Source organism: Ranitomeya variabilis, chromosome 4 (assembly GCF_051348905.1).
Source record: "Ranitomeya variabilis isolate aRanVar5 chromosome 4, aRanVar5.hap1, whole genome shotgun sequence".
NCBI classification, from domain to species: domain Eukaryota; kingdom Metazoa; phylum Chordata; class Amphibia; order Anura; family Dendrobatidae; genus Ranitomeya; species Ranitomeya variabilis.
The window spans coordinates 703544396-703688574 of record NC_135235.1 but is presented as its reverse complement, the minus strand read 5'-3'; the positions used below and the strand labels follow the sequence as shown (position 1 = coordinate 703688574).

The window sequence follows — 144179 nt, the reverse complement described above, 5'->3', positions numbered from 1 at the left end:
ACTCAGGGCAGCACCTGAATCCACAAACGCCATAACAGGGTAGGAAGACAATGAACAAATTAAAGTCACAGACAAAATAAATTTAGGCTGCAAATTACCAATGGTGACAGGACTGACAACCTTGGTTAGGCGTTTAGAGCATGCTGATATAACATGTGTAGAATCACCACAGTAAAAACACAGCCCATTCTGACGTCTATGATTTTGTCGTTCAGTTCTAGTCAGGATTCTATCACATTGCATTGAGACAGGTGTCTGTTCAGACAACACCGCCAGAGGGTTAGCGGATTTGCGCTCCCGCAAACGCCGATCAATCTGAATAGCCAGCACCATAGAATCATTCAGACTTGTAGGAATTGTAAAACCCACCATCACATTCTTAATGGCTTCAGAAAGGCCATTTCTGAAATTTGCGGCCAGAGCACATTCATTCCATTGAGTAAGCACGGACCATTTCCGAAATTTTTGGCAATACACTTCAGCTTCATCCTGGCCCTGAGAGATAGCCAGTATAGCTTTTTCTGCCTGAATTTCAAGATTAGGCTCCTCATAAAGCAATCCGAGCACCAGAAAAACCGCATCAACATTCGCCAATGCCGGATCTCCTGGCGCCAACGAGAAAGCCCAATCCTGAGGGTCGCCACGCAAAAAGGAGATCACAATTTTAACTTGCTGAGCTGAATCTCCAGACGAACGAGGTTTCAAAGATAGAAACAATTTACAATTATTCCTAAAATTCCTAAATTTAAATCGATCCCCAGAGAACAGCTCAGGAATAGGTATCTTAGGCTCTGACATAGGACTGCTAACAACAAAATCCTGAATGCCCTGCACTCGTGCAGCAAGCTGATCCACACTAGTAATCAAGGTCTGAACATTCATGTCTGCAGCAAAGCTTTAAGCCACTCAGAGATAAAGGGGAGGAAGAAAGGAAAAAAAAAAAAAAACTCAGAACTACTTTTCTTTTAATCCCACTTCTGCAATGCATTAACTATTCATTGGCCTGGCATACTGTTATGATTCCAATGGCAGAGAATCTCAGAGATTACAGCAAAGTCTGCAAACATAAATACCAGCTCATAGGGAAGTGGTAACTAGGCTGACCATATACCTGATCCTAGCACAAACAACTAACAGTAGCCGGGGAACGTGCCTACGTTGATCCTAGACGTCTCGCGCCAGCCGGAGAACTAACTAACCCTGTCAGGGAAAATAAGACCTCTCTTGCCTCCAGAGAAAAGACCCCAAAGTTATAGAACAAGCCCCCAACAAATAATAACGGTGAGGTAAGAAGAAAAGACAAACGTAAGAATGAACTAGTTTTTAGCAAAGAGAGGCCCACTGACTAATAGCAGAAGATAGTAAGATGACTTATATGGTCAGCAAAAAAACCCTGCAAAATATCCATGCTGAATATCCAAGAACCCCCAAACCGACTAACGGTGAGGGGGGAGAATATCAGCCCCCTAGAGCTTCCAGCGATATCAGGAATCACATATTGTACAAGCTGGACAAAAATATGAACAATGCAAATAAACAAAAATAAGAAAGCAAGACTTAGCTTATCTTGAAAGAACCAGGACCTGAAGACAGGAGCAAACAGAAATGAACTGATTACAACGATGCCAGACACTGGACTGAGAATCCAGGGAGTTTAAATAGCAACACCCCAGGCCTAACAAAGCAGGTGAGTACCAACCTGGGAAAAGACAATCCAAGTGCCAAACCACTAGTGACCACAAGAGGGAGCCAAGAAGTATAGTTCACAACAGCTGTGGCCGATATTATTCCAAAGAATATGTAGTCACAGTCTTTATTTGGAGTCAAGGGCTTGGGGTGGGCATCGACGAGTGAGAGTTGGTTATGTTACCTTACCCCAACTGCTCGACATTACCAGGGTCAAGAAAAAAAGGTCCAGGGATATTGAAAGTAGAGATAAATCCATTACCTGGGGCTGCAGTGCTCTCCGACACGGCATCCACCGCTTGACTGGCCATATAGTGTCAGCGTGCCCATATAAGAAGGGAAGGGGCAGGACTATAAAGAGATGTGGCCAATAAGATAGCTAGGCTGGTGGCCGGAAGTGGAAAAAAAACAAAAACTATACTATACTATGTACTAAACTGAACTGCATTATGGAGGTGCAGCGGGGATATGTGCGATACGATACCGCGTTCCTAATCCGAGTGGAAGTGGAAATCCGGAGTGGTGATGTAGGAAGCTGACTGTGGGTGTGTCCATGGAGTCACATGACGATTGTGGGCGGGGCCGAGAATTGTATGGAAACGCTACATTGATGATGTCTTTTGTATTTGGGGGGCTCTTCTGAGACACTCACAATGTTCTTTAATCTCCTGAATACCTCTTGGCCTGGGATACAATTCACAATGAGCCATGATCCCTATCGTATCAACTATTTGGACACAATGGTGATCAAAGATCCTAGAGGAATCCTCTCTACCGATCTATATGTTAAGGAGACAGATCGGAACAGTATACTGCATTTCCATAGTCTCCACCCCCCAGCCACAAAACCAGCAATACCGAAATCTCAGTACCAGAGAGTAAGACGTATTGTCTCGGATACAGATACACGACATCACAGGCTTAATGAGATGACTACAAAATTTAAAGAAAGGGGTTACCCCTCACAGGTGCTAACCGAATCTTATAATGCCCCTACACGATCAGCCAAACAATCCTTGAATCGGATTCCCTTTGTGCACAGCTTTCACCCTCTTGCCTTTATTTTACATAAGTCTATTCGGAAGAACTGGCACTTGTTATCAACCGCCTACCCAGATGTCTAGGAATTTCAAAATCCGTTCCTTCCATGTTTCAAAAGGGCACCTAACCTAAAGGACTCTTTAGTGAAAGTAGATATGGGCACGAAATCTAGTATACCGAAACAACGGTTCCTACAGAACCCAAGGAAAGGCACCTTTCCATGTTTGCATTGTATACAGTGCAACAATGTGCTCAAAGGTGATACATTTACACACCCCTTTTCTGGGAAGCCATTCAATATTCGTGAGTATTTTACCTGCGAATCATCATACGTAGTGTACCTAATCAAATGCCCTTGCGGCCTTCTCTATATAGGCGAAACATCGCAACCTATTCGTGACAGGATTTCTAAGCATAAATCCACTATAAGGTGCAAAAATCTTCTCCTTCCCATCCCTCACCAATTCATTTCGGTGGGCCACAACATAGCCCAACTAAGATTCCAGATCATAGAACATGTCCCACCCCCATGGCGAGGGGGCAACAGGGTCCTCCTCCTAAAAAAAGTGAGGCCTACTGGATTCATACCCTAGACACGATGAGCCCCAAGGGTCTGAATAGGGAATATGAATTGACGTCATTCTTGTAACACACAGACAGTAGGGTTCTTCATATAGGGAACGGTCATATGGGACTTTTACTAACATTGTATGTTTTGTGCCCACACAAGGCGTCCATGTTACTATATGTATAACTTCCTTCTATCATAGGTTAGGTCCTCCGATGTGGGTATACTTCTGTGGTTTATGACATCTTATATGTGATGCTTCCACATACATTATATGATGATGTAAGCCCTAAGTACATGTGATATACTAATATATCATAGCTCCCAACTGTCCCTCATTGTGCGGGACTGTCCTGGTTTTGATGCTTTGCCCCGCTGTCCAGCACGAGACGCTCTGATCCCGCAGACAGCAGGAGAAGCAACCGACATGCCCCCTTGTGTTAAACCACGCCCCCTGCAGTCTGTTTATCTTCCAGTGTGCATGGTACAGCTCAGAGGGAGAGAGAGGAGACATGTTTGAGGTACGTGTCACACCCCCTTGTGTTAGGCCACGCCCCTTCCCCTTTGGGTATGTTCCTGAGTGAGTCTCCAGTGTGTGTTTGAGGTGTATGGAGCGGAGCCATGTGTGTACAAGGTGTATGGAGCCGAGCCGTGTGTGTATGAGGTGTATGGAGCAGAGCTGAATGTGTACGAGGTGTACGGAGCGGAGCTGTGTGTGTGTACAAGGTGTATGGAGTGGAGCCGTGTGTGTACGAGGTGTATGGAGCGGAGCCATGTGTGTACGAGGTGTATGGAGCGGAGCCGTGTGTGTATGAGGTGTATGCAGCGGAGCTGAATGTGTACGAGGTGTACGGAGCGGAGCCGTGTGTGTACGAGGTGTATGGAGCGGAGCCGTGTGTGTACGAGGTGTATGGAGCAGAGCCGTGTGTGTATGAGGTGTACGGAGTGGAGCCGTGTGTGTATGAGGTATATGGAGCGGAGCCTTGTGTGTATGAGGTGTACGGAGCAGAGCTAAATGTGTACGAGGTGTACGGAGCGGAGCCGCGTGTGTATGAGGTGTATGGAGCGGATCGCGTGTGTACGGAGTGGAGCCGTGTGTGCAAAGTGTACGGAGCGCAGCCGCGTGTGTAGGAGTAGCTATGTGTGGCCATTATATGGCACAAAGTATCATGTGTGGCCAATATACAGTATGGAGCATCATGTGCAGTCATTATACAGTATGGAGCATCATGTGGGGTCATTATACAGTATGGAGCATCATGTGCGGTCATTATACTGTATGGAGCATCATGTGCGGTCATTATATAGTATGGAGCATCATTTACGGACATTATACAGTATGGAGCATCATGTGCAGTCATTATACAGTATGGAGAATCATGTGTGGTCATTATACAGTATGGAGCATCATGTGCGGTCATTATACAGTATGGAGCATCATGTGTGGCCATTATACAGTATGGAGCATCATGTGCGGTCATTATACAGTATGGAGCATCATGTGTGGTCATTATATAGTATGGAGCATCATGTGCTGTCATTATACAGTATGGAGCATCATGTGTGGTCATTATACAGTATGGAGCACTGTGTGACCATTATACAGTATGGAACATCATGTGGGGTCATTATACAGTATGGAGCATCATGTGTGGACATTATGCAGTATGGAGCATCATGTGCGGTCATTATACAATATGGAGCATCATGTGCAGTCATTATACAGTATGGAGCATCATGTGCGGTCATTATACAGTATGGAGCATCATGTGCGGTCATTATACTGTATGGAGCATCATGTGCGGTCATTATACAATATGAAGCATCATGTGCAGTCATTATGACGACATCGGGTTACCATGGTAGCGATCGAGGCCCCACGTCATGCCACAGGGGCTCCGATGCACAGGCAGACGGGCTGTCAGCATGTGCAGAAACAAAGGAATTTTCCGGCACAGGATTCCTTTTCTTAAAAAATAATTTTCTTTATTCAGACATCTTCATCAATTAAAACAGTACAAAAGGGGAGACCCCCAATGCCTGACGCGTTTCAGCCCCATAATAGAAGGTCCTTTCTCAAAGGCAGGCTGTGAGCCCTTGCGTCGGCTTCCGAAATGCTGCAATCGTGTTTGATTGCAGTATTTCAGGGGTTAAAGTGCCGGACTGCTCCTGGCACCTAGTGCTGGGTGCCAGCTGTCTGAATCAGCTGACACCCGGCGGCGGTCAGCCATGATCCCCCCCGTGATCATGGTCGATTGTTGAGACGTACACTCCCTGACAGAAGTTATGTCATGTTATGTAAATAAAAGCTTATAACCTGATGTTAAATTCATCCATTGGTTGTATGTATTATTCTTTTGAAAGCTGAAACCCTCCGAAATGTGGTTTAGGTTAAGAAAATAAATTGGCATCCATGCAGAAATATTGATCAGTTAATGGGCACAGAATTGTCAAATTGGCCAGGATCGTCTGATGTTAGAAAGGGGTTAATCTTTATTTGTAGTTTTCAGTTAATGAGATTCTCTTGCTCTGGGCAGGGCTGCAGGTGGAGCTGTGGGTGGGGTTTTATGTGGTGCACTGATTACATATTCATTCGTATAGGCTTATGACAGGTCACTGATCCTTCACTGACATGCCACCTATTTTACGCAATGCATATAATAGTGTTGATATTATTGTTGATAATGCCTATAATATTGTGAGGCTTAGAAAAAAAATACATCCAGCAGCGCCTGTCCAGTAGCATCTATCTCTTACTTATTGATGCTACTGTGCAGGTGCCGCCATCGCCGGTGACATGCATCAGCGACCTGTCATAAGCCAATACAGATGAATATGTAATCAGAGCACCACATAAAGCCCCGCCCATAGCACCATCTGCAGCCCCACTCAAAACCTCGCCTCGCAGCACAAGAATCTCATTAACTGAAAACTGCAAATAAAGACTAAACAACAACCACAAGATGGATTTCATCAACCAAGGTATCATTGTAATCTGTATAACTGCGCCGACCTGACAGTAATCTTGTTTTACATCTAAGAACTCACACAGGGGAGAAGCCTTTTTCATGTTCAGAATGTGAGAAATGTTTTAAACAGAAATCAGAGCTTGTTACTCACCAGAGAACCCACACAGGGGAGAATTTTTTTTTTCCTGTTTAGAATGTCGGAAATGTTTTAACAGGAAATCCGTTCTTGATAGCCACCAGAGGACTCACACGGGGGAGAAAGTTTATTCCTGTTCAGAATGTGGGAAATGTTTTAACCAGAAATCGGTTCTTGATAGCAACCAGAGAACTCACACAGGGGAGAAGCCTTTTTCCTGTTCAGAATGTGGGAAATGATTTAGGCTATGTGCACACATTGCAGATTTGACTGTGGAGTTTTCTGTGCAGATTCTGCATTTCTTGGCAGAAAACGCAGGTCAGAATCTGCACCTTTTTTGGTATGTGCACACGTTGCAGATTTTTGTGCGGATTTCTTCCTTTTTTTTACCCCTGCAGATTTCTATTATGGAATGGGTGCAGAAATGCAGCAGATCTGCACAAACAATTGACATGGTCCTTTTTTGAATCCTCTGCGTTTTCTGTGCAGATTTTTCTGCACCATTAGCACAGCATTTTTTATGCCATTGATTCACGTTGTACTGTAAATCACTTGCAGATCTGCAGACTTTCTGCGTGAAAAGAAAAGCTGCAGATCTGCAGGAAATCTGCAACGTGTGCACATACCCTTAATCGGAAATCGGTTCTTTATAGACACCAGAGAGCTCACACAGGGGAAAAGCCTTTTTCCTGTTTAGAATGTGGGAAATGTTTTATCAGAAATCTGTTCTTTATAGATACCAGAGAGCTCATACAGGGAAGAAACCTTTTTCATGTTCAGAATGTGGGAAATGTTTTAGTGATAAATCATATTTTTTTAAGCACCAGAGAATTCACACAGGGGAGAAGCCTTTTTCCTGTTCAGAATGTGGGAAATGTTTTAACTGGAAAGCACTTCTTGTTAGGCCGGTTTCACACGTCAGTGGCTCCGGTACGTATAGTGACAGCTTTCTCACGTACCGGAGACACTGACACACGTAGACCCATTCAAATGAATGGGTCTACGCACATGCCTGCGTGTTTTCACGGACCGTGTGTCCGTGTGCAAAACCCGGAGACATGTCTGCTTTTCTCTGGCAGCACGGTCCGCAAAGCGTCCCGCACACGTGCACACGGAGAACAGTGTGCACTCTACTCCTTGTGCACGTACCGCTGCTAGAGAAACAGCGCTACAGTTAAGCGCCTTTCTCTACGTGTGGTGCTGAAGCTGGCATTCATCCCTTCTGTCCTGCTCGGCTGAAAGCAGCGCTTGCAGGACAAAAGGGATGAAAGATCAAGGTTTTTTTTTCTTAAAAAAATAAAGTTTGGGGTCACCTCCCGTGTCCCACCCCTCCCCACCCCCTGCGCACCAGCCCGCTTGCAGAGAAATACTCACCCATAGGGGTGGAGCCGCATATTCATCACCATAATGAGCAGTACCGCGTGAGAGGAGGCATCACGGGAGCTGGGTGAGTATTTCTCTGCAAGCGGGTGGGGGGTGGGGAGGGGTGGGACGCGGGAGGTGACCCCAAACTTTACAAACTTTATTTTTAACAAAAAAAATAGATTTTTCATCTCTTCTCTCCTGCGAGCGCTGCAGGGGACAAGAGATGAATGCCGCCTTCAGCACCACACGCTGGGGACAGAGCTTACTGTAGCGCTGTCTCTCCTGCACGGTCCGTGTGGTCTTCAGGCGGCACACGGCTGCGTCACACGGCTGCCGCACGTGTGCCACACTGATGTGCCACGTGAGCACACGGACACGGATAACTCCGGTACCGGAATTATCTGGACGTGTGAGACTGGCCTTAGACATCAGAGCAGTCACACAGAGGAGAAGCCTTTTTCATTTTCTCAATGTGATATTTTAATTGGAAATCAACTGTTAACCCCTTCCCGACATTTGACGTACTATCCCGTCGAGGTGGGGTGGGCCCCCATGACCGCCGACGGGATAGTACGTCATACGCGATCGGCCGCACTCACGGGGGGAGCGCGGCCGATCGCGGCCGGGTGTCGGCTGCATATCGCAGCTGACATCCGGCACTATGTGCCAGGAGCGGTCACAGACCGCCCCCGGCACATTAACCCCCGGCACACCGCGATCAAACATGATCGCGGTGTACCGGCGGTACAGGGAAGCATCGCGCAGGGAGGGGGCTCCCTGCGGGCTTCCCTGAGACGATCGGTACAAGGTGATGTACTCACCTCGTACCGAACGTCTTCTCCCTGCAGGCCCCGGATCCAAAATGGCCGAGGGGCTGTATCCGGGTCCTGCAGGGAGCACTTCCGGGTCGGAGCAGGCTGCAGATGAAAGCTGCAGCCTGCTCCGATGAAAGGATGATCGCGGATCTCATAGAGTGCTGTGCACACTATCAGATCTGCGATCTGTGATGTCCCCCCCTGGGACAAAGTAAAAAAGTAAAAAAAAAATTTTCCACATGTGTAAAAAAAAAAAAAAAAAAATCCTAAATAAATAATAATAAAAAAAAAAATATTATTCCCATAAATACATTTCTTTATCTAAAAAAAACAAACAAAAACAATAAAAGTACACATATTTAGTATCGCCGCGTCCGTAACGACCCAACCTATAAAACTGGCCCACTAGTTAACCCCTTCAGTAAACACCGTAAGAAAAAAAAAAAAAAACGAGGCAAAAAACAACGCTTTATTACCATACCGCCGAACAAAAAGTGGAATAACACGCGATCAAAAAGACGGATATAAATAACCATGTTACCGCTGAAAACGTCATCTTGTCCCGCAAAAAACGAGCCGCCATACAGCATCATCAGCAAAAAAATAAAAAAGTTATAGTCCTCAGAATAAAGCGATGCCAAAATAATTATTTTTTCTACAAAATAGTTTTTATCGTATAAAAGCGTCAAAACATAAAAAAATGATATAAATGAGGTATCGCTGTAATCGTACTGACCCGAAGAATAAAACTGCTTTATCAATTTTACCAAGCGCAGAACGGTATAAACGCCTCTCCCAAAAGAAATTCATGAATAGCTGGTTTTTGGTTATTCTGCCTCACAAAAATCGGAATAAAAAGTGATAAAAAATGGTCACGTGTCCGAAAATGTTACCAATAAAAACGTCAACTCGTCCCGCAAAAAAAAAAAAACCTCACATGACTCTGTGGACCAAAATGTGGAAAAATTATAGGTCTCAAAATGTGGAGACGCAAAAACTTTTTTGCTATAAAAAGCGTCTTTTAGTCTGGTTTCACACTTGCGTTTTTATCTGCATGCGTTTTTTAAAAAAACCACATGTGTGAAAAAATGCATGTAAACGCGGTAAAACGCATGCGTTTTTATAGAAAAACACAAGAAAACAAGAAAAAAACAAAAAACCCTAACCCTACCCCTACCCTGAAATACGTGGCACTGAAATACGTGGCACTGAAATATACGTTTATATACGTATATACGTATATAAGTGCCACGATATTTCAGTGGCCACGTATTTCAGTGGCCACGTATTTAAGTGCCACGTATTTACGTGCCACGTATTTACGTGCCACGTATTTACGTGCCACGTATTTTTCAGTGCCTGAAATACGTGGCACTGAAATACGTGGCACTGAAATATCGTGGCACTGAAATATCGTGGCACTGAAATACGTGGCACTGAAATACGTGGCACTTAAATACGTGGCTCTTAAATACGTGGCTCTTAAATACGTGGCACTTATATACGTGGCACTTATATACGTGGCACTTATGACTGTCAGAAAATGTTCAGTAAACGGTTAGGGGTGAGGTTAGGGGTAGGGTTTCAGGTAGAATTGGGGAGATTCCACTGTTCAGGCACATCAGGGGCTCTCCAAACGCGACATGGCGTCCAATCTCAATTCCAGCCAATTCTGCGTTGAAAAAGTAAAACAGTGCTCCTTCCCTTCCGAGCTCTCCCGTGCGTCCAAAAAGGGGTTTACCCCAACATATGGGGTATCAGCGTACTAGGGACAAATTGAACAACAACTTCTGGGGTCCAAGTTCTCTTGTTATCCTTGGGAAAATAAAAATTTGGGGGGCTAAAAATCATTTTTGTGGGAAAAAAAATATGTTTTATTTTCACGGCTCTGCGTTGTAAACTGTAGTGAAACACTTGGGGGTTCAAAGTTCTCACAACACATCTAGATAAGTTCCTTGGGGGGTCTAGTTTCCAATATGGGGTCACTTGTGGGGGGTTTGTACTGTTTGGGTACATCAGGGGCTCTGCAAATGCAACGTGACGCCTGCAGATCAATCCATTTAAGTCTGCATTCCAAATGGCGCTCCTTCCCTTCCGAGCTCTGTCATGCGCCCAAACAGTGGTTCCCCCCCACATAGGGGGTATCAGCGTACTCAGGACAAATTGGACAACAACATTTAGGGTCCAATTTATCCTGATACCCTTGTGAAAATACAAAACTGGGGGCTAAATTTCATTTTTGTGAAAAAAAAAAAAATATTATTTTCACGGCTCTGCGTTATAAACTGTAGTGAAACACTTGGTGGTTCAAAGTTCTCACAACACATCTAGATAAGTTCCTTGGGGGGTCTAGTTTCCAATATGGGGTCACTTGTGGGGGGTTTGTACTGTTTGGGTACATCAGGGGCTCTGCAAATGCAACGTGACGCCTGCAGACCAATCCATTTAAGTCTGCATTCCAAATGGCGCTCCTTCCCTTCCGAGCTCTGTCATGCGCCCAAACAGTGGTCCCCCCCCACAAATGGGGTATCAGCGTACTCCAGACAAATTGGACAACAACTTTTGAGGTCCAATTTATCCTGATACCCTTGTAAAAATACAAAACTGGGGGCTAAAAAATCATTTTTGTGAAAAAAAAAAAATAATTTTTATTTTCACGGCTCTGCGTTATAAACTGTAGTGAAACACTTGGGGGTTCAAAGCTCTCAAAACACATCTAGATAAGTTCCTTAGGGGGTCTACTTTCCAAAATGGTGTCACTTGTGGGGGGGTTTAATGTTTAGGCACATCAGGGGCTCTCCAAACGCAACATGGCATCCCATCTTAATTCCAGTCAATTTTGCATTGAAAAGTAAAATAGCGCTTCTTCCCTTCTGAGCTCTGCTATGCGCCCAAACAATGGTTTACACCCACATATGGGGTATCGTCGTACTCAGGACAAATTGCACAACAACTTTTGTGGTCTAATTTCTTCTCTTACCCTTGGGGAAATAAAAAAATGGGGGTTAAAAGATCATTTTTGTGAAAAAATATGATTTTTTATTTTTACGGCTCTGCATTATAAACTTCTGTGAAGCACTTGTTGGGTCAAAGTGCTCAACACACATCTAGATAAGTTCCTTAAGGGGTCTACTTTCCAAAATGGTGTCACTCGTGGGGGGTTTCAATGTTTAGGCACATTAGGGGCTCTCCAAACGCAACATGGCGTCCCATCTCAATTCCAGTCAATTTTGCATTGAAAAGTCAAATGGCGCTCCTTCCCTTCTGAGCTCTGCCCTGCGCCCAAACAATGGTTTACACCCACATATGGGGTATCAGTGTACTCAGGACAAATTGCACAACAATTTTTGGGGTCCAATTTCTTCTCTTACCCTTGGGAAAATAAAAAATTGGGGGTGAAAAGATCATTTTTGTGAAAAAATATGATTTTTTATTTTTACGGCTCTGCATTATAAACTTCTGTGAAGCACTTGGTGGGTCAAAGTGCTCACCACACATCTAGATAAGTTCCTTAGGGGGTCTACTTTCCAAAATGGTGTCACTTGTTAGGGGTTTCAATGTTTAGGCACATCAAGGGCTCTCTAAATGCAACATGGCGTCCCATCTCAATTCCAGTCAATTTTGCATTGAAAAGTCAAATGGCGCTCCTTCCCTTCCGAGCTCTGCCCTGCGCCCAAACAATGGTTTACACCCACATATGGGGTATCAGCGTACTCAGGACAAATTGCACAACAATTTTTGGGGTCCAATTTCTTCTCTCACCCTTGGGAAAATTAAAAAATTGGGGGTGAAAAGATCATTTTTGTGAAAAAATATGATTTTTTATTTTTACGGCTCTGCATTATAAACTTCTGTAAAGCACTTGTTGGGTCAAAGTGCTCACCACACATCTAGATAAGTTCCTTAGGGGGTCTACTTTCCAAAATGGTGTCACTTGTTAGGGGTTTCAATGTTTAGGCACATCAGGGGCTCTCCAAATGCAACATGGCGTCCCATCTCAATTCCAGTCAATTTTGCATTGAAAAGTCAAATGGCGCTCCCTTGCTTCCAAGCTCTGCCATGCGCCCAAACTGTGGTTTACCCCCACATATGGGGTATCAGCGTACTCAGGACAAATTGTACAACAACTTTTGGGGTCTATTTTCTCCTGTTACCCTTGGTAAAATAAAACAAATTGGAGCTGAAATAAATTTTGTGTGAAAAAAAGTTAAATGTTCATTTTTATTTAAACATTCCAAAAATTCCTGTGAAACACCTGAAGGGTTAATAAACTTCTTGAAAGTGGTTTTGAGTACCTTGAGGGGTGCAGTTTTTAGAATGGTGTCACACTTGGGTATTTTCTATCATATAGACCCGTCAAAATGACTTCAAATGAGATGTGGTCCCTAAAAAAAAATGGTGTTGTAACAATGAGAAATTGCTGGTCAACTTTTAACCCTTATAACTCCGTCACAAAAAAAAATTTTGGTTCCAAAATTGTGCTGATGTAAAGTAGACATGTGGGAAATGTTATTTATTAAGTATTTTGTGTGACATATGTCTGTGATTTAAGGGCATAAAAATTCAAAGTTGGAAAATTGCGAAATTTTCAAAATTTTCGCCAAATATTCGTTTTTTTCACAAATAAACGCAAGTTATATCGAAGAAATTTTACCACTAACATGAAGTACAATATGTCACGAGAAAACAATGTCAGAATCGCCAAGATCCGTTGAAGCGTTCCAGAGTTATAACCTCATAAAGGGACAGTGGTCAGAATTGTAAAAATTTGCCCGGTCATTAATGTGCAAACCACCCTTGGGGGTGAAGGGGTTAATAAACATCAGAGGCCTTAGACATCAGAGCAGTCACATAGGGGAGAAGCCTTTTTATTTTCATAATGTTGGAATAGTTTTAACCTTAATTGGATCTTCTTAAAGGGGTTGTCTCTTGTCATTCCTAATGTTTGCTGACAAAAGGATAAATCGAAACTTTCTTAATTCCAAATGTAAAACTATACACATAATTCACCCCCTGAAGGTTAGTCAGAAGGTGACTAATAGAAAAAACATTTACTCCACATTTCAGTATATAGGGTGAGGTGACGTATACACACTCACTCTCCAAGCCTCTCATTTCTACTGGTTTCATCGTCCTCAACAAAGGCAACTCATCAGGAGACTTTATTTAATATTGACCTATATTCAAGAGAGATTATACAAAAAAAATAAAATCATGTATCATGTTATCCGAAACAGTTAGAAAACTAGTCATTTATAGGCAGATCCCAATCTTCAAACTATATACCTCGGAAGTTTAGAATCCACTCCAGACTGTGTATGTGAAAATACAGTATAATTTTTGTGTTTTTTCTATTACAGGGACTGCCCTAGTTTGGTATTGTAACAGTTGTCAATTAGTAGTGCAGACAAATTGTCCTAGACTAAACTCCGTTTTCAGACAGCCCAATATATACCACTCAGGGAAAACTTACCTGCTACAGAGATCATTAGCAGCTTGTAACTAATGGCCATGCTGCAGTCTGTCAAGGAATGAGTACAATATCATTATAAAGACTAGGGATAGTGCAACCATAATGTCTGGGAGATCTGTGCAATTATTTAGTATGAATATGGAAATTTTCTCTGGAAGTTAAAGGGAACCTGTCACCAGTTTTTTTGCCTATCAACTAAAAATATCATTTAATAGCGCTGGAGCAATATAAAAGGTTCTTATGGGGGATCCATGGGGAGTCGGGGGTTTCACAAGTAGTTGGGGAATATAATAAATTAGAACAGAGCCACATATATGTCCAATTCTGGACAGAAAAAACTCCCGTACAATATATCAACATATGGAAAAAGGAGTCCAACTACTGCCACTTATAGTTTTGATAAAAGGTAAATATTTATTTAGATAACAACAATTTTTTTAGGCTATCAAACCTAATATAACACAACCTAAAATCACATTATAACAAAGGTACGGGTAGTTAAATGATAACACTCTCAACTAGGGTTGAGCGAAACGGGTCGATCATTTTCAAAAGTCGCCGACTTTTGGCTAAGTCGGCGTCTCATGAAACCCGATCCGACCCCTGTGCTTGTCGGCCATGCGGTACGCGACTTTCGCGCCAAAGTCGCGTTTCAATGACGCGAAAAGCGCCATTTCTCAGCCAATGAAGGTGAACGCAGAGTGTGGGCAGCGTGATGACATAGATCCTGGTCCCCACCATCTTAGAGAAGGGCATTGCAGTGATTGGCTTGCTGTCTGCGGCGTCACAGGGGCTATAAAGGGGCGTTCCCGCCGACCGCCATCTTACTGCTGCTGATCTGAGCTTAGGGAGAGGTTGCTGCCGCTTCGTCAGAAGCAGGGAGAGCGTTAGGCAGGGTCCACTAACCACCAAACCGCTTGTGCTGCAGCGATTTCCACTGTCCAACACCACCTTCGGTGTGCAGGGACTGTGGAAGCTATTTTTTTTTTTTTTTCCCCTCAGCGCTGTAGCTCATTGGGCTGCCCTAGAAGGCTCCGTGATAGCTGTATTGCTGTGTGTACGCCACTGTGGAAACCAACTGCTTTTTTCAAAGCACATATCCTCTTGTTCCTTCCTTTCTGCACAGCTATCTTTTTTGTTTGTCCACACTTTTTATTTAATTTGTGCATCAGTCCACTCCTATTGCTGCCTGCCATACCTGGCTTACATTACTGCAGGGAGATAGTAATTGTAGGACAGTTTTTTTTTTTTTTTTTTTTTTTTTTTGTGGGAGATTAAGATTGGCATTTCTGCTACAGTGCCATCCCTGTGTGTGCCATCTCTCACTGAGTGGGCCATAGAAAGCCTATTTATTTTTTCCGTGATTTGTGTTCTAAAATCTACCTCAACACAAAAACACTACATCAATCAGTGGGAGAAAAATATTGGCCTCAGTCAGGGCTTGTGTGCCACTGCTGTGTGTGCTATCTCTCATTCAGTGGGCTATAGCAAGCCTATTTTTTTTTTTTTTTTTTAATATTATTTGGTTTCTAAAGTCTCCCTGAAAAAAAAAAAAAACCTAAAAAAACAGTGGGAGAGTAATATTGCCCTTTCAGCTTGTGTGCCAGTCTTGACTCCTGGGTGTGCCACCTCTCTCCCTCTCATTCAGTGGGCCATAGAAAGCCTATTTATTTTTTTTAAAAAATATTATTGGGTTTCTAAAGTCTCCCTGAAAAAACAAAAAATACATAAAAAAACAGTGGGAGAGTAATATTGCCCTTTCAGCTTGTGTGCCAGTCTTGACTCCTGGGTGTGCCACCTCTCTCCCTTTCATTCAGTGGGCCATAGAAAGCCTATTTATTTTTTCCGTGATTTGTGTTCTAAATTCTACCTCAACACAAAAACACTACATCAATCAGTGGGAGAAAAATATTGGCCTCAGTCAGGGCTTGTGTGCCACTGCTGTGTGTGCTATCTCTCATTCAGTGGGCTATAGCAAGCCTATTTTTTTTTTTTTTTTTTTTTTTTTTAATATTATTTGGTTTCTAAAGTCTCCCTGAAAAAAAAAAAAAAACCTAAAAAAACAGTGGGAGAGTAATATTGCCCTTTCAGCTTGTGTGCCAGTCTTGACTCCTGGGTGTGCCACCTCTCTCCCTCTCATTCAGTGGGCCATAGAAAGCCTATTTATTTTTTTTTTTTAATATTATTTGGTTTCTAATTCTCCCTGAAAAAAAAAAAAAAACCTAAAAAAACAGTGGGAGAATAATATTGCCCTTTCAGCTTGTGTGCCAGTCTTGACTCCTGGGTGTGCCACCTCTCTCCCTCTCATTCAGCGGGCCATAGAAAGCCTATTTATTTTTTTTTAAAAATATTATTGGGTTTCTAAAGTCTCCCTGAAAAAACAAAAAATACATAAAAAAACAGTGGGAGAGTAATATTGCCCTTTCAGCTTGTGTGCCAGTCTTGACTCCTGGGTGTGCCACCTCTCTCCCTTTCATTCAGTGGGCCATAGAAAGCCTATTTATTTTTTTTTTTAAATATTATTGGGTTTCTAAAGTCTCCCTGAAAAAAAAAAAAAAACCTAAAAAAACAGTGGGAGAGTAATATTGCCCTTTCAGCTTGTGTGCCAGTCTTGACTCCTGGGTGTGCCACCTCTCTCCCTCTCATTCAGTGGGCCATAGAAAGCCTATTTATTTTTTTTTTTAAATATTATTGGGTTTCTAAAGTCTCCCTGAAAAAAAAAAAAAAAACCTAAAAAAACAGTGGGAGAGTAATATTGCCCTTTCAGCTTGTGTGCCAGTCTTGACTCCTGGGTGTGCCACCTCTCTCCCTCTCATTCAGTGGGCCATAGAAAGCCTATTTATTTTTTTTTTTAAATATTATTGGGTTTCTAAAGTCTCCCTGAAAAAACAAAAAATACATAAAAAAACAGTGGGAGAGTAATATTGCCCTTTCAGCTTGTGTGCCAGTCTTGACTCCTGGGTGTGCCACCTCTCTCCCTTTCATTCAGTGGGCCATAGAAAGCCTATTTATTTTTTCCGTGATTTGTGTTCTAAATTCTACCTCAACACAAAAACACTACATCAATCAGTGGGAGAAAAATATTGGCCTCAGTCAGGGCTTGTGTGCCACTGCTGTGTGTGCTATCTCTCATTCAGTGGGCTATAGCAAGCCTATTTTTTTTTTTTTTTTTTATATTATTTGGTTTCTAAAGTCTCCCTGAAAAAAAAAAAAAAACCTAAAAAAACAGTGGGAGAGTAATATTGCCCTTTCAGCTTGTGTGCCAGTCTTGACTCCTGGGTGTGCCACCTCTCTCCCTCTCATTCAGTGGGCCATAGAAAGCCTATTTATTTTTTTTTTTAAATATTATTGGGTTTCTAAAGTCTCCCTGAAAAAACAAAAAATACATAAAAAAACAGTGGGAGAGTAATATTGCCCTTTCAGCTTGTGTGCCAGTCTTGACTCCTGGGTGTGCCACCTCTCTCCCTTTCATTCAGTGGGCCATAGAAAGCCTATTTATTTTTTTTTTAAAATATTATTGGGTTTCTAAAGTCTCCCTGAAAAAAAAAAAAAAACCTAAAAAAACAGTGGGAGAGTAATATTGCCCTTTCAGCTTGTGTGCCAGTCTTGACTCCTGGGTGTGCCACCTCTCTCCCTCTCATTCAGTGGGCCATAGAAAGCCTATTTATTTTTTTTTTAAAATATTATTGGGTTTCTAAAGTCTCCCTGAAAAAACAAAAAATACATAAAAAAACAGTGGGAGAGTAATATTGCCCTCTCAGCTTGTGTGCCAGTCTTGACTCCTGGGTGTGCCACCTCTCTCTCTCTAATTGTGGGCCATAGAAAGCCTTTTTTTTTTTTTTTTTTAATATTATTTGGTTTCTAAAGTCTCCCTGAGAAAAAAATAAAAATAAATTAGGTGGGAGATTAATATTGACATTAGTGCTTGAGTGACAGTCCTGCGTGTGTGTCATCTCTGTGATTTTGTGCCACAGAAAACAGAGTGTGTAACATTGTGCCTGATTTTCCTTGTGGTCTCACCAACCTGTTAAGGGATATTGAAATCATACTGAAGTTATAGCTCACCGTGTAAGTTGTTTGACAGCAACAAATAAAGTTACTTTGGTTAAGATTTTAAAACAATGAGGAAGTCTGGTGCAAGAGGTCGTCGTGGGCGTTCATTGTCAGCTGGTAATGATGGTAGTGGTAGAGGAGCATCAGGTGGTCGTGGGGATAAAAATATTCCACCTAAGTCTGGAGCTGTGGAGCCAGTTTCGTCGTCAGGCTACACAAGGCCTCGAACGCTCTCTTTTCTGGGAGTAGGAAAACCGCTTTTAAAGGCGGAGCAGCAACAGCAAGTTTTGGCTTACATTGCAGACTCAGCCTCTAGCTCTTTTGCCTCCTCTTCCGAAACTGGTAAATGTAAAAGCAGCGCGTCGCTTGTGGATGTTCACGGTCAGGGACAAGTCGCTTCCTTGTCCTCCTCAGCAAAAACTACAACAAGAGAGAAGGATGCAGCAGGCGACACAACGGGTCACTCCATGGAGCTCTTTACACATACCGTCCCTGGCTTAGAAAGTGAAACATTTAACAGGCCATGCCCATTACAAGTATATTCTGACATGGAGTGCACTGATGCACAGCCACAGCCAGAGTACTATGCTGCTCCTTTGACTCAGACCACCACATTGCCCTCTCAGGGTACAGATCCACAATCAGACCCTGATGAGACTATGTTGCCCCGCCACGAACGCTATACCACCGACCGACACAGTGACACAGACGAAGTTGCACACGAGCTCGAAGAGGAGGTAATAGATGACCCAGTTATTGACCCCGATTGGCAGCCATTGGGGGAACAGGGTGCAGGCGGCAGTAGTTCAGAAGCGGAGGTGGAGGAGGGGCCGCAGCAGGCATCAACATCGCAACAGGTTACATCTGCCGGGCCCGTATCTGGCCCAAAACGCGTGTCAAAGCCAAAACCTGTTGGAGCACAGCGTTGCCATCCGGTTAAAGCTCAGTCTGCAATCCCTGAAAAGGGATCCGAGTCTAGGAAGAGTGCAGTCTGGCATTTTTTTAAACAACATCCAACTGATCAGCGCAAAGTCATCTGTCAAAAATGTTCAACTAGCTTAAGCAGAGGTCAGAATCTGAAAAGTCTAAATACTAGTTGCATGCATAGACACTTAACCACCATGCATTTTCAAGCCTGGACTAACTACCAAACGTCCCTCAAGGTTGTAGCACCCTCGGCCAATGAAGCTAGTCAGCAACGCAACATCCCTTCCGTCACTGTAAGGCCACCATTTTCCGCACCACAGGCAGTATCTGTGCAGGTTTCTTTGCCAGCCAAAAGCAGTCAGGGTCAGGGAATCACCAGTTTTGTAGGAGGAAATATTGCATCTAGGGCACCGGCGGAAACAATACCGTCTCCAACCGTCTCTCAGTCTGCCATGTACACCGGCACACCCGAAAGTTCCACGATCTCCAGCTCTCCAGTCCAGCTCACCCTACATGAGACTCTGGTTAGAAAAAGGAAGTACTTATCCTCGCATCCGCGTACACAGGGTTTTAACGCCCACATAGCTAGACTAATCTCGTTAGAGATGATGCCCTACCGGTTAGTTGAAAGCGAAGCTTTCAAAGCCCTGATGGAGTACGCTGAACCACGATACGAGCTACCCAGTCGACACTTTTTTTCCAGAAAAGCCATCCCAGCCCTGCACCAGCATGTTAAACAGCGCATCGTCCATGCACTCAGGCAATCTGTGAGTACAAAGGTGCACCTGACTACAGATGCATGGACCAGTAGGCATGGCCAGGGACGTTATGTGTCCATCACGGCACACTGGGTGAATGTGGTGGATGCAGGGTCCACAGGCGACATCAATTTAGGGACAGTTGTGCCTAGCCCACGGTCTAGGAAACAGTTGGCTGTAGGCGTTCGCACCCCCTCCTCCTCCTCCTCCTCCTCGTCCTCCTGCAGAAGCTACAGCTCTTCCACAGAACGCAGTCTGCCAACCACTCCATCGGCAGATGACACTGTTGCACACCAGTTGTCCCATTATGGGCCAGCTACTGCCAAGCGTCAGCAGGCTGTATTGGCTATGAAGTGCTTGGGCGACAATAGACACACCGCGGAAGTTCTGTCCGAGTTCTTGCAACAAGAAACGCAGTCGTGGCTGGGCACAGTAGATCTTGAGGCAGGCAAGGTAGTGAGTGATAACGGAAGGAATTTCATGGCTGCCATCTCCCTTTCCCAACTGAAACACATTCCTTGCCTGGCTCACACCTTAAACCTGGTGGTGCAGTGCTTATTGAAAACTTATCCTGGGTTCTCCGACCTGCTCCTCAAAGTGCGTGCACTTTGCTCACATATCCGACGTTCGCCTGTACACGCCAGCCGTATGCAGACCTATCAGCGGTCTTTGAACCTTCCCCAGCATCGCCTAATCATAGACGTTGCAACAAGGTGGAACTCAACACTGCACATGCTTCAGAGACTGTGCGAACAGAGGCGTGCTGTTATTTATTTGTGGGAGGATACACGGGCAGGCAGTAGGATGGCAGACATGGAGTTGTCAGGTGTGCAGTGGTCTAAGATACAAGACATGTGTCAAGTCCTTCAGTGCTTTGAGGAATGCACACGGCTGGTTAGTGCAGACAACGCCGTAATAAGCATGAGCATCCCCCTAATGCGTCTGCTGATGCAAAGTTTGACGCACATAAAGGAGCAGGCGTCTGCACCAGAGGAAGAGGAAAGCCTTGATGACAGTCAGCCATTGTCTGGTCAGGGCAGTGTACAGGACGAGGTAGCGGGCGAAGAGGAGGTGGAGGACGAGGAGGATGATGGGGATGAGTATATTTTTAATGCCGAACCTTTCCCGGGGGCACAGGAATTTGGTTGCGTGTCACGGCCGGGTTCTGGTTTTTTGAGGGACACAAGTGACGTAGATTTGCCTGCAACTGCCCCTCAACCAATCACAACCGGAGATTTGACAACTGGAACTTTGGCCCACATGGCGGATTATGCCTTACGTATCCTAAAAAGGGACACACGCATTACGAAAATGATGAACGATGACGATTACTGGTTGGCCTGCCTCCTTGATCCACGCTATAAAGGCAAATTGCAAAATATTATGCCACATGAGAACTTGGAACTAATATTAGCAACCAAACAATCAACTCTTGTTGACCGTTTGCTTCAGGCATTCCCAGCACACAGCGCACGTGATCGTTCTCACACGAGCTCCAGGGGGCAGCAGACTAGGAGTGTTAGGGGTGCACACATCAGAAGTGGCATTGGACAGAGGGGTTTTCTGACCAGGTTGTGGAGTGATTTTGCTATGACCGCAGACAGGACAGGTACTGCTGCATCAATTGAAAGTGACAGGAGACAACATTTGTCCAGTATGGTTACTAACTATTTTTCATCCCTTATCGATGTTCTCCCTCAACCGTCATTCCCATTTGATTACTGGGCCTCCAAATTAGACACCTGGCCAGAATTGGCAGAATATGCATTGCAGGAGCTTGCTTGCCCGGCAGCAAGTGTCCTATCAGAAAGAGTATTCAGTGCTGCAGGTTCAATATTAACCGAAAAAAGGACTCGTCTGGCTACCCAAAATGTTGACGATCTAACATTCATTAAAATGAACCACAACTGGATTTCGAAATCTTTTGCCCCACCTTGCCCGGCCGACACCTAGCTTTCCTATGAAAAGCTCTTGCCTGTGAATTACTTTTCTAATGTCTAATTTGCTGCAGCTGATTGTACAGCATACGACATGTTTACACCTCCCTAAATGGCAAAACTCCCCACACGGGGCCGTGGTATCGCGACTTGGCGCAAGCACCCGTGAGACTGCTGTTTGTCTGAAGAGGTGGGTGTGCTCGCTTTTGGTTGACGGCATTGCTACTGGGTCCCTCATAGTACAATGTAGTGTCTCTGGCGGTGGTGGTGCGCACCCAACGTCAGACACACCGTTGTAACATGAGGGGCCCTGGGGCGGTCCCGCCGGCCTCAAGAGAGTTCCCCCCTACCCCAGCTCAAAATGTGCTCTACCACGTGCAAAATTATGTCGCACAGCTCCACCAATCTTTAGTCTATTCGCTGACATCATTCAATGTCTGGCACTGACAATACAAATTTGTAGACATCTATGATGCAACTTAAAGTAGTCTGTGTCTGTGTCCTATATTGGCACCATTAAATAGTTACTGCCAAATTACTATGTCAGAAACTCAGTAGATGAGCCCACCCCTGTACCTAAGTATGCCACCTTTTTTTTTTGTTTTGGTTGTTTTGCGAGACATTAACATCTATTTATATTTTGGGAGTACTGGGACAGACACTCCTTGCACTACTCCTCCACTCACCACCAAGCTGCCTGTGTATCCATGTAACCGCTGTAAAACTGCCATGAGCCTATTGTTTGTTATTTTAGGCCTTTGATAGCCTGTCTGCGGCCCCTACTTGCAATACTCCTCCACTGACCACCAAGCTGCCTGCCCGTGTATCCATGTAACCGCTGTGAAACTGCCATGAGCCTATTGTTTGTTATTTTAGGCCTTTGATAGCCTGTCTGCGGTCCCTACTTTAAATACTCCTCCACTGACCAGACCACTGCTGCCCGTGTACCCCTGGAACCAATTATAAAGTGCCTACAGCCAGCCCATTTTCTTATGTTAGGCCTTTGAAGCCTGTCTGCGGTCCCTACTTTAAATACTCCTCCACTGACCACCAAGCTGCCTGCCCGTGTATCCATGTAACCGCTGTAAAACTGCCATGAGCCTATTGTTTGTTATTTTAGGCCTTTGATAGCCTGTCTGCGGCCCCTACTTGCAATACTCCTCCACTGACCACAATGCTGCCTGGAGTGCCTGCCTGTGTATCCATGTAACCGATGTAAAACTGCCATGACTGCCTACTGTTTGTTATTTTAGGCCTTTGATAGCCTGTCTGCAGCCCCTACTTGCAATACTCCTCCACTGACCACCAAGCTGCCTGCCCGTGTATCCATGTAACCGCTGTGAAACTGCCATGAGCCTATTGTTTGTTATGTTAGGCCTTTGATAGCCTGTCTGCGGTCCCTACTTTAAATACTCCTCCACTGACCAGACCACTGCTGCCCGTGTACCCCTGGAACCAATTATAAAGTGCCTACAGCCAGCCCATTTTCTTATGTTAGGCCTTTGAAGCCTGTCTGCGGTCCCTACTTTAAATACTCCTCCACTGACCACCAAGCTGCCTGCCCGTGTATCCATGTAACCGCTGTAAAACTGCCATGAGCCTATTGTTTGTTATTTTAGGCCTTTGATAGCCTGTCTGCGGCCCCTACTTGCAATACTCCTCCACTGACCACAATGCTGCCTGGAGTGCCTGCCTGTGTATCCATGTAACCGATGTAAAACTGCCATGACTGCCTACTGTTTGTTATTTTAGGCCTTTGATAGCCTGTCTGCAGCCCCTACTTGCAATACTCCTCCACTGACCACCAAGCTGCCTGCCCGTGTATCCATGTAACCGCTGTGAAACTGCCATGAGCCTATTGTTTGTTATGTTAGGCCTTTGATAGCCTGTCTGCGGTCCCTACTTTAAATACTCCTCCACTGACCAGACCACTGCTGCCCGTGTACCCCTGGAACCAATTATAAAGTGCCTACAGCCAGCCCATTTTCTTATGTTAGGCCTTTGAAGCCTGTCTGCGGTCCCTACTTTAAATACTCCTCCACTGACCACCAAGCTGCCTGCCCGTGTATCCATGTAACCGCTGTAAAACTGCCATGAGCCTATTGTTTGTTATTTTAGGCCTTTGATAGCCTGTCTGCGGCCCCTACTTGCAATACTCCTCCACTGACCACAATGCTGCCTGGAGTGCCTGCCTGTGTATCCATGTAACCGATGTAAAACTGCCATGACTGCCTACTGTTTGTTATTTTAGGCCTTTGATAGCCTGTCTGCAGCCCCTACTTGCAATACTCCTCCACTGACCACCAAGCTGCCTGCCCGTGTATCCATGTAACCGCTGTGAAACTGCCATGAGCCTATTGTTTGTTATGTTAGGCCTTTGATAGCCTGTCTGCGGTCCCTACTTTAAATACTCCTCCACTGACCAGACCACTGCTGCCCGTGTACCCCTGGAACCAATTATAAAGTGCCTACAGCCAGCCCATTTTCTTATGTTAGGCCTTTGAAGCCTGTCTGCGGTCCCTACTTTAAATACTCCTCCACTGACCACCAAGCTGCCTGCCCGTGTATCCATGTAACCGCTGTAAAACTGCCATGAGCCTATTGTTTGTTATTTTAGGCCTTTGATAGCCTGTCTGCGGCCCCTACTTGCAATACTCCTCCACTGACCACAATGCTGCCTGGAGTGCCTGCCTGTGTATCCATGTAACCGATGTAAAACTGCCATGACTGCCTACTGTTTGTTATTTTAGGCCTTTGATAGCCTGTCTGCAGCCCCTACTTGCAATACTCCTCCACTGACCACACCAATGCTGCCCGTGTACCCCTGGAACCTATTTAAAAGTTCATAGAGCCTAGTTATATATTTTATTTACTATTAATAAGGCCATGATGGACTACGCTGTACCACGCTACAAGCTAACCAGTCGACACTTCTTTTGCGAGAAAAGCCATCCCAACCCTCCACCAGCATGTAGAAGACCGCATTGTCCATGCACTCTGGCAATCTGTGAGTACAAAGGTGCACCTGACAACAGACGCATGGACCTGTAGGCATGGCCACGGAAGATTACGTGTCCATTACGGCGCAATGGGTTAATGTGGTGGATGCATGGTCCACAGGGGACAGCCTACTAAGTCTGTCTGCAGTCCCTAATTCAAATTGTCCTCCACTGTCTAAATCGGAACTTCCACCTTCTGGCTTTCGGCCTATAGTATCAGAAATTAAACTGCATTTGGCCTTCAACTTTGGTTAGGGCCTACTAACGGCTTCTGCCCCTCCCTGGTGTTGCCCTCAACTAAATAAAGCTGAGCTTCAACCTTCCGGCTCTCATTATGTGGTTTAAAAAAAAAAAATGGTGGTTAGGGCCTACTAACGGCTTCTGCCCCTCCCTGGTGTTGTCCTCAACTAAATAAAGCTGAGCTTCAACCTTCCGGCTCTCATTATGTGGTTTTAAAAAAAAAATGGTGGTTAGGGCCTACTAACGGCTTCTGCCCCTCCCTGGTGTTGCCCTCAACTAAATAAAGCTGAGCTTCAACCTTCTGCTCCAAATTACCATTTTGAAAAATGCAATAGGCTTTTCAGGCCTACAAAAGGTGTCTGTCTGTGTGCCCCTCCCTGGTGTTGTCCTCAACTAAATAAAGCTGAGCTTCAACCTTCCGGCTCTCATTATGTGGTTTTAAAAAAAAAAATGGTGGTTAGGGCCTACTAACGGCTTCTGCCCCTCCCTGGTGTTGTCCTCAACTAAATAAAGCTGAGCTTCAACCTTCCGGCTCTCATTATGTGGTTTTAAAAAAAAAATGGTGGTTAGGGCCTACTAACGGCTTCTGCCCCTCCCTGGTGTTGTCCTCAACTAAATAAAGCTGAGCTTCAACCTTCCGGCTCTCATTATGTGGTTTTAAAAAAAAAATGGTGGTTAGGGCCTACTAACGGCTTCTGCCCCTCCCTGGTGTTGTCCTCAACTAAATAAAGCTGAGCTTCAACCTTCCGGCTCTCATTATGTGGTTTTAAAAAAAAAATGGTGGTTAGGGCCTACTAACGGCTTCTGCCCCTCCCTGGTGTTGCCCTCAACTAAATAAAGCTGAGCTTCAACCTTCTGCTCCAAATTACCATTTTGAAAAATGCAATAGGCTTTTCAGGCCTACTAAAGGTGTCTGTCTGTGTGCCCCTCCCTGGTGTTGTCCTCAACTAAATAAAGCTGAGCTTCAACCTTCCGGCTCTCATTATGTGGTTTAAAAAAAAAAAATGGTGGTTAGGGCCTACTAACGGCTTCTGCCCCTCCCTGGTGTTGTCCTCAACTAAATAAAGCTGAGCTTCAACCTTCCGGCTCTCATTATGTGGTTTTAAAAAAAAAATGGTGGTTAGGGCCTACTAACGGCTTCTGCCCCTCCCTGGTGTTGCCCTCAACTAAATAAAGCTGAGCTTCAACCTTCTGCTCCAAATTACCATTTTGAAAAATGCAATAGGCTTTTCAGGCCTACTAAAGGTGTCTGTCTGTGTGCCCCTCCCTGGTGTTGTCCTCAACTAAATAAAGCTGAGCTTCAACCTTCCGGCTCTCATTATGTGGTTTAAAAAAAAAAAATGGTGGTTAGGGCCTACTAACGGCTTCTGCCCCTCCCTGGTGTTGCCCTCAAGTAAATAAAGCTGAGCTTCAACCTTCTGCTCCAAATTACCATTTTAAAAAATGCAATAGGCTTTTCAGGCCTACAAAAGGTGTCTGTCTGTGTGCCCCTCCCTGGTGTTGTCCTCAACTAAATAAAGCTGAGCTTCAACCTTCCGGCTCTCATTATGTGGTTTTAAAAAAAAAATGGTGGTTAGGGCCTACTAACGGCTTCTGCCCCTCCCTGGTGTTGTCCTCAACTAAATAAAGCTGAGCTTCAACCTTCCGGCTCTCATTATGTGGTTTTAAAAAAAAAATGGTGGTTAGGGCCTACTAACGGCTTCTGCCCCTCCCTGGTGTTGCCCTCAACTAAATAAAGCTGAGCTTCAACCTTCTGCTCCAAATTACCATTTTGAAAAATGCAATAGGCTTTTCAGGCCTACTAAAGGTGTCTGTCTGTGTGCCCCTCCCTGGTGTTGTCCTCAACTAAATAAAGCTGAGCTTCAACCTTCCGGCTCTCATTATGTGGTTTAAAAAAAAAAAATGGTGGTTAGGGCCTACTAACGGCTTCTGCCCCTCCCTGGTGTTGTCCTCAACTAAATAAAGCTGAGCTTCAACCTTCCGGCTCTCATTATGTGGTTTTAAAAAAAAAATGGTGGTTAGGGCCTACTAACGGCTTCTGCCCCTCCCTGGTGTTGCCCTCAACTAAATAAAGCTGAGCTTCAACCTTCTGCTCCAAATTACCATTTTGAAAAATGCAATAGGCTTTTCAGGCCTACTAAAGGTGTCTGTCTGTGTGCCCCTCCCTGGTGTTGTCCTCAACTAAATAAAGCTGAGCTTCAACCTTCCGGCTCTCATTATGTGGTTTTAAAAAAAAAAATGGTGGTTAGGGCCTACTAACGGCTTCTGCCCCTCCCTGGTGTTGCCCTCAAGTAAATAAAGCTGAGCTTCAACCTTCTGCTCCAAATTACCATTTTAAAAAATGCAATAGGCTTTTCAGGCCTACAAAAGGTGTCTGTCTGTGTGCCCCTCCCTGGTGTTGTCCTCAACTAAATAAAGCTGAGCTTCAACCTTCCGGCTCTCATTATGTGGTTTTAAAAAAAAAAATGGTGGTTAGGGCCTACTAACGGCTTCTGCCCCTCCCTGGTGTTGTCCTCAACTAAATAAAGCTGAGCTTCAACCTTCCGGCTCTCATTATGTGGTTTAAAAAAAAAAATGGTGGTTAGGGCCTACTAACGGCTTCTGCCCCTCCCTGGTGTTGTCCTCAACTAAATAAAGCTGAGCTTCAACCTTCCGGCTCTCATTATGTGGTTTTAAAAAAAAAATGGTGGTTAGGGCCTACTAACGGCTTCTGCCCCTCCCTGGTGTTGCCCTCAACTAAATAAAGCTGAGCTTCAACCTTCTGCTCCAAATTACCATTTTGAAAAATGCAATAGGCTTTTCAGGCCTACTAAAGGTGTCTGTCTGTGTGCCCCTCCCTGGTGTTGTCCTCAACTAAATAAAGCTGAGCTTCAACCTTCCGGCTCTCATTATGTGGTTTAAAAAAAAAAAATGGTGGTTAGGGCCTACTAACGGCTTCTGCCCCTCCCTGGTGTTGTCCTCAACTAAATAAAGCTGAGCTTCAACCTTCCGGCTCTCATTATGTGGTTTTAAAAAAAAAATGGTGGTTAGGGCCTACTAACGGCTTCTGCCCCTCCCTGGTGTTGCCCTCAAGTAAATAAAGCTGAGCTTCAACCTTCTGCTCCAAATTACCATTTTAAAAAATGCAATAGGCTTTTCAGGCCTACAAAAGGTGTCTGTCTGTGTGCCCCTCCCTGGTGTTGTCCTCAACTAAATAAAGCTGAGCTTCAACCTTCCGGCTCTCATTATGTGGTTTTAAAAAAAAAATGGTGGTTAGGGCCTACTAACGGCTTCTGCCCCTCCCTGGTGTTGCCCTCAACTAAATAAAGCTGAGCTTCAACCTTCTGCTCCAAATTACCATTTTGAAAAATGCAATAGGCTTTTCAGGCCTACAAAAGGTGTCTGTCTGTGTGCCCCTCCCTGGTGTTGTCCTCAACTAAATAAAGCTGAGCTTCAACCTTCCGGCTCTCATTATGTGGTTTTAAAAAAAAAAATGGTGGTTAGGGCCTACTAACGGCTTCTGCCCCTCCCTGGTGTTGTCCTCAACTAAATAAAGCTGAGCTTCAACCTTCCGGCTCTCATTATGTGGTTTTAAAAAAAAAATGGTGGTTAGGGCCTACTAACGGCTTCTGCCCCTCCCTGGTGTTGTCCTCAACTAAATAAAGCTGAGCTTCAACCTTCCGGCTCTCATTATGTGGTTTTAAAAAAAAAATGGTGGTTAGGGCCTACTAACGGCTTCTGCCCCTCCCTGGTGTTGCCCTCAACTAAATAAAGCTGAGCTTCAACCTTCTGCTCCAAATTACCATTTTGAAAAATGCAATAGGCTTTTCAGGCCTACTAAAGGTGTCTGTCTGTGTGCCCCTCCCTGGTGTTGTCCTCAACTAAATAAAGCTGAGCTTCAACCTTCCGGCTCTCATTATGTGGTTTAAAAAAAAAAAATGGTGGTTAGGGCCTACTAACGGCTTCTGCCCCTCCCTGGTGTTGTCCTCAACTAAATAAAGCTGAGCTTCAACCTTCCGGCTCTCATTATGTGGTTTTAAAAAAAAAATGGTGGTTAGGGCCTACTAACGGCTTCTGCCCCTCCCTGGTGTTGCCCTCAACTAAATAAAGCTGAGCTTCAACCTTCTGCTCCAAATTACCATTTTGAAAAATGCAATAGGCTTTTCAGGCCTACTAAAGGTGTCTGTCTGTGTGCCCCTCCCTGGTGTTGTCCTCAACTAAATAAAGCTGAGCTTCAACCTTCCGGCTCTCATTATGTGGTTTTAAAAAAAAAAATGGTGGTTAGGGCCTACTAACGGCTTCTGCCCCTCCCTGGTGTTGCCCTCAAGTAAATAAAGCTGAGCTTCAACCTTCTGCTCCAAATTACCATTTTAAAAAATGCAATAGGCTTTTCCGGCCTACTAAAGGTGTCTGCCCCTCCCTGGTGTTGTCCTCAACTGAACAAAGCTGAGCTTCCACATTCTGGCTTTCGCCCTATACTATCAGATATTAAACTGCATTTGGCCTACTAGTGTGGTTAGGCCCTTGAAACAGTGTCTGCTGCTCTTGGGTTTGCTACTCCACTGAACAAAGCAATGCCGCCTGTTTAGTCCTGTTACCAATTTTGAACTGCATGTAGCCTACTTTATTCTTTGGCCCTATATCTGTTTCCTCCTCATCCTGCCCATTGCCCAGCCACTGCTAAATGAGTCTGCTGGTACATTGACCTAGACCACTACATTCCCCTTGTACTCTACACAGCCAGAATCTGTCCCTGCTGAAAGTAAGGTTCCCCTTCCCGCATGTTATACCACCTTACACAGGGACAAAGAGGAAGGTGCAGATGAAAGTGCAGGTTCCTTCATCAGGTGGGGGGGCATACTCGTTGGCGACGTCACTGGCACAGGGCCCCTCAGAGTACGCAAAAGTGTCGCTGCTGGTGGGAGGCGCCCCCGCCATGCAAACACACCGCCGTACTTTGAGGGGCCCTGTGCCAGTGGCAATGCGAACGAGTGGGCCCCCCCCCTGCTTGCTCAGGATCACAGCACTTGCAACTTTTAAATACTTACCTTTCCCTGCAACACCGCCGTGACGTAGTCCGCATTTCCTGGGCCCACGAAAAACTTGAGCCAGCCCTACTCCCCCCACAACTTTCACCCAATTCCCTATGCCCAACTATTATTATACAGTTAATTAAGATTGGCAAGCTTCAGAAACAAGAATGGATGTTTTTGGCATTAAAATGGGCACTGTAGGTGTTTTCCTGGCCTCCACTCACTGCCGACTATGCTTCCCCATTGACTTGCATTGGGTTTCGTGTTTCGGTCGATCCCCGACTTTTAGCGATAATCGGCCGACTGCACTCGACTCGACTCTGGACAAAATCGGGTTTCCCAAAACCCTACTCGATCTTAAAAAAATGAAAGTCGCTCAACCCTACTCTCAACCATATAAAGGACTCGTACGGAGTGACAATAAACAAACAATCAATGACTACACCTTACCCATGTGAGCCGTGGTGTATGTGTGGAGTATGGCAGCCCCTACACGTGTTTCGCGTAGGCTTATTCCGGGGCTGCCATACTCCACACATACACCACGGCTCACATGGGTAAGGTGTAGTCATTGATTGTTTGTTTATGGTCACTCCGTACGAGTCCTTTATATGGTTGAGAGTGTTATCATTTAACTATACCACTACTAATGCTCCTACTAAAATAGTGAACCTGCACCCTGCAGCTGTACATTTCTGGTGATGTGTGGGGTAGCTTGTTACCCGTACCTTTGTTATAATGTGATTTTAGGTTGTGTTATATTAGGTTTGATAGCCTAAAAAAATTGTTGTTATCTAAATAAATATTTACCTTTTATCAAAACTATAAGTGGCAGTAGTTGGACTCCTTTTTCCATATGTTGATATAAGTAGTTGGGGAATGTATAGTTCACACTCTATTAATGATATTTTTAGCTGATAGTCAAAAAAACTGGTGACAGGTTCCCTTTAAGTGTCCCCTGAGTGGTATATGGTGTATTTTCACATACTATCTATTGCTGACACTGGAGTGGCTTATAAACTTACAAAGTATATAGTTTGAAGTCTGGGATCTGCCTATATATGGCTAGTTTTCTAACTGTTTCGGATAACATTATACATGATTTTAGGTTTTTTTATGCGGTCTCCCATGACAGCACCACGAGAGAGGGGTGTCACGATCCATTTTTGGATTTGTGGCAGTTCTGGTTCCACACCTTAAAACTTTTTTGCTTTCAGGCCATTGGGTGATAAATGCAGTTTTTCCCCCACTGGCAACCTGGTGTTACTGCAGTGTTGCTGGGTCAGCTTATGTTGCTGGTGACCACTCTCACATCCTTTAAAAGGTCACCTGGTGCATCAGCTGACTGTTGGTGATACAGGTCCTTCCTGGAGACCAACCCAGCAGGAGCAGCTCCCTGGTGTCAGACAAGTCTGGAGTTTGGAGTCCTGTTGCTGTGCTATCTGTGGTGTGGAGTTTAGCAACGGTGTGCACAAGCTAAGTTTGAGTTTTTGTTACCTTGTCCCTTTCTTGTTTGTGCATTCCCCTTTTGGTATTGTGTTCCCCTCACTCTCATATTGTGTCATCCTGTTTATTTGATTTGTGGTGCTGTTTACATTGTTCACCTCCTGGGGTGGGGGTTGGTGGTTTAGCTCAGGGTTTAACAGGAGATAGGGACAGGTCGGTGACTTGGACCTCCCTACCTTCAAGATTACCCCCAAGTTAAGGAAAGACAGGGCTCCTCCTAGCCTGAGGGGCAGTTCAGGGGCCCAGATTCCTCATCTCTTGTTTTCCCATTACTGCCCTGTGACAAGGGGATCCACCTTTCAGGGACAGAAAACCTACAGACATAAAAGGGCAGCACCTCTCACCCCCCATGTGCTCACCCACCTATGCACTCTCTTTCCCCATGTCCTGACTTCTCCCGTCTGTGCTCTCTTCTTTGACCGGTCTACACCATGTGCTTGACGCCTACGCTTATATGCATTGTTTTTGTCCCAGCAATGCTGTTGCTCTTCAAGAGTCTCATTTGCACGTTGTTGTCTTCGACACGCCCAGGCTACTCTGGAAGGGGCGTAACTAAGTAGCTTCCTTGATGTTCACTGGAGCCTCTCCTCTAATGGTGAGGTCAGGCTTGTGCGGCAGGAAGCTACCAGGTACCATTCCAGGGTGGTGTCTGGCTGTGGCTGCTGATCACACTGGGAGAATGGAACATAGGCAGGTGGGCACGGCTGGAAGACAGGCGGGCACGGCTGAGACACAGGCAGGCAGACGGGTACAACAGACACTGGCAGGTAGGTGGACACGGCTGGCTCTCTGGCAGGCAGGTACGGGTGGCACTCTGGCAGGACAGGCGGACAAGGCTGGTACACTGAAAGAACTGGTAGGGACTGGTCTTCAGGCAGGTATGTAAAACAGGTAAGAAGCTGTTCAGACAGGAGGACTTATGAATAGGTAGAGAAAGACCACAAGAGCGTATGCAAAGCGGGAGCACAGGAGCTAGAGCCAAGCACAGAAATGCAGGAGGCGGAGCCAAGAGCAGGAGGCGCAGCCAAGTGCAGAAATGCAGGAGGCGGAGCCGCAGAGCAACGTCACAGAGTGCAGAGCTGAGAGCAGAGCAAAGTCAGAGTGCAGAACTGGGAGCAGAGCAAAGCTGCAGAGAGAAAAGCCACAAAGGGCAGAGCTGAGAGCAGAGCAAAGTCAGAGTGAAGAGCAAGACACGGAGTGCAGAGCTGACAGCAAAACCATAGAGTGCAGAGCAAGGAGCAAAGCAAGGTCACAGAGAGCAGAACCGAAAGCAGACCAAAGCAAGACACAGAGTGCAGAGCTGAGAAAGCGAACCAAGACAGGGATATAAACGGACACAGGAACAGGACTAGACTGAGACAGATTCAGGAACGGGACAAAGCACAGAGACACGGACACAAGCCAGGGTACAACGCCCCACTGGGTGGCAGACACAGGCCAGGGTACGAAGCCCCACTGGGTGGCTACACAAGGACACAAGCCAGGGTACTAAGCCCCCCTGGGTGGCAAACACAGCACAGAGACCAGGGTACAACGCCCCCCTGGGTGGCGAACACAAGAGTCACAGAGACAGTGCCTGGCACCTCAGCAGCTAAGAACTGACAGAGGGAGTAAGTTGCACAGGCCCCCACCAATTGGTGGGGATGTCTTGAATACAGGAAGCCTCATGGCAATTGGCCGGGTACACCTTAGCAAGGTGCACACAGTCTAAATAAGACACTGGAGTTGCCGGCGCCGCCCCCCTATGCACATAGACAGAGCATAGACAGAGCATGCACAGAGCAAGCAGCAGACATGAGGCACATAGCATGGAGCTGGCAGCAGAGAGAAGTCACAACATGCCCCAGAGAAGTGAGTTTAAGTGTAATGTAGATGGGAGATGGGAGGCCATGCAGTGATGCCAGCAGGGTTGTTACAGCTGCTTTCCTTTCATTGTCATTGGCGTACTCAGAGGTGTATCTAGCCTTTCCTGCACCCAGGGCAAAGGATCAGTTTGGCGCCCCCCCCTAAATCTCCACCCCCAAACCTCCCCCATTTGAATCTTAACTCTATTGAAACTGTATGACCAAGCCAAGGTACATTCCTGAATCCCCATAATGTTAAAATAGATACCAATAAAAGTAAAATTAATTGAGACACCAGTAGGTTAAGTGTTTTTGAATATCCATATTGAATCAGAAGCCCCATATAAACCTGCATAAAGGTTAATAATGGCCCCATAAGATGATCCATAGACACATTTGCCCAATATAGTGCTGCAGAAACATTGATTATGGCCCTATAAGATGCTCCATAAAGATATTTGCCCCGTATAGTGCTGCACAAATGTTAATTATGGCCCCATAAGATGCTCCATACAGACACTTGCCCCATATAGTGCTGCACAAACGTTGATTATGGCCCCATACAGACACTTGCCCCATATAGTGCTGCACAAATGTTATGGCCTCATAAGATACTCCATACAGACACTTGCCCCATATAGTGCTGCACGAATGTTGATTATGGCCCCACACAGACACTTGCCCCATATAGTGTTGCACAAACGTTATGGCCCCATAAGATGCTCCATACAGACACTTGCGCCATATAGTGCTGCGCAAATGTTATGGCCCCATACAGACACTTGTCCCATATAGTGCTGCACAAACATTGATTATGGCCCCATACAGACACTTACCCCATATAGTGCTGCACAAACATTATGGCCCCACAAGATGCTCCATACAGACACTTGCCCCAGTTGCTGTGATAAAAAAACAAAACACATACATACCGGTACTTTCAATATTTACCTGCTCCTCGTTCCAGCCACCGCTCCATCTTCAGCATCTTCTGCACTGACTTTCAGGCAGAGGGCGCGCACTAATCACATCACCGTGTCCTCTGACCTCAGCGTCACTGCAGAAGACGCTGGAGACGGAGCGGCGCCCGAACGAGGAGCAGGTGAATATCGCGCAGCGCTGCGCTCCCCTCCCCGTTATACTCACCTGTTCTGGAGCGGTGCAGTCCCTGCTTTGCCAGAGCCGCAACTTCTTCCTGTACTGAGCAGTCACCGTTACCGCTCATTACAGTAATAAATATGCGGCTCCACCCCTATGGGAGGTGGAGCCGCATATTCATTACTGTAATGAGCGGTACCATGTGACTGCTCCGTACAGGAAGAAGCTGCCGGGGAGCAGGCAGGGACCGGCAGGGACCGCACCAGGAGCAGGTGAGTATAATTAGACAGCCCCCACTCCCCCTCCCCTGCTGACCCCTGGGTATGACTCAATGAGGAGCCTCCTTGGACCGCTGCATCATCAGGCGGCCTGCTGGCGCCCCCCTGTCGGCTGCGCCCGGGCATATGCCCCGGCTGCCCCCCTGGATACGCCACTGGGCGTACTTTTTAGGAAGAGCCATGATAGCGTTGATATTTGCTTTTTAAAGGGGTTTTCTCGTGAACAAAAGTTAATTTAAAAAATTGTCTGTGTCTTACCGTGTACAGAACATACCACAGCTCCTGGGCAGGGGAGGAAGTCCTGAATAAATATACGAAATAAGTATTTTTAACATTTTGGCGAGTCACCAAAATCTGATTTTTGTGCTATTTTGTGTGGATTCCTTTCCCTTGCACACAGGGGAGGAGAGTTCTGCTAAACACCTGTTGTTCAAGATGCAGAAATTCCACTATTTCACGTCACAAGGATCAGACAGAATCTACAGATCTGTGAGGATTTGTGTCTCCAACCATAAATTTCAGTAAAGACACAGGGGACCATCCATTGACGGTTGGATCAATCCAGGAGAGGAAAAGATATTCCATAGGTGAGAAAATGGATTTTATTCATAATTATTCTAAGAAAAGTAATATAGAGTTTAAGTTTGTTCATAGCCATACAGATTCACAATTATGGTCTAGTTCAGGGGTGGGCAATTAATTTTGCCATGGGGCCGCATGAGAAATTGGGATGGTTTTAGAGGGCCGGACTAATATAATTAACTCATTTTTACCCAATACTGTAGTATACATATGCTTTCTTTTCATAAACAAACAGTATGTTAAACAATGCAAAGATTTACAATACAAACAAAATATGGAAGACATACTTACATAATTATTTATCAACTAGATGGTGGCCCGATTCTAACGCATCGGGTATTCTAGAATATGTATGTCCAAGTAGTATATTGCGCAGCCACATAGTATATTGCCCAGCCACGTAGTATATTGCCCAGCCACGCAGTATGCTGCCCAGCCGCATAGTATATTGCCCAGCCACGTAGTATATTGCCCAGCCACGTAGTATATTGCCCAGTGACGCAGTATACAGAACAGAGCCACGTAGTATATTGCCCAGTTACGTAGTCTATTGCCCAGTTACATTGAATATTGCCCAGTGACATAGTATACAGCACAGAGCCACGTAGTATATTGCCCAGTGAAGTAGTATACAGCACAGAGCCATGTAGTATACAGCACAGAGCCACGTAGTATATTGCCCAGTGACGTAGTATTCAGCACAGAGCCACATAGTATATTGCCCAGTGACGTAGTATACAGCACAGAGCCACGTAGTATATTGCACAGCCCATGTAGTATATTGCCCAGCCATGTATGACACAGGTTAAAAAAATAAAAAATAAACATATACTCACCTTCCACAGGCGCGTTGTAGCTCTGTCGCCTGTGTGGGGTGCAGGCGGCAGCTTCCGGTCCCAGGGTGTGATGACGTCGCAGTCACGTGACCGTTTCGCGGTCATATGACCGTGATGTCACGGCAGGTCCTTGTCGCGCAGGACCTGTGTTCACGTCGCGGTCACATGACCGTGTAGCAGTCACATGACCGTGACGTCACAGCAGGTCCTTTCCGCGCAGGCGCGCAGGACTTGTGATGACGTCGCGGTCACATGACCGTGACGTCATGGCAGGTCCTTATGCTAGACCATCCTTGCCACCAGAACGTGGCGGTTGCATCGCGAGGAGCGGGAAAGGCAGCGTGGGTGAGTATATAATCATTTTTTTTTTTTATTATTATTTTTAACATTAGATGTTTTTACTATTGACGCTGCATAGGCTGCGTCAATAGTAAAAAACTTGGTCACACAGGGTTAATAGCAGCGGTAACGGAGTGCGTTACCCGTGGCATAACGCGGTCCCTTACCGCCGGCATTAACCCTGTGTGAGCGGTGACCGGAGGGGTGTATGCGGGCGCCGGGCAGGAGCGGCCATTTTCTTCCGGACTGTGCGCGTCGCTGATTGGTCGTGGCAATGGTCGTGGGCATTTTGCCACGACCAATCAGCGACTTGGATTCCATGACAGACAGAGGCCGCAACCAATGAATATCCGTGACAGACAGACAGAAAGACAGAAGTGACCCTTAGACAATTATATAATAGATGGTACCACACATTATCAGCCACAAAAATAAAAAAATGTAGCAAAGGTGTGGTTTTATGCATAGGGTTTGATTTTTACGCAATGATTAGAGATGAGTGAACTTACAGAAAGTACGGGTTCTTGCAAATGCAAATTTTCCACTGGATTCCACTGCCTGGAGAAAATGGATGCAGCCCTAGAGCCAGGAAAACAAGGATACAGCCATGTATAGCTATGGAAAAAAATAAACATATCTGGTATTGCTGTATATGAAATTGTCAACTATGGGCCAGGTGGGGGTGTGGATGGAGGAAAAAATAGTATTTAGGACCCCTCTATCACATAGTAAAAGTGCCCCATCTGTGCCCTCATACCCCACTGTGCCTCCATATAGAAAATAGAACCTTTATGTCCCTGCATATAGGGATCAGACCCCTCTGTGCCTCTAGCAATCCCACCCGTCCCCCTCCCCAGTATGTGATATCACCATTTTAGGTACTATTCCCCATGTAGCACCCAATATGTAATATCCCTTAATGTAGCCATCCCTTGTAAGTAATCCCCATTGGTAGCAATCCCCCTGCCCTGCCCCCCAGTATGTGATAGCCACGGCAGCCCCATGTAGTAGCCCCCCTCCCTCACACTCCCCAGCAACACTTGGACCCCCTCTCCCCCCAACCACGCGGATACTCACCCTCACCCGAAGGAGCCCGCCAGCCAGCAACTTGCTTCACGGCAGCACATCCCGCGCGGCGCTGGAGTGACGTACAGGGCTGATGCAGAGTTCAGCCTCTTGTGACTGGTGGCATAATGCTGCCTCCGGTCACAAGAATGACAATGGCTCCTGATGCTGTGTCAATCACATCCTGACCCTGGAGGAACTGTATGCGCTGCATTCCGACAGTGTGTGGATAAGCTCAGGGGGATTACTTTGATTGTCCAAATTGTTTGATGTTGTCAGAACATATTGAACAATTGGAAGATCAAATTGATACTCGAACGGAATTATTGTCCAAATTGCACCAAGATATAAAAAAAGCTTCTGTTCTTACACGATCAAATCAAAATGAAGACAATGCCGCCACATCATTTGTACCAGACACACAAGATCCAGATGTTTCAGTAGAAGATTTACAGGAAGATGAACTACAATGGAAAAAATTACATGATAGAGCAGCAGGAATTAATCTGAAACTACACGATCAGTTAATGAAAATTGTAAAAGACATTCCAAATTACAATAAGATGGATGCCTTTCATAATGCGGACATTATTGAATCGAACACAGATAACTTCAATCTTAATGATGAACAAAAAAACAAGTCAGACTATGGTTACCCTCACATATGGGAAAACGATTACAAACCACATCCAGATTAAATGAGGATCATGAATAGACACATAGTACAAAAGAAGACAGACTTAGACAATTAATATTGTTATAACCGGCGAAACCACTCCTACAATTGATATTCTGGAAAATGTACAAACTAATATTAATGATGACCCATTTGCATTTTTGGTAAAATTTTAACAGGCCTATAGGATGGTGATGGATCTTAGGCCTCACCAGGAGCCAACATCCATGAAAAAAAAAAGTTCAAATATTTAGATCCTGCCTCAGAGCAATTGGCTAGTGCTCAGCCATCATTGCAAGAAGCAACAGTTTTTATTGACAAAGTAAGGAGATCCATGAAACAAAATCAGGTCAAGGCTAAAATAGCTGTAGTTCATGAGAAAGAAGACTGAAACCTAGACCCACAGTAACATCCAAAAAAAGAGATTACATTGATCATAGAGGTAATATTACTACACAAAGGAACAATATCCAGTGTTATTTTTGTGGTATACCTGGACACTTAATGTGGCAGTGGAGAAAATTCTTGAGAGCAGAATCAGAGACAGGTACACAAGGAACAGGTAAGCTTGGAAGGGAAAACAGACTCATGCCAAAATCATCCACCAAACCTTCCGCACCTTCATTACATTCTTCTGCACCCACTCACACTGACAACAGACAAACGCAGTCACTGTATGCACCAGACAGATCAGAGAGATGACCGTGAAGGAGACTGAGTCCAGGAACAGAATTCCAAGTGCTTTTAAAAAGGACATTGGTCTTCTCCCATCTCCTCCATCTTTCTGACAATCACAGACTACTCCTACACCCCATCCATTGGAATTTGTGACTCGAGTTACATTGGGTGACTGTGAAAGACCATTTATCAAAGGAAATTAAGCAGGACAGAAATGCCTGGGTGAAACTAAAGCAACCTTAGTTACCAATGTGACGTTGGAAATACCTAATTCTTTCAAAACAGAAATTGACATTTGGTATTGTAGTGATTCGGAAAATAAACTTGGCACAGATTTTATGCAGAAATTTGGATGGGTAGTCGATCTAGGAAATCAAGTGATCTGGAAAGATTCTAATGGTTGGAAACCTGTAGTCATTGACCCTAGTGATTATAGCCATGTATTCCTTCTCTTTGGGCTCAGTTCAGGAATGAGGTTGGTACAACGAAGGATGTTGTTGTAAATGTGGAAGGCCGAGATCCTCAACCACAGCGTCAGTATACATTGTCTCCAGAATCAATTGAGTCTGTCAAAGATCATACAGGAATTGCTAGGTCAAAGTGTTATCAAGGCTAATTCTGTATGTAACAATCCCTTGAGGTGTCTTGAAATCTGATGGTTCTTATCGAATGATATTGCGTTTGCGGATGTTTAACCCCTTCATGACCGGAGCTTTTTCGGTTTTGCATTGTTTTTTTTTTTCACACCCCTTCTTTCCAGAGCCATAACTTTTTGATTTTTCTGTCAATATGGACATGTGAGGGCTTATTTTTTGCAGGATGAGTTGTACTTTTGAAAGACACCATTGGTTTTAGCATGTTGTGTATTAGAAAACTGGCAAAATATCCTAGTGTGGTGAAATTGCAAAAAAATGTGCAATCCCATTCTTGTTTTTTGTTTGGCTTTTTTGCAAAGTTCACTCAATGCTAAAACTGACCTACCATTATGATTCTCCAGGTAATTACGAGTTCATAGATGCTAAACATGTCTAGGCTCTTTTTTTTATCTAAGTGGTGAAAAATAATTCCAAAAGTTGCTTAAAAAAACAACAAAAAACTCAATTTTCCCAGACCCGTAGCTTCTCCATTATTTGATCTCGGGTTGGGTGAAGGCTTTTTTTTTGTGCGCCGAGCTGACGTTTTTTAATGATACCACTCTTGTTCAGATACGTTTTTTTGATCGCCTGTTATTGCATTTTAATGCAATGACGCGGCGACCAAAAACATGTAATTCTGGTATGTTTACTTTTTTTTCTCATTACGCCGTTTAGCGATCAGGTTAATCCTTTTTTCATATTGATCGGGCGAATCTGAATGCGGAGATACCAAATATGAGTAGGTTTGATTTTTTTTTTCTTATTGTTTTATTTTGAATGGGGCAAAATGGGGGTGATTTGAACTTTTATGTTTTTTTTATATTTTTAAAAACATTTTTATTTAACTTTTCACATGCTTCAATAGCCTTCATGAGAGGCTAGAAGCTGCCATAGCTCTGCTACATAGAGGTGATGCTCAGATCGCCTCTATGTAGCAGAATTTCTGCCAACCACAGGGTGCGCTCATAGCAATCCGGCATCAACAACCATAGAGGTCACAAGGAGACATCTGGTTGTTATGAACCGATGACCCCTTATCCTGTGACAGGGGTCAGCGGTGCACGTTTTTCCAGCCCAATGGCAGAAGCGCACGTTAAATACCACTGTCCGAGTTTGACAGTGGCATTTATCTAGTTAAAAGGTGCGGGTGAATCGCAATTTCACCCTCGCCTATTGCGGACACATGTCAGTTGTTCAAAACAGCTGACATGTCCAGGTTTTGATGCAGGCTCACCACCGGAGCCCGCATCAAAACGGGGGTGCTGACATTGGATGTACTATTCCGTCCGATGTCAGTAAGGAGTTAACAAACATACTCCCAATGTAGCACCCATTGTTGCAGATACTCATGACATGATGGCAAGGTTGACTGCAAAGTCAAAATAGTTCTCTGTACTGGACATTAGTAATTTTTTTTCAGTATACTTATTGAAAAGATTTGCCAGTACAAGTTTGCATTTACTTTCTTGGATGAGCAATATCTGTTTTGCAGGTTACCTCAAGGAGCACAATTGTCACCTAGTGTTTTCCATCAGGCGTTGGCAAAGGTATTATCCAGATTCTTAGGTCTGATTGTTTTTTGCAATATGTGGATGATATTCTGTTGTCTACTGAGGATAAAGAGTCACATGTGTCTCTTCTGACAAAATTGTTTGAGCTGTTGCATGATGCAGGGTTAAAACTGAACGCCAAAAAGGTCAAATTGATTCAGACTGAGGTCAGGTTTTTAGGAGTGTTGTTGAGTCCAGGACAAAGACAGCCACTGCAGGAAAGAATAGAGTCAATTGCTTCTCTACCAATTCCAACATCGAACAAGGCATTGCGACATTTATTGGGTCTTATGAACTATTCAAGGGACTTCATTGGGAATTTTGTAGACAAGGCCAGGCCTTTGTACAGTCATGGCCAAAAGTATTCACACCCCTGCAATTCTGTCAGATAATACTCAGTTTCTTCCTGAAAATGATTGCAAACACAAATTCTTTGGTATTATTATCTTCATTTAATTTGTCTTAAATGAAAAAACACAAAAGAGAATGAAGCAAAAAGCAAAACATTGATCATTTCAGACAGTCACTCCAAAAATGGGCCAGACAAAAGTATTGGCACCCTCAGCCTAATACTTGGTTGCACAACCTTTAGCCAAAATAACTGCGACCAACCGCTTCCGGTAACCATCAATGAGTTTCTTACAATGCTCTGCTGGAATTTTAGACCATTCTTCTTTGGCAAACTGCTCCTGGTCCCTGATATTTGAAGGGTGCCTTCTCCAAACTGCCATTTTTAGATCTCTCCACAGGTGTTCTATGGGATTCAGGTCTGGATTCATTGCTGGCCACCTTCGAAGTCTCCAGTGCTTTCTCTCAAACCATTTTCTAGTGCTTTTTGAAGTGTGTTTTGGGTCATTGTCCTGCTGGAAGACCCATGACCTCTGAGGGAGACCCAGCTTTCTCACACTGGGCCCTACATTATGCTGCAAAATTTGTTGGTAGTCTTCAGCAGACTTCATAATGCCATGCACACGGTCAAGCAGTCCAGTGCCAGAGGCAGCAAAGCAACCCCAAAACATCAGGGAACCTCCGCCATGTTTGACTGTAGGGACCGTGTTCTTTTCTTTGAATGCCTCTTTTTTTTCTCCTGTAAACTCTATGTTGATGCCTTTGCCCAAAAAGATCTACTTTTGTCTCATCTGACCAGAGAACATTCTTCCAAAACGTTTTAGGCTTTTTCAGGTAAGTTTTGGCAAACTCCAGCCTGGCTTTTTTTATGTCTCGGGGTAAGAAGTGGGGTCTTCCTGGGTCTCCTACCATACAGTCCCTTTTCATTCAGACACTGACGGATAGTACGGGTTGACACTGTTGTACCCTCGGACTGCAGGGCAGCTTGAACTTGTTTGGATGTTAGTCGAGGTTCTTTATCCAACATCCGCACAATCTTGCGTTGAAATCTCTTGTCAATTTTTCTTTTCCGTCCACATCTAGGGAGGTTAGCCACAGTGCCATGGGCTTTAAACTTCTTGATGACACTGCGCACGGTAGACACAGGAACATTCAGGTCTTTGGAGATGGACTTGTAGCCTTGAGATTGCTCATGCTTCCTCACAATTTGGTTTCTCAAGTCCTCAGACAGTTCTTTGGTCTTCTTTCTTTTCTCCATGCTCAATGTGGTACACACAAGGACACAGGACAGAGGTTGATTCAACTTTAATCCATGTCAACTGGCTGCAAGTGTGATTTAGTTATTGCCAACACCTGTTTGGTGCCACAGGTAAGTTACAGGGGCTGTTATTTACACAAATTAGAGAAGCATCACATGATTTTTCGAACAGTGCCAATACTTTTGTCCACCCCCTTTTTTATGTTTGGTGTGGAATTATATCCAATTTTGCTTTAGGACAATTCTTTTTGTGTTTTTTTTTTTTCATTTAAGACAATTTAAATGAAGATAATAATACCCAAAAATTTGTGTTTGCAATCATTTTCAGGAAGAAACTGAGTATTATCTGACAGAATTGCAGGGGTGTGAATACTTTTGGCCATGACTGTATGATCTTTTAAAAGGTGAAAATAGTGAATACTTTGGTCCTCGGGGTGATGAACAACAAACCTCATTTTTACAATTGAAAATGAATTTACAAAATGCACCTGCTTTGTCCACAGTAGATCCTTTGGCTCCATTTGCTTTGCAAGTACGCACATCAGGGACATCTGTGTCTGCTATGCTATTATAGTTGCAGGGAGAAGAGTGAAGAATTGTGGGCTGCTTTTTCTAAGCTTCGCTCACCCATTGAAAGAGATTTTAAGACCTGTACAAGACGCCTCGTAGGTGTGTGCTTTGCAGTCAAAGCAACTGATCACATTGTTGGGTTCAACAAAATGACTTTACAAACACCTCATTCTACACTAAAACTTCTGTTTGAGAACCACACAGTGGAAACGATTCACACCTTCTGGCTCTTTTGAAGAGCGATGACAATTACAGCCTAACTCTATCTATGAGAAAGGTTACACAAAATGTATTCATTGGTGGAGTGACCATGGTCCAGTCACAAACCAGCAATTGGTGTGTTAACATGAGAGGCTGGTCTATCAATGTGATCTCCAGAGTAAGTCTATAAATTAGGACTACACACAAAGAAAGATGTTCACATGTGGGGGCATCCTGGAAAGCTGATGTGCCATTCCATATTTCTCCCTCCTCCAGGGACAGAGTACCAGACTGCAAAGTTCGATATTTCTGTAAGTTTTCTCCCTTTATTTTATCACTGTTTTTGCATATTTGTATGTCACTATTTATTTACATATTTTTATACCCTTTTTTATTGTAAGCACTGTACCTTTTCGCCCATGTATTCGGTGAGTGATGGCAGTGTGTATGAGCGGGGTGTGTGGCCTGTGTCGGTGTGTGATTTATGCTTCCATTACAGCATAGGACAGAGGTTGAATACTGGACTGAGTGAGAGGAGATAGATTAACCCTTGCAGGCGCAACCCCAAGTCACGTGCTGAGAAGCGGGTACATGACAAATTGGTAGCAGAGTGGTGGGATAGAAGTTATTTCTATTAGAGCATTAGTGCATGGTGTAAGCAATTATTCCCTGTACTAAAGAATTGGTATCCTTGCGGTGAGTGCACCAGTTCTACAAGGTTCAACTCAGTGCTTATTTGAACATACTTGCAAACAGTTTCCCTTCCCCATTTTTCTATTCTATCTTTTATTTGGCAAAGGCTGTTCATTGATATGGCAGCCCAGTACAAGAAGCAGAGCAAAGAGACGCTGACCGACCTCTGTGAGCAGAGAGTAATAGAGACAGCCCACAAATCCAAGGAACTGCTGATATGCGCCTTGGTCGAGCAGGACATAGAGCAAAGCTCTGAAGCATCTGGCCAAGGACAGAGTCCACCTAAGAGAGACCTATCAATGCCAGCTCTTGCACCGGAAATACCTTCTGGAGGTGCCAGTAATGCCAGTGCTGAGGAGCCTACGGACTTTACTTTACAAATGGCCTTACAACAGCTGGGAACAAGTGATCCCAATCTGCGCATGCAGCTTATTCTAGCTAGGAACTTGCTCTCCACCGTACGGATAAGTACTAGCATGGGGTTCCCGGGCTGGTACTGCCTCAGCCTCGCTGATTGGTCATAGACCCCTGCCTGTGCCTCCTGTGCCTGGAGAAGATTCTCCTTCATGATAGTCATTACTTTCCCATACTCTCCTGCAGCTGCGGAACACGGAATAATATTAGGAAAGAGGAAAAAGACGCAAGACGATAATACACAGATAGGAATAATAGAGAGGAAATATTGGAGAACAATACATGTAATATTCAGATGGATCCAATCATTGTTTTATAAAAAAAAATTCACTTATTAAGTGAGCTCCGCTCCGTACACACACAGCTCTGCTCCGTACATGTCATAGACACATGGCTCCGCTCTGCACACAAACAACTCTGCTCCGTACATATTATAAGCACGGCTCAGCACCGTACAACCTGTACACGCAGCTCCACTCCATACACCCTGCACAGGCGGCTTCTCTCCATATATCCCATACACACACGGCTCTGCTACATCCACACTGTAAACCCCTCCTGACCCCACACATAAACTTCAGCTGAACCAGCAAAATTATAACCAGCACAGCAGAGTCCTGCATACACTGAGCCTCTGATCATGTGACCCCTGACTCCTCCCCTCCTGTGACCTCATCACAGGTCCTGTGCGCACAGAACAGCCATATATGTGGTGTGCGGCTCTGCAAGTGAAGGTATGTGGTGGAGATTCCCCGTTACTGACGCATTAATATTAGAAATATATTGCTTGGTCTTCCAGACCTTATCTAGACCTCCACTGTTCCTGGTAACTGCTATTTCTTAATTACATTTAGGACTGAGGAAAGGGCAACTTGAGAACACTTTGTTATCTTCTTATATCCTTCTCCTGCTTTGTGGCCTCCACCATTTTCAGAGAGCTCGGCAGCTGCTTAGATCCCATGGCTGCTGTTTTTTGGCACAAGGTTAGAGGACGCCGGGTTTTTACAAAGCTCTTGTATACTGTCCTTTAGCATAGTAAAAAGGACCAGTTCAGAAGAGGGTAAGTTGTATTTAGATTTTTTCTCTCTGAATGTGAGGAATTTAATCCCATTGTGAATATTCCCAATTCTCCTAATGCCAGATTTGTTCCATGATTCGGTCAGAGGGAGGTTAATTATTAAAGCTAATAAGTGTAGAGGAAATTTCATAACTTGTTCAATTTTATTAAAGTTTTTGTTAGGTGAGTAATCGTCTGAGAGGCTATCTGACTCATCTGTAGACAGGTTAGCTTTATTCTCTTGGTCACTAAGACCCTTTCATTTATACGATTTAGAGGTGTCCATTTCCTCTGTAGGTATCACAGATGGCGTCAGTGGTTTGGTGTCTCCTTTAGTGTCACTTTTGGTAGAAAGTGAGCTGGGATTTGTTTTAGTTGTTGTTTTTATTTGGGCCAACCCCTCCTTTTATTGTCTTATTATATGTCGGGATATATGATTGTTTTGGATAGGAAGGTTTTGATTCATCTCCTTTTAGTGGAGACCTAGATTTAATAAGACTTAATAGGGTGGAGGTCGGTGCCGGAGGCTCCATTATTCTCTATGTGGCGTGCAGCTCTGCGGGTGGAGGTCGGTGCTGGAGGCTCCATTATTCTCTATGTGGAGTGCGGCTCTGCGGGTGGAGGTAGGTGCTGGAGGCTCCATTATTCTCTATGTGGAGTGCGGCTCTGCGGGTGGAGGTCGGTGCTGGAGGCCCCATTATTCTCTATGTGGAGTGCGGCTCTGCGGGTGGAGGTCGGTGCTGGAGGCTCCATTATTCTCTATGTGGAGTGCGGCTCTGCGGGTGGAGGTCGGTGCTGGAGGCCCCATTATTCTCTATGTGGAGTGCGGCTCTGCGGGTGGAGGTCGGTGCTGGAGGCCCCATTATTCTCTATGTGGAGTGCGGCTCTGCGGGTGGAGGTCGGTGCTGGAGGCCCCATTATTCTCTATGTGGAGTGCGGCTCTGCGGGTGGAGGTCGGTGCTGGAGGCCCCATTATTCTCTATGTGGCGTGCGGCTCTGCGGGTGGAGGTCGGTGCTGGAGGCTCCATTATTCTCTATGTGGAGTGAGGCTCTGCGGGTGGAGGTAGGTGCTGGAGGCTCCATTATTCTCTATGTGGAGTGCGGCTCTGCGGGTGGAGGTAGGTGCTGGAGGCTCCATTATTCTCTATGTGGAGTGCGGCTCTGCGGGTGGAGGTCGGTGCTGGAGGCTCCATTATTCTCTATGTGGAGTACGGCTCTGCGGGTGGAGGTCGGTGCTGGAGGCCCCATTATTCTCTATGTGGAGTACGGCTCTGCGGGTGGAGGTCGGTGCTGGAGGCCCCATTATTCTCTATGTGGAGTACGGCTCTGCGGGTGGAGGTCGGTGCTGGAGGCCCCATTATTCTCTATGTGGAGTGCGGCTCTGCGGGTGGAGGTCGGTGCTGGAGGCTCCATTATTCTCTATGTGGAGTGCGGCTCTGCGGGTGGAGGTCGGTGCTGGAGGCTCCATTATTCTCTATATGGAGTGTGGCTCTGCGGGTGGAGGTCGGTGCAGCGCCCCAGAGTCCTGGTCGTTGCAGTACTGTGGCTCTGCCACTAAGGGGAGCCATGGTACGTTCGATGGCACTGAAGGAGTTCCTCCAATCAGGTATCACAGACACCAATATGTTTCACAGCTGGGCCTCCGGGGGGAGCTAAGGGTGCTATTCATTAGGCCACTCCCCACCATAGTGGGTAAACTGGGGGTCAGGCAGGAAGTTAGAGAGAGAACGCTGACGGGATTGAACAGAGCAACACCCTGTGGCAGAGGGTGTTGTGAAGGGAGAGACTGTAGGGTCTCTGCCAGGGGTGGGATCCTGGCAGAGGCTTGGCATTGAAAGAACGTAACGGGACCGTGCCTGCTCAGCTTAGCGGCGGTGCCCAAGAAAGGACTAGAAGCGAGGCAGATTGTGCTGAGTGAGAAACGAGATCAAGCAGAAGGAGAATACCAGCAGGGGTTTTGTTGAAAGAGGCAGCACCCTGCTGAGGCGCAATACCGGTGGCCGGAACGCCGAGGGAGTGGATTAGAATACAGCTTCAAGCCATACTCCAAACAGCGGCAGGACAGTCGGTCTCAGGCGGGCTGTCTACCACATATCACCTATGAAGTCTTGGGGGGCAATTGCGGGAGAGGGGCGACTCTAGGGTCCCGGAAGAACTCCAGGCCTACCTGACAAACGGGTGCCATTCCAACCTGAATACAGGGAGGGGTGGATTACAGAGGAACATCAAATCGAGTTGTGAGGGAACTTAAGAAACAGACACAACCGTTGTGGGGTCACTTTCCGTGAGCACAGCAGGGAAGGACTACAACACATAGCGCTAGAAGGAAGGCACAGATTTCCACCTGAGAGGAGGACTCTGGAGGTGCCATTGGACCGGCTGGACTTGCGTAGCCTGGTGAACCGTGTTCTGGACTGAGGACTCAGAGATCTCCAGTAAAGAGGTAAAGAGACTGCAACCTGGTGTCCTTGTTATTTACCGCGACCTGCACCCCACAACTGCACCGCTACATCGCTATCATTACTACTAACACCCACATCTTGCATTCTACTGTGCGCCCCACGGCAGGGTCACGGACCGGGGCCTAGCCGCCGTGACAACCCCAGAAGCAGAGACTCAGAGGCCCGGTACCGGGTACCCCTCGGCCCTGCGGCAGTGGGGGGGCGCTACAGAAACTTGGCGTCACGAACAGGATCTACTTAAGCCTGAAGAATCAGGTCATGTGTGCCTAGAGACTGTGATTTACTGTGCTTGAACTGTACTTTATTGTACAGTTGTGCCATTTGCCGCCAAAATCCGCCGCCATTGTAGCGCTGAGGAGAGCGCAGGAAGAGAAGAGGGGCGTGAAGGGGGCGTAGGCAAGCTGGAGAGCGCGAACAGCAATGGCCGCCCAGTCTAAGTATTTCTGTGTCCTGAGGACGTGCCCGTCAACAGCCGAGGTACGCCTCCTGATCTTGGTCGGAGGGTGGAGACCATGGGGACGGGGCCGCCCACGGAAGAGACCGCGGGAGGAAGACGCGGGAAAAGAACGAGAAATGGCGACACCCGGAGCACCACGCGGCGCCGACCCGGTTCGGCCTGAGCCTGCACAGCCTGAAATAACCCCGGGGACGCCAACACTGCGGGGTCTGACCCCCACAGAGCCACCGATGGGTCGACCCCCTTTGCCGCTGTCCGAGGAATGTGTGGCTGCAGCCGAGGCCAGACAGCTAAGCCGCCGGCTGAAGGCCGCTGCCCGAGTGCTCACCCGGTTAGGTGAGCCCACGGAGATCCGTCTGACCCCAGCGTCTCCTGTCCCCTCCCAACTGACCGCGGCTGGAAGTACGCTATCAACACCGGATTTAAAGATCATGCCGGACGCCGAGCATCTACGGCGTCTGATGGCAGCATGGCGGAGCCGGCCCCAACCTGCAGAGCAAATTGATCTGGTCAGTGTTCCAGAGATTCCGTCCTCACACTGGGGTGTAGTGGTGGCCTTCAACCCCCGGTATGGAAGAGGGGTGATTCAGGAAATTGGAGAGCCGCTGCAGGTCCGCGTGGATCGGGAGGAGGTGGAGCCTTGCAGCGGGAGGCTCGATCGTGACCTGGAGCCAGGAGATGCCGTCACCTACACGAGGTGGAGGAAGGACACTGGCGAGACGGGCTGGTTCGCCCGAGGTGTTCAGCGATGCGTTGCCCTCCAGGCTGCTGGAACACAAGAAGGGGATGATCCCGTAGAAAAGGCAGCGGGACCCGGCCCCGCGGAATCACGAGAAGCACAGCCTCGCCGCGCCCCAGAAGGACGGGTGCACCTGCCGACAAGGAGGACCTCCCGGCGAGGGATTTTATCATTACTGGGACCGGAACGGCGTCCTGGCTCACCGGTGCGATCTGTTGGCCTGGTGAGGCCGGATAAGAGGTCGCCTTCCGCAGAACCCCAGTAAGATTTTATTGCTTTATAAAAATGTAAATAGTTTTCCTTTAACTGTTCCTGATTGTTTGTTGCTAAACCCGTCCAGGGTAAACTTTAAAAGGTGACCCCTTTGTTGACCCGGGGTCACTATTGTTGTTTCCCAGAAGTTTTACACAAACTGCAGTAATCATGGACTGTGCATGATTCGAACTGCCTTGTAAATAGGTGCACCTTCTTAAGGGTGCCTCCTACTGGTTTTAGTTAAAAGACACTTTGCGAAGATACCTTTCCTACTGGTTTTAGTTAAAAGACACTTTGCGAAGATGCCATTCCGGAGCCTTTGCGTGGACTGGTAGGCTGAGAAGACGAGCTACCTCAGAAAGGCTTGGTCCCCTCTTAAAGGGGATGCGTGGAATTGAACTTGAAAGCGATACTGTTTTAGAACGGTAATATGATGATGCTTTGAGAAAGAATGTAACTGTTTTACATGAAAAGTTATATGTGTTTAAATTGTTTGAATTGTGAAATCTGAAAATAATGTTTTGTGAAAGGAAAAGATGCAGAGAGCCCGCAGGGGTAGAAGTAGAGATCTGCATAGTTGAAAGTAAAGAAGTAATGATGAAGGTGAGGATAGAAGGTAAACCCTGCGTCCCCATAGAAAGTTACTTTGTTACTAAGGACAGAAAGCGAACCCGTAGGGGTTAGAGAGTGAGTCCTTAAAGGAGCCGAGTAGAGCTGGCTCAGAGTTCTTTAAACGAAAGGAATGTTATGTCTATACTATGTATAGTAGCGAAAGGCAGTAGGCCCTGGCTGAACGGGGCGGTCCTGTAAAAGAAAGGAGAGGCAGTAGGTCTGGTGCCATAGGGACAGGCGGTCCTGCAGGTTCAAAGTAGGAGAATGTGAAGTTACCCTACCCTGTAATGTGATTATAGGAAGGCCTTTGGTAAACTAAGAGTGTATGTTTCTTAAAGGCAATGTTAATTTATTGTTCCAGAATTTGCACTAAGTAGAATACCCGGTTGGGTAACAGGAGTTATGTATAGCCTGTAATTTATAATGTTGACTATGTTTGTAACGTTAAAAGTGTCCTCACCTCCCATAAAGGGAAGCCTGTTCAAGTATACTTATTGTTTTGCACTCAACAAAATTGTATGTCTGTTTACTAATCTGTATTGTTGTTTTTCTTCCCAGTCCCGGAGTACTGTGTTTAACCAGGGGGGAGTGCAGCGCCCCAGAGTCCTGGTCGTTGCAGTACTGTGGCTCTGCCACTAAGGGGAGCCATGGTACGTTCGATGGCACTGAAGGAGTTCCTCCAATCAGGTATCACAGACACCAATATGTTTCACAGCAGGGCCTCCGGGGGGAGCTAAGGGTGCTATTCATTAGGCCACTCCCCACCATAGTGGGTAAACTGGGGGTCAGGCAGGAAGTTAGAGAGAGAACGCTGACGGGATTGAACAGAGCAACACCCTGTGGCAGAGGGTGTTGTGAAGGGAGAGACTGTAGGGTCTCTGCCAGGGGTGGGATCCTGGCAGAGGCTTGGCATTGAAAGAACGTAACGGGACCGTGCCTGCTCAGCATAGCGGCGGTGCCCAAGAAAGGACTAGAAGCGAGGCAGATTGTGCTGAGTGAGAAACGAGATCAAGCAGAAGGAGAATACCAGCAGGGGTTTTGTTGAAAGAGGCAGCACCCTGCTGAGGCGCAATACCGGTGGCCGGAACGCCGAGGGAGTGGATTAGAATACAGCTTCAAGCCATACTCCAAACAGCGGCAGGACAGTCGGTCTCAGGCGGGCTGTCTACCACATATCACCTATGAAGTCTTGGGGGGCAATTGCGGGAGAGGGGCGACTCTAGGGTCCCGGAAGAACTCCAGGCCTACCTGACAAACGGGTGCCATTCCAACCTGAATACAGGGAGGGGTGGATTACAGAGGAACATCAAATCGAGTTGTGAGGGAACTTAAGAAACAGACACAACCGTTGTGGGGTCACTTTCCGTGAGCACAGCAGGGAAGGACTACAACACATAGCGCTAGAAGGAAGGCACAGATTTCCACCTGAGAGGAGGACTCTGGAGGTGCCATTGGACCGGCTGGACTTGCGTAGCCTGGTGAACCGTGTTCTGGACTGAGGACTCAGAGATCTCCAGTAAAGAGGTAAAGAGACTGCAACCTGGTGTCCTTGTTATTTACCGCGACCTGCACCCCACAACTGCACCACTACATCGCTATCATTACTACTAACACCCACATCTTGCATTCTACTGTGCGCCCCACGGCAGGGTCACGGACCGGGGCCTAGCCGCCGTGACAACCCCAGAAGCAGAGACTCAGAGGCCCGGTACCGGGTACCCCTCGGCCCTGCGGCGGTGGGGGGGCGCTACATCGGTGCTGGAGGCCCCATTATTCTCTATGTGGAGTGCGGCTCTGCGGGTGGAGGTCGGTGCTGGAGGCGCCATTATTCTCTATGTGGAGTGCGGCTCTGCGGGTGGAGGTCGGTGCTGGAGGCCCCATTATTCTCTATGTGGAGTGCGGCTCTGCGGGTGGAGGTCGGTGCTGGAGGCCCCATTATTCTCTATGTGGCGTGCGGCTCTGCGGGTGGAGGTCGGTGCTGGAGGCTCCATTATTCTCTATGTGGAGTGCGGCTCTGCGGGTGGAGGTCGGTGCTGGAGGCCCCATTATTCTCTATGTGGAGTGCGGCTCTGCGGGTGGAGGTCGGTGCTGGAGGCCCCATTATTCTCTATGTGGAGTGCGGCTCTGCGGGTGGAGGTCGATGCTGGAGGCGCCATTATTCTCTATGTGGAGTGCGGCTCTGCGGGTGGAGGTCGGTGCTGGAGGCCCCATTATTCTCTATGTGGCGTGCGGCTCTGCGGGTGGAGGTCGGTGCTGGAGGCTCCATTATTCTCTATGTGGAGTGAGGCTCTGCGGGTGGAGGTAGGTGCTGGAGGCTCCATTATTCTCTATGTGGAGTGCGGCTCTGCGGGTGGAGGTCGGTGCTGGAGGCTCCATTATTCTCTATGTGGAGTGCGGCTCTGCGGGTGGAGGTCGGTGCTGGAGGCCCCATTATTCTCTATGTGGAGTGCGGCTCTGCGGGTGGAGGTCGGTGCTGGAGGCCCCATTATTCTCTATGTGGAGTGCGGCTCTGTGGTGGAGGTCGGTGCTGGAGGCCCCATTATTCTCTATGTGGAGTGCGGCTCTGTGGTGGAGGTCGGTGCTGGAGGCCCCATTATTCTCTATGTGGAGTGCGGCTCTGCGGGTGGAGGTCGGTGCTGGAGGCTCCATTATTCTCTATATGGAGTGCGGCTCTGCAGGTGGAGGTCGGTGCTGGAGGCTCCATTATTCTCTATGTGGAGTGCGGCTCTGTGGGTGGAGGTCGGTGCTGGAGGCTCCATTATTCTCTATGTGGAGTGCGGCTCTGCGGGTGGAGGTCGGTGCTGGAGGCTCCATTATTCTCTATGTGGAGTGCGGCTCTGCGGGTGGAGGTCGGTGCTGGAGGCTCCATTATTCTCTATGTGGAGTGCGGCTCTGTGGTCGAGGGATATGGAGATTCCCCATTCCTGGCGCATTAATACTAGAAATATATTGCACAGGGGATATCGCAGCCAATTCCCACAAGAAGAATCCTGGAAACACAGAATTAGAAATGATTCTTTCTCCGCAGTTTCCATAGGACTTAATACATTCCTGATTCCGGGGAGTAATAGAAATACGGCAGAAAAAAGAGGAAGAAAGTTCAGAGAAGAAGCTTCATAGAAAGACATTGAAGTTACAGAGGACATTTAACCCTTTGGGAGAAAGTGATTCCAGCACTTTACCCACTAAATCCCACCAGAACTGTAGCAGGTAAAGACCCCAATATCCACAGGTGTCCCTTTTAATTGGGGGGAAACTATCACCTCTAATAATCCTCGGACAGTTCTGACAAACACGGAAAAGTGCCCCTTTATGGAGGTGACAGAAAGTCTGTTTAGTCCCTTTAGCTTCATAGTATCAGCTCTAATCCAATGGTGAGAGAGCGATTTACCCTGAAGAGTCACAGATTGTGGGGTTGTTATAAAATGTTATATTTAGGGGGTTTTGTGTTGTCTCCTTATAAGAATCACAATGGTTTTGTTCCTTTTCCACTGATACAAACGACCCAACTATGATGGGAACCAGGGAAACATGTATTACTCCCATAGTACGGGGCCCCTTTCTTGGCCTCCAGACACAGTATAATGTTTTTCATGTAATATATAGAAGCATATGGGAAAATGCCCCCCAAAAGCATCATATCCAGAGAAAAAGAGACACTGTACATGGAGACATTGGGATCAAATATCTCCTGTCTTGCTGTTTTTACAAACCATCTACTATATAATTGTCTAAGGGTCACTTCCGTCTTTCTGTCTGTCTGTAATGGAAATCCCAAGTCGCTGATTGATCGCAGCAAAACAGCCACGACCAATCAGCGATGGGCACAGTCCGGCGGCAAAATAGCCGCTCCATAGTCCCCGCAGTCAGTGCCCGCTCCATACTTACCTCTCCTGGTTCTCTTCCTATCTTTCTGACCGCTCCTTCAGTGTTCTATTCTCCGGCTCCACTTCATGTCCTCTTCCTCTCACTGTCGGGGTACCTCAGGGCTCAGTCCTTGGCCCCTTCTCTTCTCCCTCTACACAGCTCCAATTGGACAGACCATCAGCAGATTTGGCTTTCAGTACCATCTTTATGCTGATGACACACAACTATACACGTCAGCCCCTGACCTTACCCCCGCTGTACTACAGAACGCCACTGACTGTCTGTCTGCAGTCTCCAACATCATGTCCGCTCTCTATCTGAAACTCAACCTCTCCAAAACTGAACTTCTTCTGCTCCCGCCTTCTACTAACCTCCCTAAATCTGACATTTCCCTCTCCGTGGGTGGCACCATAATAACACCCCGGCACCAGGCGCGCTGTCTGGGTGTTATGTTTGACTCCGATCTCTCCTTCACCTCCCACATACAATCTCTTGCCCGCTCGTGCCACTTACACCTAAAGAACATCTCTAGAATCCGCCCTTTTCTCACCATGGAGACAACAAAAACCCTCACTGTCGCCCTAATCCACTCCCGTCTGGACTACTGTAACGCTCTATTAATTGGCCTCCCCCTCACTCGACTTTCCCCTCTCCAGTCTATCCTTAATGCGGCAGCCAGGGTCGTCCATCTGGCTAATCGTTACTCGGACGTGTCCGCTCTTTGCCAGTCGTTACACTGGCTGCCCATTCATTACAGGATACAATTCAAAGTACTTGTTCTCACCCATAAAGCTCTCCACAGTGCGGCACCCCCTTACATCTCCTCCCTCATTTCTGTCTATCGGCCTAGCCGACCACTGCGCTCTGCAAACGACTTTCGACTAACCTCTGCACTAATCCGTACCTCCCACTCCCGACTCCAAGACTTCTCCCGTGCTGCGCCAATCCTCTGGAATGCTCTACCCCAAGATATTAGGACCATCCACAACTTGCATAGTTTTATGCGCTCGCTCAAAACACATTTGTTCAGAGCGGCCTATCACGTTCCCTAATCAAACTCATTTTATGTTTGTGTGTGTAGCCCATTCACTATCTCATCTACCCCCCACTCCCTGAAGATGGCTGGACCATCATTGTAAATACATCATTGTAAATACACACCTGTATCTCCCCCATCTCATTGTAGATTGTAAGCTCTCACGAGCAGGGTCATCTTATTTTGTCTTATTTTGCTTTATTACTGTATTGTTAACATTGTTACCTATGACTGTTGTGTTTGAAACTGTTAAACTGTAAAGCGCTGCGGAATATGTTGGCGCTATATAAATAAAGATTATTATTATTATTACCTCCAGTCAGCTTTCACACAGGGTTAGTGGCAGCGTTAACGGACCGCGTTATGCCGCGGTGTAATGCACTCCGTTAACGCTGCTATTAACCCTGTGTGACCAACGTTTTACTATTGATGCTGCCTATGCATTATCAATAGTAAAAAGATCTAATGTTAAAAATAATCCGTCGGCCCCTCGGATCCAGAACAGGCCTTTCCCGCTCCTCGCGACGATCCGGTGACCGCTCCATGCATTGCAATCTCGCGAGATTATGACGTAGCGGTCTCGCGAGACTGCTACGTCATCATCTCGCGAGACCGCAATGCACTCTTGGGACCGGAGCGCGTGAGGAGCATCGGTAAACGCTTCTCCTGGATCCAGGGGCCAACGGATGGTGAGTATATAACTATTTTTTATTTTAATTCTTTTTTTTTTTAACAGGGATATGATGCCCACATTGCCATATACTACGTGGGCTGTTATACACTACGTGGGCTGTGTTATACACTACGTGGGCTGTGTTATACACTGTGGGCTGTGTTATATACTGCGTGCATGGGCTGTTATATACCGTATTTTTCGGACTATAAGACGCACAGTACTATAAGACGCACCCCAAATATGGGGTGAAAATTGCAGAAAAAAAGATTTTTTATAAGATGGGGGTCCATCTTATTGTCCGAATTTAAGATCTCTTACCTGAGGGCAGGCAGTGGCAGAGCAGGGTCACAGGAGGCATGGTGGTGGCAGAGGTGAGGTGATGCTGAGGTGCGGTGGGCGGAATGGTGTGCACCTGAGCAGGGTCCCATCCTGCTTAGGTGGGCGACGCCATGGCCTGGTGTCCATGGGGAGGTTGCTGTGGCGGCGGCAGATGTGCGGTCACTTCCTCAGGTGGCGGCGGCCAGGGTCCCTTCCACATTTGAGGTGACGCCACAGCAGTAGTGAAGGAGAGCAGCAGAGCTGGGTGAGTCACGGTTTTCCTGGTGGCGGATGGAGATCGCAGCGGCCATTTTCCTGAAGCCGAGATCTCAATCTGCGAACTCGGCTTCAGGAAAATGGCCGCCGCGATCTCCATCTGCACACGCGCGGCCTCCCGCGGCCATTTTCCTGAAGCCCTGGGACGCAGAGTAGTGAATCTGCGCACGCGCGGCCTCAGCAAGATGGCCGCCGCCACCGGAAAATACCGTAACTCACCCTGCTCTGCTGCTCTCCATCAATACCGGGCCGCGGATTCACCTCAAATGTGGACGGGACCCTGCTCACGCCATACAGCTCACCGCGCCACATCATCCCCAGACCTCTGTCGCCGCCACAATGCCGGTAAGTCTGCATTCCAAATATAAGACGCACCCCCCATTTTCCTCACAATTTTTTTTGGGAAAAAGTGCGTCTTATAGTCGGAAAAATACGGTACTACGTGTGCTGTGTTATATGCTATGTGGGCTGTTATACACTCCGTGGGCTGTGCTATATACTACGTGGCTGTGATATATACTCCGTGGGCTGTGCTATATTGTCCGTGGGCTGTGCTATATTGTCCGTGGGCTGTGCTATATTGTCCGTGGGCTGTGCTATATACTACGTGGCTGTGCAATATACTACGTGGCTGTGCTATATACTACGTGGCCGGCCGCGAACAAACAGCGACAGGCGCAGTCCGGCCGCGAATTGGTGCGGGACTTGAACCACGCTTCGCTATTTGTTCGCGGCCGGCCGAATCCTGTGTATAAATTGCATTATTCTAAAATCTTCATAAATAAACTACATACATATTGTAGAATACCTGATGCGTTAGAATTTGGCTACCATCTAGTCTTTTATAAAAGCCTCAAACTTCTGTGTGTGAATCAGACCTGAGATCTAACGCGATAGAAGATTACAGTGCGGGGAAGACTGGAAACCTTCATATAGACGGCCGGTGGGGATGGAGTCAGTGACCGACTCTGGACAGATCTGTTCCTAGAGCCGTAGTAGAAGATGAAGATGTCGTCCTCATCATGAAGTAGTTATTTCTCCTGTCACGTGTAATGAATATCTCCTGCAGTATTGCTAATGCCGATTCCAGTGTCGGGAAATGAGACGAGAATTAGTGTTATGGAAGATGAGTCTATGAGGAACGTATTCAGCTGCCGACTCCGAGGAGGAAACTGCTTGTTGTCTGTGGCCTAAATATATAGGTTTTATTAGTAGATCTAAACAATGAAACTAAATACTGTAAAAGAACAAAAATACCATAGGTTCTTGGGTCCCTGCCAATCTCTGTATTTTCTCGTCAGTCCTAATGAACTTGTAATTCCTACAGCCAATCAGTCGCCAAAGCAGTGAGTAACATAGTCAGTGATTGGGAGCATGGAGGAGATGTCTTTGTCAATAATTCAACTTAGGTTCCAGTACATAAAAGACTAAGAATACAAGAGCTACAAGTTCTATCTTCTTATATGTTTCCCTTATTATCTCCAGTAATTGTATTATTACACAGGATTCTTATGATGTTACATCGGCTCATCTTCTCATTCAGGTCTCTACAATATCGGATCCTCTCAGTGAAGATCTTCTATATATGAGAATTTTTCTGATTTACCCATCAAGGATGGATATGGGCAGAGACAAGATGGCGGAGAGGATATTACACATCACCCTAGAGATCCTCTTCCGGCTTACTGGAGAGGTGAGAGATTCTGATGACGTCACATTACATCATTCTTATCTATGGGAATAACAGATGGACAGAACTGGAGAGGTGAGGACTCTGGAAATGTCTGTAGTGAGATTTATTAATGTGTCTCTCCATAACCAGGATTACACAGTAGTGAAGAAGACCTCTAGTGAGCGCTGTCAGGACCCTGTGTCTGAGGGATGGGGAAGACTCCTGAGCCCAATCATGGAGTCTCCAAGTCACCCCCTGAGACATGAGGACATCAATGACCAGAAGATCCTAGAACTCACCTACAAGATGATTGAGCTGCTGACCGGAGAGGTGACACTGCTGGGAATGCTGGGACATTATACAGTAATGCTATGAAGGGATCAGGGGGATGACGGTATCATTGTATCTGTCAGGTTCCTATAAGATGTCAGGATGTCGCTGTCTATTTCTCCATGGAGGAGTGGGAGTATTTAGAAGGACACAAAGATCTGTACAAGGGCGTCATGATGGAGGTTCCCCAGCCCCTCACATCACCAGGTAATAGACAGGACTAGATACACGCTGCCTATAATTATCTGTATGTAAAGAATGAATTCAGTTCCTGTATGTGTTTCCTACAGATCTATCCAGTAAGAGGACAACACCAGAGAGATGTCCCCGTCCTCTTCTTCCACAGGACTGTAGCCAAGAAGATCCCAATGTTCCTCAGGATCATCAGGTAGATGGAGAGAAGGTGTCATGAGATCTCCCCTGTGATGTGTAGACGGCTGTGAAGGTCTTGTGCTCAGTCTTGTTTTATCCACCAGTATTATATGTTTTATTCTTGTGTAATGAGAACGGTGGAGATGGCAGGATTAGAGCTGATCATAGATGTGACTTCTCATCTGTCTGTGACTTTTACAATATTTGTTTCAGGGTGAAGATCTGACCCATAGTAATACTACAGAGACATATGTAAGGGGTGATGAGCAGTATAAAGAGAAGATTCCTACATATGACTACCCAGGTGAGTAGTAACCACTAAATGCAGAGAAGTCACAGATTCTTCTCAGTCACCGTCTGTGGCTGCTTTATCGGTGGTGTAGTCCGGCCATATCACAATCATGTGATCACCATTTTACCTCTAGACTACAACATTTTCCTCCATCCAAAACTGTTCAAATGACTTTGGGCATTAAAAGCCCTTTTATATAGAACGTATAGCCTGGAGGATCCACCTACCCCCTTGAAATTAGAAGATGCTGACCGTTTCCTGTCCAGATCTGTAAACTACAAAGCCAAATGACAGTGTACATAGAATGTGCTGATAAGTTAAAAAATCACTTGAAGAAAACATTATGATGGGTCTGTAAGAGAAAGGGGAGGGTAATGATGCTATTGGCTTCCTGGATCCCTGATATCTTATTGGATGAATCTCCCTTCTCCCCCTTCTGTGCTGCTGAATGTGCTCATATGGTGCCTACATGACCAGGTCCAGTCTTTCTGGCCAAACTTCACTTTTAGGATCGACAACATTAAATGTGCAGTGAGGCCAAGTGTGAATTTCTGTACAATAACAGCAGAATTTCCCTTTATCCTGAGTTTTCAATTTCTTTCTTAAAACCGACTAACCGACTGAGGATTGTGATAAACTACATAAAACACATCACACCTGTGCCATGATATATCTCTGAGCTGTGCGTGGCTGATGGCTGTAATATACATTTATTCACGCCTGCAGGAGATGTGTTGGCATGGCTCGAGCCCTGCTTTCATGGAATCACTCCATGTCATAAATTCCATTCTGATTTCAATCTTCAGGAATTCTGATTACTGCACAATCTCTCCTAAAATGGGGAGCACTTATACTTACTCTACTCTTCTGGCCAGGACTCCTATGGTCCACCATAAATGGGTGCAAAGCTGGTTAAGTGTTTGAGCTTTCCCCTCATACATACGTTGTTGTTGGGGATGTATCATAGAATAAAAACCTGTCTTTTCTCTTCGCCACGACAGCACCCACTGAGAGAGGGGATCCGCCCCTAGGAACAGGAAACCCTACGGAGAGATAAAAGGGGCGGTCCCCCTCGCTCCCACAGTTTTGGTTTCCTGTTCCTATGGGAATCCACGGAGAAGAGGATGCCTAGCCTGGATGCCGCTTGCGCAGTTTACCTGTGAGGACGGCAAGGGCTCCAGAGCTGGAGGCAGCGTCGGGGGTCCTGGTGTCAGCTTCCCCTCTCTGCTGGCAGACACCGGGAGGCCGGAGCTGGAAAGTGGCTGGCTCCCAGGAATTCATCCGGGACGTCTGCGGGGAGTTAGCGCTGTGGTTTGGTGAGCGCTGCGCCGTCCTCGGCGAGCGCTCATACGGCGTGGAGCCCCAGTATATTCCCCCGGAAGTATAGCAAAAACTTCCGGGGTGATGGAGGAGACGGCGCCCGCGCTGGTGCCGGTGACAGCGCGGGCACATGGAATATGGCCGCGACCCGGAAGTGGTTAGCACTTCCGGGTTCAACAGGAAGAAGATGGCGGCCCCCATGTGAAAAGGACGCCGGCAGTAACGCTCCGGCGTCCAATATGGATTCGGCACAGGACCCTGCGATGTCTTCTATTGAGGCCACCGCAACTACTCCTCGCAGCCATGCCAGCAGCAGCAGCCGCTCCAAGCGGAGCGGATCTTCTAAAAAGAGCAAGCCTCTGCAGTCTCCTCCTCGTCAGCCGGTACCTTCACAGACGCTTCACTGGGGTGAGTGTATATCTACCCTATTAAGCTGATTGCTGTTCCCTCTCCTCTTACACTCTAGGCAAAGTGTACTGAAAAAACGAAACACAAACAGTGTGCGATATGTCTTCAGCCCCTTCCGGATAGTTACAAAAAGAAACTTTGTAAACCATGTATTGATTCCACCTTACGGGAGGAGGCCTCGGTTAAATCAGAGGACATTAGAGTGTTGATTAGAGAAGAACTACAAGCCCTGCATAGTTCGGGGAAAGAAACGCGTACTAAGGGGACAAGAGAATATGTTTCACCCATATCTGACCAGTCTTCCGAATTAGAGAATGCAGATTCGGATATTTCCAGAGAATATGTTTCCTCGGATGAGGATCAGGATACGTGCTTCCCCACCGATAGTATAGATAACCTGGTGAGATCCGTCTGTAACACTATGGGCATCGAGGATTCTAAGACCCCTAAAACACAGCAGGACATAATGTTCGCTGGGCTGTCCGAAAGGAAAAGACCCTCCTTTCCGGTGATAGCAGCAGTTAAAAATTTAATTAAAAAAGAGTGGGAAAGCCAGGGGCAGAGGGGACTACCACCATCTTCAAAGAGACGTTATCCGTTTAATGATGAGGAATTTTCGACTTGGTCAAAAGCCCCAAAAGTAGACGCAGCAGTGGCTTCCACATCTAAAAAATCCCTGCTACCTGTGGAGGATTCAGGTTCACTACAAGATCCTCTGGACCGCAAAGCCGACTCTCTCCTTAAAAGAGCGTGGGAGTCTTGTGCGGGAGCCCTAAAACCGGCTGTGTCGGCTACATGCACCGCTAGGTCCATGTTAGTCTGGTTAAGTGACTTGGAAGAAGGACTTAAAAACGGTCTCTCTAGAGACAAGTTGAGAGCCTCAATACCTTTGATTAGGGGTGCTACAGCCTTCCTGGCAGACTCATCTGCTGACTCAATACGTTTGGCGGCCAAGTCGGCGGGGCTGACTAATGCAGCACGTAGGGCCCTGTGGCTTAAGGGTTGGAAAGGCGATCCCCAGACAAAATCCAAATTATGTGGCCTTCCATGTCAGGGTGAGTACCTATTTGGTACTAAGCTCGACGAGATCCTAACTAAAGCAGGAGAGAGGAAAAAGGGCTTCCCTAATAATAATTACCTTCCATCTTATAGGAGGGCGTTCCGAAAGCCCGTGTTTAACAAAAGGAAGGATTTCAAGAACCAAGATCGCTGGGCCACTAGAGACACCAGACAGAGAGGAGCTTTTTTTGGGAAGCGCCCTTTCAAAACTGAGGAAAAACCCCGCTAGAACAGATCTGCCTGTCGGAGGTAGATTGTCTTCCTTCTCAGATCAATGGCAGAAAATAACTTCGAATGTTTGGGCAAATAATATCATCACCTTCGGCCTAAAACTAAAATTCTCCCGAGTCCCGCCGGACTCATTTCTATTGACTTCTTTAAAAACCCAGTTACAACAGGAGGCTTTGGAGCAGGAGGTAATGAATCTTCTAGCCAAAGGAGTTTTGGTGGAAGTTCCATTTCTTCAGCAAAAAAAGGGATTCTATTCCCCTCTATTTTTAATCCCAAAGCCAGATGGATCATTCAGAACCATATTGAACCTTAAAAAATTGAACACCTTCTTACAGAATCAAACCTTTAAAATGGAGTCTATCCGATCCACCATAAAGCTGTTGTCTCCCCATTGCTTTATGACGGTACTCGATCTAAAAGATGCGTATTACCATCTGCCAATTTTTATAGAACATCAACAATATCTCCGCATGGCGATTGTGTTGAATGGATGTATACAACACTTTCAGTATACAGCAATGCCCTTTGGACTATCAATAGCTCCAAGGGTATTCACTAAGTTAATGTCGGAAGTAATGTCATACCTAAGAGTAAGAGATACCCTCATAATTCCGTACCTTGATGATCTTTTAGTAGTAGGAAGTTCCCCTTCACAATGTCACCAACGATTGTGTGATATGGTTTCGTCCCTGCAAAGGCTAGGATGGTTGGTAAATTGGGAAAAATCTAGACTCCTTCCAACTACTCGACAAACATTCTTGGGAATTATAATAGACTCTATAAGCCAAAAATGTTTCCTACCACAATCCAAGCAATTGACAATAAGAAATAAGGTACAGTCGGTAATAGATAAACCTCTAATATCTTTAAGACAAGGCATGTCCCTCCTTGGCTCCTTCACGTCATGCATCCCAGCAGTACCATGGGCCCAATTTCATTCAAGGTGTTTACAATATGCAATTTTACATGAGGAAATAAAATTACAAGGTAATCTAGACGGTAAAATTTCCCTTTCTGAAGACGTAATTAAATCTCTATCCTGGTGGCTAGAACCAGATTACTTGGTTAGTGGGGTCCCATGGGTAGTTAAACCCTCAAACACAATATTCACGGATGCCAGTCCTAGTGGTTGGGGAGCACATTTGAGAGATCAGGTAGCCCAAGGTCTATGGTCGGTTACGGAGTCAGACGACTCATCTAATATAAGAGAGCTGAAAGCTATACATCACGCTCTATGTGAATTCCTTCCGCAGCTACACGGAACACATACAAGGATTCTGTCAGACATGACATCAGTAGCGTATATCAATCATCAAGGAGGAACAAGATCAGGAACACTCATGTCTATAGCCGAAGACATCCTAACTATAGCCGAGGAACATCTACTGTCTCTATCAGCACTACATGTCAGAGGAGTGGACAATTCAAAAGCGGACTTCCTCAGTCGTCATACCCTCCACCAAGGGGAGTGGGTTTTAAATCATTGTATCTTCAAAATGATAACCATGAAATGGGGTTTACCAGAGATAGATCTCTTCGCTACAAGAAACAACAGGCAATTAAAAAGGTTCGCTTCAATGTTCCAATCCGACAAACCCGATTTTCTCGATGCTCTCCAGGTGCCATGGACATTTCAGAAAGCGTATGCCTTTCCTCCTCTGATACTTCTACCAACAGTAATCAGGAAGATAAGAGAGGACAAAGCCAATATAATCCTGATTGCCCCATTTTGGCCAAAGAGACCATGGTTCTCCCTGCTCAGAGCTATGTCCATCTCAGATCCGTGGATTCTCCCAGAGGATCAGGATCTTCTCTTCCAGGGACCCTTCAACCACCCTCATGTGAAGGGTCTACAGTTGACAGCCTGGAATTTGAGAGGCAATTGTTGAAACTAAGGGGTTTCTCTGATCAAGTGATTAATACTCTATTATTAAGTAGGAAAAGATCCACTACTTCTATATATGTGAGAGTATGGAGAAAGTTTCTAAGTCTTTATCCATTGGCCTTGTCAAAAGAAATTCCTATTTTTAACATTTTAGAATTTCTCCAGAGAGGGCGTGACTTAGGTCTTTCAGTTAATACCTTAAAAGTGAAAGTCTCTGCTATAGGGGCATTGTATAGTCACAATGTAGCGGGTGATAGGTGGATAGCTAGATTTATTTCAGCCTGCCAGAGGTCAGAACCAGTTCAGATTCCCCGCATACCTCCTTGGGATGTTAATCTAGTCCTTGAAGCCTTAACGGGTCACCCATTTGAGCCACTACACTCAGCTCACATTAAACACGTTACTCTCAAAACTGCTCTTCTTGTCGCATTAGTATCGGCGAGAAGGGTAAGTGACATACAGGCACTATCAGTAGATCCTCCCTTTCTGTCGATATTTCCAGATAGAATTGTCCTGAAAACAGACCCTTCCTACCTACCTAAGATGTGTACTAAATTTCATAGATCTCAAGAAATTCTTCTTCCTACTTTTTATGATAACCCTACAAATCAGGAAGAGGAGAAATACCATACCTTAGATGTGAAAAGGGCTGTAATGACTTACTTAGACAGGACTAGCACCTGGAGGAAGAGCAGGGCTCTTTTTGTTTCCTTCCAGGGTCAGAGAAAAGGAGCTGGTATTACAAAAGGCACCTTATCCCGATGGATTCGGGAGGCGATATACCTGGCCTATTCGTCTAAAGGGGAAGATCCACCTGAGACTGTAAAGGCACATTCCACCCGGGCGATAGCATCATCCTGGGCAGAGCGAGCAGAGGTTCCGATAGAACTCATATGTAAGGCCGCAACCTGGTCGTCTCCTACTACCTTCTATAGTCACTATAGACTAGATCTATCTGCCTCCACTGACTTGTGTTTCGGTAGATCAGTTCTTAACACGATAATCCCCCCCAAATAACTATCTCTGAAAGTCTCTCAGTGGGTGCTGTCGTGGCGAAGAGAAAACACCGGATTACGTACCGGTAATGCTCTTTTATAGAGCCACGACAGCACCCCTTCACTTCCCTCCCTTATATATTAGTTTGCATATGAGCACTATTAAGGGTGACTGGTTCTTGTAAATATACGTGATTAAGTTAAGATGAAATGTTAATATAGAATGACCTAACTAAAACTGTCGGGCGGTTCCTCGCAATCTCTGTAACCCAAACTGTGGGAGCGAGGGGGACCGCCCCTTTTATCTCTCCGTAGGGTTTCCTGTTCCTAGGGGCGGATCCCCTCTCTCAGTGGGTGCTGTCGTGGCTCTATAAAAGAGCATTACCGGTACGTAATCCGGTGTTTTTTACCTGTTCATCTGTATGATAGTTTGATTGTAGTGGGATCGCCCTGTCTCAGTTTTCTGAGTCTGTAACTCCATGGTAGTCCTTAACCCCTTTCCGACATCGGGCGCAAATGTGCTCCGATGTCGGACACCTTCCCTTTGATGTGGGTTCCGGCGGTGAGCCCACATCTTTCCCGGCATATGTCAGCAGTTTTGAACAGTTAAAGGCCGCAGTCAAACTCTGACTACGCCATTTAAAACAGAAATGCGCGCACCGGTGACCTGCGCCACGTGATCGCTGGTCACCGATGTGTTGACATGACAAGCTGAGGTCTCCTGGAGACCTCTATGGTTGTCAGTGCCAGATTGCTGTGAGTGACACCCAGTGGTCGGCGCTCATAGCAAGTCAGTAAGCCTGCTGCGGGGTCACACTTGCAAGTGTGATGTGAGAAACTCGCGCATCAATACCCGGCACTGCCGCCGGCACTCAGGACCGGAGTGTGCGGCTGCATAGAAATACATACACTCCGGTCCCAAGTGCCAGCGGCAGTGTCGGGTATTGGTGCGAGAGACTCCATTACACTCGCATGTGTGACCCCGGCCTTATAGAGGCAATCTGAACATCACCTCTATGTAGCAGAGCCAATCGGGGTATGGCAGCTTCTAGTCTCCTGTTTATTAATTGCAAAAAGTAATAAAAAATGTTTTTAAAAATATAAAAGTTCAAATTACCCTCCTTTCGCCCCATTCAAAATAAAACAATAAAAATAAAACCAAACATATACATATTTGGTATTGCTGTGTTCAGAATCGCCCAATCTATCAATGAAAAAAAAAATTAACCTGATCGCTATACAGTGTAGCGAGAAAAAAAAGTCAAAACGCCAAAATTACGTTTGTTTGGTCGCCGCGACATTGCATTAAAATGTAATAATGGGCAATCAAAAGATTATATCTGCACCAAAATGGTATAGTTAAAAATGTCAGCTCAACACCCGAAACATAAGCCCTCACCCAACCCGAGATCACGAAAAATCGCAATTTAAAAAATTTTTTGGGAACAAAGTTTGGATTTTTTTTTCCACCACTTAGATAAAAAAGAACCTAGACATGTTTGGTGTCTATGGACTCATAATGTCCAGTTTTAGCATTTAGTGAACCTAGTAAAACAGCCAAACAAAAAACCAGTGTGGGATTGCAGTTTTTTTGCAATTTCACCTTACTTGGAATTTTTTTTCCCGTTTTCTAGTACACCACATGGTAAAACCAATGGTGTTGCTCAAAAGTACAACTCATCCCGCAAAAAACAAGCCCTCACATGGCAATATCGAGGTTTTTTCAGTTTTGTGTTTTAATTTTTTGCTCCCCTCCTTCCCTGACAATAACTTTTTTATTTTTCCGTCAATATGGCCATGTGAGGGCTTATTTTTTGTGGGGCGAGTTGTTCTTTTGAACGACTCCTATGGTTTTACAATGTCGTGTACTAGAAAGTGGGAAAAAAATTCCAAGTGACGTGAAATTGCAAAAAAAGTGCAATCCCACACTGGTTTTTAGCTTGGCTTTTTTTCTAGGTTCACTAAATGCTAAAACTGACCTGCCATTATGATTCTCCAGGTCATTACAAGTTAATAGACACCAAGCAAGGTTCTTTTTTATCTAAGTGGTGAAAAAAATTCCAAGCTTTGCTAAAAAAAAAAATTGTGCAATTTTCCGAGACCCGTAGTTTCTCCATTTTTCAGGATCTCGGGTTGGGTGAGGGCTTATGAGAGAGGGGATCCGCCCACCATCTGGACAGGAACCTACAGGATTTAAAGGGGCGGTCCCCCTCACCACTCCAGTTTGGCTTCCTGTCCTAGATGGGAACAGACAGGTGCAAAGCACGAAGTGCCTACCCGGATCCATCAGCCTCTGTACGGTGTCTGTGAGAACGGCAGAGACGGGGATACTGGAAGCAGCGTCGGGGGTGTCCTGCTTGCAGACCCCTCCTCGTCTGGCCATGTGGAGAGCGTGATCCCAAGGGTCGGGCAGAGCCGCCCTGGTTCGCATAAGCGCGGCGCTGGTCGGCGTCTCATCAGAGCTGGTGACCCAGAAGTAGATGATACACTTCCGGGGGAGGCCGGGGAGGAGGCGTGGCTGCAGGTATTAAGCAACGGTGGCTGTGGAATGAGTGTGCGGCAACATGTCCTCGGTAGGGGACACAGAGCACCTTCAGGTGCAGGTGCCTGAGCAGCACAGCAAAAGCGGTAGCAGCCGCTCAAGGAGAAGCAGCAGTGTGGTATGGGGGCAACAGCGTTCGAGCGCCCCAGCGTCACGTGTGGATTCACCTCCTCTGAAACCGGTACTCTTGGGGTCAGCCTTTGGTGAGTGTTAAAGATACACCTAGTAGCTCATATGGTCCATTTTTTGTGCTTTGTTGTAGGTCAAAAAGAGGTCTAAAGCTAAGCATAAGCAGTGTGCATTATGCACAGTACCTTTGCCTGATAGCTATAATAAGAGGCTTTGCTAAGCTTGTATTTGTCGGACCTTAGAGGAAGGTCATCAGGGAAGAGGATAAATTATTCACTTAAAGGCGGTCGACATGAGAGGTCTATTAGGGGCTTATCACCTGGATCTAGCCCATCTTTACAAGAGGGTGAATGTTCAGGCTCCTCATCACCATCCTCCTCGGATGAAAAGGGAAGGCCATATGTTTTTCAGTGGATAATATGGATGTGTTAGTTAAGGCGGTTCGCACAACTATGGGGGTTGCGGAGAACAAGGAGCCGAGATCTACCCAAGATATAATGTTTGCGAGCTTGTGTCAGAAGAATCGTAGGTCGTTTCCGGTAGTAGACACGGTCAAGGACCTTATTAAACGTGAGTGGGATAAGCAGGACAAAGCTTTTTTGCCGTCATCTGCGAAGAGAAGATATCCCTTTGATGATAAGGATTTAGCTGAGTGGGTGAAAGTCCCTAAAGCGGACGCAGCCGTGGCTTCCACATCTAAGTCAGGCACTTTACCACTAGAGGATGTAGGTCTTCTAAAGGATCCATCTGATAGAAAAGAGGATATGTTCCTGAAAAAGGTTTGGGAGTCATCGTCAGGAGCATTCAAACCTGCAATTTCTAGTACTTGCACTGCCAGATCAGTTATGGTCTGGGTAACTCAGCTGGAGGAGCAGCTGAAATCTAAGGTGCCTAGAGACAAATTGCTGAACTCCCTGTCTCAGATCCGTGAGGGTGTGGCGTATTTGGCTGATGCATCCGTAGACTCTCTGAAGCTTGCAGCCAGATTGGCGGGACTCTCGAATGCTGCACGGTGAGCCCTATGGCTTAAGACCTGGAAAGGGGATGCTCAGGCTAGAGCTAAACTGTGTACTATTCCATGCATGGGTGAGTACTTATTTGGCCCTGTGCTGGATGACATCCTTGCCAAGGCAGAGGATAGGAAGAAGGGATTTCCTAAAGTATTCAATCCTACCTTTAAGAATACCTTCAAGAAACGCATGCCATACCGGAGACCTTATTCAAACCGGGATTGGGAACCGACGGAGCCGAGGAAGAAAGGTTCAGACTTCAATACCTCAGCATCATCTTCAAGGCGTAGACGCAATTACTGATAAATCACAACTTCCAGTAGGGGGCAGATTAAGATATTTCTATAACCAATGGGCCAAAATAACTTCCAGCAGCTGGATTCTGGGTATAGTTGCGTCAGGATTAAAATTAGAGTTTCGGGAGATACCTCCTGATCACTATGTATTGACTGCCCTTAATTCTTCAGATCAACAAGAGGCCCTGGAAAAAGAGGTTCAGCTGTTGAGACAAAAGGAGGTTATTGTAGAGGTACCGAAAGATCAGGAAGGGGAGGGGTTTATTACCCTTTATTTTTAATTTCCAAGCCTGATGGATCCTTTCGGACCATCATAAATTTACAGAAGCTGAATAAATTTCTACAGTACCATGCCTTTAAAATGGAATCCATTAAATCGGCGACTAAACTTCTTTTTCCCAGGTGCTATATGACAGTCTTGGATCTAAAAGATGTGTGCTATCATCTACCCATTCATAAGGATCATCAGCGGTTCCTCAGAATGGCGGTGCGATTAAACGATCAGGTCAGACATTTTCAGTTTACGGCAATGCCATTTGGATTATCTATGGCACCGAGGGTGTTTACTAAGATCATTGCGGAAGTAATGGCCTATATCAGAGAACAAGATACATTAGTTATTCCCTACTTGGATGACTTCCTGGTAGTGGGGAATTAGTTTTTCCAGTGTAAGATTCGCCTAAACTGTATAATATCATCTCTACAGGACCTGGGTTGGCTGGTCAACCTAAAGAAATCAAAACTAAAGCCATCAACGAGTCAGACTTTCCTCTGTATTCTGCTAAATTCAGAGGATCAGCTATGTTTCCTTCCAGAAGAAAAAAAGCAGAGGATTATTAACAAAGTCAGGACTGTAAGAAAAGATCCAGATCTGACCTTGAGAGACCCAATGTCCCCTCTGGGGTCATTGACGTCATGTATACTGGCCGTTCAGTGGGCTCAATTCCACACTCTGGTATTGCAGACCCAAATCTTAGATGCAGAAAGGAGTCTTCAAGGTCGCTTGAACGGAAGACTCAGACTATCCACCACCACTCTCTATAGTCTAAAATGGTGGCTAAATATTGGACATTTGTCAAAAGGGGTACATTGGGGAATAGTTCCGGACAACACGGTCACAACCGATGCCAGCCCAATAGGTTGGGGAGCTCACATAGGAGATGTTTGGACACAAGGGCAATGGTTTCTCTTAGAAACCCAAAGATACTCAAATTGGAAGGAGCTTACGGCAGTAAAATATACCCTGCTCAATTGGCTACCGATCCTGAGGGATTCACATGTACGGGTACAGTCCGACAACATGACAGTAGTGGCATACCTCAACCATCAGGGAGGGACAAGGTCAAAATCTCTAATGAACACCACCACAGATATACTCACCATAGCAGAAACTCACTTCCTCTCTTTATCAGCAGTCCACATACGAGGAGAACACAATACGGAGGCAGATTACCTCAGCCGTCATTCTCTACGTCCGGGAGAATGGTCTCTAAACCGGCTAGTGTTCAAACAGATAGTGGGTCTTTGGGGATTACCCGTTATAGATCTGTTTGCTACAAGGGAAAGTAGACAGACCAGGAAGTTTGCATCCCTTCGGGTAGCGGACAAACCTTGTATAGTAGACTCCCTTAAAGTTCATTGGGATTTCCCTCTAGCATATGCGTTTCCCCCAATGTGTCTGATCCCTCTAGTTCTCAGGAAGATCAGGGAGGAGAAGGCGAGAGTAATCCTAATTGCCCCCTTCTGGCCCAGGATGGCATGGTTCTCCTTACTCAGAGCAATGTCAGTGACCGACCCTTGGGTGTTGCCCTCGAGTCCGAAACTTCTCTCTCCGGGTCCATTTCGTTACCCCAATGTGGAGTCTCTGCATTTGACGGCGTGGAATTTGAGAGGGAGTTGCTAGCGTGGAAGGGTTTTTCAAAGGCCTTATTATCCACCCTTTTAAGTAGCCGGAAAGAAGTTACTACAAAAATTTACTCTAAGGTTTGGAAGAAGTTCCTTGCCTTTCATCAACTTCCCTTAACAGACAAGGTTCCAATTCCGGCAATTCTGGAGTCCTTACAGAAAGGCCGAGAATTGGGGTTGGCGGTAAATACCCTTAGAGTTCAGGTATCAGCCCTAGGAGCCTTATATAACAGCAATGTGGCGGGAAATAGATGGGTATCCAGGTTTATTAAAGCTAGTGAACGTAGTAACCCGGTTCATATTGCTAGATTACCGCCATGGGATCTAAATTTGGTTTTGGATGCTTTAACAGAACCCCCCTTTGAGCCGTTAGATTCTGTCTCCATTAAAATTTTAACTTTAAAAACAGTCCTTCTAGTAGTCTTGACTTCTACTAGAAGGGTTAGTGATATGCAGGCGTTGTCAGTAGACCCTCCCTATCTAATGGTCTTTCAGGATAAGATCGTTTTAAAACCAGATCCAGCATATTTTCCAAAGGTAGCTTCTAAAATCCACAGAAGTCAGGAGATATATTTACCATCATTTTGTGATAATCCAGTTTCAGCAGAAGAACAGAAATGTCATATGCTAGATATTAGAAGAGCAATATTAGAATACTTGCACAAGACAGAACCTTGGAGGCAGAGTAGGGCTCTGTTTGTTTCTTTCCAGAATCCAAGGAAAGGGGCGAGTGTAACAAAAGGGTATATCGCCAGATGGATCAGAGATGCAATATGTCTTGCCTATTCTGCCAAAGGTCAAATACCACCGGAAGGCATCAAGGCCCACTCCACTCGAGCCATGGCCTCATCCTGGGCGGAGAAAACAGACGTTTCCATAGACGTGATATGTAAGGCGGCAAAGTGGTCGTCTCCTTCCACCTTTTATAAGCATTACCGTCTTGATCTATCATCTAAGGCCAACTTACAGTTTGGGTGATGAGTACTTAGTGCTGTAGTCCCTCCCAGGTGATTAGTCTTTGAAAATCTCTCATAGGATGCTGTCGTGGCGATAGGAAAACCGTTTTTTACTTACCGGTAATAGGATTTTACAGAGTCCACGACAGCACCCGTACATTCCCCCCGGTAGTTAATCACTGGATTCCTGCACTCTATTGGAAGGTGTGCCTTTAGTTGTCACTCTGTAGAGGTGATGGTGTTTAGTAATGTTTAAGTATATATGATTGTGTACTAACTCAATGGCGGTGTCCCTTATACTCTGAAACACAAACTGGAGTGGTGAAGGGGACCGCCCCTTTAAATCCTGTAGGTTCCTGTCCAGATGGTGGGCGGATCCCCTCTCTCGTAGGGTGCTGTCGTGGACTCTATAAAATCCTATTACCGGTAAGTAAAAACCGGTTGTGATCGCCCGTCATTGCATTTTAATGCAATGTCGCGGCGAACAAAGAAACGTTAATCTGGTGTTTTGGGTGTTTTGACCCTTTTTTTTTTCTCACTACACCGTTTAGCAATCAGGTTAATTCTTTTTTCTATTGATAGATCAGGCGATTCTGAACGCGGTGATACCAAATATGTGTAGGTTTGATTTTTTTTTTTTTTTTTTAATTTTGACTTTGCTGAAAGGGGGTGATTTGAACTTTTATATATATATTTTTTTCATATTTTTTAAAACTTTTTTTTTTTTTTTTACTTTTGCCATGCTTCAATAGCCTCGATAGGAGGCCAGAAGCTTTATCGGCTCTGCTACATACAGTATAGACCAAAAGTTTGAACACACCTTCTCATTTAAAGATTTTTCTGTATTTTCATGACTATGAAAATTGTACATTCACACTGAAGGCATCAAAACTATGAATTAACACATGAGGAATTAGATACTTAACAAAAAAGTGTGAAACAACTGAAAATATGTCTTATATTCTAGGTTCTTCAACGTAGCCACCTTTTGCTTTGATGACTGCTTTGCATACTGTTGGCATTCTCTTGAAGAGCTTCAAGAGGTAGTCACCGGGAATGGTCTTCCAACAATCTTGAAGGAGTTCCCAGAGATGCTTAGCACTTGTTGGCCCTTTTCCCTTCACTCTGCGGTCCAGCTCACCCCAAACCATCTCGATTGGGTTCATGTCTGGTGACTGTGGAGGCCAGGTCATCTGGCGTAGCACCACATCACTCTCCTTCTTGGTCAAATAGCCCTTACACAGCCTGGAGGTGTGTTTGGGGTCATTGTCCTGTTGAAAAATAAATGATGGTCCAACTAAACGCAAACCGGATGGAATAGCATGCCGCTCCAAGATTCTGTGGTAGCCATGCTGGTTCAGTATGCCTTCAATTTTGAATAAATCGCCAACAGTGTCACCAGCAAAGCACCCACACAACATCACAAATCCTCCTTCATGCTTCACGGTGGGAACCAGGCATGTAGAGTCCATCAGTTCGCCTTTTCTGCGTCGCACAAAGACACGGTGGTTGGAACCAAAGATCTCAAATTTGGACTCATCAGACCAAAGCACAGATTTCCACTGCTCTAATGTCCATTCCTTGTGTTCTTTAGCCCAAAAAAGTCTCTTCTGCTTGTTGCCTGTCCTTAGCAGTGGTTTCCTAGCAGCTATTTTACCATGAAGGCCTGCTGCACAAAGTCCCTTTTAATAGTTGTTGTAGAGATGTGTCTGCTGCTAGAACACTGTGTGGCATTGACCTGGTCTCAAATCTGAGCTGCTGTTAACCTGCGATTTCTGAGGCTGGTGACTCGGATAAACTTATCCTCAGAAGCAGAGGTGACTCTTGGTCTTCCTTTCCTGGGGTGGTCCTCATGTGAGCCAGTTTCTTTGTAGTGCTTGATGGTTTTTGCAACTGCACTTGGGGACACTTTCAAAGTTTTTCTTTACTCAGCTGCTTTGAAAATACAGAAAAATCTTTAAATGAGAAGGGGTCATTCCATGTCAAGTGAACCAATATTTTTTACCTCTATATTTTTAATTCTTTTGAGATTTTGTTATTTGGTAATAGTGTGTCAGAGAATGCAAAATGTGAAGAAAAACAAATTCTAGAATTTTTTTTTTTTTAATTGATTTTTAAAGTTCAGAAAAAGTGCAAATTTCGGTGTTGCCTGCCTTTACATTTCTCCTCATAACTCAGGCTAGAAAAGATAGAGAAACCAAATAAACACCATTCTACTCAGAACTGTACAGGCTTTCACCAGATATGTCACAAGAGTATCTTTAATAATATTTTACACATGTGAAAGCAAATGCAAAACTTTAAAACGCATTTCCGAAAAAAACGTTTAATGTAAAAAATTAAAAAACTGCATATATGCCTATAACAGGCATATATGCAGTTTTTTTATTTTTTACATTAAGTAAAATGTAAGTATAACACTCCTAGCCACATTTGTACCAAAATACATGTTGGGATTGGGATGGGATCATATTTAAAAAAATAAAAATATTACAGTGTCAGTTTGAAAATCTTAAATTCAGATCTGTTCAGCCTGTGGTGCAGAAGTGTGGGGTCCATATTTACCAAATAATCCATGATTTTTAGATGTTATGGTATTATTTTATTATGTTTTAAAGCTTAGAAGCAGGAGAGGACAAAGGAGAAAGCTTTGTTAGGGTTGAGAATGACCAGGGGTAGATGGTGACTGCAGAGCAGATGACAGGCCGGTAGCTCGGGTCTCCAGAGGCCATATTCACACCAAATCTTAACACCCAGGAAACTTCTCAAATGTAGGGAGAAAAATACTCTTAACATCCAGTTCATGTATTGTATGAACCAGAACTACGGGGAGGAGGAGAGTTTGTTATAACATCGGTTACAGGAAGCAGAACCCATCACAGGGACTCAGCAATACCGGACTGTCATCCCATGTAGTGGAAATAAAGACCGTGACGTCCATGAAGTGGTAAAAGGCGGCACAAGATCGGCCATGGATGACACAACTGGCTATGTGACCTGTGAATATGATCGGCGCTGGTGGCTACTGGACTCTCCAAAGATTGTGAAAATGAAGAGGTAGAAGTGACTTTTCTGCACCTTCTAGTCCAGCACCATCCTTTGTGTATCCAAGAAAATCAGACATTTTAAAAGTGAACAAAAATCAGATATTAACTCAGGTGGAGCCGAACACCATGACAGGCCGTACATACTCTGACACAAAAGGAAACGGCCATTGCTAGTGAGCGCTTATGGACAAGATGACATTTCATCCTCTAGAAGGGACACATTGATGATAGAAGGCCAGTGTAAAAACCTACTATTAATTGTTTGATTAGTTCATATTTTATAGAACGAGGATTTAACTACTGCACTGTTCTTCTTAAACACTTCATAAATGACATGTTTAGTGATATAATAGAAAAAAATTGGTCCATGTATAAATAGGTCGTAAAAATATTGGTTCTTTTCATCTTGTTTTTAACATAAAATTAGGATGAGACTGTATTTAGAAAACCACACTTGAGGATGTGATCATCTTTTGGCTTGTTCAATGCATTCAGGTTGAAAATGCTGCGCAAGTTGTGTTATGATGATTAAGATGCATTTATTCTGGCACTTCAGTAGTTGTTTTTTGTGTTTCTTTATTGTTGCATATAAATATCAAAGAAGAAAGAAGATAGCACTCACCCGATTTCTTCAAATGTGAGAATCCTTTAATCCATAAATATTCCAGACAAAGTGCGGTACAGGCTAGGGCAAAACATTAAGAGAGGGAGCGTGAAGACAAGACTGACGACGGCCGTTTCGCGCACAGGCGCTTCTACGGACCCGTAAAAAATTAACTGATGAAGAAAAAAATGCAAAACTTTTAATTTGTAATTAACTAAAGTTGTACTTCATAAAAACAAAAAATAAAAATCTAAAGACGTCAGGTAAAAAAAATATTCATATTTGGATCCCTTGATATGGAATGACCCGAAGGTGTGTCCAAACTTTTGGTCTGTACTGTAGGAGCGATGCTCAGATCGCTCCTATGTAGTAGAATTACAGCATTGCTTTGAGCGGCATTTAACTAGCTAACCACAGCAGCATTAACTAGTTAATAGCGGCAGGTGGATCGTGATACCACCCGCCGCTATTGCGGGCACATATCAGCTGTACAAAACAGCTGACATATCCCGGCTTTGATGCGGGCTCACCGCCGGAGCCCACATCAAAGCAGGGGACTTGCCATCGGACGTACTATTCCGTCCGATGGCAGAAAGGGGTTAATCTTAGTGGCTGGACAGAGTCTGCGCCACTGGTACTGATGTCTCCTCCATTACCAGCGCCGCCTACAGAATGAATAAGCAGACATCATAGAAGCAGATCAGAAGATGGGACACAACATTTGTAGAATCCCTAATATGACAAAATGTCATAAAACCAGAGCAGTAGAAATCCCCATAAAGTGACTCCATTTTGGACAATATAACCCTCAGTGAATTAATCTATAGGAGTAGTGACAATTTTGACAACACTGCCATTTTTTGGTAATTAGCGCGCAGTGGATGTTCGAGAGTTATACATTGAAAATATGCCATTTTATTACCCAACATATAGTGCCCAGATTGTGCTCCAGAAGACACACGCACTATATAGTTTGGGCACACTGCAAGACTCAAAAGCAAGGAGGAAATTTGACTTTGGTAGAGCGGATTTTGCTAGATTGGTTTGTGGAAGCCATGTTGCTTTTCAAGCCACTAATAATGTAGAAACCTGTTTTTCCATTGACAGATGATGGACCTGAGTGGGGACTTGTTTTTTGTAAGATGAGTAGAACTTTTCATTGGTACTATATTCTCTATCCCCCATGACAGCACCACGGAGAGAGGTGATCTGCCCTTTAGGGACAGGAAACCTACAGATAAAAGGGCGGCACCTCTCCCTTACATCAGTTGGTTTCCTGTCCCTGACGGGGAATCTGCAGGTTTGCGGTACCTGAATGGACGTTGGAAGAAGATTCCAGGGCCGGCCAGTCCAGGTTCTGGTAGCGGGGTGGCCCCTTCCACTGATGGTGCAATGCCTGAGGCCGCCGCTGGGACCGAGGGGTCTTGCAGGGCGAGTGGGGGGAAGCGCAGCCACTGCTCCGGAGAGGAGTCAGTGGCTTGCGGATTCCCAGCGAACCCACGTGTGGGCAGTGTGCCCTCTGAAGGAGGACCAAGATGGCCGCCACTCCGGAAGTAAAGCGGGGCTTCCGGGTTACCGGCCGGCGCATGCACAGCTGAGGCGCTCCCCGGTGACGCGGCCACAGGGGGGAGATGGGCCAGAAGTGAGCGCCCGTGCCAAATTTAAAAGAGGAAATGGGTAGATGCTCCCTGCTGCATGCAGTCCCTGTGAATCATGGAGGACAGCGACCAGCAGCAGCAGCACCACAAGCAAAAAGCACAGGCTAAGAGACATCCTTCAAGTGGCAAGCGATGTGGACAGTCTAGCAGCCACTCTACACAGCGTAGCAAAAATTCTGGCACAATGGACAAGACACCATCTCCTAAAAGCCCTTTACTGGATCCTCTCCCCCCTCCGCACCCGGTACCTGCGGTGCTTCTGATGGGTGAGTGATCTTCGTGAGGGTTCATCATTATAACTGGGGTTCCCTTCTCTTCCCTTTTTAATTAGGGAAGGAAGAGATTGGGAAAGTTGAAGCACAGACGTTGCTCCATGTGCGATAAAGCATTACCTGAGGCCTGGCATAAGAAGCTGTGTCATTCTTACATAGAACAGGTCCTGTGTGAGGAAACCCCTGACTTTGCCTCTGAACTGAGATCCGTAATCAAAACAGAGGTTGAAAGTGCCTTTAAGTCCCTCAAACAGGGAGATAAGGTTAGGAGGAGGGAACCCAAAATTGACTCCCAGTCTGATTCCTCTAGCTCTGGACGCATAGGCTCAGATGTATCGGACTCCTCCTTGTCCTCGGATGATGAAAGGGGGGTGTCACTGTTTTCCCTTCACTGGCTCCCCATTGCCCAGAGACTCCAGTACAAAACCCTAACCATGACGTACAAAGCCATCCACAACCTGTCTCCTCCTTACATCTGTGACCTCATCTCCCGGTACTTTCCTACACGCAACCTCCGATCCTCACAAGATCTCCTTCTCTACTCCCCTCTTATCTCCTCTTCCCACAATCGTATACAAGATTTCTCTCGCGTATCACCCCTACTCTGGAACCCTCTACCACAACACATCAGACTCTCGCCCACCATCGAAACCTTCAAAAAGAATCTGAAGACCCACCTCTTCCGACAAGCCTACAACCTGCAGTAACCACCGATCGACCAAACCGCTACCAGCTCTACCCTCACCTACTGTATTCTCACCCATCCCTTGTAGATTGTGAGCCTTCGCGGGCAGGGTCCTCTCTCCTACTGTACCAGTTATGACTTGTATTGTTCAAGATTATTGTACTTGTTTTTATTATGTATACCCTTCCTCACTTGTAAAGCGCCATGGAATAAATGGCGCTATAACAATAAATAATAATAATAGATGAAGTAGACTCCTTAGTAAAAGCAGTGAGATCTACCATGGGGTAATTGACCCCCGCCCTGACAAAACAATGCAGAACATAATGTTTGTGGTTTTAGGCCAGAGGAGGCATAAAGTTTTTCCCCTGAAGGAAACTACTTGGGCCCTAATTAAAAAGGAATGGGAGAAGCCCGATAGGAAAAACTAATCGTTACCTTCCCTTAAGAGGAAATACCCATTTGAGGATGAAGCATCTACATCATGGGATAAGGCCCCTAAACTAGATGTTGCGGTAGCTAAAGCTTCTAAAAAATGTGCTCTTCTCTTTGAGGACATGGGTATTTTGAAAGACCCCCTCAGATAAAAAAGCCGACACCTTCCTTAAAGGGGCATAGGAAGCGGCAGGGATTAATCTTAGGCCTGCCATAGCAGCCACCTGTACCGCCAGATCCCTTATGATATGGGTAGATCAGTTAGAGAAACAGCTTAGAGTACCCAGAAGCAAGGTCCTGGAATCCATTCCTTTCATTCAGGGTTCGGCCGCCTTTTTGGCTCACTCATCAGCTGATTCAGTTAGATTGACATCCAAGTCTGCGGCCCTCTCAAATGCAGGGAGAATTTTTCTTTGTGGAAACACTAGACGATATCCTCCAGAAGGCAGGGGACAAAAAGAAAGGATTCCCTAATCTGCCCCCCCCTCACTTAAATGGTTATTTCAGAGCCAAATAAAATTCTGTAGAAGGCCCCCAAAGGAGCAAAAAGGATGGGAGGAAGGGAAAAGGAGAGACAAGGGATTCCTCTTCGGAAATCCCTCTAGAAATAAAAAATCCTCTAAGTGATGGTTTTCCCCGGCTGGGGGGAAGATTCTCCAGTTTCCTTCAGGCCTGGGAAAATATCTCAAACAGCCCCTGGATACTGAATCTAGTTGGGGCGGGCTTTCAGATAGACTTCCACTCCCTCCCTCCCCAGAATTTTGCATTAACTCCGCTATGATCCTCTCCAAAAGAACAAGCAGCCCTGGAATGCAAGGTTATGGAACTCGTAAACAAAGTCGTTCTTCAAGAAGTTCCTCCTCAAGAAGAGGGGAATGGATTCTACTCCCCTCTGTTTCTGGTGTCCAAACCAGATGGGTCTTACTGGACAATCATAAACATGCGGAAACTAAAGAGCTATATAAAGAATCAGAAAGTCAAGATTGAATCAATAAAATGAACCATGAAAGTACTTTTTTCCGAATTGTTTCATTACTGTTCTGGATTTAAGCAATGCTTACTAATATGTCCCCATTCACAGAGAGTCCCAGAGATTTCTCAGGCTAGCTGTTTCCATAAAAGGGGAAATAAGGGAGTTTCAGAACATGGCCCTCCCCTTTGGATTATCAACAGCCCCTCTGGTGTTTACCAAACTAGTGGCAGAAATGATGGCACATCTGTAAGAACAAGACATTTTGATAGTTCCCTATCTGGACGACTTTTTGATAGCGGCCGACTCGGCTCAAAACTGCAGAAAGCAGCTGAGCAGAGTAATAAATACCCTAGTAGATCTGGGCTGGCTTCTGACCCTGGAAAAGTCAAGATTAGAGCCAAGCACAGCACAGGAATTCCTGGGACTAATTCTGGACTCTCGAAAACAGGAATACCATCTTCCAGTCCAGAAAAAAGGGAAGATTATAGACCTGGTATTAAAAGCTTCACGGCACCCTTCCATGACTTTGAGGAAGGCCATGTCCCTGCTGGGCTCCTTCTCCGCTTGTTTGCCAACAGTCAATTTTCGCGCAGATTAATAGCTCCCTTCTGGCCAAAAAGGACTTGGTTCTCCTGGCTGAGCATGTTGTCGATCACCAATCCTTGGGTCTTACTGGAACTCCTGGACCTTCTTAGGACCGGTGTTCCACCCTCAGTCAGTGAACCTTCATTTGGCAGTGTGGAATTTGAGGGGGTGCTGTTGAGGGAAATTTGGTTTCTATACTACTAAAGAGTAGGAAAATTGTGACCACGAGAGCTTCTGGTAAGACCTGGAGAAAGCTCCTGTCCACTTCAGGGGTAAGGGTATGTGCACACGTCTGGATTTCTTGCAGAAATTTCCTGAAGAAAACCGGAAATTTTCTGCAAGAAATCCGCATTTTTTTTTTTTTGCGTTTTTTTTCCTTTTTTTTCGCGTTTTTTTTAGCATTCTGCAAGCGTAATTAGCTTGCAGAATGCTAAAGTTTTCCAAGCGATCTGTAGCATCGCTTGGAAAACTGACTGACAGGTTGGTCACACTTGTCAAACATACTGTTTGACAAGTGTGACCAACTTTTTACTATAGATGCAGCCTATGCAGCATCTATAGTAAAAGATAGAATGTTTAAAAAAAATAAAAAAAAATAAAAAAAATGCTTATACTCACCCAGACGATCTCCTCAGTGGCGTCCGTTCCTCTTCCTATAGCTGGTGTGTGCGCGCAGGACCTTCCATGACGTCGCAGTCATGTGAGCGGTCACGTGAGCGGTCACATGACCGCTCACGACCAATCACAAGACAGTGACGTCATCACAGGTCCTTCACCGCACACCAGCTATAGGAACCGAAGCGGCAGCATGCAGCGGTGAGGCGGGAACACTGCGGGGGACATCGAAGGTGAGTATAGGACTATTTTTTATTTTAATTCTTTTATTTTTGACCAATTATATGGTGCCCAGTCCGTGGAGGAGCGTCTCCTCTCCTCCACCCTGGGTACCAACCGCACATAATCTGCTTACTTCCCGCATGGTGTGCACAGCCCCGTGCGGGAAGTAAGCAGATCAGTGGACTCCTAGGTGTGCGGAATCCCCGCAATTCCGCATTTTTAATGAACATGTTGCTTTTTTTTCCGCGGTGCGATTTTTTCGCGGAAAAAATCGCAACAATTGCACAAAAAATGCGGAATACACTGTAAATAATAGGAGGCATATGTTTGCATTTTTTTCGCGTTTTTATCACGTTTTTATAGCGAAAAAACGCGAAAAAAACGCGAAAAATCCTGAACGTGTGCACATGGCCTAAGAGTGCAGGATGGGGTTCCAATCTCTGAGATCCTGGAGTTTCCTTAGAAGGGACTAGAATGAGGCCTAGCTGTCAGCACCTTTAAAGGTACAGGTAGCAGCCCTTGGAGCGTTATATAACCAGGATATAGCGGGTAATTCATGGGTGGGTACGTTTTATCAAGGCCTCTGCCAGATCTAGGCCAATTACCAGACAGAAGCTACCACCTTGGGATTTAAACCTTGTCTTATCAGCCCTAACAGGTCCTCCCTTCGAACCTCTAGACTCAGTCCCTCTAAAGGTCCTATCTTTTAAAACTGTTCTCCTTGTCGCTCTAACATCAGCCAGGAGAGTCAGTGACATCCAGGCCTTATCTGCAGGCCCTCCCTTCAACAAGATTCTGGATTATAGGATTATTCTAAAACCTGACCCAGCCTATTTACCAAAGGTAGCATCTCACTTCCATAGATTCCAGGAGGTAGTTCTTCCTTCCTTTTGCTCTATCCCTAAGAATAGGGAAGAAGAAAGATTCCACACCTTAGACATTAGGAGATGCCCTAGAGTCCACTCGGAGGTGTAGGAAGGAAGGCTCTCTTTGTGTGTTTTCAAGGTCCTAGGAAAGGACTCAAGGTCTCCAATAGTACCCTGGCGAGATGGATAAGAGATGCTATAGCCTTGGACTATTCTAGTGAGAATGTCGTCCCGGAGGGACTGAAAGCTCATTCTATGATTGGAGGTATCGATAGAACAGATCTGCAAGGCTGCCACTTGGTCATCACCTTCCACCTTTTCTAAACACTATCGACTGGACCTAGTCTGACTTCATCTTCGGGAGAACGGTTCTTCAGGCTGTGGTCCCTCCCTAAGTTACATATCTCTGTAATTCTCTCCGTGGTGCTGTCATGGGGATAGAAAAAGACATAGTTACTTACCGCTAATTTGATTTCTCAGTGCCTATGACAGCACCTGCTATTCCCTCACATCATGTGTGTGGTGAGCACGTTTTTTCAGTTAGTACTGTGTTTATGTATAGTCAGTGTTTTTTCTGATAAGCTGTACAATAAAGATATGTTTTGTTGTCATTAGAAGGCTCTCCGATGCTCTGTAAACCAACTGATGCGAAGGAGAGATGCCGCCCTTTTACCTGTAGGTCTCCTGTCCCTGAAGGGAGGATCCCCTCTCTCAGTGGTGCTGTCATGGGCTCTGAGAAATCCCGTTACCAGTAAGTAACTACGTCTTTTGTCTACACAACATTGTTTGGTGGCTTTTTATTCCATATTTGTAAGGCAGAATGAGCAAACAGTTGTATTCAACGCTCCACTGGTTCATGCCATGAGGTTTTCTATTAAACTGTGAACTGACATTTTTTTTGGTAAATGATTTTTTACATAACTTGTCATTTCACCTTTGCCTCATTGGGGGACTCAGGACCATGGGTGTTATGCTGCTGCCACTAAGAGGCTGACACTAAGTAAGCACAAAAAGATTAGCTCCTCCTTTGCAGTATACACCACACACAATGACTCCGGCCGAACCAGTTCAAGCTTATTGTCAGTAGGAGGCATATGTGTTCTGATCTTCAGACCTCATCTATATCTTTTTCTTATTTTATTTTTTATTTTTATTTTCAACATCTTTAAAGGCTTACAGAGTGCGACAGATGCCTTAAGGGCTCCGCTCTCCCCAAATGTACAACAGGCGGGAACGTGGAGTGTCGCCTCCAGGTACCCCTACCTGCATCATTTTCTACGGCATGCCTGAGATTTTTAAGGGTGACAGTTCCCTTCAGGGCACTGTTCTCCTCACACCTACAACAGATGGGAACATGGAGGGTCGCCTCCATGTACTCCCCTCTGCATCCAGGCCCTTTCTGCTTTTAGTGCCGGACCAACAGCCCTGACCCATCCTCGGGGAGATAACCCCAGAGGCACTTATAGTGTCCGTGCGGCCCCCACTGCATCGCCACTGAATGAACAGTGGTGATGGAAGGAAGGCGGATGGTCCTTCTATTCCTCTGTCAAAGGCATGGTGGATGGAGGGCTCCCTGCACTGTCCAAGGTGCAGCTGGCCTGTACGGCAGGATCGCTTCCACAGTCCAGGTCTTGCGCTGCTGCAGTTTCCATACCGAGACGCACAAAGCTGGTGAGTGTGGGCCTGGGACGCGGTATGGTGTGTGCGAAGGCACCGAGGGAGGCTCGTACAGCCTGCCTGTACCTCATCAGGAGTACCGCTCACTCAGGGCCACAGGACCGGTGTAAGATCTCTGGGCTGTGCCATATACAACTTATTAGCCCTTCTCTGCAATAGTCACTCGGCCTTACAACACACTATCCTCCCTATTGGAGCATATCAGCAGGATCAGGGACATTCTGGGGTATATCATGTCACTCTCTAAGACTTCCAAAAAAGATAACAAAACAGTGTTTTTCACCTGTTGTACCACCTGCTAGTCTGCGTTACTACGGGGACAGAGTATGCCACTCTGCAAGGCCTGTGATCCTGAGTGCGCTCAGGAGCCTTCCGCCGCCACCGAACCCAGTGTACCTATTCCCCCTGAATGGGCTTTGTCGCTGTCGGTCCATGGCTTCTCTGACTAAAGCAATTGAGTCCCTTCAAGATCCCGCCACTGGTCGGGACATTTGTCTGCCTGTCTTAGAAGGTTTCTCAACTTCACAGGAACCGTCAGCCAGCAGGGTCCGTTCTCAGTCAAAAACTGCACAGGCATCTAGGAAACGGATCCATAGCACGTCTCCCAGGCCCTCTTGTGCCTCGGTATCCATGATCCCCGTTTTACACTTCCCCCTCACTCCGGGTTCGTAGTAACCAGGACTGAGTCCGATACCAATATGCTGCTTGATCTACATTCTACCGCCTCTCCAACACCGGAGCTCCTGCAACCCTCAACCTATTGTCTCCATCCCCACCATCCTGTAGAATGTAAGCCCGTAAGGGCAGGGTCCTCGCCCCTCTGTATCAGTCTGTAATTGTTAGGGTACCGTCACACAGTGCTATTTTCATCGCTACGACGGTACGATTCGTGACGTTCTAGCGATATCGTTACGATATCGCAGTGTCTGACACGCAGCAGCGATCAGGGACCCTGCTGAGAATCGTACGTCGTAGCAGATCGTTTGGAACTTTCTTTCGTCGCTTGATCACCCGCTGATATCGCTGGATCGTTGTGTGTGACACCGATCCAGCGATGTGTTCGCTTGTAACCAGGGTAAACATCGGGTAACTAAGCGCAGGGCCGCGCTTAGTAACCCGATGTTTACCCTGGTTACCAGCGTAAACGTAAAAAAAACAAACAGTACATACTCACATTCCGGTGTCTGTCCTCCGGCGTCTCAGCTTCTCTGCACTGTGAGCGCCTGCCGGCCGGAAAGCGAGCACAGCGGTGACGCGGTGACGTCACCGCTCTGCTTTCCGGCTATGGTGCTTACACAGTGCAGGAAGCGGACGCCGGGGGACAGACACCGGAATGTAAGTATGTACTGTTTGTTTTTTTACGTTTACGCTGGTAACCAGGGTAAACATCGGGTTACTAAGCGCGGCCCTGCGCTTAGTAACCCGATGTTTACCCTGGTTACCCGGGGACTTCGGCATCGCTCCAGCGCCGTGATTGCAAAGTGTGACCGCAGTCTACGACGCTGGAGCGATAATCATACGACGCTGCGACGTCACGGATCGTGCCGTCGTAGCGATGAAAATGGCATTGTGTGACGGTACCCTAAGTTTGCTTACTGTAAGTGATATCTGCAAAATTAGAACTCAGCCACATATAAATCCAAAATTGGATACAACAAAAACTCCCCAGCAATATATATAATCTGAAAAAAGGAGTGATAGAGTTGTCTTTAAAGGTACAAAAAATTGACATGTTTATTTAACACCCATACATATAGGAAATGCTAATAGTAAAATGTACATACAAAATCATAACATGATAATACTGTGAATAATGGAAACAGGTAGACAAAATCCACAGGTCGTACCTAAAATGTACGCCTTGAGAGTCCGGGTAAATACAATGAGTAAGTGGCAATACCCACTTACAAATCCCACCCACAATGCATGTGAAATAAGGGGTTAACAGTTAGTAAGAGACCGGACCTCACCCATGTTTGACGTGGTATGAACCTGTGGAAACGCCAGCCCCTACGCGCGTTTCGCGTAGGCTTCTTCGGGGGGCTGTCAGTGTAATGTATGTAAGTGATATCTGTAATTTGTATGTAAACCCTTCTCATGTACAGCACCATGGAATCAATGGTGCTATTTAAATAAATAATAATTCTCCGGATTATCAGGCGACGATGGATAGTCTCATTGAGGCAGTCAACCAGACTTTGAAGATTGACGAGGACTCTAATTCTGTCCCGGATCATGAGGTGTCCTTCAAGAGGACCAAACACTCTCATAGGGTTTTTTTAATAATAATAATCTTTATTTTTACATAGCACTAACATATTCTGCAGCGCTTTACAGTTTTGCGTACATTATCATCGCTGTCCTTGATGGGGCTCACAATCTAAATTACCTATCAGTATGTCTTTGGAATGTGGGAGGAAACCCACACAAACACGGGGAGAACATACAAACTCCTTGCAGATGCTGTCCTTGGTGGGATTTGAACCCAGGATTCCAGTGCTGCAAGGCTGGAGTGCTAACCACTGAGCCACAGTGCTGCCCACGGGATTTTTTTTACGTTTTTTTTACAACCATCCCGAATTTCAGGACATAGTTGGGCAGCATAGGGAGCGACTGGACAAACGCTTTGCAGGTCAAAAGACGCTTGAAGCGACATATCCACTTTCATTGGATCTGCAGAAGGAATGGGCCAAATCTCCTCTGGTTGACCCACCAGTCTCACACCTGTCCACCAAAACCCTCTTATCCTTGCCAGATGGTTCTTCCATAAAAGATCCCATGGACCATCAGAGAATCTTGCCCGTTCAGTTTCTGAAGCATCGGGCACAGTACTCTCTCCCTCTTTCACTGCAACCTGGGTAGCTAAAGCTATGGTCTCTTGGGCAGAGGATCTGGCAAACCAAATCACCCTAGGCGGGGACTATTTGACGCATGCTTCCCTGGACTCGGCTAACTGTGCCGCTCTTGCAGCCGCTAACGCCATCTCCATTAGATGAGCATTGTGGCTCAGAGAATGGCGAGCGGACTCTGCCTCTAAAAAATCCCTAACTTCTCTGCCTTTCGAGAGTGGTCATTATCTTGGACGCCACAGGAGGCAAAAGTAAATTCCTCCCCCAGCAGAGGACTTGACGTCCATTTTGTCGGCAAAAGCAGACGTGTTTCCGATCCTTTGGCAGCAATCCCTTTTGGTCCAATACAGCTACCTCTTCTGGTTAGGGGCGCTCCTCCCGTGGAAGCAGGGGTCCCCAAGTTTCGTACAAGTCCAACCAGTCGTGGAAGGACCGTCCCAAGCAATCAAGATCTAAGGGAGCCAGATCTCATAGATTCTTGGTGCAATGACTCGCCGCATTACACGGTCGACACCAGCAGAGTAGTCGGCCGTCTACTCCTATTTCGCCATACCTGGCTCTCCGTCATTCACGATGAATGGGTCAGGGACCAGGTGTCTTCCGGTTACAAAATAGAATTTTCATCCTACCCTCCAGCACGATTCTTCCTCTCTCATCCCCCCAAAACAGACACGATCCTTGTACCGAGCCATCGATTCGCCACATCAAAAAGGAGTCATTATTCTGATTCCAGAAAATGAGGTTTGAGGGATTCTACTTGAATTTTTTGTAGCTCCGATGAAGGACAGGTCGGTGCAACCCATTCTGAACCTGAAACTCCTAAACAAGTTTGTCAAGGTCCGGCACTTCAGGATGGAATCCCTCTATTCTGTCATCACTTCGATGGAGAAGGGGGAGTTCATAGCATCCATCGACATCTGGGATGCTTACCTTCATATCCTGTTTTTTTTTTTCCCTCACCAAAGGAGCATTTCCAATTGACAGCTTTGTCCTTTGGCCTCGCCACCACTCCCAGAGTGTTCACGAGGGTCATGGCAGCCGTCATGTCCATTCTGCACTCTCGGGGAGGTCATTCTGCCATACATAGATGACCTCTTATTCAAGGTCCTGTCTTTCCAAGCATGCGCGGATTGTGTCCGTATCACTTCGGGAAACACTTTCTCACCTGGGTTGGCTGATAAACTTAGACAAATCTTCCCCTGTTCCAGATCACCAGATTTCATTTTTAGGAATGACCCTGGACACCTCCTGAGGGTTGGCGATTCTCCCTCAAGGCAAGGTCTTAGCTCTTCAGCCGGGAGCCCGGGTACTTTGTCCCCCACGTCCTCACTGCATCCAAGTCGGCATGGGGGTCCTGGACAAGATGGTAGCAGCGATGGAAGCTGTTCCTTTCATCCAGTTGCATCTTCGGCCTCTACAGCATGCGCTTCTAGCAGCCTGAGACAGGAACCCATTCTCTCTCGATCGGCTATGCCACTTGTCCCTGCGGGTCAAACAGGCGCTCAGGTGGTAGACGTGGCGGTCGTCCCTGACCTAAGGGAAATCTTTCCTTCCTTTCCAATGGCTGGTTGTCACCACTGACGCCAGTCTTCTGGGCTGGGGGCTCTCTTTTGACATCACACTGCCCAGGGACACTGGTCTCCTCAGAAGGCACTACTCCCTATCAACATTCTGGACATCCAGGCGATTTGGTTCTCCCTGTGACGGTTCCATCACCTCCTAGCGGGTCGCCCCATTCAAATACAATTGGACAACACCACAGCTGTGGCATATATCAATCATCAGGGGGGCACCCACAGCAGGGCGGTAACGTGCGAGGTGAAGCATATTTTCCATTGGGCCGAGAGGAACCACTCAGTCATCTCAGCAGTTCACTTCCCAGGTTTGGAAAACTGGGCGGCAGACTTCCTTAGCCACCATGGTCTCACTTCGGGGGAGTGGTCACTGCATCCGGAGGTCTTCCAGCAGATTTCTCATTTCCAATGCAATCCGGTTGTCGATCTGATGGCATCAAGACTAAGTGCCAAGGTAGACTCCTATATAGAAAAGAAATACCAGAATAATAGCCTTTATATAGTCAATGAATATAACACAAATGTATAACCCAAAAAGATATTCACCAGACCAATTTGAATAATCAATAATATTTTTATTAAAATATAAAAAATGTGTGTGTGTGTATATATATATATATATATATATATAATTTTTTTTTTATTTTTTTTTTACCAAAGAACATAAAATTACAATAAAAAATGGAAACTTTATTGTGTTGATAAAAAAAATTTATTTTATTATTAAAAAATGAATTAATATACAAATGATGGTACGCTGAATATGGGGGTGAACCACAAAAACTATGTGTGCACAGGGCAGGGCATACCAAAATTGATTGGCACAAAATAAAAATAGAAATGAAAAGTAAAAGGTAACTGTGACCTTAATCAAAGTGCATAATGTGCATATACCCAAATAATATTGAGTATATCAAAGAATTCATAAGCTAAAATATTTTATATACACAATAAAAAGTGCTAATAAATAAATTAAAGCAAATCAATTCATACAATCTAGTGACAAATCCATATAGCAAAGGATAAGTGCAAAACAAAATATCTCAAATAAAGTGCATAAAAATACATACAGGATAACACAAACCGCAAATATTTTATATCAAAATCACCACACTTTGTGCCATATACAAGTGTATAAAGTAAATGCCACTAGCAAAACAAATGATGGACCAAATACCAACCACTTCAGGATGCCACTGCCCTGCACACACCACTCCAACGCACGTTTCGCTTGCCGCTTCGTCAGGGAGTCTATGTGTATATGGCACAAAGTGTGGTAAATGCCAAGGTGCCTGAGTTCATAGCTCAGTCCCGGAATCCAGAGGCCATTGGGGTGGATGTACTGGTCCTTCTGTGGCATCAGTTCCGTCTTGCATACGTTCCCCCCCCCCCCTGCTTCCTTTGCTCCTGAGGGTCATCAGGAAAATCAAGACGGAAGGAATTTCAGTGATCCTAGTCGATCCGGACTGGCTGTGCCAGGCGTGGCACGCGGAGTTGATGCAGCTCGTCATCGACGTTCCCTGGTAACTTCCGTATTGCCCAATTTTACTCTCCCAGGGCCCGATTTGCCACCAGAACTCAGGGTCCCTGTATTTAATGGCATGGCCGTTGAATCCTGGGTCCTAACCCAAGCGCGTTTTTCCCAAGAAGTGGTTTCCATTATGATTAGCGCTCAGAATCCTGCATCTGAGCGCATTTATCACCGTACCTGGAAATCATTTTTTGCATAGTGCAGATACCACGGTCGCTTTCTCCATTCTAGTCTGGGCTAAGGCCTAGTGCTTGGTTCCCTCAAAAGTCATACTTCTGCCCTATCTGTTTTGTTCCAGTACAGGATCGCTTCCAAACTGCAGGTGAAGATTTTCATTCAGGGGGTCTCCCATTTGGTACCCACATATAGAATGCCTTTGGATCCCTGGGACCTTAACCTGGTTCTGGATGTTCTACAGAGGTCTCTCTTTGAACTGCCGCAGGACGTCTCTCTCACCCACCTTTCAAGGAAGGTTGCCTTTCTTGTCGTGGTGGCATCAATCAGGTGGGTATCCTATCCTGTTGAGCTCCATTTCTAATTTTTGGTGTGAATATAAACGTGAGCACTGCTGACAGAGGTGCACGGGTAGGCTCCCACACCATATAGTTAATCAATATAAAACCCGGCACTCAACTTCGATTTGGCTGCTGAAGGTTTATTGTGTAGTATCAACACTAAAACGTTTCGGTCCTGTGGACCTTCATCAGTTACTACATCGTGAGAATAATAAAGAAATAAACATAATCATATAACAAAAAAGAAAAAACAAAGCAAAAAAAAAAAACATAGGTATTTACAACGATATGTACAAAGTATAAACATGGTCATGTATCAGGAATAAACAAGTACATTATAGCGCTTAGAGACCGAGGCATACCTAATAGTGAGGTGAGAGGAGAAAAGATCTCTTGGCCAATAGAGCCCTATTGGTGTAGCTAAAAGGAAAAAGGGGTGGTATTATTACAATGAGGGCTAATGTAATATAGTGGTCCTCAAGCACTGGCCCCAGGTAAGTACCTTAATGTCCAGAGTGCCTCCAAGATAGCAGCATTGAGGCTGGAAGAAAATAATGAAGATTGGACAAAGTCCTTGTAAGTGAGTCATGCGGCGGAGTCCGGTGGGCGTGGCTAAATACCGATGTGGTGGCGCCGCTAGAAGATTGCGCTAGTTACCTGTGCTGTGTCCGGGTGTAGACGCGGTGTCCACCGCTTGTCCCAACATATGCCGGAGTGCAGTGGACCGGTATAAGCGCTGTTTTATGTGGACGGCATGCAGAGCCGGAAATGACATACAGGAAGTGCGTCATGGGGCTGCCTTGAGTGGCAGTCAGAGGGCACCCAATAGAGGAAGACAGGCTGTGATTATGGGCGGGACAGTGCATGGAGATGGTTACCAGGTAGTCAGGGAATAGAAGGCGGAGTTCGGTGAAGTACAGAGCATAATGCTGCGTGATAGATGGTAGTGGTGAGCGATGAAGCATGCTCCTATGGTGGTAATAAAGTGTCCATTCCGGTGGTGAGAGCGGAGACTCAGTATAGACGGCTCTAGAAAAACAGATAAATGTGTTAATATGATGTCTAGTATACAAGCACCATCACAATAAAGCAGAGCCAATACGGTACAGTATGATATTCAAACCTCAATAAACAAAGACCGGCTGACTAGGAAAGTGCATTTACAGAGAAAATATAGTCTCTTACATAGAATAGGGGATGTTCTTGGACCTCAAGACATCGAGAGCTGCGGATGTAAATAGTCTGAAGATGAACATCATTGTATATTATTGGATAGATAGGTATACGGCACCCATAGATATGGGAAAAGGTGATAATGGAGATCGTGTGGATTCTTTATTAACCCCGGGATGGAGTACAGTTTTTAAATTAAAGTCTCTAGTGTCCCAAGTAAAACGGGGCCTCCCTTAGTTGGTTTACTGGTTAAAAGACAAGAGGTCATAGTCTCTATTCAGACCTTTGGGGTGTAGGGTATCCAGCGTATGGATCCAATACGCCTCTCGGCGTTTGAGAATAGCAATCCTGTCACCCCCTCTCCTTGGTGTCTCCACTTGTTCTATGATTAGAAATTTAAGTTGGGAGATGTTGTGTCCCATAGAAATGAAGTGATGTGGGATAGGTAACAGTGTGTTCCTGCATCTGATGGTCGATTTGTGCTTGGAGATCCGTTCTCTTATCCGCTGGGTGGTCTCTCCCACATACATAAGTCCGCAAGGGCACTTAATGAGGTAAATTACGTATGAGGAGTCACACGTGTGATACTGTTTAATGGGGAAGTTTCTGCCAGAGTGTGGGTGGTTGAAGGAGCTGCCCCTAAGTACATTACTGCACTGAGCGCAGTGGAGACATGGGAAGGTGCCATATTTTGGGTTTTGTAGGAATCGTTGTTTAGGGTATTGTTTCCCTGTTCCCAAATCTGCGCGAATGAGGGTGTCCCTGATGTTCCTTGCCCTCCTGAAGCAGGGAAGAAAAGGTTCCCTAAACTCCTTAATGTTGGGGTGAGCAGTGGTCAGGAGGTGCCAGTGTTGGCGGATTTTCCTATGTAATATGTATGCATATGGATGATAAGAATGTACGAATGGAATTCGTTCTTTTTTCTGTCTCGTCACACTACGGGTTCTTTCTGCATCGTTCAGGGTTGATGTTGGGTAACCCCTGTTACGGAACTTGGCTCTCATTTCCGAGACTCGTTGTGCCCGCAGATTGTCATCCGACACAATACGGGATACCCTCTGGATTTGAGATCTAGGGATAGACTTTTTGACAGCCTGAGGGTGCAGGCTATCATAGTGAAGTAGGCTGTTCCGATCAGTATCCTTTACATGTAGGTCGGTGCTTAGAGTGCCATTGGGGTCCTTGATTACGATTGTGTCTAGGAAGTTCATCCTATAAGGGTCGTGGGCTATTGTGAACGTAATGCCTGGCCATGAGACGTTAAGAAATTCGAAGAACTGTAGCAAGGACTCCAATGAGCCGCCCCAGACGCAAAAGATGTCGTCTATATAGCGTTTCCACAACAGTACATGGTCCATGTATAATCTGTTGGGATAAATATGGCTTTCCTCGAAATCTGCCATGTAGCAATTTGCGTACGGGGGCGCTACATTGGAGCCCATTGCGGTCCCGCGTGTCTGTAGGAAAAACTCATCCTGCCCTCATCCTGGAATAGGAAGTGGTTGGAATCGAGCACTACTGTAAGAAGGTCTATACAAAGGGCGACTTGTCTGTGGTCTATCAATCAGGTGGGGCATCAATCAGGTGGGTATCCTATCCTGTTGAGCTCCATTTCTAATTTTTCACCTGAACAAGATAGTTCTCAGGCCGTCTTTGTCTTTCTTGCCCAAGGTGGTCTCTTCCTTTCACCTTAACGAGGACATTGTCCTGCCCTCATTTTGCCCGACACCAATACATCATTTTGAGAATGCTCTTCATACTCTGGATCTGGTGAGGGCTCTCAGAAGGTACTTCTCAAAGACGGCGTCCTTCCGTAAGATGGAAGCCTTATTCGTCCTTCCTGAGGGGCACAGGAAGGGACTCGCGGCCTCTAAGTCCACAATAGCCAGGTAGATCCGCTTGGCTATTCAAGAGTCTTACCATGTCAGAAATAGGCCTATCCCAGTGGAGATTTAGGCACACTCCTCTCGTTCGGTGGGGGCCCTCTGGGCCATTTGACACCAGGCGTCAGCAAAACAGGTTTTCAAGACTGCAACTTGGTCCAGTCTGCACACCTTCTTGAAGCACTACAATGTCCACACTGAGTGAGGTTTGGTCTATCCTGTCGGGTTACCCACCCAGGGACTGCTTTTGGACGTCCCATAGTCCTGTGTCCCCAATGAGGTGAAGTAGAAACAGGGATTTTTGTGTACTCACAATAAAATCCTTTTCTCTGAGCCACTCATTGAGGGACACAGCACCCACCCTGTTGGCCTAACAGCTTGAGCATGCTTTTTGGTTTGACGTTGGTATACTCTAATTTATTGTTCTTGCTTTCCTACTGCTTTGTCACAGAACTGGTTCGGCTGGAGCCAGTGTGTGGTGTATACTGCAGAGGAGGAGCTAATCTTTTTGTGTCTACTTAGTGTCAGCCTCCTAGTGGTAGCAGGATAACACCCATGGTCCTGTGTCCCCCAATGATTGTCTCGGAGAAAAGGATTTTACGTTGAGTGCACAAATGACTGTTTAAGTAGAAATGTTGAAAAATATTTAGTTTGAGGATATTTCATTGGAAAATAATAATTGGTTTTATTCTTAGCAGATTACTGTACCAGGAGATCAGAGGGGCAGCTGAAATCTTCAATTTTTAAATCAGCTGATCTTGAGATCACACAGGATACAATTGAAGTGAATATCATTACACCAGATATACCATCATCCCTTCACAGCAAAGATCTGTCATCTGAACCTTTGAAACAGGTCCTGTCTTCTGATTCATTACCAACTACTAAGGAAATTCAAAGTCACAAAATAAGCATTGAAAAACGAACTGCTCACAAATCAAAGAAGCCGTTTTCACCTTCAGAATATGGCAATTGCTTTCCCCTTGAAAAGTATTTTCTTAAACATCAAACAATTCACAAAGCAGAGAACAGATTTTCTTGTTCCAAGTGTGGGGAATGTTTTAACCAGAAATCAGATTTGATTAAGCATCAGAGAACTCACACAGGAGAGAAGCCTTTTTCATGTTCAGAATGTGGGAAATGTTTTAACCAGAAATCACATTTTGTTATACACCAAAGAACTCACACGGGGGAGAAGCCTTTTTCCTGTTCAGAATGTGGGAAATGTTTTAACAAGAAATCACATCTTGTTATACATCAAAGAACTCACACAGGGGTGAAGCCTTATTCCTGTTTAGAATGTGGAAAATGTTTTAAACAGAAATCACATCTTGATATACATCAAAGAACTCACACAGGGGTGAAGCCTTTTTCCTGTTCAGAATGTGGGAAATGTTTTAACAAGAAATCACATCTTGTTATACACCAAAGAGCTCACACAGGGGTGAAGCCTTATTCCTGTTCAGAATGTGGAAAATGTTTTAACCAGAAATCACAACTTGATATACATCAAAGAACTCACACAGGGGTGAAGCCTTTTTCCTGTTCAGAATGTGGGAAATGTTTTAACCATAGATCAGATTTGCTTAAGCACCAGAGAATTCACACAGGGGAGAAGCCTTTTTCCTGTTCAGAATGTGGGAAATGTTTTAACCAGACATCACATCTTGTCATACACCAAAGAACTCACACAAGGGAGAAGCCTTTTTCCTGTTCAGAATGTGGGAAATGTTTTAACAAGAAATCAGATATGCTTAAGCACCAGAGAAATCACACAGGGTAGAAGCCTTTTTCATATTCAGAATGTGTGAAATGTTTTAACAAGATATCAGATTTTGTTATACACCAAAAAACTAACACAGGTGAGAAGCCTTTTTCCTGCTCACAATGTGGGAAATATTTTAACCTGAAAGCGCATCTTGATCACCACCAGAGAACCCAGACAGGGGAGAAGCCTTTTTCATGTTCTTAATTTGGGAAATGTTTTAAACGGAAATCGTATTTTCTTAAATGGGTTGTCATCATGTTTGGCCTTCTTCAAATAAAAAAATCATATTCACCTTCCGTGCCAGTGCTATTCCAGTGGTATCGTCACTCGCTTTTCTGGGGCTCATATGAGGTTGTTGCATCACACAAGCCCTGTGCCCAATCAGCTCCAGCTTCACTGTCCCCTCCCTCAGACGTATTGAACATCAACAGGAAGCCAGGGCTGTGACTTCTCTATGACTTCCTCTTAATGTTTGATTTGTTTGAAGGTGAGAACAGTGAAGCCAGTGCTAATTGGAGTCAGGGCTCACATGACATAGCAACCTGAGCCCTGGAAATGCAAGTGCTGACACCGCTGGAACCATTCCAGCATGGGAAGTTTATACAAGTGTTTTTATTTTAACAGGAACAACCATGAGTACTGAGAAGTCAAGATCCCACACAGAGAATACATTATCATACCTAGAGTGTGAAAAATTAATTACTAGAAAATAGTATTTTGTTGACCAGCAAAAATAACTCAAATTATATTCGTTATTGACAAATTGTACAAAAACATATAACAGACAGACGTATAATTGAATGAGAAAGGGAAATTACTTTAGAACTTACCATATTTCTTGGACTATAACACACACTTTTTTTTATTAGATCCTTTAACATTACACAATAGAGTTTTTACAAAGAGACATCAGTAGAAAAAAGATATTTTGATATTTTCAATGTTACAGGGTATCATTATATGTTCTTGTTATACATAAAATACAATAAAGTTGTCGTCTTCTTTCAAGGATTCGATTTTTTTTTTCATTCAAACTAATACAACCCCCCCTCCCCTGATAACACTCCAGAAAAAACTGTATTCATACTATTATTTTTTTGTGATGTGCATAAGTAGTGTATCTTACATATCTTTAGTCAAACTCAATCTGACAGGTGGCCCGCCCTTATCAAAGTCGCCTAACCCCACCCCTCCCTGTCTGTCTGCTTTCCCTGGCTGTCAGCTTTTGATACAGTTTGATATTGTTATCACAGTATTTGATACAGTGATTATTATCACAGTATTTGATTGTTTTTATATCCTATTAGATTTTCATTTTATATGTAGTTTAGCTATCAGTGTGAAGCTGACAGACAAGCACATTTTTGATTAAATTGATGTGTGTCTCTACAAGACATTCACCACCACTGTCAGAATTTCTGTGGGGGAGATATACAAACAGTCCTTAAACACAAACAGAAAATGTCTCTACTGACCATTAACTAATTGCAGCCTGTTATGACGGTTATAAAAAGCAAAGACACAATATTGTAAAAGTTTAAAAGATTTTATTGTTGTAAAATAAATACATCTCAAAGACATTTCAATAATATAATTGTTAGCAGATGCTAGCTATCAGTGTGAAACTGACAGACAAGCACAGCTGTGTCTCTAAAGACATTCACCATGTCAGAGTTTCTGTGGGGAGATATACAAACAGTCCTTAAACACAAACAGAAACTCTCTCTACTGACCATTAACTAATTGCTAGCAGATGCTAGCTATCAGTGTGAAGCTGACAGACAAGCACATTTTTGATTAAATTGATAATTTCTGACAGAACAACGGATTAAACTTGAAAATTTTGATGACACAAAATCTGATACAATTCTATCATTACTCTGCAAGTCAGAAGTGAAACACTGTAAAAGCTTCTTGAATGGTAATCCGCGCGCTAAATGGTGTAATACATATATGCAATAATGACCGCATACAATACTATACATATCCTGGATTTGCGCGTTTTGGTAACAATAAGATTCACAATTCTTGTTCAGGAATGTCACAAAATTGCGTGGAAAGATAATATTGTCCGGACAAAAGCCATAACTATCAAAAAATATCCCCGTCTTATCATCGCAGAGTACGATTAATACCCAGTGGCGTCCAGCTTGTTTCGCCGGGTCTGTATTCACGATATATGCCGCTGGTCTCTGAGTCACTCTTTCTTCCGGGAGCAAATCACACGGAAACACACCGGCGAATATGTGGTCTGTATAATTATCGGCCTTCACTACCGCTGTAAGCTGTATACTGTCCATCATTACTTAATTAAAATCGTACAAGATCTCTCTCCTATTATTAATTTCCAGAATGGTGTGGCTGACTGCAAAAACAATCATATTTATCGTGTGGGGTGTCGCTAGCGCAAAGCGGACTTCAGCACGCAGGTTTCCTGTTTTAATGAGGGAGAAATGTCCTCCAGGCTCTTGATCAGGCGATAAATCAAAAGCAAATAGAGTGAATCCAGCCATAAATTCTTCACGATCTATCGCCATGGCACAATCAGCCTTTTGCTTGCCAGATATATGGGCAAGCGCCATATACTCTCTGATGGCTAAATCAACATTAAAATTAGGATTATAAGGTCTCGCGGGTATCTGTTGGCCATCCAGATATAAAGCCGTGTGGCTGACATGGTAGTGATGGAAGTGCAATGGGTTTTTCGCATAAGAACCGCTAAAGCCCTCATTATCTACAAAACCCAGTATAACAGTTTTTGGTATCTGGCCTAGGAAGAGGTTCTCGTGGTTTGTGATCCGTGTCCCTGCGGCGATGCTGTACACTTTCATGCATGTTCGGTCAATAGCATACTTGGCGGTTGCGGATAGGAGGGCCTGGCTGTGACCGATTCGGACTGCCGGAGATACCTGCACTCTTTTCACATAGAGAGCCGCTTGCGAGATTTGCACCTTCAGCGGCTCGGCTTCTGCGGACATGAGGCAGAAAGCATCCTTATTTCTTGTTAACTTAACCTTAAGGTCAAGCCCATTCAATATTAACTTTGGTTGATTAAATATATCACCAAAAATGGGCCCCAAAAGGTCGACGGGCTTTGAGTGAGAAGTTGCATTGGCTCTTTTGATAAACCCTGCATTTGCGCCATCCAAGCCCCGGTCATTATGATGGCCCGCAGTGTCTTTATAGAACAAACCGGCTGTAAATTGTGATGACAGCGTCTGCGTGCTGTATTGTAAAAGGGTCTCTATGTACACTCTATAGCTGTAGAGATTGTCCGATTGTGAGATAAGTCGGTCTCCCAGATTAAAATCGACCTGGTTAAAAAGAGTGGCTAGAGGGTAGTTTATGAGCGCCACATGTGCGGCATCGGCTATAGCCGTATTATCTTGCTTGACGATGCGGCAATTTATGTACAGCAGCGTGTTGTTCAGATCATAATAATAATCGCCGCTCCCAGAAATGAAAAATTCCAACGGACCATTGTCTGACAGCGCCGCAACCGGCTGTACCTCTACAAATAGAGATTTCTCTATACTTGTTTGTGTCGGTGGTATGTCAAAAATATCCAGTTCAGATTTTGCGCACTCTACAGAAGAATCATGCAGGAAAGCCATGATAATTGATTAGAAGATGTCGTCCACAGAGCGTCTTACTCATTTCTGACGGGGGCGTCTCTTGGTTGTAGTTTTATTCATGAGCATCGGCGGTAAAGGCGGGCAAGCACGTCTTTCTTTTTTGTGATTTTTTAGCGACATAAATTATCCCAGAACCATCTTGCTGAGGTTGTGTATTTATCCTATTCATAAGGGCCGATGAGGCAGTAGTGACAGCGTCTTTAGCAATGTTTCTGACAGCCGTCTTCACGTGTGGCTTTACTAATTCTAAGCCTTTTCTGAAAAGTGGTATGGCGTGGCAAAATAAGCCTTTAAATATCCCGGCCAGGCCAGAACCATACATGTACTCACTCCCGCTGAACCCCTCTAGCCCGTGCCCCGACTGGGCAGTATAGTAGCGGGCATAAACAGCGGGGTCTCCATACAACCTTTGAGACATTTTATCGTGTCAATACTGTCGCGGTCGAAAATGTAATCGCACAATACTTTTTCCGTATCTGAATTTAACCGGTGTGCCTTGGTCTGATAAGATAGAGATTGTCACAGAATCAAAATGCTGCTTGCATAAGGGCATGTAATCGGGTACTGAAGGGTGATAATCTCACTGCTCTTGCCGGTTACCTGTGCGGTTCTCAAAAGTTGGACATAGCTGTCACCCACAAGCTGATGCTGAATTATATCTGAGTACACAAATAATGTATAAAATCCATCTTTTATATCTGCATAAATCTTCTTCCGAGCAACCGGGCTATTATCTACAGAAGCCGCAATGTATGGTTGGAGGCCTAAAATGTGCGCCAATTTGTGGCCGGGGCAAAATGTATTGATGGCGAATCCGATAGGGTGACGCGCCTCTTCACATCATCATAACTCAACTTAAAACCGTCGCTGGATATCTTCAAAATATCAATTCTCTCATTAATAGCGCATATGAGGTCCGCGATTGTTGAATAAAATCCCGACTTTACGTAATATTCCTTTAGCACATCGCCACGTTTTCCTATATAGAAATTCCCGTCATTCTGTTCAAATGTGTACCATCTATGCAGATATTGAATTTCCGTTAGCGCAACTTCGTACGGGCATCCAAGATGAACCGGTTTAGATAATTTATTGGTATACTCTGCAATTGTATTGTCTGGAAAAATAGCGCTAGACGCGTTTGAAGCTAGTGTTATAAAAAACGAACCAGCTTCCATGGTTATATATCTGTCAACTCCGAACTCGGAATCCAACTATTGAATTTTTCGGGGTACCCCAGCCATTTGACAAAGCAGTGACTCACACCCCTGACACGCTTTTTTCTCAAAATCTTTTCTACTCTGAAGACACGATTCTCATCCATAGGTATTTTTTGCAGCTCTTCCTTATAAAATGGCCCCTCTACAGCGTCGCCGGCTAAATCACTAATTTTATAAAGAGGTTTATGAAATTTATTGGAGACGGCGGTAATTAAAAAAATCTCTTCGCTGTACGTCTTCTGATACCCCTTACAGAACATTCCCTTATAGCGGGATATTCTGACATGATCTCCAACTTTTAAAGACGGTTTAATCGGTTTATTAGTAATACTAGAACTGTAAATATTGCACCAGATTTGCAGCGCGTTTTGCGGACTCACTTCAGCCAGGCTACAACGTATAGTTGAGTGATAAGTATGGTTGTAGCTATGCACCAGATCCAGTAAAATATCAATGTACCTAAAGGTATTATGCTTCGTAAGATAGCTCCACATACAGGTTTTTAATGTGCGATTAAAGCGCTCCACCATAGCGGCCTTTACGTCATTGTTAGTAAAAAAAGTGGTGAATATTATGCATATTACATAGTTGCTTGATTGATGAATTTATAAATTCTTTGCCGCGATCCTTCTGCAATTTCCTCGGTATGCGCTTATCATTTTGAAATATTAATTCGAATGATCTGGCTACGCCCGCCCCAGTCTTGTTTGATAAGGCCACGCACCATGCGTATCTCGATAGAGTATCAATCACCGTCAGGATGTATTTGACATTATCATTTTCCCTTGAATAGTCAATTAAACTTACGAGATCCACTTACCACTGTGCATCAATGTCCGAGACGTAAATTTTTTGTCAAAAAGCGTTTTCTAACTGGTCTGTGTAGACTGTACGCATCTTGTTTATTCAACCATTCAGCCACATCAGATTTCTTAATTCCGCAGTCTCTTGTCTCTCTAAATAATTTGTCAATTCCGCTGAATGATCCGGGGGCTTTAGGTGTGAAATATTGTTTCTCTAATATTTCATCAAAGGAATTAGACACCATGATTGAATAAGTTATTGTGTGCCGATGATCAACAGCCGCATGCCTCTTTCAGAAACTCAATTGTATAAAATTCCAGGTTTTAATCCGGCTATATCATGATTGAGTTAATACAAGCAATAATTGTCTGTATGGGTGTGTTCTGTGTGTTAACAGAAGGCGTGTGGAGGGGCGTAACTGGGTGCGTTTCTGACAGTCAGAATAAATACAGGTGTCTGTAGCATTGCAGTACAACACACAGCCAGACCAGACCAATCTCAGAGCTATTCTAAATGTAAGTATATACAGAGCGCTGCATTATTCTATTTTGTCTTATTATTCGCAAATGCTTAATTATATTTAACTATGCATCTCTAAAACCATAATTAAGGTTATTTGGTTTAATAATTTAGTATTATATTGACGGTTAGCGACATTATCTGTTTTAATAATTTAACCATATATTTATTATGACATAATTTGTTTAATACAATAGTTAATAGCTGTTAATACATCCTAACTACCGTATTCACCGCTTGAGGTATTTAACCGTGTATAAAGACTTATTACCTATGTTTTGCTTAACACAGTCATATTTATGCAGCAAATTTAGTTGTTGTTGTGTATAAAACTTATTTATGGTGTAAAATTAATATAGATAGCACAGAAAATTTACACAGTTAATTTATTTTAGATGGAGTCCCAAAATTTTTTGGATTTTTCCGGCTTAGTTGAGGATTCGACATTAGGTATGTTTCAAGCTTTATATAAATACAACTGTTAGTGTGCCATTCTAATTAAGGGCTGTTTTGTATATTATTTTATATTGTTTTATTCTTTCTTGTTTAAGATGAACTTATGAGAGCCCTCCCCAATGAAGTTTTAACAGACTACAGTTTGCCTGCTCTGGAGTGTGATACACTTGGAACTGAGTATAGTAACACTAATGAAGCGGGCGCCGCGGTATGGGATTTGGCACAAGACATCATAGGTGCGTTGTGTGTGTGTATATATATATATATATATATATATATATATATATATATCTTTTAAGTATTTAGACGTGTAAATATATATTATTTCTTTACAGATGTCGACCTGATTCTCGAGCCAAATACCTTGGAACACATTCAGACGACCGCTGAAAACCTGCTGTACCAACCCCCCACACCGAGAAACAACCTGGTTTCTAGAGCCCCTAAAAACCCACGAGGGACTGCGAGCAAGAAAGGAAAAGGTAGCAATTGTATGAAAATGTGTTTTTGCACAACCGCTCTTTTAAAATCCCATACGCCTCTACTAAGTCCTATATCTTTGTTTATAGCTTGTAAAGTGAAACCAAGGAGAATTTTCACAAAAGAGAATATACCTCTGCTAATGGAGAACCTCATAGAAGCTCCAGAAGTCACCACGGCAATCGTCCAACCCACATCGCAAGCCCGTAAGTGTATATTTTGATATACATGCATAGCCTCTGTACAATCAATGATACACGTGCACCTCCAATGAGCCCCTGGTCTCGCACATATCTGACACATGTATAATCTTTCCTGCAGCTAAACGCAAAGTCGTGAGAAAAACGTCACCAGCACCTCTACAACCGCTACAACTCTCCGAGAATGACGCCTTACCAGTGTGGTCGGCAATACAGATGGCTAATGGACCTGTTATAACACCACAGGTATCACCGATCTGTGTGGTGCAAGACCTGGGAAACCCTATGCCGGCAGAAATACCCCATTCAAGTGCTGACCAGCCATCGACCAGTCGTGTGAATGAACCGACGCTACTATACCCAGAAGTGATAGAGGCACCTCGAAAACAAAAGCGAAAAACAAAGCATATTACAGAACCAACAAGTACATCGAGCGCCATGAGTGCCACAGCCCCGCTGACTCGTGAAGAGCTTGATCACACTATTGATCAGCTCGCTAATGGTAAGCAATCAGCCATAGAACCACTCATTATACGTATGGCACACACTATGCAACCGCCAGCGGCATATCTAACTGTATCTGATAATTCCTCTGGTGCCGGTCCCTCATGCGCCTCTAATTTGGGTGACATATCTCATGCATGTGTATCTAACTCTGTTAATGTTAAGAAGCGGTTAAAGAGGTCGTTACCTGTGGCTGTTAAGGTGTGTAAAAAGCCATGGATTCAAGCAGCGGTGGCAGTACCGGCTAACGATACAGAATCTGTATCTGCGGCATCTACAAATCTGCATGAATCTGTCGGATGGGGCCCCGCTGAAATGCCTGTGTTTAAGGAACAGTTCACCCGCTACTTACGCTACAAACTCTGGGTCCCCAAAATAATGTTTTTTTGTGCTACTTTTGAAAAATTATTAGCAACACTATAAACGAAAATAGCACACTCTGTACTTAAATTTATAAGTTCAACAGAAAAACCCACTAAACAAAGTAAGAAAATACAGCATAGGTGGAAATAAAACATAACTTTTACTGATAATAAATAGATAAAAGTCAAAACACTATCACCCAAAGTGCTATAAAAACATGGGGTACGGTTCCCACCATGAGACCTACAAAAACCCCTAGTTAGGATTCGAAAGAACTCCGCCTACAGTGGCACTTGAGTATGTTTCAAACAATAACTGTCAAAAACATTCACATGAATAGCAGAGCGAAACTCCATACAATTGGTTGTATGTAAACAATAATCACTGAATAACAAAATATAAAGCGGTGTTACCAATGATTATATAGGAAAAGAAACAATCTCACCGATTCCAACATGAATGAGCAGGAGCACCGGAACATATCTGGTCATGGAGTCATCCGGGACTTGAAAAGAAGAGACGACAATCCCCTGTCATTCCCTATGGGGCTATCAGTAAGCTATCCCCAGAGCTCCCGCCCTCACAAGGGCAGTCCACATCTACCCCTGTCACAGCATGCCCTGCACTCTCCCTGTGCTCAGTCCCAACACGTTTCCTCCAAGCTAATCATCAGGGGACCTGCTTGTGTAGAGAGATCAGTGCCTACGTGCTCAAAAAGGGAGACAATAAGTTCTGCCACCCACTATGATATCTGCAAGAGAAACTTGCAATTGAGAAACTTGTGGTGTGATTGCTCTCTGAGATCAGTTAAAAACAGTGGGTCTTAATAGTTGGCAAGGCAGCAGAGGAGGAGGAGGAAAGAGCAGCTGCGATTGATGGGGCACCTGACGGTGGTTGATATCCGCTGGTCCTCATTTTTGCGCATTGGGATTCCCACAGTAAAGCATGTTGATTGTGGTTGTGAAGGTACATACATGTAGTAGTTAAATTATTGCTACTACAATGTTGGCAGATTACATGAGTTGGCTCATCCTTTGCAGTGTCAAAAAAGGTCCAGGCTAGGCAACCCTTGCCCCCCCTGCGAGCTACAGACCCACAGACGCTGCCGGTCAGAGGCACAGTTGTGGCTGAAGAGGCATCATGTGTCGCGGCTGCCTCACTACGTGTCTGCCACGTACGGTGCAATGCAACCTCATCATCTTCCTCCTCAGATGACCTACTCAGCTGTGTGCCTCTATGTTCACACCAACTGGGATCTAACACCTCATCATCATTCTCTGTGTTATCACATTCCTCACCATTGGAGTCACCTTCCTCTTCTTCTTGCCCTGACAACACAGTACACTCCACATGAGCCTCAGATATCTGAGTCACATCAGGATCACCTCCCCCCGGGGTTAACGTCTGATGACGAGAGTCAGGATGCTGTTCGGTCCCAAATTCTTCCTGCCCCATATCCAAGTTAAAAAAAATGTGGGCATTGGTGCAGACTTCCTCCTCTTGACTCTGCAAAGCTTTTGAGTACACTTCTGATAAACATGGCATAGAATGTGTGAACAGCTCTTCAGACTCACCCACCTGTGGTTCTGTATAGTCAGTTGAACAGTTGGATAGTTGGGACCCGGGGGGAAGGAAGGGGAATTTGGTTCCCACATCTGTGGACTGTACTGGGTGTGATGTTGAGGTGGAGGAAGAGGAGGAGAGGCCACTTGAAGCTGCACTTGCCATCCACTCGAGTACATGCTCTTTCTGTGCATCATTGATAAGGTAGTGGTGTAGTCTGTCCAGTAACATAAGTTGTCAGTTGTCTTTGCATAGGACATGACGTTGCTTCACTAGTGCCTTCACAAACATTACCACCTACCCAACATACACCTTGAATCCCAAGCCTAATTCCCCTTCCAACATGGCCTCGTTATTTCCCAGTAATGTTGCTCAGATATTGTGGTAGGAGCACAGTATTAGCAACAAAAATTAGATTTTGAACTCTGCACGACCTCTGCAAACAGCTGAATTTCAGGGACAGTAAATTCAAAGTTGAAATATGTCGTGCTGTATCGTGTTAGTTACAGAAAAAAGAAGTGAGCATGGATGAGGCCTGTTTGACAAAGAAGTTATGCTGCAAACAATTTTAAAGTCAGAACCCATACTGTATGATGTTAATAACAGAAGAATTTTGTTTCTGGCCTCTGGATCAGGCCTCGACAGCTTAATTTGAACCCAAACAAATGACAAAATGTGATACGGGTTGTCTAACTTTTTGCAACGGACAAATTATTATTTTTTTAATATGGACCTGACTCCACTCCCATAGGGGTGGAGCCCCATATTCATTACTTTAGTGAGCGGTACCATGTGACCGCTCAAAATACAGGAAGAAGCTGGCACCCGGAGAACCAGGGACGTGCAGGGACCGCCGGGAGCAGGTGATTATGACGGGGGGCAGTGCGCAATATTCACCCGTCAACGCCGCTGTCTTCTGCGTCCTCTGCAGTGATGCTCAGGTCAGAAGGCGCGATGACACGATTAGTGTGCCCGCCTCCCTCTGCCTGAACACTCAGTGCAAGAAGACGCGGAAGACGGAGCGGCACCGACGGTGGAACGCGGACAGGTGAATATATAGCAAGTGCCGGGGGCCTGAGCGACGAGAGGTGAGTATGTCATTTTTTTTTTTTTAATCACAGCAACAGCATATGGGGTATAATAGTCTATGGACCATCTTATGGGGCCATAATCATTTGTGCAGCATTGTATGGGGCAAATATCTCTATGGAGTATCTTATGGGGCCATAATCAACATTTTTGCAGCATTATATGGGGCAAATATCTCTATGGAGCATCTTATGGGGCCATAATCAGCATTTGTGCAGCATTATACGAGGCAAATGTGTCTATGGAGCATCTTATGGGGCCATAATCAGCATTTGTGGAGCATTACATGGGGCAAATGTGTCTATGGAGCATCTTATGGGGCCATAATCAGCATTTGTGGAGCATTATACGGGGCAAATGTGTCTATGGAGCATCTTATGGGGCCATAATCAGCATTTGTGGAGCATTACACGGGGCAAATGAGTCTATGGAGCATCTTATGGGGCCATAATCAGCATTTGTGGAGCATTATACGGGGCAAATGTGTCTATGGAGCATCTTATGGGGCCATAATCAGCATTTGTGGAGCATTATACGGGGCAAATATCTCTATGGAGCATCTTATGGGGGCCATAATCAGCATTTGTGCAGCATTATATGGGGCAAATATCTCTATGGAGCATCTTATGGGGCCATAATCAGCATTTGTGCAGCATTATATGGGCCAAATATCTCTATGAAGCATCTTATAGAGCTATGTGCAGCATTATATGGGGCAAATATCTCTATGGGGCATCTTATGGGGCCATAATCAGCATTTGTGCAGCATTATATGGGCCAAATATCTCTATGAAGCATCTTATAGAGCTATGTGCAGCATTATATGGGGCAAATATCTCTATGGAGCATCTTATGGGGCCCATCATGAACTGTATGGAGCATTATATGGGGCTCCCGATTCAATATGAATATTCAAAAACACTTAACCTACTGATGTCTCAATTAATTTTACTTTTATTGGTATCTATTTTTATTTTTGACATTTACCGGCAGCTGCTGCATTTTCCACCCTAGGCTTATACTCGAGTCATTAAGTTTACCCAGTTTTTTGTGACAAAATTAGGGGTCTCGGCTTATACTCAGGTCAGCTTATACTCGAGTATATGCGTTATTTAGAATGCTATACTTATGCACTGATTCTTTTGTGCTCCATGAACAACACACTTGTAGGACATGTGCCCTGCTGACTTTGTGAACCTCAGTAATGTTCCCCCAAAAAAATTCCTGAAGGTTAATTTTACAGCCAAACTGAACACTGTCTAGCTACACTATCTGAGTAATATACAATCGCCTAACTAGCTGAAATCTTGATGTTAACAGTGGCAGTGTCAGGAGCAGCATCTCTGCACTGTTAGTGTCAAAATGGCGCTAAAAAAGATGTCTGCTGTTTATATGGAGAGGGACATGTGATTTGAGCAGCCAATGACACAAGTCGTGGTGTCAGGACATTGTGGGTGTTTCCTGCGCACTTGTTGGCTAGCTGCATTGTGCACACATAAATTTAGGAAGAAAAAAAAAGACTGCTGTGCTTACAAGAACCGCCGCGCTTCTGAGCTCTGCAAACCCCCTCCACCCATCAAACACGTGCCAAACGCTCATGATGCACCACCATTATTATTGCTAAAGTGCTGAAAATATTTTCCCGCACTTTTACCGAATGTTACCGATTTTTATCTATTATAAAATTTTGCTTGGGTTTCCGATCACGAATTCTAATGTGCCATACCCGTGCCGAATTTATGTTTGGTGATCGTTTTCCGAACAAATTCGCTCATCTCTAGTAGTGATCACTAAATGCAGAGAAGTCAAAGATTCTTTCTAGTCACCGGCTAGTCTTTTCCAGTCGTATCCCAATCGTGTGATCACCATTTTGCCTCTAGACCACAACATTCTGATCCATATGGAAATGTTGAAATTACTTTGTGAAATTGTTAAAGGGAATCTGTCACCCCAAAATTCGCCTATAAGCTAAGGCCACCAGCATCAGGGGCTTATCTGCAGAATTCTGTAATGCTGTAGATAAGCCCCCGATATCACCTGAAAGATAAGAAAAACAGGTTATATTATACTCACTCAAGGGCAGTCCCGATGTGGTCCGATCCGGTGGGCATCGCGGTCCGAGTCCAGCACCTCCTATCTTCAAATGATGACGTGCTCTTCTTTGCTTCCTGCCACGACTCCTGCGTAAGCGTACTTTATCTACCCTGTTGAGGGCAGCGTAAAGTACTGCAGTGCGTAGGCGCCGGGCCTCTCTGATCTTTTTCGGCACCTGCGCACTCAGTACTTTGCTCTGCCCTCAACAGGGCAGATAAAGAACACCTGCGCAGGAGCCGCGGCAGGAAGCAAAGAAGAGGACATCATCGTATGAAGATCGAAGGCGCTGGACCTGGACCATGCTGTCCATCAGACTGGACCGCACCGGGCCCACCCCTGGGTGAGTATAATATAACCTGTGTTTCTTATCTTTCAGGTGACATCGGGGGTTTATCTACGGCATTACAGATTGCTGTAGATAAGCCCCTGATTCCGGTGGCCTTAGCTTATAGGCGAATTTTGGGGTGACAGATTCCCTTTAAATCCTTTTCTATAGAACTTACAACCTTGAGTATCCATCTACCCCCCGGGATTAGAAGACGCTGACCGTTACCTACCGAGATCTGTAAACTAGAAAGCCAAATGATGTAGAAAATCACTTGAATAAAAAATTATGATGGGCCTGTAAGACGAAGCGGAGGGTAATGATGCTGTTGGCATACTAGATCCCTGATATCTTATTGGATGAATCTACCATCTCCCCTTACTGTGCTGCTGAACATGCCCATATAGTCCCTACAAGACCAGGTCCAGTCTTTCTGCCCAAACTTCGTTTTTATGAATGACAATGGTAAATGTGCAGTGAGGCCAAGTGTGAATTTCTGTACAATAACAACAGAGTTTCCCTTTGTCCTGACTTTTCAATTTCTTTTAAAACCGACTAACTTCAAGGAGGATTATGATAAACTGCATAAAAAGCATTAGACTTGTCCCAGGATATATCTCTAAGGCTACGTTCACATTAGCGTTGCGTCGGGCGCAGCCGCGGTGACGTATGCGTCATGGGCCCCTATTGCATGGGGGGCGAATGGACATGCGCTGCTCTTGCGTTTTGTGATGCATGCGTCACTTTGGCGCAACTGTCAGGGCGCAGAGGACGCTGCATGATGCATTTTTTTCTGTGCCAAAAAGCATGCAAAAATGAACGCATGCGTCAAAAAATGCTGCGTTGTGCATGCGTTTACATTTGCGTTGTGCGTGTCGTCGCCAACGCAGCACCGCACAACACTAATGTGAACGTAGCCTAAGCTGTGCATGGGTGATGGCTGTAGTATACATTTATTTATGACTGCAGAAAATGTTGGCTTGGCTCAAGCCCTGGTTTCATGGATTCACTCTACGTCATAAATTCCATTATGTTTTCAATTCTAAGGAATTCAGATACTGGACAATCTCTACTGAAATGGGGAGCACTAATACATTCTCTACTCTTATCAATGACTACCTAATATTTCTTTTTGAAACTGATCTGACAGAAAATATTGGCCTTTACGATAATTTAGATTGTCAAGAAACACCAAGCCCCATACTGTAACTACTCCAGAGAGGTTTCACCACTAGTTACTCATTTTTTACTGATGAAGATTGTTGAGTTTGATAATTTCAGTAGATGGGGTACTGTCTATAGTCACAGTTTTTGACTACAGTCGTTAGTTCAAAAAAGACTCTGATAACCAGTTCCTGCAGCCAGTTTTGTGTTCCTAATCAGGGCCCATTTTTTTAAATCTTTATATGGTGTTAATTTTTAGAATTCTTCACAAAATAGAAGCCTCATTTGTTTCACTTTCACAAAAGGTAATACCAAACAGATGGACCTCACAAAGTATTTTACAACTTCTCTTGTATCCGACAATACCCTATAAAGGGTTGTACATTACTGTCTTGGCACATTTCAGGGTTGAGAAGGGAGGGAGCTATATGTAGCTATTTGAATCCAGATCTTACTGGAATAGATTGCAGACAAGATATATTAGGAGCAGTGTTTGTGGCCACCTGGCAGCTCAAAATATGGCCACCATGAACAGGCTTGGCGCCATCTACTCCATTTTCCTGATCCTTGGGATTGTCTTGGGCATCACCATTTAACACCTCTACATGGATCTGGGCTTACACAGAGACCCCTAGGCTTGGGCCACAGTGTTGCCTTCTGTTCTGTGGTGTGAAATGGGAAGAACAATAGTCAGGTAGCTGGGTCAGAACCAGTAAGGCAGAGAAAATACAAAATCAGAAGATGTAAGGGTAGTCAGCAAACAGGCCGGGATCACAACAGGAAACAAATACACAAGTCATGAGCTGAGCATAGAGGACTGAACGAGAGGAGAGCAAGGCTGTATCTGGCAGCTTCCTTCAATATGCTTCGAGTTTTTGAAGAATATGGTGCTATCCAATTGGCTGAATCAGGGAGAAGATTACTTCAGCTGGACAGCACATACACCCATACTGCCAGACTGGATGGTACTACTTGTCTCAGGCACCCTAATCTTAGCTTATGTTGTCCAAAGCTTTTGGTTCCAATGCCTACTCCATTACCAGCGCCCTCTGCCATATGATTAAGGACATGCCTGGTGACGTCATAGGAGCAGATGACAGAAGAGATGTGACACACCATCTGCAGAAGCCCTAATATGACAAAATTTCAGAAAATCAGAGCTGAAGAAATCCCCATCAAATGACTCCATTTTGGAAATTATAACCCTCAGAGAACTAATCTATTGGAGTAGTGACTATTTTTGATTCTATAGGCCCTTTTAGAAATTAGCACACAGTGGATGTGGGAGAAAAAAATTGCAAATATGCCATTTTATTACCCAACACATAGTGCCCTGATTCTGCTCCAGGAGACACACACACCATAAATTAAGTGGGTTCTTCTCACTATAGTAATGCCAAATACATGTGGTTTGGGCAAACTGAAAAGCTCAGAAACGAGGGGAAAATTTGACTTTGGCAGAGTGGTTATTGCTGGATTGGTTAATGGAAGCCATGTTGCTTTTCAAAAGCCTTTGAGCCACTAATAATGTGGAAACCTCTGTTGGAGGACCTGAGTGGGGACTTGTTTTTTGTTAGATGAATAGAAGTTTTTATTGGTATTATGTTCGTCAACCTAATGTTTCATTGTGGCTTTTTATTCCATATTTTGTAGGCAGAATGAACAAACAGTTAAATACCACACTCCACAGGTTCATCATATGAGATTCTCTATTAGACTATGAACTGTCATTGTCTTGGTGAAGAATTCAATATTTTTACATAAATTGCAATTTTTGCAGACAGTTTAAGTAGAAATATTAAATGACATTCAAGGATATTATATAAAAAAAAAATAATTGGTTTATATCTTGCAGATGACTGTACCCAGAGATCAAAGGAACAGCTCACATCTTCAATTTTTAAATCAGATGATTTTGAGGTCCCACTGGATACAATTGAAGTTAATGCCATTACTCCAGATATACCATCATCCCTTCGCAGCAAATATATCTCATCTGATCCTTTGAAACAGGTCGTGTCTTCTGATTCATTAGTGACAACTAAGGAAAATCAGAGTCACAAAATAAGTATTAAAAACAGTAATACTCCTAAATCAAAGAAGACATTTTCATGTTCAGAATATGGAAACAGTTTTCTTATTGAAAAGTCTTTTCTTAAAAATCCAAAAATTCACACAGTGGAGAAAAGATTTTCTTGTTCCAAGTGTGGAAAATGTTTTAAACACAAATCACATCTTGTTATACACCAAAGAACCCACACAGGGGAGAAACCTTTTTCATGTTCAGAATGTGGGAAAGGTTTTAAGGAGAAATCAGATTTGGATAGGCACCAGAGAGCTCACTCAGGGGAGATGCCTTTTTCCTGTCCAGAATGTGGGAATTATTTTAGCGGGAAATGCAGTCTTGTTAGACAACAAAGAACCCACATAGGGGAGAAACCTTTTTCCTGTTCAGAATGTGGGAAATGTTTTAAAGTGAAATGCAATCTTGTTATTCACCAAAGAACCCACACAGGGGAGAAACCTTTTTCATGTTCAGAATGTGGGAAATGTTTTAATGAGAAATCAGCTTTGGATAAGCACCAGAGAACTCACACAGGGGAGAAGCCTTTTTCCTGTTTAGAATGTGGGAAATGTTTTAACCAGAAATCAAGTCTTGTTACTCACCAAAGAACCCACACAGGGGAGAAACCTTTTTCATGTTCAGAATGTGGAAAATGTTTTAACGAGAAATCATCTTTGGTTACGCACCAGAGAACTCACACAGGGGAGAAGCCTTTTTCCTGTCCAGAATGTGGGAAATGTTTTAACCAGAAATCAAATCTTGTTACTCACCAAAGAACCCACACAGGGGAGAAACCTTTTTCATGTTCAGAATGTGGGAAATGTTTTAACGAGAAATCATCTTTGGTTACGCACCAGAGAACTCACACAGGGGAGAAGCCTTTTTCCTGTTCAGAATGTGGGAAATGTTTTAAACAGAAATCCAAACTTGTTATACACCAAAGAACCCACACAGGGGAGAAACCTTTTTCATGTTCAGAATGTGGGAAAGGTTTTAAGGAGAAATTAGATTTGGATAGGCACCAGAGAACTCACTGAGGGGAGAAACCTTTTTCCTGTCCAGAATGTGGGAAATGTTTTAACCAGAAATCAAATCTTGATACTCACCAAAGAACCCACACAGGGGAGAAACCTTTTTCATGTTCAGAATGTGGGAAATGTTTTGTAAGGAAATCATACCTTCTTAGTCACCAAAAAATTCACACAGAGAAGCCTTTTTCATGTTCATAATATAGGAAATGTTTTATACTAAAATAACTCTTTAACATCAGAAAAGTCACAAAGGGGGTGAAACCTTTTCATGTTCAGACTGTTGGAAATGTTTTAACATAAAAATGTATTTCTTAAAGGGGTGGTCTATTACTAGGACAACCCCTTGTCATTCTTCATTTTGGTCTATTTAAAAAAAAAATATTCATACTCACTTTCCGTGCCAGTTTCGTTCCAATAGTTTTTGCACTCACGTTCCGGGGGCTCATGTGAGGTTGTTATAAAATCTGCGCTGTCTTCACTGTTCCTGCCTTTGGATGTATTGAACATCAAGATGAAGCTAGGGCCACCGCTGCTGTCTGACTTACTCTTATTGTTTGATATGTCCAAAAGTGGAGACAGTGAACCAAGTTTAAGAACGCACTTGCTTTCTAAGTGCATTTGGTATTCTATGAGTCTTTTCCCTATGATCTTTAAATACATTTTCCTACAGGTTTCAACCAAGAAATGAAAAAAAAAGACTTTTTGATATGACTATATTTTAACTTTAAAAAAATAAAGAATTCATCATTTTAAACATGTCGTGAATTTGTAGAGTAGAAGCTGGATCAATCTTTCCTTTTCCAATGAGAAGGCTTTGTCCAAGTAGTGGACATTACTTTTACACAACAAAAATCCCACACAAACAGAAACCATTATCATACCTACAGTAGAGTGTGAAAAATAAATTACTAGAAAATCGTATTTTGTTGACCATTAAAAATAACTCAGACTGGGAGACACTACATATGTTATTGACAAATTGCACAAAAACATAACAGTCGTATAATTAAATGAGAAAGGATAATTGCTAGGGATGAGCGAACGTGCTCAGTGATACTTTGATATCACTTGAGAAATCTGGGTGCTTGGAAATACTTGATGAGCATTAGCTGTTGCTCGGATCTGAAGGTCAAATTCCCCACTCCGCATATTTGGTGTCTGGTACACAGCCAATAAGTATGCATGGGATTGTCTGCCAGTCACTGTAATGCCGTAGCCATCTCAGCAGTGGCATTACTGTGATTGGTAGTGTTGAGCGATACCTTCCGATATTCAAAAATATCGGCATCGGATTGGATCGGCCGATATAAAAAAAATATCGGATATCATCGATACCCGATACCAATGCAAGTCAATGGGACAAAAATATCGGAATTAAAATAAACCCTTTCTTTCTTTGTAGGTTAATTCTACATGAAGGAAAACCACTAAGAATAATGTATTGGGGGAGGTGGAGGAGACATTAAAGGCATAGAGGTTTATCCCAATCAAATGGAATAGCAGGAATTATTATTTTTTTTTTTAAGACGTTCGGAGTTACAAAGATATTGACTATGTTAAGCTTTTTTATATTACGTCAGATATTTTTGTTTCACTACATAACTCCATGCTCTTCACCTTCTTTTTTACTTCTCCCTCACTGTCTTCTTCATCATCGTCAGCAGCAGCATCTTTTTCATCAACTTCTTCACCTTATTCATCTTCTTCTCCTTCTTCCTATTATTCTTTTTTTTTTACATTTTCATATTCTTTTTATTCAACTATTATTCTTCTTCATATTCTACTTCTTCATCTTCTTCATATTCTTCTTCTTCATCATATTCTTATTTGTGACAGGCATTCCTGTAGTTGTTATCTATAAAAGTTTGAAGATTACACCTTCCGTTCTGCCTCTCACAAAAGAATTACAACAGGATTTGTCCGCGTTCACTTTGGCCTGCAGCAGCAGATTTTTTTCCAGGTGCACCACGAGGAGGAACGGACACACCCCCATACACTGCTTAGTCTTCTTCTGCTTATAATTTAGATAATATCTTTTGCTCTGATTTTTGGTCTTATCCTTAATGTTCTTCTGCTTTTTATACTGCAGCTTCTTGTTCTTCTGCTTCTTGGTCTTCTTCGGGGTGGTCGTCGTCTCCAGGGTCGTCGTCTTCTTCGGGGTGGTCTTCAGAGTCGTCGTCTTTAGTCAGGGAGATCCAGAGTGATTAGCAAAAATCATTTCCAAAAGCTTGAACTTGGAAATGTAGCAGAAGGTACAAGAAGGCTGAGGAACTGCCGAGAACCAGCTGATGGTACTGGAACCCGGATGGCTACCCGAAGGTACAAGAGCCAATGGAACTACCGAGGACCAGCTGACGGTTCTGGAACCCGGTTACTAAGCAGGAGGTACCCATGCCATAAAGCACTACCAAGGACCACCAGACATTGGTGGAACTCGGATACCAAGAATGAGGCACCTTAGCCAAAGGCTCTGCCTGGAACCAGCTGACGGTACTGGAACCAGGATGGGGAGCAGAAGGTACAAGAGCCAAAGACACTGCCGAGAACCAGCTGACGGTACTGGAACCCGGATGGCTACCCGAAGGTACAAGAGCCAATGGAACTATCGAGGACCTGCTGATGGTACTGGAACCCGGTTACTAAGCAGGAGGTACCCGTGCCAGAAAGCACTACCAAGGACCACCAGACGTTGGTGGAACTGGGATACCGAGAAGGAGGCACCTATGCCAAAGGCTCTGCCTGGAACCAGCTGACGGTACTGGAACCAGGGGGACATATTCAAGCTTGTCTTCCAAAGAACCAGCTAATGGTGCTGGAACTCAGATAGGCAGCAGAAGGTCCACATGAAAAAAAAATTGCTAGGTCGCGAGCCGGCCGTAGTTACTGAAAACCCACAGTCCAACAGGGGGAGCTTGTCCTTTTGGCACTACGGAACCAGCCTTGATTGCCAGTTCCTGCAGCCCACATAGGAAGCACCTAAACTGCAGGCACCATAGAGTTGACTAACCCGACCGCAACCCGACAAGACAACGTATTGGAGGCAAAGTGACCTTGACACTACCCGGAAACAGCTGGCGTGCTGGAACCAGGCTGGGCAGGAGGGAGTACCCGTGCCAAACACACTGCCGAAAATCAGCTGACGGTACTGGAACCCGGATGGGTAGCAAAAGGTACAAGAGTCAATGGAACTATTGAGGACCAGCTGACGGTACTGGAACCCGGTTACTAAGCAGGAGGTACCCGTGCCAGAAAGCACTACCAAGGACCACCAGACGTTGCTGAAACTCGGATACCGAGAAGGAGGCACCTAATCCAAAGGCACTGCCGAGAACCAGCTGACGGTACTGGAACATGGAGGGGCAGCAGAAGGAACAACAGCCAAAGGCACTACCAAGGACCAGCTGACGGTACTGGAACCCGGTTACTAAGCAGGAGGTACCTGTGCTAGAAAGCACTACCAAGGACCAGCAGACGTTGCTGGAACTCGGATACCAAGAAGGGGGCACTTAAGCCAAAGGCACTGCCGAGAACCAGCTGGTGGTGCTGGAACCCGGATGGGTAGCTGAAGGTACCCATGAAAAAAAAGTTGCAAGGCCGCGAGACGGCCGCAGTTACCAAAACCCACAGTCCTACAGGGGGTGCTTATCCTATTGGCACTACGGAACCAGCCTTCATTGCCAGATCCCCCAGCCCACATAAGAAGCACCTAAACTGCAGGCACCATAGAGTCAGCAAACCCGACTGCAACACGACAGGACTACGGATTGGTGGCAAAGTGACTTTGACACTGCCCAGAAACAGCTGGCGTGCTGGAACCAGGCTGAGCAGGAGAAAGTACCCATGCCAAAGACATTTCTGAGCAGCAACTGGTGGTGTTGGAGCCCATGGATTACAGGAGAATCAGAGTGTAGGCAGAGGCCTAATTGGAGCAAGTTGAAAGGGAACCTGTTACCCCCCCAGGCGTTTGTAACTAAAAGAGCCACCTTGTGCAACACAAAATGCTGCACAAGGAAAAGGTGGCTCTTTTAGTTATGCTCCTTGCACATGCTGAAGTCAACACTTATAAAATGTGCCCCCTCATACCGTGAAACCATCACAGAGGCGGGACTTTCCTTCTTAATGAGACCCAGCACAGCAGTCATTCATACCCCCTTGGTGCCGTGCGACGCCTCCTCAGCGTTGTTTGAATATGTCTCGGACTCTGCGCTGTTATGTTATCCCTTGGCCATGCGCAGTTAGCGCTGCCCGTCTTCTGGAATCATTTGATGTCACGCTGACTGCGCCTGTGCGGCCGCGCTGCCCGAGGTCACGCCCCGCAGTGTGTTCTGATTTATTTACACTGCGGGGCTGGGATTCATGGGCATGCGCTGTGCATATCTTCGCCTCTCACTCATCTCCTTCCGCCTTCTTCAGACTGCGGCGTCAGCTGATCCCTAAGCACATGCCACGGCGATTAGGGATCAGCTGATGCTGCAAAGTCTGAAGAAGGCGGAGGGAGATTAGTGAGAGGCGAAGATATGCACTACGCATGCCCATGAATCCCAGCCCCGCAGTGTGAATAAATCAGAAGACACTCTCGGGATCTCGGGCAGCGCGGCCGCACAGGCACAGTCAGCCTGACATCAAATGATGTCAGAAGACGGACAGCGCTAACTGCGCATGGCCAAGGGATAACATAACAATGCAGGCTCTGGGACAGATTCAAACAACGCTCAGGAGGCAGCGCACGGTGCCAAGGTGGTATGAATGACAGCTGTGCCGCGTCTGATTAGGAAGGAAAGTGCCGCCTCCGGGACTTTCACGGTGTGAGGGGGCATATTTTATAAGTGTTTAGTTCAGCATGTGCAAGGAACATAACAAAAAGACCACCTTGTCCAAATGCAGCAGTAGTGCTGCACAAGGTGGCTCCTTTATTTGCAAACGCCTAGGGGGGACAGGTTCCCTTTAATACCTGTAGTAGTGTGAGTGTGGAGGTAGCAGGAGCAATTGCTAGATACACAGCTGGGGATCAGCTGATGTTACTGAACCCCAATAACACTGGAGCAGGTGTTGACTGTGCAGACGGCACTTGCGAGCAGCAACTGGTGGTGTTGGAGCCCAGGGTCAATGTTGGAAGCATAGTGTAGGCTGAGGCCTAATTGGAGCAAGTATAATATCTGTAGTAGTCTTAGTGTGGAGAAAGCAGGAGAAATTGCCGGATACACAGCAGGGGATCAGCTGACGTTACTGAACCCCAGTAACACAGAAGCTGGTGTTTTTCTCTGTGCAGACAGCACTTCCGAGCAGCAACTGGAGGTGTTGGAGCCCAGGGTCAATCAGGGTGTAGGCCGAGGCCTAATTGGAGCAAGTTTAATATCTGATGTAATGTGAATGTGGAGGGAGCAGGAGACATTGCCGGACACACAGCAGGGGAGTGGCTGATGTTACTGAACCCCACTAACACAGGAGCTAGTGTTTTTCTCTGTGCAGATGGCACTTCCGAGCAGCAACTGGAGGTGTTGGAGCCCAGGGTCAATCAGGGTGTAGGCCGAGGCCTAATTGGAGCAAGTTTAATATCTGATGTAATGTGAATGTGGAGGGAGCAGGAGACATCGCCGGACACACAGCAGGGGAGCGGCTGTCGTTACTGAACCTACTGAACCCCACTAACACATGAGCTGGTGTTTTTCTCTGTGCAGACAGCACTTCTGAGCAGCAACTGGAGGTGTTGGAGCCCAGGGTCAATCAGGGTGTAGGCCGAGGCCTAATTGGAGCAAGTTTAATATCTGATGTAATGTGAATGAGGAAGGAGCAGGAGACATTGCCGGACACACAGAAGGGAAGCAGCTGACGTTACTGAACCCCACTAACACAGGAGCTAGTGTTTTTCTCTGTGCAAACGGCACTTCCGAGCAGCAACTGGCGGTGTTGGAGCCCAGGGTCAATCAGGGTGTAGGCCGAGGCCTAATTGGATCAAGTTTAATATCTGATGTAATGTGAGTGTGGACGGAGCAGGAGAAATTGCCGGATACACAGCTGGGGATCAGCTGACGTTACTGAAACCCAATAACACTGGGTCATGTGTTGAATGTGCAGACGGCACTTCTGAGCAGCAACTGGCGGTGTTGGAGCCCAGGGATTCCAGTTCAGGTGGTAGAAACATGAACACAACAGGAGACAAGGATACTGTTGTCAACCAATTTTTTAATCTGGAAGAGGAGTGGCAAAATCCTGCGAGATACAGGTCTTGTTCATTTTCAGAAAAGTAAGCAGGTCAACGTTATCGGAGGATAGTCGCAAGCGACGGTCTGTTAGTACACCACCTGCGGCACTAAAGACGCGTTCCGATAATACACTAGCAGCAGGGCAAGCCAGCACCTCCAATGCATACTGGCTATGCTCTGGCCATGTATCCAACTTAGAGACCCAAAACTTGAAGGGGGAAGAGCCGTCTGGGAGTACACTGAGAGGGCAAGACATGTACAGTAGTCTGTCACCATCTGACGGAAACGTTGCTTCCTGATGACTGGAGCCATCTGTGATGGTGTATACATTTGTGGCGGGCACACAAAACTTTGCCACATTTGGACCATACTGGTCTTGCCTTGTGCTGAGGCACTGCTTCTGCTCCCTCTTTGTGCAGAGCTTCCTCCACTGCCTCGACGCACTGAGCTGCTTTGTAAAGCACTACCAGCACTGCTCTGGGTTGGAATGGAGAGCATGATGGAATGCACTAGTGTGTCTTGGTACTCCCGCATTTTACGCTCCCGGGTCAACGGTGTTATGAGGCTTTGTAAGTTGTCCCGGTAGCGAGGATCTAGGAGGGTGTACACCCAATAATCAGCCTGTTGAGAATGTGGGCGATGCGGCGGTCGTTTCTCAGGCACTGTAGCATGAAATTAACCATGTGCTGCAGACTGCCAACTGGCCAAGAAATGCTGTCCCCTGCTTGAGGCGTCATCTCTACCTGCTCTGCATCACCCCACCCTCGCTCTACATACTGACTACTAGAGCATTGTGTAACTCCCTCATCTGGACAGATGTGTTCCTCCTCTATTGACGACTCCTCATCCTCACAAAGTGTCCCCTGCCTAGGTCTTTGTGAGGAACCACGTAGCGCAGACTGTCCCGAAGCAGATGGCGTTTGTGACTCCTCATCCTCCACCTCTTCCACAACCTTGTCCTTTAGTGCTTGCAGTGTTTTTTCAAGCAGGCAGATAAGGGGGACAGTCATGCTGACTTGTGCATCATCTGCACTCGCCATCCGTGTGGACTCATCGAAGGTACGCAAAACGTGGCAGATGTCCTTCATAGAGGCCCACTCAGTGGTGTTGAAGTGTGAACGGCGCCCAGTGCGACTTGTTTGCGCCTGATGCAGCTGGTACTCCATTACTGCTGCCTGCTGCTCACACAACCGCTCCAACATATGTGACATTGAATTCCACCTGGTGGGTAGGTCACATATGATGCGATGTTCCAGAAGGCGGAATTGGCGCTGAAGAGCTGCAATGCGGGATCTTGCCATGCTGGAATGCTGCAAGTGAGCGCACTCTAGGCAGACCTTGTGCAGCAGTACATCAAGAACCGGATAGTCCCTCAAAAAACTCTGCATGACCAAGTTGAGCACATGTGTCAGACATGGGATGTGAGTGAGGTTGCCTAGGGCCAGAGCTGCCACCAGATTTCGGCTATTGTCACAAACTACCATGCCTGGCTGGAGATTCGCTGGCACAAACCACACGTCGCTCTCCTGCTTGATGGCATTCCACAGCTCCTGTGCTGTGGCTTCGATTCCCCAAAGAAATTAATTTCAATACGGCTGTCAGGACTCTGAACATTTTTATTACCTTTTGTGCATTACTGCCCTTTTCCAAGATGGCGTCTTTGGTCTCCTGTGCACTGTGTCTTCCTGCTATAAAACTCCACCCCAGCCTTCAGTCTGTGCTAGAGTATTCTGCCTTGCATCCAGCTCCTGACCTCTGATTACTCCCTGGCTATACACCTGCTCCTGTGAACCTGTGTGGTGATCCTGCTACTCTGCTCTGAGTTCCTGCTGCATACACCAGTTTCGAGTAATCCTCCTTTATCTGCTGCTCGTGTTTACTTCCATCTGCATTTGTTGGACATGTAAGCTGTTGCTGCTCTGCAAAAACATGAGACTATTACCCAGGCCTCCCTGGTTGTGCTAAGATATTATTTGAACTGCACTGCCTTATAAGCATAGCTATCTGTGTTTGGACTAAAACAAGGACTTATTCATGTCAAGTATCCTCAAGAATAATTGTGCTTCATATACTTTGTGTGATTGCATTTTCCTCTAAAGTTCCCTATAGACTGTTTAAGCTGCGTTTAATATTTACACCAAGTGTTGTGGACTTGAGTTTCTCTCTGCACCTGTTTGAATCACTGTGTGATAATATAGACTTTACCACTTATAAAACTGTGTCCTGTAGTTGTCTTGTTCCATGCAAAGAGTCTCCTGAGTTATCCCCTATAATTATTACAGGATACTCTAGCCAGAAAAGAGGAGACTGCTGGAACAATGACTGCAGAAAGCATATTAGAGCAGGTGTTTTCCATAATTAGATCACTGCAGAAAGATGTGGAAGGTCTGCAAAAGAAGTTTGGAAGCTTTGAACACAATTAACAAGTGTTTGGACAAACTTTGCAGGACTTAAGCACCCGCATGGCAGCCCAGGAAAACAAACTTGCTGGCATAGAGTCCCAGTATGGACGGGCTTTTCAGGACATAAGCATGCAAATAGCTGCACAAGCGACTTTACCCTCTGGGCAACAGCCACCAGCTAGCCCACCTACGTTACCCCATTCAGATTTAATGGTGATCGCGACAAATTTCGTGGCTTTGTGAATCAATGTATGCTATATTTTGATGTGCATGCTGACCATTTTCCTACTGATAGATCCAAAGTATTGTGTGTAATAATGCTGCTGACCTCACGAGAGCTCGCCTGGGCGAATCCGATGATTGAGTCTCATGACCCACGGTTAAATAACTTGGATGATTTCTTGGCCGCTATGGCATTAATGTTTAATGATCCTAATCGCTGTGCAACCGCTGAATCTGCTTTATTGTCTTTACACCAGGCTAAACGTTCTGTTATTGAGTAGGCTACTGAATTCAGGAGATTAGCGGTAGATACCAATTGGGACATTTATGCACAATTGCCTATTTTTAAAAGGGGTCTGTCTAGTATTGTAAAAGATGAATTAGCTCGCTCTGAATCACCACAAGAGCTAGAAACGTTTATACAGCATTGTGTGCGCATAGACATTCGCCTTACTGAGCGTAGGCAGGAGAAGTTTGCTGCATATAACCGTGTTTCTAACTTTTCCCTTCCTTCCAAAGAGCCTGCAGGTAAAACCTCTCGGGAGGTGGAGGAGGTGCCCATGCAAATTGATTCCATTCAGAGGCGCGAGATTAATGAGCGCCGGGAGCATCTCCTTCGTGAAAGTCTATGTTTCTACTGCGGTCAGTCTGACAACTTTTTAATCAACTGTCCCAAGTGTCCCAAGTGGCCTAACAAGGTGCTAGCAGTGGTAGGAGAATATGACAACTGTGATGATGAATCTGACATCTCTTAATGTAGCCTGCCTTTAAAAGCTGTATTCCATTCACTTTCTATGACTTCACCCCCCAAGGAGCTTAAGGAAAAGAACTCTCACTGTTCTCTCCCTATTAAGATCCTGTGTTCAGGACAGTGGATTTCCAGTTCAGCTATGATTGACTCTGGTGCAGGTGGCAATTTCATGGATATCGCATTTGCCAAGGAGCATGGGATTGAAATTCAGCAAAGAGCCTCTCCAATTACCATGGAAACAGTGGATGGGTCACCTTTAATCTCTGTGCCTGTGGATCAGGAGACCGTACCCCTTGAAATTTTGTTGGAGCCTAATAATCAGGAGCAACTTTCTTTCTTGCTAATTTCTTCTCATTTTCCTGTGATTTTAGGCATTCCTTGGTTGCGTTCTCAGAACCCAATTATCAACTGGGAGACCAAGGAGATTATCTTTCCAACAAGGAGCAACTCAGCATTAACTGAAGCTGTCCCCGAGTCCACAGCTACGGAACCACCTGTACAGGTATTTACTGTACCTTCAGCATATAAAGAGTTCTCTGACATCTGTGACAAGAAGAATGCAGATCAGCTTCCTCCACACAGGCATTATGACTGTCCCATTAGGCTGCTTCCTGGGGCAGCTATTCCTTTTGGTAACGTATACCCTTTGGCGGCACCTGAGCTTCAAGCCTTAAAGGAGTATATTGATGAAAATCTGGCCAAAGGCTTAATACGTCCTTCCTCACCAGCAGGGGCACCTATATTTTTTGTAAAAAAGGATGGGACCCTGAGACCCTGTGTTGACTATCGGGAACTCAAGAAGGTAACCATACAAAACCATTACCCTTTGCCTCTGATTCCCGAATTACTGGAAAGAGTCCGCCATGCTAAGGTGTTCTATAGACTGGATCTTCGTGGGGCTTATAATTTGGTGCGTATTCATCCAGGGGATGAGTGGAAGACAGCATTCAGATGCCGGTATGGACACTTTGAATATCTTGTGAAGCCCTTCGGGCTTTGTAATGCCCCTGCAACGTTTCAACACCTTGCTAATGACATTTTCAGGGATTTGTTGGACCAGTTTGTGGTGATCTATTTGGATGATATACTAATCTTTTCTGACTCTCTACAGGAACATGAAGAACATGTCAAAACTGTTTTAAGACGTCTGAAAGAGAACCATCTGTATATTAAGCCGGAGAAATGCGAGTTCCATCATTCTGAGATACAGTTCTTAGGTTATATCATCTCTCCCCAGGGGCTGAACATGGAATCTGGTAAGATTCAGGCTATCCTTGACTGGCCGGTACCCAAGAACGTTAAGGAGGTCCAACGTTTTATTGGTTTTGCAAATTTCTACAGACGCTTCATTCGAAATTTTTCTGATATTGTCCATCCCATTACTTCCTTGACAAAGAAGGAAAAGCCCTTTAAGTGGTCATCACAGGCTCAAGAAGCTTTTGATTGGCTTAAGATCTGTTTCACCTCAGCACCGCTGTTGATACACCCAGATCCAACACTTTCTTTCATTGTGGAAGTGGATGCTTCTGATAATGCTTTGGGGGCTATTCTCTCCCAAAGAACTGGAGAGAAGGGTCTGCTACATCCTTGTGCTTTCTTTTCCCATAGACTAACCTCAGCAGAGAAGAATTATGACGTGGGAGACAAGAAATTGCTGGCTATTATTGCAGCTTTCAAAAAATGGATGCATCATCTGCAAGCAGCTGCACAACAGATTATAGTGCTAACTGACCATCGCAATCTAGAGTTCCTTAGATCTGCTAGATGTCTTTCTCCTCGTCAGGCTCGTTGGAACTTATTTTTAAATCAATTTAACTTTGTTATCTCATACCGTCCAGGTTCTCGTAATGGGAAGGCTGATGCTTTATCCCGAATCCATGCTGCAGATTCCGTACCTGGAGCCCCGTCCAAGACCATTCTATCTGATGCCAATTTCATCGGAGTTATCCACGATCAGGACTTGTGGAAGGAGTGTAGGGAGGCTTATGACGGTGATGTATTTCTGGCCAACCCACCTGTGGATATTAATCTTGTCTTTAAGGGTGGCATGTGGTTTAGAGATCGACGTATCTACGTCCCTGAGGTCGTCCGTCTGCAGATCCTCAATTTGGTACATGACTCCAAGTTGGCTGGTCACAGGGGGTTACAGAAGACACAAGAGTTCCTGAGCCGATTCTTTTGGTGGCCAACTTGCCTGAAGGATACCAAGGACTATGTTCTCTCTTGCGAGGTATATGCTCATTACAAGACTCCTCATGTGGCACCTACGGGTCTTCTACAACCATTACCTGTTCCATCCCGCCCTTGGGGGTCTATATCAATGGACTTTATTGTGGAGTTGCCTACATTGGGGGGCATTAATACAATCATGGTGGTAGTTTATCGCCTGACTAAAGCTGCTCATTTTGTTCCATGCACTGGCCTCCCTTCAGCTAAAGATACAGTGAAATTGGTTATACAGAATGTCTTTCGGTTGCATGGGGTCCCGGATGAGATCATCTCTGTCCGTGGAGTACAGTTCACTTCAAGATTCTGGAAGGGGTTTTGCTCTGCACTCAATATTAATGTCTATCTCTCTTCCACTTACCATCCCCAGACAAATGGTCAGACTGAGCAGACCAACCAGACGTTGGAACAATATCTAAGAAGCTATGTCAGCCATCTCCAGGATGATTGGTTGGAGTTGCTGCCGTTAGCCGAATTTTCATATAACAATTCTCAGAGCGCCTCCACTAAATTTACACCTTTCTTTGCCAATCTGGGTTATCATCCGTGTTTCTTACCTAGGTCTCCAATTAATTCTCCAGATCCGGCAGTGGAGGAAAGGCGGACTGTGATGAGGCAAAATCTGGAGGTTCTGAAGGAATCCCTGACCACAGCTCAAGAACATTATAAGAGATCGGCTGATAGATTCCGTAAACCTGCACCCATGTTCAAGGTAGGAGATTCCGTGTGGTTAGCAACTAAGAATCTGAAGTTAAACGTTCCTTCACAAAAACGTGGACAGAAATTCATTGGCCCTTTCAAGATCAATGGTATTGTGAGCTCTGTGGCCTGCCAGCTGAAGCTGCCTAGGACTATGAAGGTACACCCAGTTTTTCATGTATCTTTACTAAAGCCTGTATCTCCTAATACTTTCCAGGGACGTGTTGTGCCACCTCCGCAGCCTGTGGTGATTGACGGGCAAGAACAATTTGTGGTGGAGGAAATTATTGATTCCAGGATTCGCAGGAATCGGCTCCAATATCTGATAAGATGGCAGGGATATTCCCCTGAGGAAGACTCTTGGGAACCTGTGGAAAACATCAATGCCCAACAGAAGATTTCTCATTTTCATCAGAGATTTCCTAAGAAACCAGGTCCAGGATCGTCCTGAGGCCGCTTCTAAGGAGGGAGTAATGTCAGGACTCTGAACATTTTTATTACCTTTTGTGCATTACTGCCCTTTTCCAAGATGGCGTCTTTGGTCTCATGTGCACTGTGTCTTCCTGCTATAAAACTCCACCCCAGCCTTCAGTCTGTGCTAGAGTATTCTGCCTTGCATCCAGCTCCTGACCCTGTTGACTCCCTGGCTGTATACCTGCTCCTGTGAAGCTGTGTGGTGATCCTGCTACTCTGCTCTGAGTTCCTGCTGCATACACCAGTTTCCAGTAATCCTCCTTCATCTGCTGCTCGTGTTTACTTCCATCTGCATTTGTTGGACATGTAAGCTGTTGCTGCTCTGCAAAAACCTGAGACTATTACCCAGGCCTCCCTGGTTGTGCTAAGATATCATTTGAACTGCCTTATAAGCATAGCTATCTGTGTTTGGACTAAAACAAGGACTTATTTGTGTCAAGTATCCTCAAGAATAATTGTGCTTCATATACTTTCTGCATGATTGCATTTTCCTCTGAAGTTCCCTATAGACTGTTTAACCCCTTCACCCCCGGAGCTTTTTCCGTTTTTCCGTTTTCGTTTTTCGTTCCCCTCCTTCCCAGAGCCATAACTTTTTTATTTTTCCGTCAATTTGGCCATGTGAGGGCTTATTTTTTGCGGGACGAGTTGTACTTTTGAACGACATCATTGGTTTTAGCATGTCGTGTACTAGAAAACGGGAAAAAAATTCCAAGTGCAGTGAAATTGCAAAAAAAGTGCAATCCCACACTTGTTTTTTGCTTGCCTAATTTGCTAGGTTCACTAAATGCTAAAACTGACCTGCCATTATGATTCTCCAGGTCACTACGAGTTCATAGACACCTAACATGACTAGGTTATTTTTCACCTAAGTGGTGAAAAAAAATTCCAAACTTTGCAAAAAACAAAACAAAACAAAATTGCGCCATTTTCCGATACTCGTAGCGTCTCCATTTTTCGTGATCTGGGGTCAGGTGAGGGCTTATTTTTTGCGTGCCGAGCTGGCGTTTTTAATGATAGCATTTTGGTGTAGATACGTTCTTTTGATCGCCCGTTATTGCATTTTAATGCAATGTCGTGGCGACCAAAAAAACGTAAATCTGGCGTTTCGAATTTTTTTCTCATTACGCCATTTAGCGATCAGGTTAATGCTTTTTTTTATTTGATAGATCGGGCGATTCTGAACGCGGCGATACCAAATATGTGTAGTTTTTTTTTTTTTATTATTGATTTATTTTGATTGGGGCGAAAGGGGGGTGATTTAAACTTTTATGTTTTTTTTATTTTTTTCACATTTTTAAAAACTTTTTTTTTTTACTTTTGCCATGCTTCTATAGCCTCCATGGGAGGCTAGAAGCAGGCACAGCCCGATCGGCTCTGCTACATAACAGCGATCATCAGATCGCTGTTATGTAGCTAAAATGCAGGTGTGCTGTGAGCGCCGACCACAGGGTGGCGCTCACAGCCACCGGCAATCAGTAACCATAGAGGTCTCAAGGACCTCTATGGTTACAATGGAGGAGCATCGCCGACCCCCGATCATGTGACAGGGGTCGGCGATGCGCTCATATCCGGCCGCACGGCCGGATGCGGTAGTTAAATGCCGCTGTCTGCGTTTGACAGCGGCATTTAACTAGTTAATAGCGGCGGGTGATCGCGATTTCACCCGCCGCTATTGCGCGCACATGTCAGCTGTAAAAAACAGCTGACATGTCGCGACTTTGATGTGCGCTCACCGCCGGAGCGCACATCAAAGCGGGGGTCCCGACATGTGACGTACTATTCCGTCACATGTCGGGAAGGGGTTAAGCTGCGTTTAATATTTACACCAAGTGTTGTGGACTTGAGTTTCTCTCTGCACCTGTTTGAATCACCGTGTGATAATATAGCCTTTACCACTTATAAAACTGTGTCCTGTAGTTGTCTTGTTCCATGCAAAGAGTCTCCTGAGTTATCCCCTATAATTATTACAACGGCCTGTTGACGTTTGGCCATGGCTGTGCTCATATCTGTCGTAACAGGTAAGCGTTCACGGGTCCATGTGGAGGTAGACTGTGACGGCTCCTGCAGCGGTGATTCTGAGGAACTGGAGTATGAGGAGGAGTCAATGTATAGACTTGATTCCTGCAATCCTTGGAGTTGGCAGAACACGTACAGCGCCACTCTCAAGATCTTTCCCCGGCTCCATAACATTTACCCGATGGGCAGTGAGGGAAAGGTACAGTCCCTGTCCATGGTGACTGGTGAGGTGGACCTTGCTGCTGACGGAATTTAGTAGCGCATGTTTAATTTTTCCCTTCACATGCTTTTGCAGGGCAGGGACGGCTTGCCTGCTGAAATAGAAGCGGCTGGGCACGTTGTATTGTGGGACTGCCAATGCCATGAAGTTACGGAAGGTGTCAGTCTCCACCATCCTGAATGATAGCATTTCAAGGGACAGTAGTTTTGCAATGCCAGCATTCAGAGCCTGTGCTCGAGGGTGGTTTGCCGAGTATCGGCACCTTTTCTCCCATGCCTGTGCTACCGATGGCTATAGACTGGCCTGGGAGTGTTAGGATGACAGGGTACGTGGTGCTGTGGGTGGAATTACACTGTGTCTCTGTCCAACAGTGCCAGAGGTTCTTCCATGGCGATCCTGTGATGAAGCTCAACCAGCTGTGTGTGAGCTGGAGGAAGAGGCTACAACACGAGCTGAAGAGGTGGTAGGTGCCGCTGTAGGTTGGCCTAGGTCTTCAGTGTGTTTTTGTAACTCCACCACGTGCTTGGTCTGCACATGTTTCCACATACTGTATTTGTGGTATTGAGGTTGCTGCCACTTTTCCCTCTTTAGACTTTCTGATTACACAGCTTGCATTTGACAAAGCAAATGTCATCTGCAACTGTGTCAAAAAAGGACCAGGCACTGCAAGCCTTGGAAGCGTCCGTTTTGGCTTTTGGAAGAGGCATGCTCCTAATGAGTGCCGAAGTGGAGGCTACAGGCAACGCAGTCTTCCCCCTCCCTCTCCCTCCTTTTTGGGCCATTCGGGGAATCTCTTCCACAGAGCTGCTCTCACCACCTTCCTGTACCTCACGCCATGATGGGTCAAGGACCTCATCATCTACACTACCCTCTTCCAACAACTGCTTCTCCTGGGTAGTCTCAGCAGCACAGTATGCAGCAGAAAGTGGCACCTGAGTCTCGTCATCAGATGCTTACTGAGGTGTGCTGACCGGAGGCACTGGCCCACCCGCCTCTTCGGATTCAGAGAGACAAAGCTGTTGCGCATCACTGCATACTGCCTCTTCTTCAGTTTCTCGAATGCTGCTTGGCTGGCCCCCTCTTTCCAAGCCAAGAGATTCAGAGAACATAAGTAGAGATGGCTCCTGTCCTGGGCTCTCTGGCTGCCTGGGCAATTTGGCAGGTGGTGAAGAGACAGATGGGTGCTCTTCAGTGCTCAGTGCCTGAGAGGATGTCGCACTAATTGAAGTCGATGCGTTAGCTGCCATCCATCCGACAACGGCTTCAATTTGTTCGACCTGCAGCAGTGGGGTACGGCGAGCTCCTACAAAGCTGCGCATGAAGGACTGTTACCTGCTAAAACTGGGGGATGATGACGAGTATTGTTGAGCATTCCGATACCGCAAATATCGGTTATCGGCCAATATTCGCGGTATCAGAATTCCAATACCGAGTTCCGATACTTTCAGTATATCGGATACCAGAATCGGAAGTTCCCAAAATGCAAAGAGCCAGTTTCATTTAATTCAGCCAATGAGGAATCATTAGAAGTGTGGGCACATCCTGTTCTGCATGTTAGGTATGTAACTACTGGCATGGCTGTGATTGGCTGCTGAAATGATGTCATGATGCACTATAAAAGTCGCCGCCGTCATTTTGGGTTCACTCTGCTGTGAATTCAGTTAGAGACAGGACACTGTGTTCTGACTGAGGGCCAGTTTTGAGATAGCGATTTGCTTCATTGTGCATTACCCAGGCTAATTTAGCAACCGCTGTGCGAGAACCTTGTTTTTGCCTTGCAGCACTGTTCACGGCTGTCTGCATGGTGTCTGTGTGAGTGCAGCTCACTCGGTAGTCTGGTCTGCAGCCACCACCGGTTGAGTCAGCTCAGGGTGCGTCACTGCTTCATACCGTTCCATTGTCCTTTTTTCAGTTAGTGCAGCCTGCTGCACATTTTTTCAAATTTATCCTATTAGTGGTTTTCCATCCGTATCCTGCTAGATTGTGTAAAAACACTGTATAGGATTACATAGAGGAGCTTTTTTTGGCCTTGCAGCGCCGTTCACTGCTGTCTGCATGGTCTCTGTGTTAGTGAAGCTCACTCTGTAGTCTGTTCTGCGAAAAAAAACAAAAAGTTAATAAAGTTCACCAAACACTCCACTTTACAGTAGTGTAGGCCACATTAGCTCATATTAAAGTCAAGTCCACACTTGGTAAAATTAGTGTTCTTTATACCTGTTAGAAGCTGTTCAGGAATAAGCACACTAAGCCCTTAGTACTTTTCTGCCTATCTTTATCAGTCTACCAAGATGAAGAAGGCAGCGAGTAAGACACGTGGGCGTGAGCATGGAGGTGGAGCAGGGAGAGGACGTGGGGATTCTGTGCCTGCTGCGGGCACCGGTGACTCATCATCCCCCAGTTTTAGCAGGGAACAGTCCTTCATGCGCAGCTTTGTAGGAGCTCGCCGTACTCTGCTGCTGCGGGACGAACAAATTGAAGCCGTTGTCGGATGGATGGCAGCTAACGCATCGACTTCAATTAGTGCGACATCCTCTCAGGCACAGAGCACTGAAGAGCACCCATCTGTCTCTTCACCACCTCCCAAATTGCCCAGGCAGCCAGACAGCCCAGGACAGGAGCCATCTCTACTTCTGTTCTCTAAATCTCTTGGCTTGGAAAGAGGGGGCCAGCCAAGCAGCATTCGAGAAATGGAAGAAGAGCCAGTATGCAGTGATGCCCAACTGCTTTGTCTCTGTGAATCTGAAGATGCGGGTGGGCCAGTGCCTCCGGTCAGCACACATCAGTACACATCTGATGATGAGACTCAGGTGCCACTTTCTGGTGCGTACTGTGCTGCCGAGACTACCCAGGAGAAGCAATTGGTGGAAGAGGGTAGTGTAGATGATGAAATGCATGACCCATCATGGCGTGAAGTACTGGAATGTGGTGGGAGCAGCTCTGAGGAAGAGATTCCCCGAACGGCCCAAAAAGGAGGGAGAGGGAGGGGGAAGACTGTGCTGCCTGTAGCCTTCACTTTGGCACCCATTAGGAGCATGCCTCTTCCAAAAGCCAAGATGGGTGCTTCCAAGACTTGCAGTGCCTGGTCCTTTTTTGACACAGTTGCAGATGACATTTGCTTTGTCAAATGCAAGCTGTGTCATCAGAAAGTCAAAAGAGGGAAAAGTGTCAGCAACCTCAATACCACAAATATGTGGAAACGTGCGGACCAAGCACGCGGTGGAGTTACAAAAACACACTGAAGACCTAGGCCAACCTACAGCGGCATCTACCACCTCTTCAGCTCGTGTTGTAGCCTCTTCCTCCAGCTCACACACAGCTGGTTCGGCTTCCTCACAGGATCGCCATGGAAGAACCTCTGGCACTGTTGTCCAGAGACCCAGTGTAATTCCATCCACAGCACCACGTTCCCAGTCATCCTCACACTCCCAGCCCAGTCTACAGCCATCGGTAGCACAAGCATGGGAGAAAAGGTGGCCATTCTCGGCAAACCAATGCTGGCATTGCAAAACTACTGTCCCTTGAAACGCTGTCATTCAGGCTGGTGGAGACTGACAGCTTCTGTAACTTGATGGCATTGGCAGTCCCACAATACAAAGTGCCCAGCCGCTTTTATTTCAGCAGGCAAGCCGTCCCTGCCCTGCAAAAGCATGTGGAGGGAAACATTAAACATGCACTACTAAACGCCATCAGTAGCAAGGTCCACCTCACCACCGATGCATGGACCAGTCAGTAGTCACCATGGACAGGGACGATAACTTTCCCTCACTGCCCATTGGATAAATGTTGTGGAGCCAGGTACAGATCATGAGAGTGGTGCTATACGTGTTCTGCCAACTCCAAGGATTGCAGGAATCCAGTCTGTACACATTGACTCCTCCTCATACTCAAGTTCCTCTGAATCAGCGCTGCAGGAGCCATCACAGTCCACCTCCACATGGACCTGTGAACGCTTACCTGTTATGACCGATATGAGCACAGCTGTGGCCAAACGTCAACAGGCCATATTGAAATTAATTTCTTTGGGGAATCGAAGCCACACAGCGCAGGAGCTCTGGAATGCCATCAAGCAGGAGAGCGACGTGTGGTTTGTGCCAGCGAATCTCCAGCCAGGCATGGTAATGTGTGACAATGGCCGAAATCTGGTGGCATCTCTGGCCCTAGGCAACCTCACTTACATCCCATGTCTGGCACATGTGCTCAACTTGGTCGTGCAAAGCTTTTGAGGGACTATCCGGATCTTGATGCACTGCTGCACAAGGTCCACCTAGAGTGTGCTCACTTTCGGCGTTCCAGCATGGCAAGATCGCGCATTGCAGCTCTTCAGCGCCAATTCCGCCTTCTGGAACATCGCATCATATGTGACCTACCCACCAGGTGGAATTCAATATTACATATGTTGGAGCAGCTGTGTGAGCAGCAGCCAGCAGTAATGGAGTACCAGCTGCATCAGGTGCAAAGAAGTCGCACTGCGCGCCGTTCAGACTTCACAACCACTGAGTGGGCCACTATGAAGGACATCTGCCAGGTTTTGCGTGCCTTCGATGATTCCACGCGGATGGCGAGTGCAGATGATGCACTAATCAGCATGACTATCCCCCTTATCTACCTGCTTGAAAGAACACTGCAAGCGCTAAGGGATGATGCTGTGGACGAGGTGGAGGATGAGGAGTCACAAATGCCATCTGCTTCAGGACAGTCTGCGCTACGTGGTTCCTCACAAAGGCCTAGGCAGGGGACACTTTGTGAGGAGTATGAGGAGTCAATGGAGGAGGAAGACATCTGTCCAGAGAAGGGAGTTACACAAATCTCCAGTAGTCAGTATGTAGAGCGAGGGTGGGGTGATGCAGAGCAGGGAGAGATCACGCCTCAAGCAGGGGACAGCGTTTCTTGGCCAGTTGGCAGTCTGCAGCACATGGTTGATTTCATGCTGCAGTGCCTGAGAAACGACCGCCGCATCTCCCACGTTCTCAACACAGCTTATTATTGGGTGTACACCCTCCTAGATCCTCGCTACCGGGACAACTGTCAAAGCCTCATAACACTGTTGAACCGAGAGCGTAAAATGCGGGAGTACCAAGACACACTGGTGCAGTCCATCATCTTCTCCAGTCCAATTGAGAGCAGTGCTGCTAGTGCTTTACAAAGCAGCTCAGTGCGTTGAGGCAGTGGAGGAAGCTCTGCACAAAGAGGGAGCAGAAGCAGTGCCTCAGCTCCAGGCAAGACCAGTATGGCCCAAATGTGGCAAAGTTTTGTGTGCCCGTTCCAAATGTCTACACCATCACAGACGGCTCCAGTCAGCAGGAGGCAACGTTTCCGTCAGATGGTGACAGACTACATGTCTTGCCCTCTCAGTGTACTCCCAGACGGCTCTTCCCCCTTCAAGTTTTGGGTCTCTAAGCTGGATACATGGCCAGAGCTTAACCAGTATGCATTGGAGGTGCTGCCTTGCCCTGCTGCTAGTGTATTATCGGAACGCGTCTTTAGTGCAGCAGGTGGTGTACTAACAGACTGTCACATGCGACTATCCTCTGGTAACGTTGACCGGCTTACTTTTCTGAAAATGAACAAGGCCTGGATCTCGCAGGAATTTACCACTCCTCTTCCTGATTAAATAATTGGTTGGCAACAGTATCCAGGTCTCCTGTTGTGTTCATGTTTCTACCACCTGAACTGTAATCCCTGGGCTCCAACACCGCCAGTTGCTGCTCAGAAGTGTCGTCTGCACAGTCAACACATGACCCAGTGTTATTGGGTTTCAGTAATGTCAGCTGATCCCCAGCTGTGTATCCGGCAATTGCTCCTGCTACCTCCACACTCACACTACTACAGAAATTAAAGGGAACCTGTCCCCCCCAGGCATTTGTAACTGAAAGTGCCACCTTGTGCAGCACTAATGCTGCACAAGGAAAATGTGGCTCTTTTAGTTATGCTCCTTGCACACACTGAACATAACACTTATAAAATGTGTCCCCTCATACCGTGAAACCATCCCGGAGGTGGGACTTTCCTTCGTAATGAGATGCAGCACAGCCGTCATTCAGTCCCCCCTTGGCGCCGGGCACCGCCTCCTCAGCATTGTTTGAATCTGTCCCTGAGCCAGCGCTGTTATGTTCAACCTTCTCCCATCTGTGCTCTCTTCTTTCACCAGTCTACACCATGTGCTTGACGCCTACGCTTATATGCATTGTTTTTGTCCCAGCAATGTTGTTGCTCTTCAAGAGACTCATTTGCCCGTTGTTGTCTTCGACGTTGTGCTTTTGCTGCTGTCACGCTCACGCCCAGGCTGGTTGGCGCGGGCGTGCGGCGGTATGGCCCCACTGTGCCACAGACCAGACTACCCTAGAAGGGGCGTAACTAAGTAGCTTCCTTGCTGTTCACTGGATCCTCTGATGGTGAGGTCAGGCTTGTGCGGCAGGAAGCTACCAGGTACCATTCCAGGGTGGTGTCTGGCTGTGGCTGATCGCACTGGGAGAACAGAACATAGGCAGGTGGGCACGGATGGCACTCTGGCAGACAGGCTGGCATGGCTGGGACACAGGCAGGCAGACAGGTACAACAGACACTGGCAGGCAGACGGGCACGGCTGGCTCTCTGGCAGGCAGGTACGGGTAGCACTCTGGCAGGACAGGCGGACAAGGCTGGTACACTGGAAGAACCGGTAGGGACCGGTCTGCAGGCAGGTATGTAAAACAGGTAAGAACCTGTTCAGACAGGAGGACTTATGAATAGGTAGAGAGAGACCACAAGAGCGGATGCAAAGTGGAAGCAGAGGAGCTAGAGCCAAGCACAGAAATGCAGGAGGCGGAGCCAAGAGGAGGTGGCGAAGCCAAGTGCAGAAACGCAGGATGCTGAGCCACAGAGCGAGAACTGAGCGGAGCTGCAGAGCAATGCCACAGAGTGCAGAGCTGAGAGCAGAGCAAAGCTGCAGAGAGCAAAGCCACAAAGGGCAGAGCTGAGAGCAGAGCAAAGTCAGAGTGCAGAGCAAGACACGGAGTGCAGATCCGAGAGCAAAACCACAGAGCGCAGAGCAAGGAGCAAAGCAAGGTTACAGAGAGCAGAACCGAAAGCAGACCAAAGCAAGACACAGAGTGCAGAGCTGAGAAAGCAAACCAAGACAGGGATATAAACGGACACAGGAACAGGGCTAGACTGAGACAGAGTCAGGAACGGGACAAAGCACAGAGACACGGACACAAGCCAGGGTACAGCGCCCCACTGGGTGGCGGACACAGGCCAGGGTACGAAGCCCCACTGGGTGGCTACACAAGGACACAAGCCAGGGTACTAAGCCCCACTGGGTGGCAAACACAGGACACAGACCAGGGTACAACGCCCCCCTGGGTGGCGGACACAAGAGTCACAGAGATAGGGCCTGGCACCTCAGCAGCTAAGAACTTCAGCAGCTAAGAACTGACTGAGGAAGTAAGTTGCACAGGCCCCCACCAATTGGTGGGGATGTCTTGAATACAGGAAGCCTCATGACGATTGGCCGGTGACACCTTATCAAGGTGCACACAGTCTCAATAAGACACAGGAATTGCCAGCACCGCCCCCCTATGCACATAGACAGAGCATAGACAGAGCATGCACAGATCAAGCAGCAGACATGAGGCACATAGCATGGAGCTGGCAGCAGAGAGAAGTCACAACATGCCCCAGAGAAGTGAGTTTGAGTGTAATGTAGGTGGGGGATGGGAGGCCATGCAGTGATGCCAGCAGGGTTGTTACAGCTGCTTTCCTTTCATTGTCATTGGCGTACTCAGAGGTGTATCTAGCCTTTCCTGCACCCGGGGCAAAGGATCAGTTTGGCGCCCCCCCCCCCCAAACCTCCACCCCCCAAACCTCCCCCATTTGAACCTTAACTCTATTGAAACTGTATGACCAAGCCAAGGTACATTCCTGAATCCCCATAATGTTAAAATAGATACCAATAAAAGTAAAATTAATTGAGACATCAGTAGGTTAAGTGTTTTTGAATATCCATATTGAATCAGAAGCCCCATATAAACCTGCATAAAGGTTAATAATGGCCCCATAAGATGCTCCATAGACACATTTGCCCATTATAGTGCTGCAGAAACATTGATTATGGCCCCATAAGATGCTCCATAAAGATATTTGCGCCATATAGTGCTGCAGAAACGTTGATTATGGCCCCATAAGATGCTCCATAGAGACATTTGCCCCGTATAGTTCTGCACAAATGTTAATTATGGCCCCATAAGATGCTCCATACAGACACTTGCCCCATATAGCGCTGCACAAACGTTGATTATGGCCCCATACAGACACTTGCCCCATATAGTGCTGCACGAAAGTTGATTATGGCCCCATACAGACACTTGCCCCATATAGTGCTGCACAAATGTTGATTATGGCCCCATACAGACACTTGCCCCATATAGTGCTGCACAATTGCTATGTCCCCATAAGATGCTCTATACAAACACTTGCCCCATATAGTGCTGCACAAACGTTATGGCCCCATAAGATGCTCTATACAGATACTTGCCCCATTATAATGCTGCACAAACGTTATGGCCTCATAAGATGCTCCATACAGACACTTTCGCCATATAGTGCTGCACAAATGTTATGGCCCCATACAGACACTTGTCCCATATAGTGCTGCACAAACGTTGATTATGGCCCCATACAGACACTTACCCCATATAGTGCTGCACAAACATTATGGCCCCATAAGATGCTCTATACAGACACTTGCCCCATTTGCTGTTGCTGCGATAAAAAAAAAAATCACATACTCACCTCTCCATCGCTCAGGCCCCCGGCACGTTCAATATTCACCTGCTCCTCGTTCCAACCACCGCTCCATCTTCAGCATCTTCTGCACTGACTTTCAGGCAGAGGGCGTGCACTAACCATGTCACGCTGAAGATGGAGCGGCGCCGGAACGAGGAGCAGGTGAATATCGTGCAGCGCTGCGCTCCCCTCCCTGTTATACTCATCTGCTCCTGGCACGGTGCAGTCCCTGCTTCCCCGGAGCCGCAGCTTCTTCCTGTACTGAGCCATCACCGTTACCGCTCATTACAGTAATGAATATGCGGCTCTACCCCTATGGGAGGTGGAGCCGCATATTAATTACTGTAATGAGCGGTACCATGTGACCACTCAGTACAGGAAGAAGCTGCCATCGCCAGGGAGCAGGGACCTGCAGGGACCGCGCCAGAAGCAGGTGAGTATAATTAGACAGCCCCCACTCCCCCTCCCCTGCCGACCCCTGGGTATGACTCGACGAGGAGCCTCCTTGGACCGCTGCATCATCAGGCGGCCCGCTGGCGCCCCTGTCGGCTGCGCCCGGGGCACATACCCCGGTTGCCCCCCCTGGATAAGCCACTGGGCGTACTTTTTAGGATTAGCCATGTTAGCGTTGATATTTGCTTTTTAAAGGGGTTTTCTCGCGAATGAAAGTTCATTTTAAAAATTGTCTGTGTCTTACCGTGTACAGAACATACCACAGCTCCTGGGCAGGGGAGGAAGTCCTGAATAAATATACAAAATAAGTATTTTTAACATTTTGGCGAGTCACCAAAATCTGATTTTTGTGCTATTTTGTGTGGATTCCTTTCCCTTGCACACAGGGGAGGAGAGTTCTGCTAAACACCTGTTGTTCAAGGTGCAGAAATTCCACTATTTCACGTCACAAGGATCATACAGAATCTACAGACCTGTGTAGTCTCGAAAGCTTGCAATTTGTTACCATCTTTTCAGTTAGCCATTAAAAGGTATCAACCACTAAGGACTCTCAATTCTAAACATTTTTCTGTCTCCAACCATAAATTTCAGTAAAGACACAGAGGGCCATCCATTGACGGTTGGATCAATCCAGGAGAGGAAAAGATATTCCATAGGTGAGAAAATGGATTTTTATTCATGATTATTCTAAGAAAAGTAATATAGAGTTTATTTGTTCATAGCCATACAGATTCACAATTTTGCTCCAGTTTGTATAGCCAATGTGAAGCAGAGAATCTTAAAATTGATAAGAGGTTTTTCTCTGTAAAAACATTACAGAAAAAGCTTCAAAATGTCATGCACATGGTCCGAGTGTACAATAATTTAGTCTTTGAGAAAACTAAAACACAAACACATAAAGCATGTACTGTCACACAGGACATTGGTCATACTGACACACAAGGTGACACACAAGAATCTGACGGGGATTACTTTGATTGTCCAAATTGTTTTTGTATTTGTCAGAACATATTAAACAATGGGAAGATCAAATTGATACTCGAGCAGAATTATTGTCCAAATTGCACCAAGATATAAAAAAGGCTTCTGTTGTTACATGATCAAACAAACATGAAGACAATGCGCCACATCATTTGTACCAGACACACAAGATCCAGATGTTTCAGTAGAAGATTTATAGGCAGATGAACGACAACGGAAAAAATTCCATGACAGAGCAGCACGAATTAATCTGAAAATACACGATCAATTAATGTAAAAGACATTCCAAATTACAATACGATGGATGCCTTTCATAATGCGGACATTATTAAATCAAACACAGATAAATTCAATCTTAATGATGAACAAAAAAAACAAGTCAGACTATGGTTACCCTCACATATGGGAAAACGATTAGAGACCACATCCAGATTAAATTAGGATCATGAATAGACACATAGTACAAAAGAAGACAGACTTAGACAATTAATATTGTTTACGACCGGCGAAACCACTCCTACAATTGATAATCTGGAAAATGTACAAACTAATATTAATGATGAGCCATTTGCATTTTTGGTAAAATTTGAACAGGCCTTTAGGATTGTGATGGATCTTAGGCCTCAGCAGGAGCCAACATCCATGATCAGTTTTTTTGGAAAAAAAAGTTCAAATATTTAGATCCTGCCTCAGAGCAATTGGCTAGTGCTCAGCCATCATTGCAAGAAGCAACAGTTTTTATTGACAAAGTAGGGAGAACCATGAAACAAAATCAGGTCAAGGCTAAAATAGCTGTAGTTCATGAGAAAGAAGACTGAAACCTAGACCCACAGTAACATCCAAAAAAAGAGATTACATTGATCATAGAGGTAATATTACTACACAAAGGAACAATATCCAGTGTTATTTTTGTGGAATACCTGGACACTTAAAGTGGCAATGCAGAAAATTCTTGAGAGCAGAATCAGAGACAGGTACACAAGGAACAGGTAAGCTTGGAAGGGAAAACTGACTCAGACAAATGAAGCGTGTGCACAGCTCTATATAGTGGTGCCCAGGTAGGTTCCAAAACCTTAGTGAAGTAACCGTACGGAACCATTAATCAGACAGATCAGAGAGATGACAGTGAAGGAGACTGAGTCCAGGAATAGAATTCTAAGTGCTTTTAAATAGGACACTGGTCTTCTCCCATCTCCTCCATGTTTCTGACAATAACAGACTACTCCTACACCCCATCCATTGGAATTTGTGACTCGAGTTACATTGGGTGACTGTGAAAGACCATTTATCAAAGGAAATTTAGCAGGACAGAATGTCTGGGTGAACCTAAAGCAACCTCAGTTACCAATGTGACGTTGGAAAAACCTAATTCTTTCAAAACAGAAATTGACATTTGATATTGTTGTGATTCGGAAAATATACTTGGCACAGATTTTATGCAGAAATTTGGATGGGTAGTTGATCTAGGAAATCAAGTGATCTGGAAAGATTCTAATGGTTGTAAACCTGTAGTCATTGACCCTAGTGATTATAGCTATGTATTCCTTCTCTTTGGGCTCAGTTCAGGAATGAGGTTGGTACAATGAAGGATGTTGTTGTAAATGTGGAAGGCCGAGATCCTCAACCACCTCGTCAGTATACATTGCCTCCAGAATCAATTGAGTCTATGTCAAAGATCATACAGGAATTGCTAGATCAAGGTGTTATCTGAAAGGCTAATTCTGTATTTAACAATCCTTTGAGGTGTCTTGAAACCTGATGGTTCTTATCAAATGATATTGTGTTTGCGGATGTTTAACCCCTTCATGATCGGAGCTTTTTTCGGTTTTGCGTTTTTTTTTTCACACCCCTTCTTTCCAGAGCCATAACGTTTTGATTTTTCCGTCAATATGGACATGTGAGGGCTTATTTTTTGCAGGATTAGTTGTACTTTTGAAAGACTCCATTGGTTTTAGCATGTCGTGTATTCGAAAACTGGAAAAGTATCCTAGTGTGGTGAAATTGCAAAAAAAAGTGCAATCCCATACTTGTTTTTTGTTTGGCTTTTTTGCAAGGTTCACTCAATGCTAAGTATGATTCTCCAGGTAATTACGAGTTCATAGACGCTAAACATGTCTAGGCTCTTTTTTTATCTAAGTGGTGAAAAATAATTCCAAAAGTTGCAAACAACAACAAAAACAAACAACAAACAAAAAAAACAACGCAATTTTCCCAGACCCGTAGCGTCTCCATTTTTTGTGATCTCAGGTTGGGTGAAGGCTCTTTTTTGTGAGCCGAGCTGACATTTTTAATGATACCACTCTTGTGCAGATACGTTATTTTGATCGTTCGTTATTGCATTTTAATGCAATGTCGCGGTGACCAAAAACATGTAATTCTGGTATTTTTACTTTTTTTCTCATTACGCCATTTAGCGATCAGGTTAATCCTTTTTTCATATTGATCGGGTGATTCTAAATGCGGAGATACCAAATTTGAGTAGGTTTGATTATTTTTTTTTTTTATTTTTTTTTATTTTGAATGGGGCAAAACGGGGGTGATTTGAACTTTTATGTTTTTTTAATATTTTTAAAAACATTTTTATTTAACTTTTAGCATGCTTCAATAGCCTTCATGAGAGGCTAGAAGCTGCCATAGCTCAATCGGCTCTGCTACATAGAGGTGATGCTCAGATCGCCTCTATGTAGCAGAATTACTGCCAACCACAGGGTGTGCTCATAGCAATCCGGCATCAACAACCATAGAGGTCACAAGGCGACATCTGGTTATTATGCCGATGAACCGATGACCCCCTATCATGTGATGGGGGTCAGCGGTGCACGTTTTTCCAGCCCAATGGCGGAAGCGCACGTTAAATACCACTGTCAGAGTTTGACAGAGTCATTTATCTAGTTAAAAGGTGCGGGTGAATCGCGATTCCACCCTCACCTATTGCGGACACATGTCAGTTGTTCAAAACACCTGACATGTCCAGGTTTTGATGTGGGCTCACCGCCGGAGCCCGCATCAAAACGGGGGTGCTGACATCGGATGTGCTATCCCGTCCGATGTCAGTAAGGAGTTAACAAACATACTCTTAATGTAGCACCCATTGATGCAGATACTCATGACATGATGGCAAGGTTGACTGCAAAGGCAAAATAGTTCTCTGTACTGGGCATCAGTAATGGTTTTTCAGTATACTTATTGAAAAGAGTTGTCAGTACAAGTTTACATTTACTTTCTTGGATGAACAATATTTGTTTTGCAGGTTCCCTCAAGGAGCACATTTGTCACCTAGTGTTTTCCATCAGGCATTGGCAAAGGTATTATCCAGATTCTCTAGGTCTGCTTGTTTTTTGCAATATGTTGATGATATTCTGTTGTTTACTGAGGATAAAGAGTCTTATGTTTCTCTTCTGACAAAATTGTTTGAGCTGTTGCATGATGCAGGGTTAAAACTGAACGCCAAAAAGGTCAAATTGAGTCAGACTGAGGTCAGGTTTTTAAGTGTTTTTGAGTCCAGGACAAAGACAGCTATTGCAGGAAAGAATACAGAAAATTGCTTCTCTACCAATTCCAACATCACAGAAGGCATTGCGACATTTATTGGGTCTTAGGGTTAGAACTATTCAAAGGACTTCATTGGGAATTTTGTAGACAAGGATCAAATGCCTTTGTATGATCTTTTAAAAGGTGAAAATAGTGATTACTTTGGTCCTCGGGGTGATGAACAACAAACCTCATTTTTACAATTGAAAATTAATTTACAAAATGCACCTGCTGTGTCCACAGTAGATCCTTCAGCTCCATTTGCTTTGCAAGTACACACATCAGAGACTTCTGTGTCTGCTATGATGCTACAGTTGCAGGGAGAAGAGTGAAGAATTATGGGCTGTTTTTTCTAAGCTTCTCACCCATTGAAAGATATTTTAGACCTGTACAAGACACCTGGTAGAGGTGTGCTTTGCAGTCAAAGCAACTGATCACATTGTTGGGTTCAACAAAGTTACTTTACAAACACCTCATTCTACACTAAAACTTCTCTTTGAGAACAATATCCCAGGTGTGTCACATCAGAGGTTTGCTCATTGGTTGTCATTGTCTCCTAAACAAATCGAGGTAGATTATAAGGCCAAATATGTTCTTTCCCAGTTGATGCAATATGAAGGGTGTAATGAACTATGTATAGGTATGGATGTATGACTGGCAGTAATTAACATCTGTTCTGGGCTGCAGGTTTCACAGGGGTCACAGCATATGTTATTTTGAGAAGGCAGTCTCCTTTCTCCAATCCCGCCAGGGGGCTTTACAGAGAACCACACAGTGGAAACGATTCACACCTTCTGGCTCTTTTGAAGAGCGATGACAATTACAGCCTGACTCTATCTATCTATGAGAAAGGTTATACAAAATGTATTAATTGGTGGAGTGGCCATGGTCCAGTCACAAACCAGCAATTGGTGTGTTAACATGAGAGGCTGGTCTAGCAATGTGATCTCTAGAGTAAGTCTATAAATTAGGACTACACACAAAGAAAGATGTTCACATGTGGGGGTATTCCGGAAAGCTGATGTGAGCCATTCCATATTTCTCCCTCCCTCAGGGACAGAGTACCAGACTGCAAAGTTTCTGTAAGTTTTCTCCCTTTATTTTATCACTGTTTTTGCATATTTGTATGTCACTATTTATTTACATATTTTTATACCTTTTTTATTATAAGCACTGTACCTTTTCGCCCATGTATACGGTGAGTGATGGCAGTGTGTATGAGCGGGGTGTGTGATTTATGCTTCCTTTACAGCATAGGACAGAGGTTGAATGCTGGACTGAGTGAGAGGAGATAGATTAACCCTTGCAGGCGCAACCCCAAGTCACGTGCTGAGAAGCGGGTACGTGACAAATTGGTGGCAGAGCGGTGGGATAGAAGTTATTTCTATTAGAGCATTAGTGCATGGTGTAAGCAATTATTCCCTGTACTAAAGAATTGGTATCCTTGCGGTGAGTGCACCAGTTCTACAAGGTTCAACTCAGTGCTTATTTGAACATACTTGCAAACAGTTTGCCTTCCCCATTTTTCTGTCTTTTATTTGGCAAAGGCTGTTTATTGATATGGCAGCCCAGGCTGCTGCTGCAGAACGCCCTAACCGGGCCGAGAGGCTGCGGAATGCAGGGAGATGGCTCAAATAGAATTCAGTTGGCTAAAAAAGAAAGGGGTAACATCCCACATCTAACCCCCTCGCAGGATAGAAATCCAAGGAAATCACGTCTGGAAAACCTTCCTTTGGGGGTTTGAAAAAACCTGCAGCCAATACCATCTACCCCATGAGCAGTGGGCGCAGTATCTAACCCCAGGGTTGAGAGGCAAAGCCCTGGAAGTTTATGCTGGCCTCCCACCAGACCTAGATGTGAACTATGAGGTAATAACAGAGGCCCTGATCAGGAAATACAACCTATCCCCAGAAGTGTATCAGAGAAAGTTCCGTAACCTACAACGTGGGATCAACTGACAGCTATGCGGATGTTGTGAGCACCTTGAGAACCACATTCACCCAATTGATCAGGGGACTTTCTGTTAACAGTTTTGAGGTCTTCTTGAATCTTATGGTCAAGGATCAATTTCTTCACATGTGCCTCACAGATGTATGACAATTTGTGTGTGATCAACAGCCACAAACTGCGGATCAGGCCGCAAAGATTGCTGATTGTTATGTGGCTAACAGGATGTCTGAGGTACGGAAGCCATCGGGACTCATCTGGAAGGGAGGTAAGCCAAACGGGGACCCTTCTCCCTCTGCCAGCCAATCACCAATGCTGTCCAAGTCCACTTCCTATGGGGTCCCGTGGACTAGACATTCTTTAGGTGATGCACACCGGCACTTCTCCTGCAACAAAGTGGGACATGTCAGCACAGTTTGCCCTGATAGGGAGAAACGCCCTGCCACAACCACAAAGCCGTCTGGGCCCCCACCTTCTGTCCTCTTTGTGGCTGGCTCTGATGCGAGTACTAATGAGAACTGTCAATCTGTCACTGTTGGCAATAAAGTCACCGTTGGTCTCAGAGACACTGGGGCAGAGGGGACTCTGGTGTGTTCAGCAATGGTAAACCCTGCTGATACCATACCAGGAAAGACTATGTCTATCACCGGGATTTGAGGGGTCAGCCCTGCCATGCCCCATGTGTACCTGGACTGGGGTGCAGGGAAAGGACTGAGAGAAGTGGGAGTATCAGAGGCTATTCCCACCAATGTGTTGCTAGGCACAGACTTGGGGAGGATGGTGTCCCACTATATTCCTCCCTTACAAGTAAATGCTACAGAGAAAGTGGAAGATAGCAACCCACCTGAGATCTCATGCAAGGAGGGAAAATGTGCCAATGCACAGGAATGTATGTATGTGGCAGCTGTGACCCGGAGTCAGGCTGCGGCTCAGACTCAACCCCAGAGATTAGAGGAAGAGTCTCAGACAGAACTGCCAGAACAGGAGGACCACACTGTGGCCCCGAAGCCTCCTCACATGGCAGACCCAACAAGGTCCCTGATAACTGACACTGAACACTCAGCTTCAGACCCAATTCATGTCCAGTCTGATGGAAAGCCTCTGCGAGAAGTCAAGTTCTGCAAGAAAATTCAAGTGCAG

The 144179-nt window shown here is 45.5% G+C and overlaps 1 pseudogene across 1 annotated transcript; it reads left to right on the top strand.

The window, feature by feature from the left end:
• The first annotated feature begins 45246 nt into the window (after positions 1 to 45246).
• On the top strand, positions 45247 to 112889 carry LOC143766467 (uncharacterized; annotated as a pseudogene). The gene is made up of 8 exons (XR_013213569.1): positions 45247 to 45284; positions 57849 to 57998; positions 58128 to 58307; positions 58391 to 58514; positions 58598 to 58695; positions 58893 to 58983; positions 93567 to 94629; positions 111551 to 112889. The product of XR_013213569.1 is annotated as an uncharacterized LOC143766467 (transcript).
• The last annotated feature ends 31290 nt before the right edge of the window (positions 112890 to 144179 follow it).